At 42.5% G+C, this 144,179-nt stretch overlaps 4 protein-coding genes across 5 annotated transcripts; 2 read left to right on the forward strand and 2 right to left on the reverse strand.

Moving 5' to 3' along the window:
- The first annotated feature begins 2,635 nt into the window (after positions 1-2,635).
- LOC106588177 (sorting nexin-27) lies at positions 2,636-63,135 on the forward strand. Of its 2 annotated transcripts, none has more exons than XM_014176902.3 (13): positions 2,636-2,986; positions 18,028-18,259; positions 24,889-25,081; positions 38,809-38,873; positions 38,948-39,052; positions 46,584-46,662; positions 46,991-47,154; positions 52,278-52,367; positions 52,647-52,796; positions 52,945-53,073; positions 53,322-53,381; positions 58,620-58,668; positions 59,271-63,135. In XM_014176902.3, the coding sequence occupies exons 1-13, from the start codon at positions 2,676-2,678 to the stop codon at positions 59,288-59,290; spliced, it is 1,647 nt and encodes a 548-aa protein (XP_014032377.1). In that variant the 5' UTR covers positions 2,636-2,675; the 3' UTR covers positions 59,291-63,135. The 2 variants fall into 2 exon arrangements, with proteins under 2 accessions (XP_014032377.1, XP_014032376.1); XM_014176901.3 differs by having other exon boundaries at positions 59,331-63,135.
- A 3,307-nt stretch (positions 63,136-66,442) lies between these two features.
- Positions 66,443-83,356, reverse strand: LOC106588178 (neuronal acetylcholine receptor subunit alpha-7). Its single transcript, XM_014176903.3, has 10 exons — positions 83,009-83,356; positions 79,370-79,509; positions 79,104-79,148; positions 78,846-78,955; positions 78,654-78,733; positions 74,203-74,370; positions 73,866-74,060; positions 72,048-72,134; positions 70,904-71,013; positions 66,443-68,569 (listed from the first exon to the last, which is right to left on the reverse strand). Exons 1-10 carry the CDS (start codon positions 83,172-83,174, stop codon positions 67,868-67,870), a joined length of 1,803 nt encoding a protein of 600 aa, XP_014032378.1. The 5' UTR covers positions 83,175-83,356; the 3' UTR covers positions 66,443-67,867.
- A 29,973-nt stretch (positions 83,357-113,329) lies between these two features.
- On the forward strand, positions 113,330-114,224 carry LOC106588179 (small conductance calcium-activated potassium channel protein 3-like). Its single transcript, XM_045709872.2, has 2 exons — positions 113,330-113,559; positions 113,708-114,224. Exons 1-2 carry the CDS (start codon positions 113,506-113,508, stop codon positions 113,930-113,932), a joined length of 279 nt encoding a protein of 92 aa, XP_045565828.2. The 5' UTR covers positions 113,330-113,505; the 3' UTR covers positions 113,933-114,224.
- Positions 114,225-117,921: 3,697 nt separating this feature from the next.
- On the reverse strand, positions 117,922-125,277 carry LOC106588181 (small ribosomal subunit protein eS27). The gene is made up of 4 exons (XM_014176910.3): positions 125,180-125,277; positions 124,359-124,467; positions 121,172-121,282; positions 117,922-118,172 (listed from the first exon to the last, which is right to left on the reverse strand). Exons 1-4 carry the CDS (start codon positions 125,183-125,185, stop codon positions 118,144-118,146), a joined length of 255 nt encoding a protein of 84 aa, XP_014032385.1. The 5' UTR covers positions 125,186-125,277; the 3' UTR covers positions 117,922-118,143.
- Positions 125,278-144,179: the final 18,902 nt, after the last annotated feature.

Raw genomic sequence — 144,179 nt, forward strand, 5'->3', positions numbered from 1 at the left:
TGCCAATCTTGGTGTTCTCTGGCAAATGCCAAACGTCCTGCACGGTGTTGGGCTGTAAGCACAACCCCAACCTGTGGACGTCGGGCCCTCATACCACCCTCATGGAGTCTGTTTCTGACCGTTTGAGCAGACACATGCACATTTGTGGCAGGGCTCTGGCAGTGTTCCTCCTGCTCCTCCTTGCACAAAGGCGGAGGTAGCGGTCCTGCTGCTGGGTTGTTGCCCTCCTACGGCCTCCTCCACGTCTCCTGATGTACTGGCCTGTCTCCTGGTAGCGCCTCCATGCTCTGGACACTACGCTGACAGACACAGCAAACCTTCTTCATTGATGTGCCATCCAGGATGAGCTGCACTACCTGAGCCACTTGTGTGGGTTATAGACTCCGTCTCATGCTACCACTAGAGTGAAAGCACCGCCAGCATTCAAAAGTGACCAAAACATCAGCCAGGAAGCATAGGAACCGAGAAGTGGTCTGTGGTCACCACCTGCAGAACCACTCCTTTATTGGGGGTATCTTGCTAATTGCCTATAATTTCCACCTGTTGTCTATTCCATTTGCACAACAGCATGTGAAATTTATTGTCAATCAGTGTTGCTTCCGAAGTGGACAGTTTGATTTCACAGAAGTGTGATTGACTTGGAGTTACATTGTGTTGTTTAAATGTTCCCTTTATTTTCTTGAGCAGTGTAGATTACATAATCTGTATGCAAATTGGAGTGGGTATAGGGTTTCTGGAGTAATGGTGTTGATGTGAGCCATGACCAGCCTTTCAAAGCACTTCATGGCTACAGACATGAGGGCTACGGGTCGTTAGTCATTTAGGCAGGTTACCTTAGTGTTGTTGGGCACAAGGACTATGGTGGTCTGCTTGAAACATGTTGGTATTACAGACTCAGACAGAGAGAGGTTGAAAATGTCAGTGAAGAAACTTGCCAGTTGGTCAGCACATGCTCTGAGTACACGTCCTGGTAATCCGTCTGGCCCTGTGGCCTTGTTAATGTTGACCTGTGTGATCACGCTGCGGAGAGCGTGATCACACAGTCGTCTGGAACAGCTGTGCTCTCATGCATGTTTCAATATTATTTGCCTCGAAGCGAGCATAGAAGTTATTTAGCTCGTCTGGTAGGCTGGTGTCACTGGACAGCTCTCAGCTGTGCTTCCCTTTGTAGTCTGTAATAGTTTGCAAGCCCTGCCACATCCGACGAGCATCGGAGCCGGTGTAGTGCGATTCAATCTTAGTCTTGTATTGAAGCTTTGCCTGTTTGATGGTTTGTCGGAGGTCATAGCGGGATTTCTTATAAGCTTCCAGGTTAGAGTCCCGCTCCTTGAAAGCGGCAGCTCTACCCTTTAGCTCAGTGTGGATGTTGCATGTAATCCATGGCTTCTGGTTGGGGTATGTACGTGTAGTTGTTTTTTTTTCAGAGTGTAATGAATTCCTACTAAAAAATAGTAGGCTGATACACATTCAATACATTAGGTGGCACATGCACCTGTAACAATTTGTTTGCATACCGCCATAATACCGAAGAAGAGCACTAGTTCATCCTTGGTGACCTCACGGGTGGCCCTTTTCCTTCCACTCTTTTTGTGTGGTGTGAGAAAGTGCCCATTTATTATGTTGGAGATAAGTAAATAGTATATGAATATTCTGCATGTAGTTCACTACTCCCAAACACTGCAAGCTAAATGTAGTTTATAGGAGGTGCTATGGCCCTGTTCTCTAACAGTAGAGTAACCATTGTCTTGTGTTTCTCTTTTCCAGCCATGCCTCAGTACTACTCCTACTCCCCAGGTGTGGGATCGGGCAGTAGCAGTCTACACTCAGACTGGGGAGGGGAGGGTCACTGTTGGGGGCAGATGGGAGTACATCAGAGGGTAAATACCATCTAATCTTCTAATTTAGAAGAGGATGCTGCACTATAGCTGGGTTTAGACAGGCAGCCCAATTCTGATATTTTTTATACTAATTGGTCCAATCACATCAAGTCTTTTCACATCAGATCTTTTTCAGAGCTGAGCTGATTGGTCGAAATGCCAATTTAGTGAACATTTTTCATCAGAATTGGTCTCTGTCTGGACTATGACTATCAAAATAAAGCACATCTAGAGGATGTTCACTAACTGGCTTGAAATTGAATTTAGTAGTAATGTGAGAGCATTTACTTACACCTTTATCCATATTTACAAATAATTTTGCATTCATAAAAAAAATAAAAAATGCAATTCAAGAGGTTGTGTGTCGATAGTAAATTATACTGGTGCATTGCTTTGTTTATGGTACACATTTGTGAGTTGTACTCTATCTCCGTATGGGGTCTCGTGATGCGATCGAGGGGCGGGTTAATAACAAGGACCTAGTCTGAGTGTATTTCTGAGGGAGTTATTTTACGCTGGCCGGGTTGAATTGTAATCACGTTTGCATAGGAAAACCATAGGCATTAAAACCAGGGGAAAACATAATGCTTCTACGTCACTTTGGTTCTGAGCCGACTTTGCCATATGACAGTGGGGGGCACTTGATTCACGCCCAGGAGGTGGCCCGTCCCCGATTCCAAATCGAAAGTAATCTTTCAGCCGGTGCAAAACACGCGTACACAGGCGAGATGAATCGAACTCTCTGTTGTTTTGAATCCGCTAGACACAGACTGGAGGGGGTACGGCTTTGAGTAGAAGATGGCGGATGTTGAAGTCGATGAAATTCGGTCGGCTCTCCTTTCGGCTTCCAGTAATGGACCCGCTGCAGGTTCGGTAGTCGGTACCGGAGACCAAAATGCTACCCAGGTGACGTCAGGTCCACGGATGGTTAGAATTGTAAAGTCGGAATCAGGATATGGATTCAACGTTCGTGGACAAGTTAGCGAAGGAGGACAACTGCGAAGCATTAATGGGGAATTGTACGCCCCTCTTCAGCATGTCAGTGCTGTTTTGCCTGGAGGGGCGGCGGACCGAGCTGGCATATCAAAGGGTGATAGGATTCTTGAGGTGTAAGTCGGCTTTCTTTACCCATAATAGCGGTCGTTAGCTACCTAGCTGGCATATCCACCAAGACTGGCTAGTTAACGTTAGCAAGCTAGCTATCTAGCTACGTCTAACCTAGCTAGCTAGGTTAATTGTCAACTCTACCTCTGATTTTTAAAACTAGCTAGCTAAGTTAGCAAGTTGTCCAGAGTTTATATATACGCAAGTATGTGGACACTCCTTCAAATTAGTGGTTTCGGCTATTTCAGCCACACCAGTTGCAGACAGGTGTATAAAATCGAGCGCACAGCCATGCAATCTCCATACACATACATTGGCAGTAGCTAGTGGCACCATCATAGGATGCCACCTTTCCAACAAGTCAGTTCCTCAAATGTCTGACCTTCTAGAACTTCCCTGGTCAGCTGTTATTGTGAAGTGGAAATGTCTAGCAACAACGTGGTAGGCCACACAAGCTCGCAGAACGGGACCACCGATCCAAACTGCCTCTGGACGCAACTTCAGCACAAGAACCGTTCCTCGGTAGCTTCATGAAATGGTCGAGCAGCCACACACAAGCCTAAGATCACCATGTATAATGCCAAATGTCGGCTGGAGTGGCGTAAAGGTCACCGCCACTGGACTCTGGAGCAGTGGAAACTGGTTCTCTGGAGTGATGAATCACGCTTCACCATTGCAGTCCGACGGACGAATCTGGGTTTGTCGGGTGCCAGGAGAACGCTACCTGCCCCATTGCATAGTGCCAACTGTACAGTTTGGTGGAGGAGGATTACGTCTGGGGCTGTTTTTTATGGTTCGGGCTAGGCCCCTCAGTTCCAGTGAAGGGAGAGCTTAACGCTACAGCATACAATAACATTATAGAATAGGGGTAGGCATCCCTGGTCCTGGAGTGCCACAGCTAGTTAATGGTTTTTGATTTAACCAACCTGGACCAGGTGTGTGGAATTTAGTCAGTCACTGAAATGATCAATTAGCTCGGTTGGTCAGGTGTGGTGCCTAGTTGGAATAGTCCTGAGGCACTCGAGGAACAGGGTTACTTACCCCAATTGTAGATGATTCTGTGCTTCCAACTTTGGCAGCAGTTTGGGGAAGGTCCTTTCCTGTTTCAGAATGACAATGCCCCCAAGCACAAAGTGAGGCCCATACAGAAATGGTTTGTTGATATTGGTGTGGAAGAACCTGACTGGCCTGCACTGAGCCCTGACCTCAACCCCATCGACCACCTTTGGGATGAATTGGAACACTGACTGCAAGGCATGCCTAATCGCCCAACATCAGTGTCCGACCTCACTAATGCTCTTGTGGCTGAATGGAAGAAAGTCCCCCCAGCAATGTTCCAACAACTAGTGGAAGTCTTCCCTGAAAAGTGGAGGCTGTTATAGCAGCTCCATAGTAATGCCCATGATTTTGGAATGAGATGTTCGATGAGCATGTGTCCACATACTTTTAGCCATGTAGTGTATGTATCTGTGGAGGACATTTCTCAATGGACAATTATCATTGTTACTTGCTGTAAAGTATGTACAGTACCAGTCAAAAGTTTGGACGCACCGACTCATTCAAGGGATTTTCTTTTTACTATTTTCTACATTGTAGAATAATAGTGATGACAAACTATGAAATAACATTTACATTTTAGTCATTTAGCAGACGCTCTTATCCAGAGCGACTTACATTACACACAAGAAATCATGTAGTAACAAAGTTCTAAACAAATCTAAATATATTTTATATTTGAGATTCTTCAAAGTATCCACCCTTTGCCTTGATGACAGCTTGGCATTTTCTCAACCAGCTTCATGAGGAATGCTTTTCCAACAGTCTTGGAGTTCCCACATATGCTGAGCACTTGTTGGCTGCTTTTCCTTCACTCTGTGGTCCAGCAAAGCACCATCACACCACACATGCAGAGATCATCCGTTCACCTACTCTGCGTCTCACAAAGACACAACGGTTGTAACCAAAAATCGCACATTTTGACTCTTCCGACCAAAGGACAGATTTCCACTGGTCTAATGTCCGTTGCTCATGTTTCTTGGCACAAGCAAGTGTCTTCTTATTATTGGTGTCCTTTAGTAGTGGTTTCTTTGCAGCAATTCGACCATGAAGGCCTGATTCACGCAGTTCCATCTGAACAGTTGTTGAGATGTGTCTGTTACTTGAACTCTGTGAAGCATTTATTTTGGCTGCAATCTGAGGTGCATTTAACTCTAATGAACTTATCCTCTGCAGGAGAGGTAACTCTGGGTCTTCTTTTCTTTTCTTTTCCTATAGCGGTCCTCATGAGAGCCAGTTTCATCATAGCGCTTGATGGTTTTTGCAACTGCACATGAAGAAACTTTAAGAATAAAGTTCTTAATTTTCCAGATTGACTGACCTTCATGTCGTAGTAATGATGGACTTTCGTTTTTCTTTGCTTATTTGAGCTGTTCTTGCCATAATAAGTACTTGGTCTTTTACCAAATAGGGCTATCTTCTGTATTCCACCCCTACCTTGTCACAACACCAACTGATTGGCTCAAATGCATTAAGAAGGAAAGAAATTACACAAATTCACTTTTAACAGGCACACCTGTATATTGAAATGCATACCACATGAAGCTGGTTGAGAGAATGCCAAGAGTGTGCAAAGCTGTCATCAAGGCAAAGGGTGGTTACTTTGAAGAATGTCAAATATAAAATATATTTTGATTTAACACTTTTTTTGGTAACTACATGATCCCATATGTGTTATTTCATAGTTTTGATGTCTTCAAGATTATTCTACAATGTAGAAGGTAGTAAAAATAAAGAAAGATCTGTGTGTGTGTGTAATATATAAACTTTTAGTGCATTTATGAGGCATTACAATACATTGTGAGATACACGTTGCTGACTTCAGATGAGTCCCGTGGGGCTTGGACACTAGACATTTTTGTGAGAAGACCGATATCTGGTATGTCTCATGGTCTGACAAACATAGTTGTAGCTCAGCCATCTTCCACTGCAGATGCGGAAGGCCCACATTGCCGGATACGGATTGAGATGCAGCCCATGCCAAAAAAACTCTAGCTTAAACGGACAGATTTTGATGGCTATTTAAAAAATATATATTCTACTGCTCAAAATTTGGGGGTCACTTAGAAGTATCCTTATATTTCAAAGAAAGCACATTTTGTGTCCATTTTAAAATAACATCAAATTTATAAGAAATACAGTGTAGACATTGTTAGTGTTGTAAATGACTATTGTAGTTGGAAACGGCTGATTTTTTTTTTTTAATGGAATATCTACATAGGTGTACAGAGGCCCATTTATCAGCAACCATCACTCCTGTGTTCCAATGGCACGTGGTGTTAGCTAATCAAAGTTTTATTATTTTAAAATGCTAATTGATCATTAGAAAACCTTTTTTCAATTATGTTAGCACAGCTGAAAACTGTTGTGCTGATTTAAAGAAGCAATAAGACTAGTTGAGTATCTGGAGCATCAGCATTTGTGGGTTCAATTACAGGCTCAAAATGGCCAGAAACAAAGGACTTTCTTCTGAAACTCGTCAGTCTATTCCTGTTCTGAGAAATGAAGGCTATTCCATGTGAGAAATTGCCAAAAACTGAAGATCTCGTACAACGCTATGTACTACTCCCATCATAGAACAGCGCAAACTGGCTCCTAACCAGAATAGAAAGAGGTGTGGGAGGCCCCGGTGCACAACTGAGCAAGAGGACAAGTACATTAGTGTCTAGTTTGAGAAACAGACGCCTCAAGTCCTCAACTGGCAGCTTCATTAAATAGTACCCGCAAAACACCAGTCTCAACGTCAACAGTGAAGAGGCGACTCCGGGATGCTGGCCTTCTAGGCAGAGTTGCAAAGAAAAAGCCATATCTCAGACTGGTTAATAAAAAGAAAAGATTAAGATGGGCAAAAGAACACAGACACTGGACAGAGGAAGATAGATTTGTGTGTCCATAACACTTTTTTCCTAAGTTTGAGGTGTTCATATCACAAAGAACCTTTGTGACACGAAGAAAAAATGAAAAGATGCTGGAGGAGTGCTTGACGCCATATGTCAAGCATGGTGGAGGCAATGTGATGTCTGGGGGTGCTTTGGTGGTGGTAAAGTGGGAGATTTGAACAGGGTAAAATACATTTTGAAGAAGGAAGACTATCTCTCCGTTTTGCAACGCCATGCCATACCCTGTGTACGGCGCTTAATTGGAGCCAATTTCCTTCTACAACAGGACAATGACCCAAAGCACAGCTCTAAACTATGCAATAACTATTTAGGGAAGAAGCAATCAGCTGGTATTCTGTCTATAATGGAGTGGCCAGCACAGTCACCGGATCTCAACCCTATTGAGCTGTTGTGGGAGCAGCTTGACCGTATGGTATGTAAGAAGTGCCCATCAAGCCAATTCAACTTGTGGGAGGTGCTTCAGAAAGCATGGGGTGAAATCTCTTCAAATTACCTCAACAAATTGACAACTAGAATGCCAAAGGTCTGTAAGGCTGTAATTGTTGCAAATGGAGGATTCTTTGACGAAAGCAAAGTTAAGGACACAATTATTATTTCAATTAAAAATCATTCTTTATAACCTTGTCAACGTCTTGACTATATTTCCTATTCATTTTGCAACTCCTTTCATGTGTATTTTCATGGAAAACAAGGACCTTTCTAAGTGACCCCACTTTTGAACAGTAGTGTATATATTTACATTTATGTCATTTAGCAGACGCTCTTATCCAGAGCGACTTACAAATTGGTGCATTCACCTTATGATATCCAGTGGAACAACCACTTTACAATAGTACATTTATATCTTTTTTGGGGGGGGGGGGGGTTAGAGGGATTACTTAATCCTATCCCAGGTATTCCTTAGAGGTGGGGTTTCGGGTGTCTCCGGAAGTTGGTGATTGACTCCGCTGTCCTGGCGTCGTGAGGGAGCTTGTTCCACCATTGGGGTGCCAGAGCAGCGAACAGTTTTGACTGGGCTGAGTGGGAACTGTGCTTCTGCAGAGGTAGGGGGCCAGCAGGCCAGAGGTGGATGAACGCAGTGCCCTTCTTTGGGTGTAGGGACTGATCAGAGCCTGAAGGTACGGAGGTGCCGTTCCCCTCACAGCTACGTAGGCAAGCACCATGGTCTTGTAGTAGATGCGAGCTTCAACTGGAAGCCAGTGGAGTGTGCGGAGGAGCGGGGTGACGTGAGAGAGCTTGGGAAGGTTGAACACCAGACGGGCTGCGGCGTTCTGGATGAGTTGTAGGGGTTTGATGGCACAGGCAGGGAGCCCCGCCAACAGCGAGTTGCAGTAATCCAGACGGGAGATGACAAGTGCCTGGATTAGGACCTGCGCCGCTTCCTGTGTGAGGCAGGGTCGTACTCTGCGAATGTTGTAGAGCATGAACATACAGGATCGGGTCACCGCCTTGATGTTAGCGGAGAACGACAGGGTGTTGTCCAGGGTCACGCCAAGGCTCTTAGCACTCTGGGAGGAGGACACAATGGAGTTGTCAACCGTGATGGCGAGATCATGGAACTGGCAGTCCTTCCCCGGGAGGAAGAGCAGCTCCGTCTTGCCGAGGTTCAGCTTGAGGTGGTGATCCGTCATCCACACTGATATGTCTGCCAGACTTGCAGAGATGCGATTCGCCACCTGGTTATCAGAAGGGGGAAAGGAGAAGATTAATTGTGTGTCGTCTGCGTAGCAATGATAGGAGAGACCATTTGAGGATATGACAGAGCCAAGTCACTTGGTGTATAGCGAGAATAGGAGAGGGCCTAGAACTGAGCCCTGGGGGACACCAGTGGTGAGAGCACGTGGTGCGGAGACGGATTCTCGCCATGCCACCTGGTAGGAGCGACCTGTCAGGTAGGACGCAATCCAAGAGTGAGCCGCGCCGGAGATGCCCAACTCGGAGAGGGTGGAGAGCAGGATCTGATGGTTCACAGTATCAAAGGCAGCAGATAGGTCTAGAAGGATGAGAGCAGAGGAGAGAGAGTTAGCTTTAGCAGTGCAGAGAGCCTCCGTGACACAGAGAACAGCAGTCTCCGTTGAATGCCCAGTCTTGAAACCTGACTGATTTGGATCAAGAAGGTCATTCTGAGAGAGATAGCAAGAGAGCTGGCCAAGGACGGCACGCTCAAGAGTTTTGGAGAGGAAAGAAAGAAGGGATACTGGTCTGTAGTTGTTGACATCGGAGGGATCGAGTGTAGGTTTTTTGAGAAGGGGTTCAACTCTCGCTCTCTTGAAGACGGGAGGGACGTAGCCAGCGGTCAAGGATGAGTTGATGAGCGAGGTGAGGTAAGGGAGAAGAGAGGGGATAGGGTCAAGCGGGCAGGTTGTTGGGCGGCCGGCCGTCACAAGTCGCAAGATTTCATCTGGAGAGAGAGGGGAGAAAGAGGTCAAAACATAGGGTAGGGCAATGTGAGCAGGACCAGCGGTGTCGTTTGACTTAACAAACGAGGATCGGATGTCGTCAACCTTCTTTTCAAAATGGTTGACAAAGTAGTCCGCAGAGAGGGAGGGGGGGGGGGGGGGAGGAGGATTTAGGAGGGAGGAGAAGGTAGCAAAGAGCTTCCTAGGGTTAGCGGCAGATGCTTGGAGTTTAGAGTGGTAGAAAGTGGCTTTAGCAGCAGAAACAGAGGAAGAAAATGTGGAGAGGAGGGAGTGAAAAGATACCAGGTCCGCAGGGAGGCTAGTTTTCCTCCATTTCCACTCGGCTGCCCGGAGCCCTGTTCTGTGAGCTCGCAATGAGTCGTCAAGCCACGGAGCAGGAGGGGAGGACCGAGCCGGCCGGGAGGATAGGGGACATAGAGAGTCAAAGGATGCAGAAAGGGAGGAGGAGGCAGAATCAGGAGATTGGTTGGAGAGGGATTGAGCAGAGGGAAGAGATGATAGGATGGAAGAGGAGAGAGTAGCAGGAGAGAGAGAGCGAAGGTTGCGACGGCGCAATACCATCTGAGTAGGGGCAGAGTGAGTAGTGTTGGAGGAGAGCGAGAGGGAAAAGGATACAAGGTAGTGGTCGGAGACTTGGAGGGGAGTTGCAGTGGGATTGGTAGAAGAACAGCATCTAGTAAAGATGAGGTCAAGTGTATTGCCTGCCTTGTGAGTAGGGGGGGACGGTGAGAGTGTGAGGCCAAAAGAGGAGAGGAGTGGAAAGAAGGAGGCAGAGAAAAATTTGTCAAAGGTAGACGTAGGGAGGTTAAAGTCACCCAGAATTGTGAGGGGTGAGCCATCCTCAGGAAAGGAACTTATCAAGGCGTCAAGCTCATTGATGAACTCTCCAAGGGAACCTGGAGGGCAATAAATGATAAGGATGTTAAGCTTGAATGGGCTAGTGATTGTGACAGCATGGAATTCAAAGGAGGAGATAGACAGATGGGTCAGGGGAGAAAGAGAGAATGTCCACTTGGGAGAGATGAGGATTCTAGTCCCGCCACCCCGCTGACCAGATGCTCTCGGGGTATGCGAGAACACGTGGTCAGACGAGGAGAGAGCAGTAGGAGTAGCAGTGTTTTCAGTGGTAATCCATGTTTCCGTCAGCGCCAAGAAGTTGAGGGACTGAAGGGTAGCATAGGCTGAGATGAACTCTGCCTTGTTGGCCGCAAACTGGCAGTTCCAGAGGCTGCCGGAGACCTGGAACTCCACGTGGGTCGTGCGCGCTGGGACCACCAGGTTAAAGTGGCAGCGGTGTGAAGCGTTTGTGTGGCCTGTGCAGAGAGGAGAGAACAGGGATAGACAGACACATAGTTGACAGGCTACAGGAGAGGCTACGCTAATGCAAAGGAGATTGGAATGGAAATTAACTAAACAACTGGGTAAGCGAGAAAGCAAGGCCTCCCTCACTAACCATTTGCTGAAACACTCAAATATAACTATTCCAACTTCCACTTAGAAATTATAATTGATGTAAACTACAGTGGTTCAATGTTTCCAGGAATAGGCTCAAACTTAGTTTATTCAGCTAGATAACTTGGTACGGTATTCTTCCGTGAAACCCACCCAGTGCACCGTGTCTTATGAGGCCGTAGCTAACTAGCATGCTAGCATCCAATAACACACGGTTAGCACCAATATTACTTAGATTGATGCACGGGTGTGTCAATACCCTTCAGCATTAAAATCAAATCTAGCTAGCTAACGTTAGCTCGTGGTACACAACAGGATTTTTGGAGTCAACTCTGACCATGCAGAAATGGATGAGCACACACACGTGGCGCACTCTACTCTAAGCCTTTTCTTTGCCACTTTATAGCCCTATTCGGACCGGTATTACTAGAGACATTGGTTATGTAATTATTATCCAAGCATGCACATTGTTTAAGGGGACAATGCACACCTCATTTTTTCAAACTGCCCCCCTGTAATTCTTAATTTTTTTAATTGAATTGACTCATGATGGAATCATGGAGTTTTTTTTCTAGACATGAAGATATTTCAGTCATTCTAGAAGTTAATAGGCTACACCAACTCGTGCTTGGCTGCCATGTGTAGGTGTCCCCATCCATAATATTTCAATTGAAGTGTGATCATAATCATTATTTTAGCGATCCATGGTAGACATCCTTCCTTATAAAAATCCCCCCCAATCTTGCTGATTTGAACTTCTGAACTGTATTTTCACTTGAGATGCGTTTATGAATGAGAAAGTGAACTTGCCATTTCTAAAAAGTTTAGCGGGGATGTCCAGCTTTGCAATCTATTGCATAGGACGGTGCTCTCAAACCCTGTTCGTGGAGAGCTACGTTCCTGTAGGTTTTCACTCCAACCCTAATCTAGCCCATCTAATTCAATAATTAGCTGTATGATAAGAATCAGATTAGTTACAACTGGGGTTGGAGGGAAACCCTACAGGAAGGTAGCTCTCCAGGAACAGGGTTGGAGAGCCCTGCCCTAGGATATCAACAGCCAGCCAGGGTTTCTTTAAATAAGCTATAGCCAAAATACTTTTTATTGCACATTTTAGACCTAATTAAACTGATGCATTTGGCGACATTCAACTTCAATTCACTGGCACTATGAAGAATAGCTTAGCAATATTAATTAATAGCCAAATATGTCACATACATGCATACAGTACCAGTCAAAAGTTTGGACACACATACTCATTCAAGGGTTTTTCTTTTCTTTTTAAAAAAAAACTATTTTCTACGTTGTAGAATAATAATGAAGACAAACTATGAAATAACACATATGGAATCGTGTAGTAAGCAAAAAAGTGTTAAACAAATCTAAATATATTTGACATTCTTCAAAGTAGCCACTCTTTGCCTTGATGACAACTTTGCACACTCTTGGCATTCTCTCAACCTGCTTCACCTGGAATGCTTTTCCAACAGTCTTGAAGGAGTTCCCATATATGTTGAGCACTTGTTGACTGCTTTTCCTTCCCTCTGCGGTCCAACTCATCACAAACCATCTCTATTGGGTTGAGGTCGGGTTATTGTGGAGGCTAGGTCATCTGATGCAGCACTCCATCACTCTCTTTCTTGGTCAAATAGCCCTTACACGGCTTGGAGGTTTATTGGGTCATTGACCTGTTGAAAAGCAAATGATAGTCCCACTAAGCGCAAACCAGATGGGATGGCGTATCGCTGCTGAATGCTGTGGTAGCCATGCTGGTTAAGTGTGCCTTGAATTCTAAATAAATCACAGTGTCAGGAGCAAAGCACCATTTTGCCACCTCCGTGCAACACGGTGGGAACCACATGTGGAGATCATCCGTTCACCTACTCTGCGTCTCACAAAGATATGGCGGTTGGAACCAAACATCAGACCAAAGGACAGATTTCCACCAGTCATTGCTTGTGTTTCTTGGCCCAAGCAAGTCTCTTCTTATTATTGGTGTCCTTTAGTAGTGGTTTCTTTGCAGCAAAGTTCTTGACATTTTCCACATTGACTGACCATGTCTTAAAGTAATGATGGACTGTCATTTCTCTTTGCTTATTTGAGTGGTTCTTGCCATAATATGGACTTAGCCCTATTTGGTAAAAGACAATCTTATGTATACCAACCCTACCTTGTCACAACACAACTGATTGACTCAAATGCATTAAGAAGGAAAGAAATTCCACAAATGTACTTTTAACAAGGCATACCTGTTAATTGAAATGCATTCCAGGTGACTACCTCATGAAGCTGTTTGAGAGAATGCCAAGAGTGTGCAAAGCTGTCATCAAGGCAAAGGGTGGCTATCTCAAACAAATAAAAATATATTTTATATTTAACACAATTTTTGGTTACTACATGATTCCATATGTGTTATTTCATAGTTTTGATGTCTTCACTATTATTCTGCAATGTAGAAAATAGTAAAAATAAAGAAACCCTGGAATAAATAGGTGTCCTGTGTGTGTGTGTGTGTGTGTGTGTGTGTGTGTGTGTGTGGTGTGTGTGTGTGGTGTGTGTGTGTGTGGTGTGTGTGTGTGTGTGTGTGTGTGTGTGTGTGTGTGTGTGTGTGTGTGTGTACATACAGTTGAAGTTGGAAGTTTACGTACACAGGTTGGAGTGATTGAAACTCGTTTTTAAATCACTTCACAAATTTCTTGTTAACAAACTATAGTTTTGGCAAGTCGGTTAGGACATCTACTTTGTGCATGACACAAGTAATTTTTCCAACAGTTGTTTACAGACAGATTATTTCACTTAGAATTCACTGTATCACAATTTCAGTGGGTCAGAAGTTTACATGCACTAAGTTGACTGTGCCTTTAAACATCTTGGAAAATTCCAGAAAATGTCATGGCTTTAGAAGCTTCTGATAGGCTAATTGACATCATTTGAGTCAATTGGAGGTGTACCTGTGGATGTATTTCAAGGCCTACCTTCAAACTCAGTGCCTCTTTGCTTGACATCATGGGAAAATCAAAAGAAATCAGCCAACACATCAGAAAAGAAAATTTTGACCACAAGTCTGGTTCATCCTTGGGAGCAATTTCCAAACCCCTGAAGGTAGTACTCAAGTATAAACACCATGGGACCAAGCAGCCATCATACCACTCAGGAAGGAGACGTGTTCTGTCTCCTAGAGATGAACATACTTAGGTGCGAAAAGTGCAAATCAATCCCAGAACAACAGCAAAGGACCTTGTGAAGATGCTGGAGGAAAGCGGTACGAAAGTATCTATATCCACAGTAAAAACGAGTCCTATATTGACATAACCTGAAAGGCCGCTCAGGAACGAAGAAGCAACTGCTCCAAAACCGCCATAAAAAAGCCAGACTACGGTTTGCAGATGCACATGGGGACAAAGATGGTACTTTTTGGAGAAATGTCCTCTGGTCTGATGAAATAAAAATAGAACTGTTTGGCCATAATGACCATCATTATGTTTGGAGGAAAAAGGGGGAGGCTTGCAAGCTGAAGAACACCATCCCAACCGTGAAGTACGGGGGGGCAGCATCATGTTGTGGGGGTGCTTTGCTGCAGGAGGGATTAGTGCACTTCACAAAATAGATGGCATCATGAGGGAGGAATAGTATGAGGATATATTGAAGCAACATCTCAAGACATCAGTCAGGAAGTTAAATCTTGGTCGCAAATGGGTCTTCCAAATGGACAATGACCCCAAGCATACTTCCAAAGTAGTGGCAAATTGGCTTAAGGACAACAAAGTCAAGGTATTGGAGTGGCCATCACAAAGCCCTGACCTCAATCCTATAGAAAATTTGTGGGCAGAACTGAAGAAGCATTGCGAGCAAAGAGGCCTACAAACCTGACTCAGTTACACCAGCTCTGTCAGGAGGAATGGGCCAAAATTCACCCAACTTATTGTGGGAAGCTTGTGGAAGGCTTCCTGAAATGTTTGACAGAAGTTAAACAATTTAAAGGCAATGCTACCAAATGTATGTACGCCCAACTTCTGACCAACTGTGTGTGTGCATACATACATACATACATACATACATACATACATACATACATATCAACTTTTAGTGAATTTACAAGAGATTACAATACATTGTGAGATACAGATTGTCAAGATATAGGCTATGCGCACTCTCCCTCGCCGGCCCCCGTGCTCTTTTATCTTTGCTTTGAAAAATGCTAGTGTGTGTTTGGTCTTCGGTTTGTTGCGTGTAGAATAGCTCGGCCTGCTCATTGATAGCCCCTACTTTAGTGAACTTGCGTGAGTTTGTTCCCGGAAGTAGTTTACAGCAACTGGTTTCCTCTGTTGCAAAAATACTAAATCTTGGGAGTCGATTCCTAGATTAATCAAAGCTTCACACCAGAAATGGGGGGAGTCAACGGGCGAGGAATCCATTATTTTGGAATCGACTCCCCACAACTAACGCTTAGCTAGCAAATTGGCTAACTAGCTAGTTAACCACACTACAGCAGTTGGCCGATGTGTCGTCTGTAACTAGTTAGCTAACCTTAGCTAGCAAGTAGCCTTGCTAATTAGCTAGCAAGCATTTTTATTAAAGAAATCCAGACTGGCAGTCATTCGCACAAATTTGTGAGTAGTGTTCGCTCCACCCTACCAATGTCTTTGCTAGCTATCCGTAACGTTACATCTTGAGCTAGCTAATTTGGCAGAGGTAGAGAGCTACGTTTGCGCAGTTGGTAGGTGATCTTAATCCTATGATCATGAGCTGAGTGTCATTTGTCATTGGTTTCTTGATAACATCAGTATAATAAAAGGATGGTGTGAGATTATAAAGTCAGGGCGCTCTCTCACTCCAGTGTCCTCGGGATAATGACAGTGAGGTCAGTTGTTCAACATGTTACTCAACCATCTGTAGACAGTTCAACTCAATTGTTTTTTTTTTTAACTGTCTGACGGTCTACCATAACCATTCTAATTACCCCAGTCTATTTATGTAGCCAGTATATCATGCTTTGAAGTGTGTGTGTGTGTGTGTGTGTGTGTGTGTGTGTGTGTGTGTGTGTCCGGCCTATGGGTTGTTTGTATTGTAAGTCCGTGTGTTTTCACCTGCCATATTTCTGAGTGTGTCTGGGTGGAATTGAAACAGGCAAGGCTGGACCCTTGAGACACTGTACAATAGCAATGTTTTTTTGGCAAGGCCAACACCTCAAGTCATAAATAGCCTATTTTAATCAACCTCAGAGGAGAGAATAAACTTTTCATACCATCCTTTAAAAAAGTAAAGGCTGCAAAGGATATGGTCTTTCTGTACCACATTACTCCATTTATGTCATTGCAGAAGTAGTGCAGTCTCTTCAGGGCACATATTTTTCTGCTTTTAAATGAAATATTAGTTTCCCTTACTCTTGAAGAACATGAGTGGAAAATGGAATTGATACCAAACTTTTCTCTCTCAATGAAAAAGCGAGAGAAAGAATGAGGAACATGGTAGACCCAACTTGAGTCAACAGATTTACTGCGTCCCAAATGGCACCCTATTCCCTACGTAGTGCACTACGGGCCCTGGTCAATATATAGAAAATGAGGTGCCGTTGGGATTGCCTTCCTAACGCTAGGCTATATTTTTATCATCAACTAGTGGAACTTGCCACTCTGCCTGTGTCATATGATCGGTAGTGTTCATGTGACACATTAACCAGCTTCTACTGCTTTCCCAACGATTGGAAATAAACTGTGTGTAGTCATCAAGTTATTCCCCTGGTGCTGACACCACCTCTAGCTCACATGTCAGTGGATCAGGCCTATAGGTTGACCAAAGTTGGTTTTATTTGCGCATGCACATTCTCTGTTTTACCAGATGGCTTTAGGCTGATGTCAATCGCCACTATTGATTGTGCAAAACCTAAAATGTAGGCAACGTTTTAATTCACGATTTCAATTCATTTAGATCCACCCTTGTCAATGAGTGAAAAATGTCTTATGAAGTAGCCTAGTATCAAGAAGTTGGGCAACTCTTTCTTGGTACTTTTCCTGTTTATTTTGACTTCATCCCTATTCAGTTCCCTACCTTCTCGTTTCTATTTAGGGTATTCATGAGATGAATTTGGTGCTTCACTGAATTGTATTTCTGATTTGATAGAAGGATCAAGGCTACATCAAAGCTGTGTTGCGGAGAGGGGTTATCCTACACCAGGGATGGGAAACTGGTGGCCCTCAGATCAATTCAAAATTAGTTTGTGCATCAGCCCCTCATGAGTTCAGATTTTGTGGCACCCACCCCCATCAGTTGCCCATCCCTGGCCTACACCCTCTAGCCCTTTTAGTCTCCCATTCTTTTGAGTACCCCTGAATAAGCTTGAGGAAAGATCCAATTTCCCCTCTAGTCTTGTTGCTTTTTGCTTTCTCTTTCATATTAAACTCTTTTCTCTTCCATCTCCCCCTACCTCTCAGCCTCTGTCTCTCTCACTCTTTTATTTGGTATTACTGAAATGAATAAGTAATGATGGAAACAGTGTGTATGGCAAGCAGGTGCTCCCCTGCCCTCCCTCCCTCCACCCCCTTGGTTCTGATAAGCAGATTAGCCAATACACCTGATGCTGCTGCCATCTGGCCTCAGTACTGTTAGTTAGGCTTGGGCGGTATATGGTAGGGATGTGACAAATTGACAATTTTGCTTTTTAAATCGGGTTTCCATTCAAACAAAACAAATCATACAATTGCACGTCAATTCACAATGTACACTGAACCAAAATATAAATGCAACATGTAAACTGTTGGTCCCATGTTTCATGAGATGAAATTAAATAGCCCAGAATTTCCATTTACACACAAAGCTTATTTCTCTAAAATGTTGTGCACATGTTTGTTTACATCCCTGTTAGTGAGCATTTTTCATTTGCCAAGATAATCCATCCACCTGACAGGTGTGGCATATCAAGAAGCTGATTAAACAGCATGATCATTACACAGGTGCACCTTGTGCTGGGTACAATAAAAGGCCACTCTAAAATATGCAGTTTTTTCACAACACAATGCCACAGATGTCTCAAGGTTTGAGGGAGCACACAATTGGCATGCTGAATGCAGGAATGTCCACCAGAGATGTTGCCAGAGAATTGAATGTTAATTTCTCTACCATAAGCAGCCTCAAACGTCACCAAAAACTACCACCATGAATAGGCATAACATGAGCACAACTGATTCCATTCCGCCATCTCTCGCTCTATGCGTCCCACAGTAATGGAGTGAGTGTGGAGGGGGCCACCCACAAGCAGGTGGTGGATCTGATCCGGGCCGGAGAGAGGGAGCTGGTGCTGTCCGTGCTGTCTGTGCCTCCCCAGGAGGCAGACTGCCTGGAGGCTGGGGACGAGAGCGCAGCCCAGCTCAGCTACGACTACAGCGACAAGCAGGCCGTACCCATCTCCATCCCCACCTTCAAGCACGTGGAGCAGCACGCCGAGAGGTTTGTGGTGAGTAAAAAATTGATTACAGTGAGGTTTCTGGATGGCCTTGTTTACTACAGATGTGGGCTTTTAGAAGAGTTTAGTCAGTGTCTTTTCCGGTACAGATTTCGGCCAAGCCAAAATGTGTAGGCCACTGTCAGTTAACACATGTACAATTCCACCTATATTTATCCCTTCCCAGTTAAAGAATGTGTACGTGCAGGGCTCTAAATTAAATACATTAATTGGTGGTACTGCTGCTCCTAACTTAAAAATGTAGGAGCACAATATAATATATAGGAATACTAGGAAATATGCTTCTGCCTACTTCTGAAACACATGTTGTGCCCTACAAACAAATATGTAACCCTATAAATACATATTTTGTTTTCAAATGTTGATACAAATACCTAATCATTGAAATTAGTCATTTGTAGAATATTAGGTTTCAACATTATGTAAAAGCGATGCATTACATAAATTGTACACTTGCTTTTTTCACAAACCTTTTTCTCATGGCATGTTCATAATGAATCTGTAAACACATTGGCTAGCTAACACACTAGACAACTAAATCAAAACTTGAGTTGCGTGGGGATTTGCTAAATGAAGGACATCAAGAGCAACTTGAGCCACCACTCGCGCTACTGAAAACAGGTGTGTCTTTCTCAATGTTCACCATTTACTCATGTTTTAAGAGGATGTTATTCCCTTAATACTGGGAGTTGAGACATACAGTTAACAGAATTACAAAGCTAAAATGGGGAACTATAAAATCTGTATTTCGGAGAACGCGGTATAATCACGGACTCCAGACATTAAAACTGGATGTATTGAATTTAGTATGGAGTCAACTAAAATGTATTGAACCAAGTTAATGTTAAGACATGAACAAAATCCATCAGTGATTTGTATTTTCGTGCAAATTTCTGAAACTGCAGAGGCATGCCCCTGTTTGAGTATGCGGTGCGTGTAGATCTACACTTTGTGTAGCAGTTAGCGATTATGCTAATGATAACCTTCTGGTAGAGATCAAATCAAACCTTATTTGTCACATGCGCCGAATACAAGTATAGACCTTACCGTGAAATGCTTGCTTACCCTTAACCAACAGCTCAGTTCAAGAAGATTTAATAAAATATTTACCAAATAGACTAAAGTAAAAAATAATAATAAAAAGTAACACAATAACATAACAATAACGAGGCTATATACAGGGGGTACCGGTACCGAGTCAGTGTGCAGAGGTACAGGCTAGTTGAGGTAATTTGTACATGTAGGTAGGGGTGAAGTGACTGCATAGATAATAAACAGCAAGTAGCAGCAGTGTACAAAAGGGAGAGGGGGGGTCAATGTAACTAGTCCGGTGGCGATTTTATTAATTGTTCAGCAGTCTTATGGCTTGGGAGTAGAAGCTGTTGAGGAGCCTTTTGGTCCTAGACTTGGCGCTCCGGTACTGCTTGCCGTGCGGTTGCAGAGAAAACAGTCTATAATGGCTGGAGTCTCTGGCAATTTTATGGGCTTTCCTCTGACACCGCCTATTTTATATAGGTCCTGGATGGCAGGAAGCTTGGTCCCAGTGATGTACTGGGCTGTATGCACTTCCCTCTGTAGCGCCTTACGGTCAGATGCTGAGCAGTTGCCATACCAGGCGGTGATGCAACCAGTCAGGATGCTCTCGATGGTGCAGCTGTAGAACCTTTTGAGGATCTGGGGTTTTGTCATGCCCTCTTCACGACTGTCTTGGTATATTTGGACCATGATAGTTTGTTGGTGATGTGGACACCAAGGAACTTGAAACTCGACCCGCTCCAGTACAGCCCCGTCGATGTTAATGGGGGCCTGTTCGGCCTGCCTTTTCCTGTAGTACATGATCAGCTCCTTTGTCTTGCTCACATTGAGGGAGAGGTTGTTATCCTGGCACCACAATGCCAGTTCTCTGACCTCCTCCCTATAGGCCGTCTCATCATTGTCGGTGATCCGGCCTACCACTGTTGTGTCGTCAGCAAACTTAATGATGGTGTTGGAGTCGTGTTTGGCCACGCAGTTGTGGGTGAACAGGGAGTACAGGAGGGGACTAAGTACACAACCCTGAGCGGCCCCAGTGTTATGGATCAGCTTGACAGACGTGTTATTTTCTACTCTTACTACCTGGGGGCGGCCTGTCAGGAAGTCCAGGACCCAGTTGCAGAGGGAGGTGTTTAGCCCCAGAGTCCTTAGCTTAGTGATGAGCTTTGTGGGCACTATTGTGTTGAACGCTGAGCTGTAGTCAATGAACATCATTCTCACATAGGTGTTCCTTTTGTCCAGGTGGGAAAGGGCAGCGCTGAGTGCAATGGAGATTGCATCATCTGTGGATCTGTTGGGATGGTATGCGAATTGGACTGGGTCTAGGGAGTCTGGGAGGATGCTGTTGATGTGAGCTATGACCAGCCTTTCAAAGCACTCCATGGCTACTGATGTGAGTGCCACGGGAAGGTAATCATTTAGGCAGGTTACCTTCACTTCCTTGGGCACAGAGACTATGGTGGTCTGCTTGAAACATGTAGGTATTACAGACTCGGTCAGGGAGAGGTTGAAAATGTCAGTGAAGACACGACAGTTGGTCCGTGCATGCTTTGATTACACGTCCTGGTAATCCATCTAGCCCAGCAGCTTTGTTAATGTTGACCTGTTTAAAGGTTTTGTTCACATCGGCTACCAAGAATGTTATCACAGTGCTCCAGAACATCTGGTGCTCACGTGCATGCTTCAGTGTTGCTTCCCTCGATACGAGCATAAAAGGCATTTAGCTCATCTGGTAGGCTCGCGTCACTGGGCAGCTCGCGTGTGGGTTTCCCTTTTGTAGTCCATAATATACTGCTCAAAAAAATAATGGGAACACTTAAACAATACATCCTAGATCTGAATGAAAGAAATAATCTTATTAAATACTTTTTTCTTTACATAGTTGAATGTGCTGACAACAAAATCACACAAAAATAATCACTGGAAATCCAATTTATCAACCCATGGAGGTCTGGATTTGGAGTCACACTCAAAATTAAAGTGGAAAACCACACTACAGGCTGATCCAACTTTGATGTAATGTCCTTAAAACAAGTCAAAATTAGGCTCAGTAGTGTGTGTGGCATCCACGTGCCTGTATGACCTCCCTACAACGCCTGGGCATGCTCCTGATGAGGTGGCGGAAGGTCTCCTGAGGGATCTCCTCCCAGACCTGGACTAAAGCATCCGAGAACTCCTGGACAGTCTGTGGTGCAACCTGGCGTTGGTGGATGGAGCGAGACATGATGTCCCAGATGTGCTCAATTGGATTCAGGTCTGGGGAACGGGCGGGCCAGTCCAAAGCATCAATGCCTTCCTCTTGCAGGAACTGCTGACACACTCCAGCCACATGAGGTCTAGCATTGTCTTGCATTAGGAGGAACCCAGGGCCAACCGCACCAGCATATGGTCTCACAAGGGGTCTGAGGATCTCATCTCGGTACCTCATGGCAGTCAGGCTACCTCTGGCGAGCACATGGAGGGCTGTGCGGCCCCCCAAAGAAATGCCACTCCACACCATGACTGACCCACCGCCAAACCGGTCATGCTGGAGGATGTTGCAGGCAGCAGAACGTTCTCCGCGGCGTCTCCAGACTCTGTCACATCTGTCACGTGCCCAGTGTGAACCTGCTTTCATCTGTGAAGAGCACAGGGCGCCAGTGGCGAATTTGCCAATCTTGGTGTTCTCTGGCAAATGCCAAACGTCCTGCACGGTGTTGGGCTGTAAGCACAACCCCCACCTGTGGACGTCGGGCCCTCATCCCACCCTCATGGAGTCTGTTTCTGACCGTTTGAGCAGACACATGCACATTTGTGGCCTGCTGGAGGTCATTTTGCAGGGCTCTGGCAGTGCTTCTCCTGCTCCTCCTTGCACAAAGGCGGAGGTAGCGGTCCTGCTGCTGGGTTGTTGCCCTCCTACGGCCTCCTCCACGTCTCCTGATGTACTGGCCTGTCTCCTGGTAGCGCCTCCATGCTCTGGACACTACGCTGACAGACACAGCAAACCTTCTTGCCACAGCTCGCATTGATGTGCCATCCTGGATGAGCTGCACTACCTGAGCCACTTGTGTGGGTTATAGACTCCGTCTCATGCTACCACTAGAGTGAAAGCACCGCCAGCATTCAAAAGTGACCAAAACATCAGCCAGGAAGCATAGGAACTGAGAAGTGGTCTGTGGTCCCCACCTGCAGAACCACTCTTTTATTGGGGGTGTCTTGCTAATTGCCTATAATTTCCACCTGTTGTCTATTCCATTTGCACAACAGCATGTGAAATGTATTGTCAATCAGTGTTGCATCCTAAGTGGACAGTTTGATTTCACAGAAGTGTGATTGACTTGGAGTTACATTGTGTTGTTTAAGTGTTCCCTTTATTTTTTTGAGCAGTGTAGTTTTCAAGCCCTACCACATCGGACGATTCAATCTTAATTCAGTATTCACGCTTTGCTTGTTTGGTGGTTTGTCTGAGGGCATAGCGCGATTTCTTATAAGCGTCCAGATTAGTCTCCCACTCCTTGAAAGGGGCAGCTCTAGCCTTCAGTTTGATGCGGATGTTGCCTGTAATCCGTGGCTTCTGGTTGGGATATGTATGTACGGTCACTGTGGGGACGACGTCATCGATGCACTTATTGATGAAGCTGATGACTGAGGTGTTGTACTCCTCAATGCCATTGGATGAATCCCAGGACATATTCCAGTCTGTGCTTGCAAAACAGTCCTGTAGTGTAGCATCCGCGTCATCAGACCACTTCCGTGTTGAGCGAGTCACTGGTACTTTCTGCTTTCGTTTTTGCTTGTAGCAGCCCACATGCTCCTGTACTGCCCACGTCTGAGTGAAGGAAGATGGGCGAACAGGCCATGGCTCGGGTGGCTGGGGTCCCTGATTTATCTTCTTGGCCGACCTTCGACATCTGGTGTTGTAAGTGTCCTGATGGGCAGGACAGTGATGCAGCCTGACAGTATGGTCTCTATAGTGCTCCTGTAGAACTCTGAGGGCCCTGTAGGACAGGCCGAATTCTTTCAGCATCTTGAGGTTGAAGAGTCGCTGACGTGCTTTCTTCACCACGGTGTCCATGTGGTTTGACCATTTCAGCTTCTCGGAGATGTGCACGCCAAGGAGCTTAACATTTTGGACCGCCTCCATGTCGGCCATGTTGATGAGGATGGGGGCGTGCCCAGCCTGGTTCCTCCTGAAGTCCACAATCGGCTCATTTGTTTTGTTGAGGGAGAGGTTGTTTACCTGCCACCGCCGTCAGTGCCTACCTCCTCCCTATAGGCCGTCTCATCGTTGTTTGTAATCAGGCCTACTACTTTCGCGTTGTCAGATGAACTTGATGATAGCGTTGGAACTGTGAGGCCACGCAGTCGTGGGTGTACAGGAGGGGACCGAGGACGCACCCTTGTGTGACCCCGTGTTGAGAATCAGTGTGGAGGAGGTAATGTTGCCTACCTTCACCACCAGGGGGGCGGCCCGTTGAAGGCCGAGCTGTCGTTGATGAATAGCATCCTCACATATTCATTATTTTTGTCCAGGTGGGTGAGGGCAGTGAGCAGTGCAATTGTGATTGCGTCATCAAGCAAACTGGGTAACATTAGCTAGCTTGCTAGCTACTTCCAGACACAAATGAGAGAACACCTCACTCTGACCATTTTACTCACCCTAACAGAGCTGGTTAGGCTGTTTTCATGTTATCCAGAGTGTTGGTGACTGCAACTGTGCTGCTGGAAACAATTTCATTAGACCATTTTCAACGGGTGTTGAGCGTTTGTAAATTCAGCAGTTATTCTCCGCTCTGCTACACTCAGACGAGAGTGCTCTGAAATCGGTGTAGATAGCCAGAGCAAATTTAAGAAAGCACCCAAATGACCATTGAGAACGCACGCCTATAGAGCTAAGCTAAGAATGACGGGAATAATCAAGTCAATAAACGTTGGGCAGTTAGATAGCATATAGTTAATATACTGGCAAGTTCAATGTATTAGTAGGCAACTAACGTTAGGTAGCTAGCTTACAAACCGGTACATACTGCTGTAATGATATGCTATGTGGTTTGTAAGGATAGCGTAGCTAACAAATTGTCAGGCAACATAACGTGTAAGGTAACTTATTTGAAAAGTAATTACTTTATTACATTGCTCAACATTTTCTTAACATTGTCATAATTAGTTAAAGCATTGCATTTGTATCCGCTCTCGTTGGATTTTATTAAAATCTGAAAACGATGTGAAGCCACGCCCACTTTTTGAAGATTTGCATTATTGGGCCTAAAAGCATGGAAATAATGCCCACTGCTTGTATACTTCGTATTTTGACGAATGTAGTACGACATCAGGGAACTTTTGGCATACTAACTATATCCATACTATGACAAATAAGCATAATATATACTCAATTTACGACACAAATAGTATGATTAGTGCGGTTAGTATGAGTATTCGAACACAGCTCATGTCGCACGGCAAAAAATGTAGGCGCATATGTAACCAAAATGGTCGCACTTAAGAGTCCTGTGTACATGTCAAATCTTTTACAAGGAAATACGGTGCATCTTTTCCCCAGTGTTCTGTCATATGATGCCTTCCCGCTCACCTCGGTCTGTCCCCTACAGGTGTACAACGTGTACATGTCGGGCAGGCAGCTGTGCTCCAAGCGTTACCGAGAGTTTGCTATCCTGAACCAGAACCTGAAGAGGGAGTTTGCCAGCTACACCTTCCCCAAGATCCCCGGGAAGTGGCCCTTCTCCCTGTCTGAGCAGCAGCTGGACGCACGCCGCAGGGGCCTGGAGGAGTATCTGGAGAGAGGTGAGGTGTTCGAGGAGAATAAGGGAGCAATGGTAGTGAAGGAGGTATTGTAGAGAATTGAGGAGAGGTAAATAAGGAAAATACTTAAGGTTCAGGATGGCAACTTAATTCCATTCATGCGGATAGTGCCTATAGATCCAGCACCACAGGCATCATATTACGCAGACGTATATTTCACATATATACTGAGTATACCAAACATTAACCTCTATGGGCTAGGTGGGACGCTTGCGTCCCACCTACTCAACAGCCAGTGTAATCCCGTGGCGCGATATTCAAATACCTTAGAAATGCTATTACTTCAATTTCTCAAACATATGACTATTTTACACCATTTTAAAGACAAGACTCTCATTAATCTAACCACACTGTCCGATTTCAAAAAGGCTTTACAATGAAAGCAAAACATTAGATTATGTCAGCAGAGTACCCAGCCAGAAATAATCAGACACCCATTTTTCAAGCTAGCATATAATGTCACATAAACCCAAACCACAGCTAAATGCAGCACTAACCTTTGATGATCTTCATCAGATGACAATCCTAGGACATTATGTTATACAATACATGCATGGTTTGTTCAATCAAGTTCATATTTATATCAAAAAACATTTTTACATTAGCATGTGACTAGCATGTGACTAGCATTCCCACCGAACACTTCCGGTGAATTTACTAAATTACTCACGATAAACGTTCACAAAAAACATAACAATTATTTTAAGAATTATAGATACAGAACTCCTTTATGCACTCGCTATGTCCGATTTTAAAATAGCTTTTCGGTGAAAGCACATTTTGCAATATTCTGAGTAGATAGCCCGGTCATCACAGGCTAGCTATTTTGACACCCACCAAGTGTGGTACTCACCAAACTCCGATTTACTATTAGAAAAGTTTGATTACCTTTGCTGTTCTTCGTCAGAATGCACTCCCAGGACTTCTACTTCAATAACAAATGTTGGTTTGGTTCCAAATAATCCATAGTTATATCCAAATAGCGGCGTTTTGTTCGTGCGTTCAAGACACTATCCGAAGGGTAAAGAAGGGTGACGCGCCCGACGCGTTTCGTGACAAAAAAATGCTAAATATTCCATTACCGTACTTCGAAGCATGTCAACCGCTGTTTAAAATCAATTTTTATGCTATTTTTCTCGTAAAAAAACGATAATATTCCGACCGGGAGTCGTTGTTTTCGTTCAAAGAGAGAGAAAGTAAACATGGTGTCGGCTCGTGCACGCGCCTCCAGTCTCATTGTCCTCAGATCGACCATTATCCAAATGCGCTAATGTTTTTCAGCCATGGCCTGCAAAGCCACCATTCATCTTTCTGGCGCCTTCTGAGAGCCTATGGGAGCGTTGGAAAATGTCACGTTATGCCAGAGATCCCCTGTTTTGGTTAGAGATGATCAAGAAGGCCATGAAATGGTCAGAGAGAGCGCTTCCTGTTTGGAATCTTCTCAGGTTTTGGCCTGCCTAATGAGTTCTGTTATACTCACAGACACCATTCAAACAGTTTTAGAGACTTTAGGGTGTTTTCTATCCAAATCAAACAATTATATGCATATTCTAGTTACTGGGCAGGAGTAGTAACCAGATTAAATCGGGTACGTTTTTTATCCAGCCGTGCAAATACTGCCCCCTATCCCCAACAGGTTAAGAACACCTTCCTAATATTGAGTTGCACCCCCCAATTTTGCCCTCAGAACAGAAGGCCAGCATCCCGGAGTCGCCTCTTCACTGTTGACGTTGAGACTGGTGTTTTGCGGGTACTATTTAATGCAGCTGCCAGTTGAGGACTTGTGAGGCGTCTGTTTCTCAATCTAGACACTCTCATGTACTTGTCCTCTTGCTCAGTTGTGCATCGGGGCCTCCCACACCTCTTTCTATTCTGGTTAGAGCCAGTTTGCACTGTTCTGTGAAGGGAGTAGTACACAGTGTTGTACAATATCTTCAGTTTCTTGGCAATTTCTCGCATGGAATAGCCTTCATTTCTCAGAACTAGAATAGACTGACGAGTTTCAGAAGAAAGTTCTTTGTTTCTGGCCATTTTGAGCCTGTAATTAAACCCACAAATGCTGAAGCCCCAGGTACTCAATTAGTCTAAAGAAGGCCAGTTGTATTGCTTCTTTAATCAGTACAACAGTTTTCAGCAGTGCTAACGTAATTGCAAAAGGGTTTTCTAATGATCAATTAGCCTTTTAAAATTATAAACTTGGATTAGCTAACACAACGTGCCATTGGAACACAGGAGTGATGGTTGCTGATAATGGGCCTCTGTACGGCTATGTAGATATTCCATTAAAAATCTGCCGTTTCCAGCTACAATAGTCATTTATAACGTTAACAATGTGTACACTGTATTTCTGATTAGGTTGATATTTTAATGGACAAAAAATTTGCTTTTCTTTCAAAAACAAGGACATTTGTAAGTGACCCCAAACTTTTGAACGGTAGTGTACATGTAGAAAAAGGTAACGTGACCATGCATGAATAATAAACTGAGTAGCAGCAGCATGACAATCTGGGGTGGGGACAATGCAAGTAGTCCGGGTAGCAATTTGATTAACTTTTCAAGAGTTATGGCTTGGGGGTAGAAGCTGTTAAGAAGCCTTTTTGACCTAGACTTGGTGCTCTGGTACCGCTTGCCGTGCGGTAGCAGAGAGGAACGGTCTATGAATAGGGTGGCTGGAGTCCCTGGCAATTTTTTGGGCCTTCCTCTGACACCGCCAGCATAGAGGTCCTGGATGTCAGGAAGCTTGGCCCCAGTGATGTACTGGGCCGTACACACTACCCTCTGTAGTGCCTTGCGGTCGTAGGCCGTGCAGTTGCCGTACCAGGCGGTGATTCAACCAGTCAGGATGCTCTCGATGGTGCAGCTGTAGAACCTTTTGAGGATCTCAGGACCCATGCCTAATCTTTTCAGTCTCCTGAGGGGGAATAGGTGTTGTCGTGGCCTCTTCATGACTGTCTTGGTGTGTTTGGACCATGATAGTTTGTTGGCTATGTGGACACCAAGGAACTTGAAGTTCTCAACCTGCTCCACTACAGCCCTGTCGATGAGAATGGGGGCGTGCTCGGTCCTGCTTTTTCTGTAGTCCACAATCATCTCCTTTGTCTTGATCACGTTCAGGGAGAGGTTGTTATCCTGGCACAACACTGTCTCTGACCTCCCTATAGACTGTCTCATCGTTGTCAGTGATCAGGCTGTTGTGTCATCGGCAAACTTAATGATGGTGTTGGAGTCGTGCTTGGCCGCGCAGTCATGGGAGTACAGGAGGGGACTGAGCACGCACCCTGAGGGGCCCCTGGGTTGAGGACCAGCGTGGCAGATGTTGTTATCTACCCTTACCACCTGAGGGTGGCCCGTCAGGAAGTCCAGGATCCAGTTGCAGAGGGAAGTGTTTAGTCTCAGGGTCCTTAGCTTAGTGATGAGCTTTGAGGGCACTATGATGTTGAACGCTGAGCTATAGTCAATGAATAGCTTTCTCACGTAAGTGTTCCTATTGTCCAGGTGGGAATGGGCAGTGTGGAGTGCAGTAGAGATTGCATCATCTGTGGGTCTGTTGGGGCGGTATGCAAATTGGAGTGGGTCTAGGGTTTCTGGGATAATGGTGTTGATGTGAGCCATGACCAGCCTTTCAAAGCACTTCATGGCTACAGACGTGAGTGCTACGGGTCAGTAGTAATATAGTCAGGTTACCTTGGTGTTCTTGGACACAGGGAATATGGTGGTCTGCTTGAAACATGTTGGTATTACGGACTCGGTCAACGACTAGTTGACAATGTCACTCAAGACACTCCGAGAGTGTGTACTTCGAGCACACGTCCTGGTAATCCATCTGGCCCTGCGGCCTTGTGAAAGTTGCCTATTTAAAGGTCTTACTCACATCGGCTACGGAGAGCGTGATCACACAGTCGTCTAGAACAGCTGATGTTCTCATGCATGCATCAGTGTTGCTTGCCTCGAAGTGAGCATAGAAGTTATTTAGCTCGTCTGGGAGGCTCGTGTCACTGGGCAGCTCGCGGCTGTGCTTCCCTTTGTAGTCCATCTGACGAGCTTCGGAGCTGGTGTAGTACAATTCAATCTTAGTCCTGTTACTGTCGCTTTGCCTGTTTGATGGTTCGTCGGAGGGCATAGTGGGATTTCTTATAAGCTTCCGGGTTGGAGTCCCGCTCCTTGAAAGCGGCAGCTCTACCCTTTAGCTTAGTGTGGATGTTGCCTGTAATCATGGTTTCTGGTTGGGGTGTGTACGTATGGTCACTGTGGGGACGATGTCATCGATGCATTTATTGATGTACTCCTCAATGCCATCAGTACACTCCTCAATGCCATCGGACGAATCCCGGAACATGTTTCAGTCTGTGCTAGCAAAACAGTCCTGTAGCTTAGCATCTGCGTCCTCTGACCACCTCCTTATTGAGTGAGTCACTGGTACTTCCTGCTTTACTTTTTGCTTGTAAGCAGGAATCAGGAGGATAGAATTATGGTCAGAAACCAGTGTGCCTGGCACCTACTACCATACCCCGTTCAAAGACAATTACATTTACACTTTGAATGGTACACATACACAATCCATGTCTCAATTGTCTTAAGGTTTATTAATCCTTCTTTAACCTGTCTGGGCTAGGGGGCAGTATTTTCACGGCCGGATGAAAAACGTACCCAATTTAACCTGTTAGGGCTAGGGGGCAGTATTGACACGGCTGGATAAAAAACATACCCGATTTAATCTGGTTACCACTCCTACCCAGTAACTAGAATATGCATATACTTATTACATATGGATAGAAAACACCCTAAATTTTCTAAAACTGTTTGAATGGTGTCTGTGAGTATAACAGAACTCAAATGGCAGGTCAAAACCTGAGAGATTCCTTTACAGGAAGTGGCCTGTCTGACCATTTCTTGAACTTCTTTTCCATCTCTATCATTTACTAAGGATCTCTGCTCTAACGTGACACTTCCCACGTCGTCCATAGGCGCTCAGAGCCCGGGAAAAAACAGAATGTCGTCATTCCAGCCCCAGGCTGAAACACATTATCGCCTTTCTCAAGTGGCCGATCAAGGGACACTGGGCTTAGGCGCATGACCCGACCGCCCCCGCCTTTGGGATTTTTTCCTCTGTTTGCCGAAAAGGAGATTCCCTGTCGGAATATTATCGCTTTTCTACGAGAAAAATGTTGTAAAAATTGATTTTAAACAGCGGTTGACATGCTTCGAAGTACGGTAATGGAATATTTAGAATTTTATTGTCACGAATTGCGCCATGCGCGCGACACTTCTTTACTATTTCGGATAGTGTCTGGAACGCACGAACAAAACGCCGCTATTCGGATATAACGATGGATTATTTTGGACCAAACCAACATTTGTTATTGAAGTAGCAGTCCTGGGTGTGCATTCTGACGAAGACAACAAAAGGTAATGCACAGGCCATACAAACGCTTCACACCGCGTGGCCGCTGCCACTCCAACCTGGTGGTCCCAGCGCGCACGACCCACGTGGAGTTCCAGGTCTCCGGCAGCCTCTGGAACTGCCGGTCTGCAGCCAACAAGGCTGAGTTCATCTCAGCCTATGCTACCCTCCAGTCCCTAGACTTCCTGGCGCTGACGGAAACATGGATTACCACAGATAACACTGCTACTCCTACTGCTCTCTCTTCGTCTGCCCACGTGTTCTCGCATACCCCTAGAGCATCGAGCCAGCGGGGTGGTGGCACTGGAATCCTCATCTCTCCCAAGTGGACATTCTCTCTTTCTCCCCTGACCCATCTGTCTATCTCCTCATTTGAATTCCATGCTGTCACAGTTACCAGCCCTTTCAAGCTTAACATCCTTATCATTTATCGCCCTCCAGGTTCCCTTGGAGAGTTCATCAATGAGCTTGATGCCTTGATAAGTTCCTTTCCTGAGGATGGCTCACCTCTCACAGTTCTGGGTGACTTTAACCTCCCCACGTCTACCTTTGACTCATTCCTCTCTGCCTCCTTCTTTCCACTCCTCTCCTCTTTTGACCTCACCCTCTCACCTTCCCCCCCTATTCACAAGGCAGGCAATACGCTTGACCTCATCTTTACTAGATGCTGTTCTTCCACTAATCTCATTGCAACTCCCCTCCAAATCTCCGACCACTACCTTGTATCCTTTTCCCTCTTGCTCTCATCCAACACTTCTCACTCTGCCCCTACTCGGATGGTATTGCGCCGTCCCAACCTTCGCTCTCTCTCTCCCGCTACTCTCTCCTCTTCCATCCTATCATCTCTTCCCTCTGCTCAAACCTTCTCCAACCTATCTCCTGATTCTGCCTCCTCAACCCTCCTCTCCTCCCTTTCTGCATCCTTTGATTTTCTCTGTCCCCTATCCTCCAGGCCGGCTCGGTCCTCCCCTCCTGCTCCGTGGCTCGACGACTCACTACGAGCTCACAGAACAGGGCTCCGGGCAGCCGAGCGGAAATGGAGGAAAACTCGCCTCCCTGCGGACCTGGCATCCTTTCACTCACTCCTCTCTACATTCTCCTCTTCTGTCTCTGCTGCTAAAGCCACTTTCTACCACTCTAAATTCCAAGCATCTGCCTCTAACCCTAGGAAGCTCTTTGCTACCTTCTCCTCCCTCCTGAATCCTCCTCCCCCTCCCCCCCCTCCTCCCTCGCAAGCGTCCCACCTAGCCGATAGAGGTTAAACAGGTTACTACTCTGGCCCAGAAACTAGAATATGCATATTATTGGTAGATTTGGATAGAAAAAACTCTGAAGTTTCTAAAACTGTTTGAATGGTGTCTGTGAGTATAACAGAACTCATATGGCAGGCAAAAACCTGAGAAAAATCCAAGCAGGAAGTGTAAAGTCTGAGAATTGTAGTTCTTCTTTTGATTCTCTATCGAAGCTACAGTGTCTGTGGGGTGACGTTGCACTTCCTAAGGCTTCCATTGGCTGTCTAAAGCCTTCAGAAAGTGGTTTGATAATAGGAGATAATAGGGGCTCAGTTACTGAGTGGTCTGCCTGGCAACAAAGGGATTGGATATGCTCGGTCCCGCAAGCGCGCCCCTCCTTCTTTTTCTTCTTGAATGAATATGCTATTGTCCGGTTCGAATTTTATCGCAATTCTACATTAAAAATACCATAAAGATTGATTTTAAACAGCGTTTGACATGCTTCTAAGTACGGTAATGGAACATTTAGACTTTTTGTCTCTCGTTCCGCACTCGCGCGTTATGCCTTTGGATAAGTGATCTGTACGCACGAACAAAACTGAGGTATTTGTACATAAATATGGATTATTTCGAAACAAAAACAAAAATTTTTGTGGAAGTAGCAGTCCTGGGAGTGCATTCTGACGAAGATCAGCAAAGGTACGAGAATATTTCTAATACTAATTCTGAGTTTAGGTTTCCCCGAACTTGGCGGGTGTCTGAATAGCTCACCGTGATGGCTGAGCTATGTACTCAGAATATTGAAAAATGTGCTTTCTCCATAAAGCTATTTTAAAACAAAACGGTTGCATCCAGGGGTAGTCTATCTATAATTCTTAAAATAATTGTAATATATTTTGTCAACGTTTATGATGAGTATTTTTGTAAATTGATGTGCACATTCACTGGACGTTTTGGTGGGAATACATTTTCTGAACATCAAGCGCCAATGTAAAATGCTGTTTTTGGATATAAATATGAACTTTATCGAACAAAACATACATGTATTGTGTAACATAATGTCCTAGGAGTGTCATCTGATGAAGATCGTCAAAGGTTAGTGCTTCATTTAGCTGTGTTTTGGGTTTTATTGACACATGTCCTTGCTTGGAAAATGGCTGTGTGATTATTTTTTTGTATGTACTCTCCTAACATAATCTAATGTTTTGCTTTCGCTGTAAAGCCTTTTTGAAATCGGACAATGTGGTTACATCAAGGAGAAGTGTATTTCTAAAATGGTGTAAAATAGTTGTATGTTTGAGAAAGTTGAATTATGACATTTTGTTGTTTTTTGAATTTTTCGCCCTGACATTTCACTGGCTAGCGTCCCACCTAGTCCATAGAAGTTAACCTGTATCCTCCCCTTCATCTGCACTGATTTGAAATGGATTTAACAAGTGACATCAATAAGGGATCATAGCTGTCATGGAAAGAGCAGGTGTTCTTAATGTTTTGTATATTCGGTGGCTATTATTATTATTTTCTATTTAATTATGTGTTATTACACCCCTTCCATCTGTCAGTGCTGGAGATGAAAAGTCAGTTGAGGAGAGATTAGAAAACATTTAGCACGTTTTATTTTTGGAATGCCTGTGTGAGTTCAAGTAGGGATACCTAGTCAGTTGTACGACTGAATGCATTCAACAAAAATGTGTCTTCTGAATCAGAGAGGTGCGGGGGGCTGCCGTAATTGACATCCATGTCTTCGGCGCCCGGGAAACAGTAGGTTAACTGCCTTGCTCAGGGGCAGAGCGACAGATTTTTACCTTGTCAGCTCGGGGATTCGATCCAGCAATCTTTCGGTTACTGGCCCAACGCTCTAACCACTAGGCTACCTGCCGAGTGTTTCGAGAAGTGAGAAACCAAGTATGCTGTAATGCAGTGTGTTGAACTTTGACATAGCTCTCTATCTCCTGCAGACGTATCGCTAATCATTGCAATACTTGTTGAGTGCCCTTGTATGTGTATGTACGTGTACTAGAGGTCGACCGATTATGATGTTTCAACACCGCTACCGATTATTGGAGGACCACAAAAAGCAGATACCGATTAATCTGCCATTTTTTAAATTTTTTTTATTATTATTTTTTATTTGTAATAATGACAATTACAACAATACTGAATGAACACTTATTTTAACTTAATATAATACATCAATAAAATCAATTTAGCCTCAAATAAATAATGAAACATGTTCAATTTGGTTTAAATAATGCAAAAACAAAGTGTTGGAGAAGAACGTAAAACTGCAATATGTGCCATGTAAAAAAGCTAACGTTTAAGTTCCTTGCTCAGAACATGAGAACATATGAAAGCTGGTGGTTCCTTTTAACATGAGTCTTCAATATTCCCAGGTAAGAAGTTTTAGGTTGTAGTTATTATAGGAATTATAGGACTATTTCTCTCTATACGATTTGTATTTCATATACCTTTGACTATTGGATGTTCTTATAGGCACTTTAGTATTGCCAGTGTAACATTATAGCTTCTGTCCCTCTCCTCGCTCCTACCTGGACTTGAACCAGGAACACAACAGCCACCCTCGAAGCAGCGTTACCCATGTAGAGGAAGGGGAACAACTACTCCAAGTCTTAGAGCGAGTGGCGTTTGAAACGCTATTAGCGCGCACCCGGCTAACTAGCTAGCCATTTCACATCGGTTACACCAGCCTAATCTTGGGAGTTGACAGGCTTGAAGTCATAAACAGCGCAATGCGTTGCGAAGAGCTGCTGGCAAAACGCACGAAAGTGCTGTTTTGAATGAATGCTTACAAGCCTGCTGCTGCCTACCACCGCTCAGTCAGACTGCTCTATCAAATCATAGACTTAATTATAACATAATAACACAAAGAAATACGAGCCATAGGTCATTAATATGGTCGAATCCGGAAACTATTATCTCGAAAACAACACGTTTTTCCTGTCAGTGAAATACAGAACCGTTCCGTATTTTATCTAACGAGTGGCATCCCTAAGTCTAAACCTTCAATGTTATGTCATAATTACGTAAAATTCTGGCAAATTAGTTCGCAACGAGCCAGGCGGCCCAAACTTTTGCATATTTTATTTTTTTATTTATTTTATTTTTATTTCACCTTTATTTAACCAGGTAGGCAAGTTGAGAACATGTTCTCATTTACAATTGCGACCTGGCCAAGATAAAGCAAAGCAGTTCGACAACATACAAAAACACAGAGTTACACATGGAGTAAAACAACATACAATCAATGATGCAGTAGAAAAAAATACAAAAAAATACAAAAAAAATAAGATTATATACAATGTGAGCAAATGATGTGAGATAAGGGAGGTAAAGGCAAAAAAATGCCATGGTGGCAAAGTAAATAAAGTATAGCAAGAAAAACACTGGAATGGTAGATTTGTAGTTTGAAGAAAGTTCAGAGATAAAATATAAATAATATGGTGCAAAGGAGCAAAATAAATAAAATAAATAGATACAGTAGGGGAAGAGGTAGTAGTTTGGGCTAAATTATAGATGGGCTATGTACAGGTGCAGTGATCTGTGAGCTGCTCTGACAACTGGTGCTTAAAGCTAGTGAGGGAGATAAGTGTTTCCAGTTTCAGAGATTTTTGTAGTTCGTTCCAGTCATTGGCAGCAGAGAACTGGAAGGAGAGACGACCAAAGGAGGAGTTGGCTTTAGGGGTGACCAGAGAGATATACCTGCTGGAGCGCGTGCTACAGGTGGGTGCTGCTATGGTGACCAGTGAGCGGAGATAAGGGGGGACTTTACCTAGCAGGGTCTTGTAGATGACCTGGAGCCAATGTGTTTGGCGACGATTATGAAGCGAAGGCCAGCCAACGAGAGCGTACAGGTCGCAGTGGTGGGTAGTATATGGGGCTTTGGTGACAAAACGGATGGCACTGTGATAGACTGCATCCAGCTTGTTGAGTAGGGTATTGGAAGCTATTTTGTAAATGACATCGCCGAAGTCGAGGATTGGTAGGATGGTCAGTTTTACGAGGGTATGTTTGGCAGCATGAGTGAAGGATGCTTTGTTGCGAAATAGGAAGCCAATTCGAGATTTCACTTTGGATTGGAGATGATTGATGTGAGTCTGGAAGGAGAGTTTACAGTCTAACCAGACACCTAGGTATTTGTAGTTGTCCACAAATTCTAAGTTAGAACCGTCCAGAGAAGTGATGCTGGACAGGCGGGCAGGTGCAGGCAGCGATCGGTTGAAGAGCATGCATTTAGTTTTACTTGTGTTTAGGAGCAGTTGGAGACCACGGAAGGAGAGTTGAATGGCATTGAAGCTCGTCTGGAGGGTTGTTAACACAGTGTCCAAAGAAGGGCCAGAAGTGTACAGAATGGTGTCGTCTGCGTAGAGGTGGATCAGAGATTCACCAGCAGCAAGAGCGATATATATATATATATATATATATATATATATATATATATATATATATATATATATATATATATATATATATATACCCTGACTGCGTGCAATGAACGCAAAATGACACAATTGAACCTGGTTAATATTGCCTGCTAACCTGGATTTCTTTTAGCTAAATATGCAGGTTTAAAAATATATACTTCTGTGTATTGATTTTAAGAAAGGCATTGATGTTTATGGTTAGGTACAGTCGTGCAACGATTGTGCTTTTTTCGCAAATGCGCTTTTGTAAAATCATCCCCCGTTTGGCGAAGTCGGCTGTCTTTGTTAGGAAGAAATAGTCTTAACAGTTCGCAACGAGCCAGGCGGCCCAAACTGCTGCATATACCCTGACTCTGTTGCAAGAGAAGTGACACATTTTCCCTAGTTAAAAGAAATTCATGTTAGCAGGCAATATTAACTAAATATGCAGGTTTAAAAATATATACTTGTGTATTGATTTTAAGAAAGGCATTGATGTTTATGGTTGGAGCAACGTGTACCTAAGCGATTATATGCAACGCAGGACAGGCTAGATAAACTAGTAATATCATCAACCATGTGTAGTTAACTAGTGATTATGATTGATTGATTGTTTTTTATAAGATAAGTTTAATGCTAGCTAGCAACTTACCTTGGCTTCTTACTGCATTCGCGTAACAGGCAGGCTTCTCGTGGAGTGCAATGTAAAGCAGGTGGTTAGAGCGTTGGACTAGTTAACCGTAAGGTTGCAAGATTGAATCCCCGAGCTGACAAGGTAAAAATCTGTCGTTCTGCCCCTGAACAAGGCAATTAACCCACTGTTCCTAGGCCGTCATTGAAAATAAGAATGTGATCTTAACTGACTTGCCTAGTTAAATAAAGGTCTAAAAAAAAAGAAATTCTCCAAATAATAATCGGCCAAATCGGCGTCCAAAAATACCGATTTCCGATTGTTATGAAAACTTGAAATCGGCCCTAATTAATCGGCCGTTACGATTAATCAGTTGACCTGTAACGTGTACAGTTGAAGTCGGGAGTTTACATACATACACTTAGGTTGGAGTCATTAACTTGTTTTTCAACCACTCCACAAATTTCTTGATAACAAACTATAATTTTGGCAAGTTGGTTAGGACATCTACTAAGTCATTTTTCCAACAATTGTTTACAGACAGATTATTTAACTTATAATTCACTGTATCACAATTCCAGTGGGTCAAAATTTTACATACACTAAGTTGACTGTGCCTTTAAACAGCTTGGAAATTCCAGAAAATTATGTCATGGCTTTAGAAGCTTCTGATAGGCTAATTGACATCATTTGAGTAAATTGGAGGTGTACCTGTGGATGTATTTCAAGGCCTACCTTCAAACTCAGTGCCTCTTTGCTTGACATCATGGGGAAATCAGAAGAAATCAGCCAAGACCTCAGAAAATAAATTGTAGACCTCCACAAGTCTGGTTCATCCTTGGGAGCAATTTCCAAACGCCTGAAGGTACCCTGTTCATCTGTACAAACAATAGTACGCAAGTATAAACACCATGGAACCACGCAGCCGTCATACCGCTCAGGAAGGAGACGCATTCTGTCTCCTAGAGATGAACGTACTTAGGTGTGAAAAGTGCGAATCAATCCCAGAACAACAGCAAAGGACCTTGTCAAGATGCTGGAGGAAATGGGTACAAAAGTATGTATATCCACAGTAAAACGAGTCCTATATCGACATAACCTGAAAGGCCGCTCATGAAGAAGCCACTGCTCCAAAACCGTCATAAAAAAGCCAGACTACGGTTTGCAACTGCACATGGGGACAAAGATCGTACTTTTTGGAGAAATGTCCTCTGGTCTGATGAAACAAAAATAGAACTGTTTGGCCATAATGACCATTGTTATGTTTGGAGGAAAAAGGGGGAGGCTTGCAAGCCGAGGAACAACATCTCAACCATGAATCATGGGGGTGGCAGCATCATGTTGTGGGGGTGCTTTGCTGCAGGATGGACTGGTGCGCTTCACAAAATAGATGGCATCATGAGGGAGGAAAATTATGTGGATATATTGAAGCAACATCTCAAGACATCAGTCAAGAAGTTAAAGCTTGGTCGCAAATGGGTATTCCAAATGGACAATGACACCAAGCATACTTCCAAAGTTGTGGCAAAATGGCTTAAGGACAACAAAGTAAAGGTATTGGAGTGGCCATCACAAAGCCCTGACCTCAATCCTATAGAAAATTTGTGGGCAGAACTGAACCAGCTCTGTCAGCGGGAATGGGCCAAAAATCACCCAACTTATTGTGGGAAGTCTACCCAAAATGTTTGACTCAAGTTAAACAATTTAAAGGCAATGCTACAAAATACTAATTGAGTGTATGTAAACTTCTGACCCACTGGGAATATGATGAAAGAAATAAAAGCTGAAATAAATCATTCTCTCTACTATTATTCTGACATTTCACATTCTTAAAATAAAGTGGTGATCCTAACTGACCTAAGACAGGGATTTTTTACTAGAATTAAATGTCAGGAATTGTGAAAAACTGAGTTTAAATGTATTTGGCTAAACTTCCGACTTCAACTGTATGAATGTGTATGTTCAAAGTGTGCATGTGAATGCAATATGTTAACATTACCTTTTGCTCTCTTCTCCTTCTGTAGTTTGTTCTGTGCGGGTGATTGGGGAGAGTGACATCATGCAGGAATTCCTGTCTGAATCAGATGAGGTACGTTTGTGCAGGCAGTTTCCATAGCTGTGTGTGACACACTGATGCTCACCCTTCCTTTCTCTGTTTGTCAGAATTACAATGGCGTGTCAGATGTGGAGCTGCGGATAGCCCTGCCAGACAAGACCACCATCTCGGTCAGGGTGCGCAAGAACAGCACGACTGACCAAGTCTACCAGGTATAGAGCAGTGCTGTGTTCCTCACTTCTAGTCCTAGAGGCAGGGCTCTAAAGTGTGACAGCACAAAGCACGAATAATGCAGAGAGGGAGAGGATTTGGCAGCCCCAGATAGGACTGGGCTATGGTGTGTGCATTTTCCACCTCTCAAAACATGGTGCTAATAAAGTTAACAAAGCACTCGCTAGTTTAGCTAGCTAGCTAGCTAGCTACTGTAATGAATAGCTACAGTGCCTTCAGAAAGTGTTCATACCCCTTGACTTATTTTGACACATTTTGTTACAGCTTGAATTCAAAATTGATTAAATTGATTTCTCATCTACACACAATACCCTATAATGACAAGGTGAAAAGATTAGATTTTTGGGGGGCAAATGAAATACAGCAAAATCTCATTTACGTAATTCACACCCGAGTCAGTACTTTGTAGATGCATCGTTGGTGGCGATTCCAGCTTTGAGTTTTCTTGAGTATGTCTATCAGCTCTGTACAGATTTTCTCAAGCTCTATTATGTTAGATGGGGAGCAGCGGTGAACAGCAGTCTTACACAGATTTTCAATGGGATTCAAGTCTGGAGTGCAGTCTGAAGCAGGTTCTCATCAAGGATTTTCCAGTATTTGGCTCCATTCGTTGTTCCTCTATCCTTACCAGTCTCCCAGTCCCTGCTGCAGAATAGCATTCCCATAGCATGATGCTGCCACCACCATTCGTCACAGTAGGGATGGTGTTAGACGGGTGATGAGCTGTGCCTGGTTTTCTCCAAACATAGCACTTTGCATTCAGGCCGAAGAGTTTTTCACGTGCCTTTTTGCAAACTACAGGCGTGCTGTTATTTGCCTTTTTCTCAGGAGTGGCTTCCGTCTGGCCACTCCCATAAAGCCCAGATTGGTGAAGTGCTGTAGAGACTGTTGTCCTTCTGGCATATTCTCCCATCTCAGCCAATGAACTCTGTAGTTCTGTCAGTGGTCATTGGGTTCTTGGTCACCTCCCTGACCAAGGTCCTTCTTGCCTGGTTGCTCAGTTTGGTCAGACTGGCAGTCTGGGTAGTTCCATATTTTTTTCAATATCCCAATGACGGAGACCACTGTGCTTCTGGAAACTTTCAAGACTTTTTAGAAAAAGTTTTATACAGTTCTTTGGACTTCATAGTTTCTGCTCTGACATGCACTGTCAACTGTGGGACCTTATCTAGACGGGTGTTTCTTTCTAAATCATGTCTAACTGAATTGGCCACAGGTGGACTCCAATCAAGTTGTAGTGACATCTCAAGTAGGATCAAATGAAATTGGATGCACCTGAGCAAAATGTGTCATGTCAAAACAAAGAGGTGTGATGCTTATATAAATGTAGATTTCTTTCTGAAAATGTTTCATACATTTCAAAATGTTTCACTTTGTCATTATGGGGTCTTTTGTGTAGATGGGTGAGGGGGAAAAACATTTATTTAATCCAATTGAATTCAGGCTAACAATGTGGAATAAGTTGAGGGGTACGAATACTTTCTGAAGGCACTGTAGATGCAATTATGACGATTACAGAAACTGCGATGCTGGTAAACATGTTATACGCCATTCTCTTGATTGATGGGCTGGTGCTGCTTGTAATAGACGTGTGAGCCCTCATCTCCGCATTTTCAGTGCCACAGCCAAACTTCAACTACTGGGCTAGACTATTGTGGTCGGCAGTGTTGACAACAGAAATGCTATAGTCATTTAAATTAATCAATAACTAGCAATAAGTAGTTTAAAATGAGGTAGCCTACCTTTGGCTGGCTGTCATGTTCCATTAAATGAGTTTATGATTGCTTTTTTCAACTGGGATTATTAGCCAACAAAGTAGGTAAGGTTTTAGCCACCAATTTAGCCCCCACTGTGCATGGAAATGTGAAGCACAAGCCATTGATCATACAGGCCTATCACATATGGATGCTCAAATTTATTTTTTATTTTTGTAGCAGATACCTATATTAATGAATCAAATCTAATCAAATGTATTTATATAGCCCTTCGTACATCAGCCGATATCTCAAAGTGCTGTACAGAAACCCAGCCTAAAACCCCAAACAGCAAGCAATGCATGTGAAAGAAGCACGGTGGCTAGGAAAAACTCCCTAGGAAAAACTCCCTAGAAAGGCCAAAAACCTAGGAAGAAACCTAGAGAGGAACCAGGCTATGAGGGGTGGCCAGTCCTCTTCTGGCTGTGCCGGGTGGATATTATAACAGAAAATGGTCAAGATGTTAAAATGTTCATAAATGACCAGCATGGTCAAATAATAATAATCATAGTAGTTGTCGAGGGTGCAACAAGCACGTCCGGTGAACAGGTCAGGGTTCCATAGCCGCAGGCAGAACAGTTGAAACTGGAGCAGCAGCACGGCCAGGTGGACTGGGGACAGCAAGGAGTCATCATGCCAGGTAGTCCTGAGGCATGGTCCTAGGGCTCAGGTCCTCCGAGAGAAAGAAAGAAAGAGAGAATTAGAGAGAGCATATTTAAATTCACACAGGACACCGGATAAGACAAGAGAAATACTCCAGATGTAACAGACTGACCCTAGCCCCCCGACACATAAACTACTGCAGCATAAATACTGGAGGCTGAGACAGGAGGGGTCAGGAGACACTGTGGCCCCATCCGATGAAACCCCCGGACAGGGCCAAACAGGCAGGATATAACCCCACCCACTTTGCCAAAGCACTGCCCCCACACCACTAGAGGGATGTCTCCAACCACCAACTTACCGTCCTAAGACAAGGCCGAGTATAGCCCACAAAGATCTCCGCCACGGCACAACCCAAGGGGGGGGTGTCAACCCAGACAGGAAGACCACGTCAGTGACTCAGCCCACTCAAGTGACGCACCCCTCCCATGGACGGCATGGAAGAACACCAGTACGCCAGTGACTCAGCCCCTGTAATAGGGTTAGAGGCAGAGAATCCCAGTGGAGAGAGGGGAACCGGCAAGGCAGAGACAGCAAGGGCGGTTCGTTGCTCCAGCCTTTCCGTTCACCTTCACACCCCTGGGCCAGATTAAACTTAATCATAGGACCTACTGAAGAGATAAGTCTTCAGTAAAGACTTAAAGGTTGAGACTGAGTCTGCGTCTCTCACATGGGTAGGCAGACCATTCCATAAAAATGGAGCTCTAAAGGAGAAAGCCCTACCTCCAGCCGTTTGCTTAGAAATTCTAGGGACAATTAGGAGGCCTGCGTCTTGTGACCGTAGCGTACGTGTAGGTATGTGCGGCAGGACCAAATCGGAAAGATAGGTAGGAGCAAGCCCATGTAATGCTTTGTAGGTTAGCAGTAAAACCTTGAAATCAGCCCTTGCCTTAACAGGAAGCCAGTGTAGGGAGGCTAGCGCTGGAGTAATATGATCACATTTTTTGGTTCTAGTCAGGATTCTAGCAGCCGTATTTAGCACTAACTGAAGTTTGTTTAGTGCTTTATCCGGGTAGCCGGAAAGTAGAGCATTGCAGTAGTCCAGCCTAGAAGTAACAAAAGCATGGATTAATATTTCTGCGTAATTTTTGGACAGAAAGTTTCTGATTTTTGCAATGATACGTAGATGGAAAAAAGCTGTCCTTGAAACAGTCTTGTTATGTTCTTCAAAAGAGAGATCAGGGTCCAGAGTAACGCCGAGGTCCTTCACACTTTTATTTGAGACGACTGTACAACCATCCAGATTAATTGTCAGATTCAACAGAAGATCTCTTTGTTTCTTGGGACCTAGAACAAGCATCTCTGTTTTGTCCGAGTTTAAAAGTAGAAAGTTTGCAGCCATCCACTTCTTTATGTCTGAAACACAGGCTTCTAGCGAGGGCAATTTTGGGGCTTCACCATGTTTCATTGAAATGTACAGCTGTGTGTCGTCCGCATAGCAGTGAAATTTAACATTATGTTTTCGAATGACATCCCCAAGAGGTAAAATATATAGTGAAAACAATAGTGGTCCTAAAACGGAACCTTGAGGAACACCGAAATTTACAATTGATTTGTCAGAGGACAAACCATTCAGAGACAAACTGATATCTTTCCGACAGATAAGATCTAAACCAGGCCAGAACTTGTCCATGTAGACCAATTTGGGTTTCCAATCTCTCCAAAAGAATGTGGTGATCGATGGTATCAAAAGCGGCACTAAGATCTAGGAGCACGAGGACAGATGCAGAGCCTCGGTCTGACGTCATTAAAAGGTCATTTACCACCTTCACAAGTGCAGTCTCAGTGCTATGATGGGGTCTAAAACCAGACTGAAGCGTTTCGTATACATTGTTTGTCTTCAGGAAGGCAGTGAGTTGCTGCGCAACAGCTTTTTCAAAAATGTTTGAGAGGAATGGAAGATTCGATATAGGCCGATAGTTTTTTATAATTTCTGGGTCAAGATTCGGCTTTATTACTGCCACTTTTAGTGAGCTTGGTACACATCCGGTGGATAGAGAGCCGTTTATTATGTTCAACATAGGAGGGCCAAGCACAGGAAGCAGCTCTTTCAGTAGTTTAGTTGGAATAGGGTCTAGTATGCAGCTTGAGGGTTTGGAGGCCATGATTATTTTCATCATTGCGTCAAGAGATATAGTACTAAAACACTTTAGTATCTCCCTTGATCCTAGGTCCTGGCAGAGTTGTGTAGACTCAGGACAATGGAGCTTTGGAGGAATACCCAGATTTAAAGAGGAGTCCGTAATTTGCTTTCTAATGATCATGATCTTTTCCTCAAAGAAGTTCATACATTTATTACTGCTGAAGTGAAAGCCATCCTCCATTTGCGAATGCTGCTTGAATGAATAAGCAGGTCCATCTTAAATCTGGTATTAGGCAATGGGCTATCGGTTTCATACAAAATATTTATCATTTTCTTGGCTATTTCTATGGCCTCTGCTATAGTAATATGTTGCAGTACTTTACAAACCGTTTATATACACCCTTTAAAGACTGTATCATTTTCAATGTGATGCAACTCGATAGTTAAATAGTGCTTTTACACAATGTAGAAACTAGTATTGCACCAATGACTTTGTAATTTCAATGACAGGTTTTTGTATCAACATTTGAGCTTTTTATAATAATCAAATGTCTTCATGTTACGTATTAGTTTCTAGTGTACAACGTGCTTCAAAAGTATTTAGAATTCATATAGGCTATGACGTCAATTAAAAATATACACTGCTCAAAAAAATAAAGGGAACACTTAAACAACACATCCTAGATCTGAATGAAATAAATAATCTTATTAAATACTTTTTTCTTTGCATAGTTGAATGTGCTGACAACAAAATCACACAAAAATAATCAATGGAAATCCAATTTATCAACCCATGGAAGTCCGGATTTGGAGTCACACTCAAAATTAAAGTGGAAAACCATACTACAGGCTGATCCAACTTTGATGTAATGTCCTTAAAACAAGTCAAAATGAGGCTCAGTAGTGTGTGTGGCCTCCATGTGCCCGAATGACCTCCCTACAACGCCTGGGCATGCTCCTGATGAGGTGGCGGATGCTCTCCTGAGGGATCTCCTCCCAGACCTGGACTAAAGCATCCGCCAACTCCTGGACAGTCTGTGGTGCAACGTGGCGTTGGTGGATGGAGTGAGACATGATGTCCCAGATGTGCTCAATTGGATTCAGGTCTGGGGAACGGGCGGGCCAGTCCATAGCATCAATGCCTTCCTCTTGCAGGATCTGCTGACACACTCCAGCCACATGAGGTCTAGCATTGTCTTGAATTAGGAGGAACCCAGGGCCAACCGCACCAGCATATGGTCTCACAAGGGGTCTGAGGATCTCATCTCGGTACCTCATGGCAGTCAGGCTACCTCTGGCGAGCACATGGAGGGCTGTGCGGCCCCCCAAAGAAATGCCACCCCACACCATGACTGAACCATCGCCAAACCGGTCATGCTGGAGGATGTTGCAGGCAGCAGAACGTTCTCCACGGCGTCTCCAGACTCTGTCACGTTTGTCACGTGCTCAGTGTGAACCTGCTTTCATCTGTGAAGAGCACAGGACGCCAGTGGCGAATTTGCCAATCTTGGTGTTCTCTGGCAAATGCCAAACGTCCTGCACGGTGTTGGGCTGTAAGCACAACCCCCACCTGTGGACGTCGGGCCCTCATACCACCCTCATGGAGTCTGTTTCTGACCATTTGAGCAGACACATGCACATTTGTGGCCTGCTGGAGGTCATTTTGCAGGGCTCTGGCAGTGCTCCTCCTTGCACAAAGGCGGAGGTAGCGGTCCTGCTGCTGGGTTGTTGCCCTCCTACGGCCTCCTCCACATCTCCTGATGTACTGGCCTGTCTCCTGGTAGCGCCTCCATGCTCTGGACACTACGCTGACAGACACAGCAAACCTTCTTGCCACAGCTCGCATTGATGTGCCATCCTGGATGAGCTGCACTACCTGAGCCACTTGTGTGGGTTGTAGACTCCGTCTCATGCTACCACTAGAGTGAAAGCACCGCCAGCATTCAAAAGTGACCAAAACATCAGCCAGGAAGCATAGGAACTGAGAAGTGGTCTGTGGTCTCCACCTGCAGAACCACTCCTTTATTGGGGGTGTCTTGCTAATTGCCTATAATTTCCACCTGTTGTCTATTCCATTTGCACAACAGCATGTGAACTTTATTGTCAATCAGTGTTGCTTCCTAAGTGGACAGTTTGATTTCACATAAGTGTGATTGACTTGGAGTTACATTGTGTTGTTTAAGTGTTCCCTTTATTTTTTTGAGCAGTATATATTTTCTGGTGCTTGTACATTTTGTTGTGCTCCTAGCTTTTCTTTTTAAGTCGGGAGCACCAGTGCTACCAATGACATTGGAGAAAAAAAATGGAAAGTCCTGCCTAGAGGGCAACAGTGTGTACTGGCTTTCTTTACAACCCAGCGCTGCAATACCTGGGACCTGCGTGGCCTGTATTCACAAAGCATCTCAAAGTAGGTGTGCTGATCTAGGATCACGTCCTACCGGTCTTATTATGATATGAAAGTCATAACTGATCCGTGATCAGCGATCCTACTCTGAGACACGTGGGCCGTGTTCGAGAGACCGTAACATTACAGACCTTTCAGATAGAAATGTTGATATGATTGCTGTGTCAGATATGATGGGGACTCGTCAGCTCTTCATTCTATTTCTAACTGTCAGTACACCTCTAAATACACCCCTGATTCAACCAATCAACTTCTATATTAATAATACATTTTATTTTAAGCGCTTTTCAAGACACCCAAAGTCACTTTACATGCACAAGAAAATCTGCAGGATAAAAATAATAAAATCTCACATTAAAATAAGTGTACATAAAAGTACACTAAACATAAGGACAGACGAACAATGGAAATATTAATGAAATCATCAAGACCCTGGTTAGTTGAATCATCTGGTGGGTTAATGCTGGGACAAAGTTTGCACTCATAGGACCAGAGTGTATAACACTAGATCAATATCAATGCATGCATAGCTCTTATGTGACTGAATGGTGCTTTACTATCAATAACTGATGGGCCGCCACTGTACTTTCCCTCTCTCCACCCCCCAGGCTTTAGTGATGAAGGTTGGTATGGACAGCATCATGGCCAGCTACTTTGCCCTCTTTGAAGTCATCAACCACTCCTTTGGTAAGACCATTCATCTGTTTATTCATTAATTCCTCTGGAGTCCATAGCTAGTCCATGTACCGACCACCTTCACCCTTTCACCTTTACTCTTCTGATCAGTACAGTTGCATCTCAGTAGTCTGAAGTGGCTTCCTCTCCATGTCTCTATCCCTTCAACTGCATTGATCTTCAAACACAGAGAAATTGAAATGAAAGTAGTCACCAAAACATGTTTCCGCCATGCCGTCTCCTCACAGCCTGTGTTTCTCCAGATCTGTGCTGATGACAGGAAGGTGAAACCTCTAGTCTATTGAGACGTGCCCTTAACCTCCTTTCCCCCTTTCCCTAGTGAGAAAACTGGCCCCCAACGAGTTCCCCCACAAGTTGTACGTGCAGAACTACACATCGGCCGTGCCGGGTACCTGTCTGGCCCTCCGCAAGTGGCTCTTCACCTCTCAGGAGGAGGAGCTGCTCAGGGACAAACCTCTGGCCGTTCACTACTGCTTCCACCAGGTAAGAGCTCTCTCTTGACTGTCATTCCAACTATCTGTTGGAGGCTTAAAATACTTTAAACTTTCAAATCTGGCTGACAATTGTTGTAGTCCAGACCAATGTTCCCTCTAAGCTTTCGCGCAGCTCCCCTTCGGACTGCCGTGCAGAAGAAATATGAGCCCGTTCAGAGAAGCATGAGATTGAACTTCACTCAACTTTCTAGAGTTTTCTCCTTTAGTTAACACTATCAACATTTTGCTCTACTGTGGGAATTGTGCTCAAATCAATGCAATATTAGCCACTCTCAATGTAACATACCGAAACAAAACGAAGTATGCAAAACTAACTGCAAGAGATTTTCTTGTCGGCAGAGCTCATTAGGGTAAAATTCTATTGCATTGACAGGCACGACTCAGGCCCGTACTCTACACAGACCGGTGCGCCATAACCAATCAGAGCTGCAGTAGGCCTGTTTGAGTGGCGCAGCGGTCTAAGTCGCTGCATCTCAGTGCAAGAAGCATCACTACAGTCCCTGGTTCGAATCCAGGCTGTATCACATCCGGTTGTGATTGGGAGTACCATAGGGTGGTGCAAAATTGGCCCAGCTTTGTCCGGGATTGGCTGGAGAAGGCCGTCATTGTACAGTTGAAGTTGGAAGTTTGCATACACTTAGGTTGGAGTCATTAAAATTCATTTTTCAACCACTCCACAAATTTCTTGTTAACCTCTTGGGGCTAGGTGGGACGCTAGCGTGCCACCCGTGGTGCACTCCATCAACAGCAGGTGCATTTCAAGAGCGGCAAATTTGAATCCAAATAAATGTCAAAATTCAAATTTTTCAAAAATACAACTATGTTACACCATTTGAAAGATAAACATCTCCTTAATCTAACCACGTTTTACGATTTCAAAAAGGTTTTACGGCGAAAGCATAAATTTAGAGTATGTTAGGACAGTACATTTACAAGAGTTGTGTGTAATGTTTTGTCAAGTCAAAGACAGGGTCACCAAAACCATAAAACCAGCTAAAATGATGCACTAACCTTTTACAATCTCCATCAGATGACACTCCTAGGACATTATGTTAGACAATGCATGCATTTTTAGTTCTATCAAGTTCATATTTATATACAAAAACAGCGTTTTACTATGGCATTGATGTTGAGGAAATCGTTTCCCTCCAATAACCGGCAGTCAAGTCAGCGTCAGAAATTAAATAATTAAAATTAGAAAACATTGGTAAAATATTATATTGTCATTTAAAGAATTATAGATTTACATCTCTTGAACGCAATCAACTTGCCAGATTTAAAAAATAACCTTACTGGGAAATCACACTTTGCAATAATCTGAGCACTGCGCCCAGAAAAATACGCGTTGCGATACAGACTAGACGTCATGTTGGGGAGATCTAAAATCGAAAATACTATGTAAATAATCCATTACCTTTGATTCTCTTCATCAGATGTCACTTCCAGGTATCACAGGTCCATAACGAATGTAGTTTTGTTCAAAAAAGCTCATCATTTATGTCCAAAAATCTCCGTCTCGTTAGCACATGATGTAAGCCAGCCGGACTTCTCGTCATGAACGAGGGGAAAAAATATATTTCCGTTCGTTCAAACATGTCAAACGTTGTATAGCATAAATCATTAGGGCCTTTTTTAACCAGAACATGAATAATATTCAAGGTGGACGAATGCATACTCTTTTATAACGTATTGGAACGAGGGTACCCAACATGAACTAGCGCGCCAGGTGTCTAATGGGACATCACCGTTCCATGGCTCTTGTTCGGTCAGATCTCCCTCCAGAAGACTCAAAACACTTTGTAAAGGCTGGTGACATCTAGTGGAAGCAATAGGAAGTGCCAAAATATTCCTAAACCCCTGTGTTTTTCAATGGGATAGGTTTAAAGTCAATACAACACATCAGGTATCCACTTCCTGTCAGAAAATGTCTCAGGGTTTTGCCTGCCAAATGAGTTCTGTTATACTCACAGACACCATTCAAACAGTTTTGGAAACTTTAGAGTGTTTTCTATCCATATATAATAAGTATATGCATATTCTAGTTACTGGGTAGGATTAGTAACCAGATTAAATCGGGTACATTTTTTTTATCCAGACGTGCAAATGCTGCCCCCTAGACCCAACAGGTTAAGAAACTAGAGTTTTTGCAAGTCTGTTAGGACATTTACTTTGTGCATGACAAAAGTCATTTTTCCAACAATGAAAATGGCTTAAGGACAATAAAGTCAAGGTATTGGAGTGGCCATCACAAAGCTCTAATCTCAGTCCTATAGAAAATTTGTGGGCAGAACTGAAAAGGCGTGTGCGAGCAAGGAGGCCTACAAACCTGACTCGGTTACACCAGCTCTGTCAGGAGGAATGGGCCAAAATTCAACTTATTGTGGGAAGCTTGTGGAAGGCTACCTGAAATGTTTGACCCAAGTTCAACAATTTAAAGGCAATTCTACCAAATACTAATTGAGTGTATGTAAACTTTTGACCCACTGGGAATGTGATGAAATAAATAAAAGCTGAAATAAATCATTTTCTCTACTATTATTCTGACATTTCACATTCTTTAAAATAAAGTGGTGATCCTAACTGACCAAAGACAGGGACTTTTCACTAGGATTAAATGTCAGGAATTGTGAAACACTGAGTTTAAATGTACTTGGCTAAGGTCTATGTAAACTTCCGACTTTGTTCTTAAGTGACTTGCCTAGTTAAATAAAGGTGAATATATATATATATATATATATATATATATATATATAACTCAGCAAAAAATGAAACGTCCCTTTTTTAGGACCCTGTCTTTCAAAGATAATTAGTAAAAATCCATATAACTTCACAGATCTTCATTGTAAAGGGTTTAAACACTGCTTGTTCAATGAACCATAAACAATTAATGAACATGCACCTGTGGAACGGTTGTTAAGACACTAACAGCTTACAGACGGTAGGCAATTAAGGACACAGTTATGAAAACGTAGGACACTAAAGAGGCCTTTCTACTGACTCTGAAAAACACCAAAAGAAAGATGCCCAGGGTCCCTGCTCATCTGCGTGAACGTGCCTTAGGCATGCTGCTAGGAGGCATGAGGACTGCAGATGTGGTCAGGGCAATAAATTGCAATGTCCGTACTGTGAGACGCCTTAGACAGCGCTGCAGGGAGACAGGACAGACAGCTGATCGTCCTCGCAGTGGCAGACCATGTGTAACAACACCTGCACAGGATCGGTACATCCGAACATCACACCTGCGGACAGGTACAGGATGGCAACAACAACTGCCTGAGTTACACCAGGAATGCGCAATCCCTCCATCAGTGCTCAGACTGTCCGCAATAGGCTGAGAGAGGCTGGACTGAGGGCTTGTAGGCCCGTTGTAAGGCAGGTCCTCACCAGACATCACCGGCTACAACGTCGCCTATGGGCACAAACCCACCGTCGCTGGACCAGACAGGACTGGCAAAAAGTGCTCTTCACTGACGAGTCGCAGTTTTGTCTCAGCAGGGGTGATGGCCGGATTCGCGTTTATTGTCGAAGGAATGAGCGTTACACCAAGGCCTGTACTCTGGAGCGGGAGCGATTTGGAGGTGGAGGGTCCGTCATGGTCTGGGGCGATGTGTCACAGCATCATCGGACTGAGCTTGTTGTCATTGCAAGCAATCTCAACACTGCGTTACAGGGAAGACATCCTCCTCCCTCATGTGGTACCCTTCCTGCAGGCTCATCCTGACATGACCCTCCAGCATGACAGTGCCACCAGCCATACTGCACATTGTGTGCATGATTTCTTGCAAGACAGGAATGTCAGTGTTCTGCCATGGCCAGCGAAGAGCCCGGATCTCAATCCCATTGAGCACGTCTGGGACCTGTTGGATCGGAGGGTGAAGGCCAGGGCCATTCCCACCAGAAATGTCCGGGAACTTGCAGGTGCCTTGATAGAAGAGTACGGTAACATCTCACAGCAAGAGCTGGCAAATCTGGTGCAGTCCATGAGGAGGAGATGCTGCCGTACTTAATGCAGCTGGTGGCCACACCAGATACTGACTGTTACTTTTGATTTTGACCCCACCTTTGCTCAGGGACACATTATTCCATTTCTGTTCGTCACATGTCTGTGGAACTTGTTCAGTTTATGTCTCAGTTGTTGAATCTTGTTATGTTCATACAAATATTTACACATGTTAAGTTTGCTGAAAATAAACGCAGTTGACAGTGAGAGGACATATCTTTTTTTGCTGAGTTTATATGTATTAGTTACAGTTCTATTTCTTGTGTTTTTGTTCTACTTGACATTTGTATGCATTTTTTTATAGTACTACTTATATTCATTACTGCATTGTTGGGATAGGGCAAGCAAAGGCATTTCACTGTAGGTTACTTGTGCACATGACAATAAAACATTTGATACATAGGCCTAATTCAATGTAAAAGCTCAGCTGTTAAATTCGAATTTATACCGGTATTATAAACCACTCTGTCTATGATATTGCAAAACTAAAATATATATATTTACTATGTCCAATTAAATGAGATGTGCATGGTCATTTTTTTCGAAAGTCTCATGTAATGTAGGCCTACATTGAACACCACACATTTGGTGCTACTGTAGGCAGAATGATAGAACAGCTATTTCCATGTTATAATGTTATGGGATGCATTTTTCTCCATTGTTTTTGATGGTAGGCCACTGGTAGATCTACATTGATTAAATAGCCACAGTAGCCAACTTAACTGTAACTTAAAGCGGGTACATCCTCTGTGTTCACAGTGAACGCGTGCCAGAAGTTGCACAGAATTTTCACGTAGTTCAGGTTTGCACTCAGCAGACCTGAAATTTGCTCAGGGCCCCAAAAAATGGAGGTAACATTGTTCCAGACCTACTCTGTCATATAGCTAGCTATACGTTTTATTTTGTTTGTTTTGCTTTTCAAGAGCTTTGAGATTCTGTCTGTAGCGGAAACATTTCTGGGTGACTCTTACTGGTCCTGAGTCAGTGGTAGCCTACTGTGTCAATACTGATCCGTGGTCAGTTTGAATGAGATTACACCTGCGTGCCACTGCTCTTTGCTAGTTTAGATGAAATGTGGTCTCTAACAAAAGCCCCTTTCTCTGTCTGCTAAGGCATTGGATGACGTGAAAAAGGGATTCATCAAAACAGAAGACAAGTCTTACCAGCTGACAAAACTGGCAGAACAGCGCAAGATGGCCATGGTTAGTCCCTTTTTCTAGTCTCTTGTTTCTATTCTCTTCCCATTGCAAGTGGTCCTCTGTAGCTTAGTTGGTAGAGCATGGCGCTTGTATGCACGGATGACTAAGTCACTTTCGATAAAAGCATCTCATAACGTACAGTGTGAGTGTGTACAGTGTCGCTGTTATCTGTCCATTGCTGACATAATGTTTAGATGTATTAATGTGTATATTGTATGTGTACGTTCCTGTTTGGTGTCTACCTGTGTGGTTGATGGAGGTCTGTTGTCTTGTGTCTGTCAGTATCTGAGTCTGCTGCGCTCCTGTGAGGGATACAATGAGGTCATGTTCCCCCACTGCTCCTGTGACTCCCGGAGGAAGGGCCACGTCATCACGGCCATCAGCATGCACCACTTCAAGCTGCACGCCTGCACAGAGGACGGCACGCTTGAGGTGAGTGAGATTGGAGTACGAGTACACTGACTTTATGGTGTGTGTGCGGCGCTTCTATCACACACACAACAAAAGGAAAAACATTTGAGTGTGTACACACTGGCTCATACTGTGTGGGTACTTACCATTCTCTCTTCTGCTTCATCAGAACCAGGTGATATCGTTTGAGTGGGCGGAGATGCAGCGCTGGGACACTGACGAGGAGGGCATGGCGTTCTGCTTTGAGTACGCCAGGGGGGAGAAGAAACCTCGCTGGGTCAAGATCTTCACACCATACGTGAGTCTACAATACACAACAGACAAAACACACTTGGACAGCCCACATAAAACGCTGGGTTAAGATAGCCAGCCATTAATGGAATACAACAGGATATAGAAATTGAGAGTGGAGTCTGTCCCAAATGGCATACTACTTTTGACAAGGGCTCTGGGAATAGGGTGCAATTTTTGGGACATAGACATTGTTGATGAAAAAATAGATTTGGAGCAGTTTCTTCTAACAAAGTGAGTGTCGTCTCTCCCCAGTTCAACTATATGCACGAGTGCTTCGAGAGGGTCTTCTGTGAGCTCAAGTGGAGGAAACAGGTAAGAGTCACACCCTTCCTTCTCCAATACACAACTAATTGTATGTATCCCAAATGGCACCCTATTCTCTTTATAGTGCACTACAGTTGACAAGGGCCCGTAGGGCTATAGGGCCTCATAACTGTTGCGTGAATTTCACAATTTACATTTAAATTGCATGGTTCCCGTTCTAAATCAGCATTGTCGTAAAACTGTGAACGAGCAATAAAACTCCGCCTGGAAAACGCCTACATTCACATTTTATGGTGACAATAACGCCCTTTATTTGCTGTATGCAACAACAAAAAACGAATTGTGGTTCAATATTTAGTTTATCAATAGATTATTATCGGGTTGATATGTCCTGCCTTGGTCTAGGCTCTGAGATTAATTGGGCAATGATGTTGCGCTCCTATCGAACAGCAATACTGCCTACCAGTACTGTCAAATATTTTATATAAGATACTGGTCTATTGACTGTGTTGGCAGAAAGTTCTAATCTTTAGCAGTAATTTATGCTCTATCTGGAACAATGAAAAACTTGATACATAGGCCTACTTCAATGTGAAAGATCAGCTGTTCAATTCGAATGTATACTGGTATTATAAACCACGCAAAACATGAAATATATATATATATATATTAGCCTATCTATTTACAATTAAATGAGATGTGCATGGTAATTTGTTGTAGGGCTCCTTCGGGAATATGAACCCGTTATGGCCAGAAAAGATTCCAGTCAAAGGTTTGAACACACCTACTCATTCCAGGGTCTTCATTTATACTGTTTTCTGCATTGTAGAATAGTGAAGAAATAACAGATATGGAATCACGTCTTAAACAAATCAAAATATATTGAGATCTTCTGTAGATTCTCAATATAAAACACAGATTTTTGCTCTTCTCACAAATGGCAAATGGTTGCATTCTTGTTAATATTTTAGTTTTTTTATGGATAACCTTTTCATCATATCCTCCATTTGCACAAAATACTTACTTGCCAGCTTGCAATACAATATTTCAACCACTAGTAGATGTGCGTACACATGGTCTAAAGTTTGCAGGGAGGTGAGCACATACGTAAAGTTAAAATTCCAACTTTTGTGTGAACTGGCTCATGCACATTTTGGGGTATATTTTGTATGTATGCACGGTTTATAAGTGAGGCCCCTGGTCAAAAGTAGTGCACTAATATAGGGAATAACAGGTTTTTGTACGGAATCAAAAAGGGGTTTAGGCAGGGGGTGTGGCAATGAGCACAGTTGGAAAATTCTATGCATGCATACAAGGAATGGCCATTTTTCATTACGAACTTAATGGAAACATGCAACAATAGCAAGTCTTACAGTCAAAAGGCTATAGCCTATTATTGAACATAAATGTTAACTCAGACAGGAAATTTCACAGCCGCTGAGCGAAAACTTGAACGGTGTGAAAATTCTGTGCCACTTCCGGCTTGCGTTTATTGTTTAAGTTAGTTTTAACAGTGGCCAACTATGCTAATGTGGCTATTTGATCATGATGTCGGCCTACCAGAGTGGCGTACCATAAAAAACAATGGAGAAAATGCATCCCATTACATTTTAACATGGAAATGGCTGCTACTGTAGGCTGAATGAAAGAACAGCTAATATGTGGTGTTCAGTGCCTACATTCCATGGGACTTTTGGAGAAAAACACCATGCATTGTTTATCCACTTGTCCTTCAGACAAGGTGACTGAAAATGTTCTTTGATGCAAGAAACCAATCTACAAAATACAATTTATTATTATTCCCATACCATTATTACAGAAAATCAAATTATGCTACCCTCTGCCTGTTGGCTGCTTAGCTTATTCAAGACCGTCTGAAATACAACACTTCCCTTTTAAGACGTAAAAAAGGTCTTTACTTGACTTGCCTTTCTAAGATGGCTAGAAATGCACACATTTTGTGTTCTTGTTGGAAGCAACTACTTCACCATTGTTGACTAGAAATGAACTATAACTGAGCTAATAACTCACTAACTAGCAAAGAATATGAACAAATGTGCAGACGTGGCTACATGCAGCTTTCACTTTGATCTCGAAACAAGGCATCTACTCGCGATCACTCATACTCTGTAGCCTAAACACAGTCCAGTTCAATGTGAATGGCACAGATCCATATATGGCAATGGCTATTTGCATATAGAGGCCTACTGCAGCTCTGATTGGTTATGGCGCACCGGTCTGTGTAGAGTATGGGCCCTGAGTCGTGCCTGTCAATGCAATAGAATCCTATTCCAATGTGCTCTGCCTACTAGAAAATCTCTTGCAGTTAGTTTTGCATACTAAATCTTGCGTAGTTTGTTTTGTTTCAGTATGTTACATTGAAACTGGCTAAAATTGCGTTGATTCGATCACAATTGCCACAGAAGAGCGAAACGTTGTGTGTTAACTAAAGGGGAAAATTGTAGAAAGTTGAGTGAAGTTCAATCTCGTGCTTCTCTGCGCTGGCTCATATTTCTTCTGCGTGGCAGTCCAAGGTGGAACCGCACGCAGCTTAGAGGGAACATTGTTGAACATGCAACTCCTGTAATGAAGCAGCTAATGAAACGTCATTTGCCAAAATGCGATTTGTGGGACAGCTCAGTTTTAATCAGCGCACCAAATGCGAGCGGTTCCATATGTGTAAATAAGGTTAAATTCAATTTAAAAAATGTGACAGATGAAAATCTGTTAAACTCAGAAAAAGGGGGAATCTAAATATGCAACAACTAGGATTGGTTGCTAATATGACTAGGATTGTGCCTTTGGTGCCAGGACAACGAGAGAAAGTTGATATGAAAACCAATAGAACAGTAGAGAAATTATGGTTATTGGCATTAGGAAGTCTTTATAAATAATTGCCTCCACGTTTTTGCTAGGCTACTTTGAAGCAAGGTAAGACATACAGTGGGGGGAAAAAGTATTTGATCCCCTGCTGATTTTGTACGTTTGCCCACTTACAAAGAAATGATCAGTCTATCATTTTAATGGTAGGTTTATTTGAACAGTGAGAGACAGAATAACAACTAAAAAATCCAGAAAAACGCATGTCAAAAATGTTATAAAATGATATGCATTTTAATGAGGGAAATAAGTATTTGACCCCTCTGCAAAACATGACTTAGTACTTGGTGGCAAAACCCTTGTTTGCAATCACAGAGGTCAGACGTTTCTTGTAGTTGGCCACCAGGTTTGCACACATCTCAGGAGGGATTTTGTCCCACTCCTCTTTGCAGATCTTCTCCAAGTCATTAAGGTTTCGAGGCTGACGTTTGGCAACTCGAACCTTCAGCTCCATCCACAGATTTTCTATGGGATTAATTAAGGTCTGGAGACTGGCTAGGCCACTCCAGGACCTTAATGTGCTTCTTCTTGAGCCACTCCTTTGTTGCCTTGGCCGTGTGTTTTGTGTCATTTTCATGCTGGAATACCCATCCACGACCCATTTTCAATGCCCTGGCTGAGGGAAGGAGGTTCTCACCCAAGATTTGACGGTACATGGCCCCGTCCATCATCCCTTTGATGCGGTGAAGTTGTCATGTCCCCTTAGCAGAAAAACACCCCCAAAGCATAATGTTTCCACCTCCATGTTTGACGGTGGAGATGGTGTTCTTGGGGTCATAGGCAGCATTCCTCCTCCTCCAAACACGGCGAGTTGAGTTGATGTCAAAGAGCTCCATTTTGGTCTCATCTGACCACAACACTTTCACCAGTTGTCCTCTGAGTCATTCAGATGTTCATTGGCAAACTTCAGATGGGCATGTATATGTATCTTGAGCAGGGGGACCTTGCGGGCGCTGCAGGATTTCAGTCCTTCACGGCGTAGTGTGTTACCAATTGTTTTCTTGGTGACTATGGTCCCAGCTGCCTTGAGATCATTGACAAGATCCTCCCGTGTAGTTCTGGGCTGATTCCTCACCGTTCTCATGATTATTGCAACTCCACAAGGAGAGATCTTGCATGGAGCCCCAGGCCGAGGGATATTGACAGTTCTTTTGTGTTTCTTCCATTTGCGAATAATTGCACCAACTGTTGTCACCTTTTCACCAAGCTGCTTGGCGATGGTCTTGTAGGCCATTCCAGCCTTGTGTAGGTCTACAATCTTGTCCCTGACATCCTTGGAGAGCTCTTTGGTCTTGGCGGAGAGTTTGGAATCTGATTGATTGATTGCTTCTGTGGACAGGTGTCTTTTTTACAGGTAACAAGCTGTGGTTAGGAGCACTCCCTTTAAGACTGTGCTCCTAATCTCAGCTTGTTACCTGTATAAAAGACACCTGGGAGCCAGAAATCTTTCTGATTGAGAGGGGGTGAAATACTTATTTCCCTCATTAAAATGCAAATCAATTTATAACATTTCTGACATGCGTTTTTCTGCATATTTTTGTTGGTATTCTGTCTCTCACTGTTCAAATAAACCTACCATTAAAATTATAGACTGATCCTTTCTTTGTCAGTGGGCAAACGTACAAAATCAGCAGGGGATCAAATATTTTTTTCCCCCACTGTACCTCATTAAGAAAGTAAAACGTTCAGGGTTTAAATTATTATACTGCCTCAAGCTCACATTTCAAAGTGGTGCCTATCGTTGACTATAGCCTATGCACTCAAATGGCGAATGGAAGGAGCACTCGAATTATGAGTTGAAATTTAGAAATAAAAATGGTAGTCCTTTTTAATCGTGGCCATCAAAGTTTTTAACACGCGATTGCATTTAGAATTGTTGGGCTTATAAAAGCACGTTTCACTCCAGTACTGTCTTTTTTTAGGCGCTCTCACGTTGTCTGACAGGTGATAGGCTATTTCCCGCTTCTCAAATTAGGCTCTGTATGCTGTGCGTGTGATAAATACGATACATAACAACTAACGGATACCCATGGACCAATTAAACCCACTAAATTATGCAAAATCCCTGAACAGGAAGCCATTTGGGACACAGCCATTGTCTTACAATGTTATATAAAAATACATGTTTTATTGTCACATACACTGGATAGGTGCAGTGAAATGTGTTACAGGGTCAGCCATAGTAGTACGGCACCCCTGGAGAAAATTGGGGTTAAGTGCTTAAGGGCACAGACAGATTTTTCACCTTGTTGGTTCAGGTATTCAAACCAGCGACCTTTCAGTTACTGGCCCAAGAGTTTTAGACAATGGATTTTACAACATTAGGCAGTCTAAATGTCAATTTTCACCTCTCTCTGCCGATGGTTCTTGTCTCACACTTTTCTCCTTTCCCTATCCACATTTTAGGTTGAAAAAGAGGCCTCTGACAAAGACAACCAGAACTGCAGTAACAATGGTAAGTGTGGTCTGGGAAGATCCTGTCAGCCTTGTCCAACATAAACCACATGAACCCTTCACAATGCTACTGTTTCCAGTAAGTACATGGTGGATGTGTGAGAGAGAAAGATTTTACGAGTTTTAACAGTCCACTATACTCAGTGTCATAAAAGCTTAAAGCACCCAAGTCCAACACTCCCAATAGGTAAGAATGAGTGAGAACAGAACAAAGTTAATTATCTTCTGAGGTGAGGTGTACAGGAGCACAAATACAGGTGTATGCTTATGGGCATAAAAGAACAGCAGCCATGTGATCCACATCAAGGTCACTTCACAAAGATGAATAGACACAGACTGATAGGTATTTACCCTGTGGGAGAGTCTGATACAGCAAAGGCAAATTAACAGCAAAGGAATATTAAAGCCAGATGCAAAGTGACCAGTAAAGGCAAATTAACAGGGGAGAAAAGTGAACAGCAAAGTAATATTAATGGCAAAGGAAAGTGGACAGCAAATGAACAGGAAAGGTGAAGCACATCAAAGGCAAATGAACAGCAAAGGCAGAAGTGTAGAGTGAACATTGGACACTGTCTGCTCTGATTGTTACATTTCTATCTGCAGCTTTACTGGTCAGGAAGTGAGCGGTTGAGTTTGGTTTCTTGAACCTTCTCTCTATTCTAGAATATCTCCCTGCTCTGGAGACACAGAAGGGATGGCGCCATCTAGGGGGCGAGATCGCCACATCCTAAATACTCCACCAGAATCGGTCCACTCACGCCATCACAACCGAGAATGCCATCTGCAAAAGAAACAAAAAAAGAGAACTGAGGCGATTCACTCCAGAAACCGGAAACCAATTTATTTATTTTTTGTTTTTTAATGTATCACACAAACCCAGGAATTCGCAGATAGACGACAAGCAATGAAGGAAAAAAAAAACATGTCATTACTAGATGTTCATAGAACAGCATATATTTTTTCCTCCATGCATCACCGCTGACATGGGGCGGGACACTAGCTGAGTTCTTCCACCCCACTGGTTGAGGAAACCGAACAGTACTGTGCGATTGGTCAATGTTCACAGCAGCCTGCTACACCATTGGACGAAGGGAACATCTTGACGCGATCAACAGATGACACGCCAGCGAGGAAGCCAGCCGGCATCTGCAAAGTGATTGTGAAGGCCAGTTCTGCAACACGTTTGGTCCGGGCCAATGCTTTCAATGTGCCTCTGGTCTGCTGAACTACAAGATGATATGCTGGGAAACATGATCGAGGGTGGGCGGGACACCATTGTCACTGGCAATGCTAAACGGGATATAGCATTGTTTTCACTGTTGCAGGACATAATCAGATTATGTTTTTTGGACAAGGGTGGTAAGAAACAAAAGGTTATCTGTCAAAAGCCTAAGAGGCTATAGGCTACAAAAATAGTCACACAATCTGTATATAAGCTCCCAGTAATTAATTGGGTGGTTTACCCAATCAATTACTGAGAGTGTGTGTGTGCAACTCTATTTTTATAGTCTACAGTTTACTCGGCATTAGTCAGCACCTCTAACTTTTTTGGGTGTGCGCCAGCTCATGCTTTTCAAAAGAATAGGAGACAAAAGTAACATGCAAGGGGTTATGGTCATAAAAACTGTACACTTATGTTTTAGGAAAACCTGCTTTAGTGATTGATTAATATAAGAGCTCAAGAAATTACTTTCTTATTCTAACCGTGTAGAAAGTTGACAATGGAGCTTCCTCCTTGGCTTCTCATCCTTGCTCTATTTTTCACATTTTCTAACCTATCTAATACACTCTTGTTTAGAATGTCTGTTGGCAGCTCACCACCACTGAAAGTGTGAACATTTATCCCCTTAAAATTGTTCTGGTAATTCATTAGAATCTCCAAGTTCAGAGATAAAATTAGGTTTTTCATCAGTGGTGTTTGCATCTACTCAATGAAGTCAAGGCTTAACCTTGAACTAAACGTTCAGAGAAACTAGAAACGAAGTGAATATTTCCCCCACTCTGAGTATTGATCGACATATACAGACTGGGAGAAAGGGAATGGAAGTTGTGTGTGTGTGTGGTGTGTGTGTATTCGGGTGCAGTGCTTAGCGCAACCAGCAGAGGGCAGTAGAGTACTACTAAAGTACCACTCGGTACTACTGAGTCAGTGTTGAGCGGACCAAGCGAGGGAAAGGTCTTTCAGGACCTTCCGTAGACATTGCTTCCCTGGGCTCTGTAACTCACCACTGAGTACTGCTCTGCAGTTTAACTGTGTCAGGAGGACAAATGGTGTGTGTGTGTGACCTGCGTAGAAGTGTGTGGGACCTGCATTAACAAGTGGGACCGTGGCCACAGCAGACCGAGCAGGTCCAGTTATGATGCAGGTTGTCTCTCTGTTGCCCCTCATTGCACCTTGCCTAACCAAATGGTTATAGTATTAGGCTGGTGTGAGCATGCGTCTCCAGTCTTTCCTCAGTATTGTTAAGGCGGTAGGCCTGATTGGGGCGTGGCCATGGGGGTTTAGGTTTTGAGGCAGCAGATAAAGACTCAAGGCAGCATCCCAAATGGCACCCAATTCCCGAGGTACTTCTCTTGACCGGGGCCCATAGGGCTACATAGGTAATAGGGTGCCATTTGGGATGCAACCCAGAGAGGGTTTTGCTGGGTGACAGCTGTGCAGATAGAGATGGATGGGTGGTATTTCCCCTCCCCTAGCGAGCTATGCCTTGCAGCCTTTTCAGGCTGTATAAGGTTAGCCCACATCCCTTCCATGCCTCAACTATGTTGAAATGAAGGCTATTACTGAAGTTTGACAGGTGTAACATTGTACCATTCTTAATTGCATGGTTCTGCACTCTTGCCTCCCGAAAGGAGAATTGGCAATGACAAAACGATACACTAGCATGTCCGTTATAAATGCCACTGCTGCATTCTGAAAGAAGTGCTGAAGATGTGCAATTGAGGTGCTGCCTATTTGTTTTGACAGCCAGAGTAATAGCCAATTTAGAGATGGATGACATAAAGATAGCAGATGCTCTACCAGAACGTGTGTGTGGTTTTGAGAGAGGGGACAGCGACAACTAGCGTGTGTGCATGAGCGCGCCTCCTTTCAGGGTGCCAGTGTTCCGTTCCTCCACTCCAGGTTGGTCTGCCATCAGACTAGATGTGGTTGCCTTGGCAGCACTACGCTGTCTGAGCATGCCTAGTCTAACATCGCCCCAGACCACGTAACTGACTCACACGTATAACATATTCATGTTAATGTCATAATGGTATGTGTCCTTGAGATAAAGCATTTGACAAGACTTCGGTGTACATCCCTAGGCTGTAGCAGGTGCTCTCTTAGCTTTTATACCCTGGGAATACAGAGGCGCATACGAATACACAGGTGCACACTTGTATGTATGTATAGTGGGGTGTCCTTGTCATCAGTGGTCCATCGTCATGGTAACAGGGAGCAGGAGCCGGCAAGATGCCAGTGATACTAAGAAGAAGTCTTTGGCTAATTTGCTCCGAGCGACAATAGCGCAAGTCACCTGCGCATACTTTGCTTTATCTCTATAATGTCCGTTTTAAGAGAAGTATCATGTCTCCCCTATCGAATGGATTTCAAAGGTCAGTCACCCCTGTACCTTTTTTGTTGTGGTATTATTAAAAGGTCAGTGTCCTCCTCTGATAGCAGCTTGACACTGTTGTAGTCCAGTTACACCACCCTTCTGAACGGAACAACGCCACTCCAGGGCTGCTTTCAGTAGCCAAACATTGTCGACCTTTGCAGATAGAAATGTCATGAATTGAGCTGGTATGACTCCTTATTCTGCATGTCAGAGAGGGGTGTTTATTCTACATGCTGTATTTCTATCTGAACGTTCAAAAATGTTCTGCCCTGCTGAACGCACCCCAGCGATGAAGGACATCACACACTTCTTTCCATATGAGCTAGACGTTCTAAAATAATAACATGGTAGGCCTTTGTGTAGTTAAAACATTTTATTTCTGTACCTTACGCTTCAGGTGAGCAGAGCTTTTGTTCGATGGCAAGTATAGGCACATTAAAACCTAGACTTGTTTCTTCTTCAGCATAACTTGTAAATTATTGCAAAATTGTCATTTGGATAAAAATGCACTTTCTCTCGATTGAAAACATATAATTTATTTCAGCAAATTATTAAAGTTGTGGGAAATCATAGTGTTGTGTGCTAGCACCACTGTTGGGTCAGTTATTTTGTGTAGGGTATTTGGCGAAGCAAGCGCTAACTTAAATATACATTAAGTCAAGTTCTGGAAGTAAAGCAGTGTTGCATTTACTCAAACTAAAGACATGAATTAATAACTGATACTGAAACTCAAATGGGAAGTTTTTTTATATCTTACAATATATGAAGGTTTACTAACCAATGTAAAAAGGAAAAACTGGTTTGAAAATGTAATGTAGAGTAATAAATTGTAACGTTATTTTAAATAAAATGATATATTGAAGAAAAAAGTGTTCCAAATGTTTTGTTTACTATACTTTTATTCCTGTTCATCCCTAGGGCAAAGACTAATTGATTGTGGTCACACACACACTGTCTTGTTTTACTAACCTTGTGGGAACATACAATTGATTCACATTCAAAATCCTATTTTTCCTAAACTTAACCAAAATTCTAACCCTAAACCCCCTAGAAATAGCCTTTTTCCTTGGGGACCGACAACATTTTCCGTTGGTGTAATTTTTGTTAGTTTACTATTCTTGTGGGTACTTGTGGTCCCCACAAGTATGGTTAAACACTGAATGTTAAAGGAAAAATCCACCCAAAATAACCAATTCCTATAACTTTATGTGAGAACAATATTTGTGAACAAATGTTTAAATTTGTTGTTTATAAGGTTGGTAGCAATGTGAAAATCGTTGCGGAAATCGGTTGCAGCTCAAGTCCACTACAAAACCCACAATGCAATGCTCTCTTTATGGGCTAGCTAGATACCTAGCAAATGTAGCTACACACAATAATACCAAAGTCAATATCACCATGTGAAGGAACTAGTTAACTGTAATATCACCTAAAACTGAATTATCAATTTAGGAGTCTACAATCTCACCATGTTCAACCTGCAGATCGATGTGCCTCAGAGTGGAGCCTGACATTCGCAACGGCACCATGCAATGCACCCTGGACTGAAGAAGCAAAAAGACTTGTAGTTAAAGAGCACTGACAAATAATAAAGGTCCAATGGGCACTCCATGCAAAGGTCTTTATTGCGCTGTCAGTCGGTCTGTGATGGCACTGACTTAAGGCAGCTTGCTAGCACAAGTAAAGGTGAAATGGACTCTTACCTGAGCAAAATAAAAGGTTACATAAATGATCTGGAATTTATCCTTGATCGCTCCCCTTTAGCCTTAACAAATGGCTTATTTGAATTTCTCATTATGGTAGAGGAATTTGGTTTGTTCGGGTAGATTTATTTAGGGCTCGGGACATTATTTAGGAGATTACAACAGTCATCAGTGTGGCTCTAATCGAGAGGCTGCAGCTGTATGTCAAACCTGGCACCCCGGTGGTAATGTGCACAAATGGCACTCTATTCACTACAAAAACTGCATTCTCACAGGCAGGCCAATTCTGGTCTTTTGCCAATAATTGGGCAAAATATCAGAATTGTGCTGCCTGTCTAAACGCAACCATTTTGCACAAATTTTTAGGCCAATGGGCCCTGGTCAAAAGTAGTACACTATATAGGGAATTATGTTTTTACTTGACAGTACATTTTAGGTTATCGGTGATAAAGCAGGTACTTTTGTCTTCAGTTGGAGTTCAACATTAATTAGTTCATGAACAATTTTCATTGATTCTCTTGATCTGTTTTATTTATTTCCCATTGATCATGGAAGTCTGAGCTGCAATTAAATTCAACCCACGTACACTTTGAACCCTGACCAACCTAGCTGTTCCAGGTGAGATTCTCTCCATCTGCAAGTCCATTTCTACCTAAAGAATAATGTTCCGGACTTAAATCAACAAAGACACACAGTATAAAAATCAACTGACCCATGTTTCAGTCCACCTCGGAAACTGCCCAATTTTGACTTACGGCCAGACTACAGTCTCTTCGTTGGCTCACTAATCGCCCGCGACCAGCTGGCCACTTAACCTTGTGACCGCAGAGGTCTGGGACAGCTGAATGACAGTCAGCTCAGTGAGTGAATGTGGCTTGGCAGGCTTAGGTTGTATTCCAAATGACACCCTTTTCCTTATATGGGTCACCTCTTTTGACCAGAGCCATATGGGCCCAAAGACGGTGTAGGCTGAAAATTGGGACGCATATTTAATCAAGGCTAACGATGCATCCCCAGGTGGGACTGGGCTGGTACAAGCATTAATCACGGTCCTGAGCAGGTCTGCCGCTCTCTACCTCATGTCAGCGATTCCGTCCGGCCGGTAATGAAAAGGCATTGATCAGCCGCACAACATTGGGAATATGGTCGTATTATACAGAACTGTCTTAGGGAAACTGAGCAAACGGTGGGGGGTGCTGAGAGGGTGCAATTTATAAGGTTGTTGACCTACAAGCCGTGTGTGTGTGTGTGTGTGTGTGTGTGTGTGTGTGTGTGTGTGTGTGTGTGTGTGTGTGTGTGTGTGTGTGTGTGTGTGTGTGTGTGTGTGTGTGTGTGTGTGTGTGTGTGTGTGTGTGTGTGTGTGTGTGTGTAATGGATGTGTTTGTGTGCTATGTAAATGGTGTGTTTTGTAGTGTGTGCAGTATTAACAGTTGTGTGTGACTGGTGTTTATCTAAGTGTGCCTGCCACAGGCATGTGTTTTAGGTCTCTATTCAAGCTGTAGGTTTTCATTCCGCCCGTGCACTGCAGTAATTGTGCCTTTTTAATGTGAAATTGCAGCGCCCATTCACACATACTCAAAACAATCTTTCCAGGCGTGTACACTTCTATTGGCCGTCTTGAGAAAAATCTCTGGCTCCAACTGCTCATTAACTGAGACAGAAAAAACAACTGATTCGAAGCTTACACATGCAAGCACACATTCCTCTACACACAAACAGCACGGACACACATACACACACATTCTCCCCTCATCTACTCTCTTCTTTTTCCATCTGAGTGAACCCAGTAAATCTGAGCGCTCAGAGTGCCAACGCTGCACATTTGCCGACCCCAGTGCCTCGGAAAGAGGATAGAAAGAGAGAATTACCCAGTCAGACAACCTGCAGTAGGAGAACAGCCTCTATAAATATAGCCTCTCCATCCGTCTGACACTGAGTAACATGCTAAAACTCAAATACTGACTACACACACAGAGGGAGAGATAAAGAAAGAAAAATAGAGATGTATGGGAGGGGGAAAGAGATGAAGAGAGCGAGTGAAAGAGAACAAGATGTTGATTATACTGACAGAAAAAACAGATACTGTATGGACTGGAGAGAGAACCACATATGCCTGAAACTTACACAATGTCAGAGACACATAATGAGCATCCCAGTCAATAGATGCTAACCCATTTGACATTGAAAATGTGCATTTACCAAAATGTACTACTTATATACTACATATTTTGCATTATTGTGTGACTGAGTTATGCTTTGTCGAGCGGCTATTTCCCTGGTCCTCTATTATAAATCCATTGAATTACCGAGCATGGCTTGTCTACCCCCTCCTCTCTTCCTCCCTCCTCTCTTCCTGAAGGAGTAATCAATTAAAACCCTGTCCGGCGCGCGCTGCGTGTCAGCACTTTCTCTGCCCCTCTGTCATTTTTCTCTTGCGTATATCAGCACCAGTGTCCGTTGAGGAAGGCAAGGATGGTAAAAAAATAATACTTTATTTCGGGATGGGAAATGTTTCGATACATGTGTGTGCCAGAGAGTCAGTCCTACTCCCAGCTTGAGGTTTCCACTGAAGGGAGGAGATGCGTCAGTTTATAGAGCGAGCGAGAGATGTGAGATCTTCCAGGAGCTGTCTCTGGTCTTTAAAATAACGATTGGAAATATATTTTAGTAAGTATATGTTGAATTTGGAAAATATGAAAATATCGAAAAATAAAACTCCCATCAATTGTCAACCATATTGTGCAATACAAAAATGAGTGTCATTCCAATCAAGTCATTTGTGTGTTCATCTTGAGGTTTGAGGATCACTTTCCTTCACATTCCTCTTAAAGTTGCTGACCTCACATACTGTATATTAAGATTTCACTTTGGAGCTCAATGAGATCAGCCTTCTCTATTAGGACCTGCCAAATTCTATTAGGTGACTGTTTGATGGGTCATTATTGGATCAACCCTCCACTGTAACACAATTACTGGCAATTACACTGATTACACACTAATGCAGTTGCCCAATCACAAGTAGCGCTACACCGTAGGACAAAAAGTGTAGATTGGTATACACTGGCAACCCAGTAAGGCCTGGGGAAGGAAATGGGGCTGTTAAATGGGAATTCATTTAGTGCCTCAACTGATCAGAAATCAGCTGCATGTTATTTAAGGCCTTTCAATTTGATGCCCATGAAACAAATAACAGAATGAAAGATTAGAGATTATTTTCATTCCTCTAATCCGCTTTGTTCTTCTGTCTATCTCAGAGACAAGGCCAAGTTCAGTTTGTTTGACCCTCCCGCCTTCACTGTCATCAGGGAACACCTGTCTGTTCACACACTCATTCCTTGTCTTTCCTTGTAAAAGTCAGTCTCTCCCCCTCCCTCCTGGTCCCCTGTTTCAGTAAATGATGCAGTCTTTCTTTGCCTTTTTTTCTTTTCTGGGATTTGACATCATATAAAACAGCCCTATCCATCTGTCTATTTCCCTCTCTCTCTTTCTGTAAGTACTGCAATCTTCCCAATCTCAGGTTGAATTATCCCATGCTCCACTTTTCTTATTGCCCTTCCTGTTGACCTTCACTTCTTAAAGGTCTTTGAAAAAGCCTCATAATTCAGTACAATTTACTTCACCCTGTAGAGTCGTTGAACCATGCCTTTTTGGATTCTTCACCCATAAACTCATCGCACCCCATCCTGTTCCATTTCATCAGAGGTCATTGATAGACTTCAAGAGAACATCTTGAGATGTTCTATAGGCATCTCCAAAGAACCCCCCTCATCTTGACAGGAGGGTCCCTGAAAATAGCCCTCTTGGAATAAGCCCCAAATCATTCCACATCCTGCTCTTTCTCCCCTACATCTCTTCTCCCTCATTCTTTCTCTCCTCCTCTGCCCCATCCTCTTCTTCCTCAGAAGAAGTCCTTGGAGGCAGCCTCGACAAAGTTGGGAGCGGACATGAGGATGGCAATGGTGCAGATGATGTTGAACATACTGAAGGCCACCAGGCAGAGCCGGTCGATGACAGCTGCCGCAAACTTCCACTGGTCGGCCACGCTCTCTGTCTCATCCTGTTCACGGAAGCGGTCAGCCATGTAACGCACCTCCTCCAGAATAGCCTGGAGCTGGGGATCACCTATACCCCCTGCCGAGTACTGTCCTCCAACCCCTATTCCAAAGCCCCCGCCACTGGAAATGGTGCTAGGACAGCCCACAGTGTCCTCGTTCGGGGTGGGGGGTGGTGGAGGGGGGCTGCCTGCTACTCGAGGAGGTCCGGCCGAGATGCTGTAACTCTGGATGTGGTCTGGGAGCAGTGGGGGGTCGTCCAGGTTCTGGAAGCCGATGTAGAGCAGGTTTCCGTTGTTGTTGGCACTGGACTGGACGTGAAGGTGGGGTTGACCCGCGTGCAGGGGGCCAGCCTGGAGGGGGGCCAGGTTCTGGGGGTGCAGTGGGTTGAGCGTGGGGTCTGGAGGGTTAGGGATGCTACCGCTCTGGGAGCTTGAAGAGCAGCGCCGTAGGTGGGGGGCGCAGGGTGGTCGCTCTGGGTCATCACTCTCCCCTGGGCGCTTCATACGTAGGAACCATGCTACCCACTGCAGTAGGACCACATTAACCTGAAAGGAAGAAAAGGGAGAATCAATCAGAGAAGGATGTTATAATATAGATACATAGCAAGGAAGGAAAACGCATCTAGTGAGGAATACACCTACACTTACAAAGGGTAGTGCACTTGGGAATACACTTGGGGGAAAACCTTTCAGCCAGTTAAAGCTTGACATAGTGGGTGGTGTGTGCGGATGCTGGTATATTCAACTTGACCTTTAGTATTCAACGCTACTTTTATGAGCACAAGAATGAGAAAATTGCCTAAGGCAGGAATTTTACAATTACCTTTTGGGGGACATAAAGCTTTATTTAAATTCTAACCACAGAATTAAAGTTAGACACCGGCATCTGTCTCCTCCTTACATATCTTTTATCCCTTTTTATATCTAGACCAAAACCAGTTTTACATACCGTCTTTTCTTTTTATATCTGAAAGGGCTATGGGGTAAAAAACATGGTACATTAAAGCCCGCCTCGAGAACTAGCCATTGCTGCGGTATTTTCTTAAATTCTGCCTATGGCTCTGTGAAAACCATAGGGGGAGTCCGACCCGTTATTGAATTAGAGGGTTATGCCGCAGGAATTTATACACTGAGTAGGTGAAGTTATGGAGATTGTACTCCTATTAGAGAGACGGCGAGAGAGACAGTTCCTCAGTTTAGGGTTATTTAATGTTGATTGGAGATTAACAATGTTTGCAATTCTGTGCTATTTCACTCAGCTGTGATTATCCAATTAACTGTCCATTTATCCACCAACCGTGATGTCCTAGCCGTGTCTGAATCATGGCTTAGGAAGGCCACCAAAAATCCTGAAATGTCCATCCCTAACTTTAACATCTTCTGACAAGATAGAACTGCCAAAGGGGGCGGAGTTGCAATCTACTGCAGAGTTCTGTCATACTATCCAGGTCTGTGCCCAAACAATTCAAGTCTCTCACCATTGCCGCTTGTTATAGACCCCCTTCAACCCCCAGCTGTGCCCTGGATACCATATGTGAATTGATTGCCCCCCATCTATCTTCAGAGTTCGTGCTGTTAGGTGACCTAAACTGGGATATGCTTAACACCCCAGCCATCCTACAATCTAAGCTTGATGCCCTCAATCTCACGCAAATTATTAAGGAACCTACCAGGTACAACCCTGAATCCGTAACCATGGGCACCCTCTATCATCTTATCATCCTGACCAACTTTCCCTCTAAATACACCTCTGCTGTCTTCAACCAGGATCTCAGCGATCACTGCCTCATTGCCTGCATGCATGATGGGTCCGTGGTCAAACGACCACCCCTCATCACTGTCAAACGCACCCCTCATCACTCATCACTTTTAAATGCTAGTAAAACTAAATGCATGCTCTTCAACCGATTGTTGCCCACACCCTCCCGCCCGACTAGCATCACTACTCTGGACGGTTCTGACTTAGAATATATGGACAACTACAAATACCTAGGTGTCTGGTTAGACTGTAAACTCTCCTTCCAGACTCAGTGCCATCCGTTTTGTCACCAAAGCCCCATATACTACCCACCACTACGACCTGTATGCTCTCGTTGGCTGGCCCTCACTACATATTCTTCACCAAACCCACTGGCTCCAGGTCATCTATAAGTCTTTGCTAGGTAAAGCCCCGCCCTGCCAAAATGATTAATCATATCACTTTAGTAAATCATTTTTAAAGGGATAATGACCTTAGATTTGAGCATATTTTGCCTCGATTTAAGAAAATTCTCAATTACCTAATTTGTCATTGGTATTACCTTCACTACTCCTACTGGTGGTGCAATGTTATCATAATGGTACAAAGGATTTAAAGTAATTAAGCTACCATATTAGTTGATTTAGATGTGGAAGATAGACCCAAATACATTTTAAATTAACTAAAATTCCATGCCCAAATGCCACTACAATTCAATAACGACCCACAAGTGTTTGGCCAGTTGCAACAATGAGGAAATGGCTATACCAAAGGAGTATGGCAAACCAAGAGTTATCTTGTAAGCATTAGCCATAAACTGTTTCATTGTGGTATACCAGGAGACCAGCCATGGAAGGTTTGGTGGGTGAGCGCATGGCGCTAAGACTGCCGTGTTTTCCTATGGGAAATGCTCATAGTTAGTAATGACTGGCGGCAGGTAGGCTAGCAGTTAAGAGCGTTGGGCCAGTAACCGAAAGGTCGCTGGTTTGAATCCCGAGCCTCCTAAGTGAAAAATCTGTTTGTGCCCTTGAGTAAGGAACTTAACCCTAATTGCTCCGTAAGTTGTTCTGGATAAGAGCGTCTGCTTAATGACTAAAATGTCAAATGTAACTGTCTTTGGACAGCATGAGGTCTGGCCTTACCCATTTGGGCATCTGGCCTCCGTTTGGGTCGTGGTGATGATACTGCAGCACCACCGTTGTAGCTATGACTGACATCCCAACAATGATCATAGTACTGGCAAAGTACTGTCCTGAAAGGGGGGCAGGAAAGAGAGAAAACAATTAGAGTAGAGAGAGGAAGCCATTTGTAATAACAATAATGCTAACAGAGGTTTTCTTGCTGATCATGACATTTTTCTTGGGCTTTAATGGGCTGGATTTGTGTTTTAGTAGTCAAAGGGGGGCAACTCATCTGTCTGGCTGCAGTGAGCTCACCGTGCAGTGAGCTCACCGTACATCATTTCCAGCATTGAATCTTTACGATTTATTTAGTAAATTACAATTAAGGACAAACAGATGGTTAGATCACCAGTGCCTAACCAACATTTGGGACACTTATTTCAAACACACACACTACACTCTAACACACATACAGTGAGCTCCAAAAGTATTATGACAGCTACATGTTGTTTTGGCTATATACTCCAGCACTTTGGATTTACTTCTACATTAATGTGGATGCTACCATGATTACGGATAATCCTGAATGAATCGGGAATAATAATGTGAGAAAGTTACAGACGCACAAATATCATACCCCCATAAAATGCTAACCTCCCATGTTAATGTAAGGGTGAGAGGTTAGCATGTCTTGGGGATAAGATATTTGTGCCTCTAACATTCTCACTCATCATGATTCATTCACGATTATCTGTAATCATGGTAGCATTCACATTAATGTAGAAGTATTTAGAAACGTATTCTATTGTTATTGACAATAAAAGTGACTCCAAAATGACACAATACATTATTTAGAATGAATTTCTATTAGGCACAAAATAATCTGAAACAAACCACAAATGCATCCAACAAACTTGTGGACTCACAAGCTTGATGTAGACATTGCGTGCTATCAATATGGGACCAAATACTTAATTATTTTCTAATTTAATACATATATAAGTGTACTGATCCACTTAAAATGGGCGGACTATGCACAAAAAGTGCTGTAATTTCGAAATAGATGAAAATACACTCAAATTAAAGCTGACAGTCTGCACTTTAACCTCAGTCATTGTATCATTTGGAGTACAGAGCCAAAACAAAAAAGTGTATGAGAACACACCTATGAGAGGGATGGAATCTGAAGTGGCTGGCATGATCTCTGCCACCAGCAACATGAAGACCGTGAGCGAGAGCAGCACAGTGATACCTGAACAGACAGAGGAAGATATTGAAAATGTATAAAACCGTGAGTGGCTGCTGAGAACGATCTCCATTTTAACTGACTAGGGGTAATAAAAGGTGTGTGCTACTCGGTACAACCATAACACACACCACTCCTCATACTTATCCCACATTTATTAACATCTGTGCCTTAATCAGGTTTGATCCCGGGCGAGCCTCCAGAAATCCACATTTGTAAAGATAAACCTTCTTATAGGCATCTCGTTTGGCAAATATTTTATGTTCTTTGCCAGTCAAGCCAACGTAATTGATTTCAACTTCATATGATTAGATTTGGTTTGATCTGATGCAAAGTGTGACAGAGTAATATACTCAAAGTGAATTACTTTTGGACCATTCCTCTTCTTCAATTGCCCTTAGTAGAGCCTTACTTCTAACCCACACATATGCTTACCCTATATTAGCAATCCATCTACCCTGGCTGTCTCTGCTCCCTCTCTCTTCCCCATCTCACTCTTCATTCACAAGATCTAATCTTCATCTCCTCCCATTACCTCTGTCCCACTTTCTATTTTTTTCCCCCACATTTTCAAAGTGCTTTCTTGGCATAACTGGTACCGTGCAGAAGCAAGCCGATAAAACAAACATCTTTCAAGTGAGCTGGCCCTGTTCGCTCAATAGATTAAACAAGTGTCACTTCAAGGGTCGAGAGGAAATGTAGAATTTAACTTTAAAGAATGTCACAGAAGAGATGGACAGTGGCTCTCATTTAAGGCCATATGCTTATCTTGGCAAGCCTGGTTGATACTAAACTCCAAGTCCTCCTGACTTCAGCATCTGGAGAGGCTCCTTTGATGTTGGCACCCTATTCCCCATGTAGTACACTACTTTTGACCAGTCAAATGTAGTAGACTATAAAGGGAATAAGGTGTCATTTGGGCCGCAGATAGTCCCTCAATAATAATGAAGGGGGCTCTGCTTTTACACTGGTTGGTTCCCCTCTACGTCTGTCTCGCTGAAACACCCACACATACAAATAGCCTGTGAGTGCTGCCCCCTTGCTTTACAACTGTTCGTTTTCAAATCTAAACAAAAAGAGGTCTCAACTTCCCTGGGGGAATATTTTTGGGGGTGATAATCAATCAGCGCCAAGGCAAAACTGGGAGCATTTCTACCCTTAACATGAGACTCGATGACAGTTTAAAAGAAAACTGCCTCTCCACACCACGGTGGGTATTGGGTACATAGCTTGTGTTGTACAACATAACCGGGTATCAGCCAGGCTGTATCTTGGCACCAAATACCTTAAAACCTGTTCATCAAGCATGGTGTCAAGCTGAATTCCTGGAAGGCTGTGTGAATGTAAGCTCTCTCTCCCTAATCAATTCCTGGGCTTAATTACATCAATAGGTTAATTGGCTGTGGTGTGTGAGGGATTATGCATCTTTTCCAGTAATACAATGCACTGTAATGCATCCTCAAATCAGGTTAAATGTTTTACACATCCCCAAAACTCTAGGTCTTCTTTGTTTTCCTCCTCTTTAGTTTTCACCCTTTACTAGAATCAATCTACTCTCCCTCCCCTGTCATCCTTTCTTCACCATCACCATTATCCCCCTCCCATCTTCTTATTCCCCTTCACTCTCTAATGCCTTTCACCTTCTCCTCCTCTCTATGCTGCTGTCCTCCATCCTCTCATCTCTGTTTCTTTTAGAAAAACCACTCTTGGATTATCCACCCTCTCCTCTCTGCTCACCCAGAGAGATCTTCTCCCCAGAGTCGGCAGGCAGTAGGAAGATAAGCAGGGTCATGGAGGACAGCAGCACACAGGGGATGAGCAAGTTTAGAGCGTAGTAGAGAGTGCGCCGGCGGATGGTCACAACGAACGTCACATCGGGGTAGGGCTCCTTACAGCAGTCATAGAACACCTCGCTACGAGTGCCTGGCACTCCTTGAGTGAGTGAGGTGAGAAAAAAAGAGAACAAGTAAGGGACAGAATAAAGTGGGAATTTTCATAAAAGTTCTAGCTTAGTTGACAATTAAGTTGAGCAATTGATAACAGAAATTTAGGAGGGCAGTCCAATCCCACTCACCCACTAGGTCCCATTCCCCGTTGGACATGTACCCGGAGATGTCGGCCTCGTTCATTTGTAGGTCCATCAGCCAGCCATCGTACGTCCATGAGCCAAACTTCATCTCACACTTTTGGATGTCGAAGGGGAACCAACGTACGTCCACGTTGCATGTGCTCATGAAAATCCCTGACATACAGGGAAAGAGATCGATAAAAGGGATGCAAAGAGTGACATATAGGAGATATGCACTGAGTGTACAAAACATTAAAAAGCTCTTTCAATGACATAGACTGACCAGGTGAATCCAGGTGAAAGCTATGATCCCTTATTGATGGCACTTGTTAAATCCACTTCGATCAGTGTAGATGAAGCGGAGGAGACCGGTTAAAGAAGGATTTTTAAGCTTTGAGACAATTGAGATACGGATTGTGTATGCGTGTCATTCAGAGGGTGAATAGGCAAGACAAAAGATTGAAGTGCCTTTGAACGGGTTATGGTTGTACCGGTTTGAGTGTGTCAAGAACTGTAACGCTGATGGGTTTTTCACGCTCAACAGTTTCCCATGTGTATCAAGAATGGTCCACCACCCGGACAGGACATCCAGCCAACTTGACACAACTGTGGGAAGCGTCCCTACGGAACACTTTCGACACCTTGAAAGAGTACATGCCCCAACAAATTGAGGCTGTTCTGAGGGCAAAAGGGGGTGCAACTCAATATTAGGAAGGTGTTCCTAATGTTTCGTACACTGTGTAGACATCCATACAGTGGGAGATTGTGTGAGCAAATTATAGACATTTTACTTGTTGTTCACTTACACCTTTAAAAATGTTACTTTGCACATACTGTATCTTCTTGTTCTGGCACCTATTTTTAAGCACTCTAGAGGAGGGATCAGTACTTAACCACAGTTAAACATTACAACAGTACAAGAGTGAATGACTACGTCCCAATTATCTCTCCCTCTTACCATATTGCACTTGTTCACTTCCCTTCACTGATTTTAAAGGAAATGACTTGTGTAAATTCCCTCTAGCCTGGCCCCTGCCTCCACCAATCCAATGCTTTTAGATTTGTGGGAAGTAGTGAATGAGTCTACACTTCAGGAGAAAGGAGATATATTGGTGGGACGCACCCAGAGAGTGCCATATAGAAAGTGACACTGATCTCTACTCTGCAGACAGCTTATCCAGACTATAATCAGATCAACCTTTTCATTATACAGAACCACACACACACACACACAAAGTACTACACAATCGATGCACACAGAGATCGCTAGCAAAGTAAAAACTGAAATGAGCAAATCAAGCCTGTTGAGTTTTCCAGTAGTGCACACAACCAAAATGCCAAAGTAGTCTTCCAAACAGCACTCAAAAATATTCATTATGAGTCACAAGACATGCAAATTAAGCTTTAGAAAAACAGAGAAGAGTCTAAAAGCAATTTTAATGGTTTAGAAGTTGACAATCAAACCAAATTAAATCCAGCATTAATTATAACATTTTGTCACTTCACATAAACATCAAATTCCCAATGCAAGATTTAAAATGTAGTTTCATTCAATAGTTGTTTTTTTCACGCTCATAATGGCATTGCTTTATAGTCTCTGAGCCGTGACATTGTCAACAATGAACAGTCCAAAATACAATATACAATTCACCTCTTTGTGCTGTTGTAAGGGCTCTGTAATAACTTATTGTTTTCTCTAGAATCATTAAACCTAAAACTAAACTGATTAGCTAAAAGCTACATTTACTTCCATTTGCAATTCACTGCTCTCCTGCAGCTCTGTAACAGATCCTCTAAGCTAATAATTAGGTTACTCTAAAAGCTGATCCGACAAGCAACAATCCTTGACCAAAATGTCCTCTAAAACTGCAACCAATATCTCAAGATTCTTTACTTAAAAAAATACAGTACATCTTAAATCTCTGGAGAATTCCCTGAAAAACAACCTCTGCACAGGAAACAAGATGGATCACCCCAGCATTCAAAATCTATTTCCTTTCGTTCCCTTAGTGTTTGTCCCAACGGCACCGTATTCCCTATATAGGGTGCCATTTGGGAACCAGCCTAAGACACCATCCCGCCAATACACCATGCATCATATCTGAGCTATATATGAAAACTATTTCCAAACATTACCATCCACCTAAAGTTCTATATCATATATCTCATCTGAGCTATAAAAACTATTCCTAAACATTTAAAAACCACGAGAGCTCCAGAGGGTTGCTGCTTTTTAATTATTTACCCAGGAGTCAAGCTCCCAAACCCTCCCTGGCATACAGAGCCCATAGTCTTTTATCTCCAGACCAAATGGAGGCCAAATGGACCCCAGTAATTACACAGGCTTTTATGATGAGAGGCCAGATCAGATCTTTGATATTCTGTATAGTATAGCATTCTTGTGGGTGTCGCAGTCCCAATTCTCCATGCACAGCATCATCATGATTTCATCCCAAATGGCACCCTATTCCCTACGTAGTGCGCTACTTCGACCAGCGCCCTATGGGACCTGGTTAAAATTTGCACACTATATAGGGAATAGGGTGCAATTTGGGACACAGCCCATATCACCCCTTCTGACAACATTTAATTAGCTAACTGTGTTTACATTCAACATCTTATAAATAAACATATCCACTGAATAAGAAATTATGGAATTTCTTTGCACCCATTCCTTGACTTGACTTCAAAAAGGCCATTTCGGTTTAGTCTGGCACAAGGGACTGGATCCCAGAAGTCTTTATTGTGGGGTTGGGGGAGAAGTCTGAGAGGATTCAACCAATTTGGTCTTAAAATATGAGAGGGGTAAATATCTCCCATATAGAAGAAACACTGCACATTGGGATTTGTTGCTACAGTAGCAGTAACAAAAGTTTGGACACACCTACTTTATTTTTGCTATTTTCTACAGTGTAGAATAATAGTGAAGACATCACAACTATGAAATAACATATATGGAATCATGTAGTATCCAAAGACGTGTTAAACAAATATATTTTATATTTGAGATTCTTCAAAGTAGGTGTGCCTTGATGTGCCAAAGTAGGTGTGCCTTTGCCTTGATGACAGCTTTGCACACTCTTGGCATTCTCTCAACCAGCTTCATGAGGTTGTCACCTGGAATGTATTTCAATTAACAGGTTTTTCTTAAGTTAATTTGTGGAATTTCTTTCCTTAATGCGTTTGAGACAATTAGTTGTGTTGTGACTAGTTAGGCGTTGAATACAGAAGATAACCCTATTTGGTAAAAGACCAAGTCCATATTATGGAAAGAACAGCTCAAATAAGCAAAGAGAAACGACAGTCCATCATTACTTTAAGACATGAAGGTCAGTCAATCAGGAAAATTTCAATAACTTTGAAAATTTCTTCAAGTGCAGTCGCAAAAACCATCAAGTGCTATGATGAAACTGGCTCATGAGGACCGCCACAGGAAAGGAAGACCCAGAGTTACCTCTCCTGCAGAGGATCAGTTCATTAGAGTTAAATGCACCTCAGATTGCAGCCAAAATAAATGCTTCACAGAGTTCAAGTAACAGACACATATCAACATCAACTGTTCAGAGGAGACTGCATGAATCAGGCCTTCATGGTCGAATTGCTGTAAAGAAACCACTACTAAAGGACACCAATAATAAGAAGAGACTTGCTTGGGCCAAGAAACACGAGCAATGGACATTTGACCAGGGGAAATCCGTCCTTTGGTCTGATGAGTCCAAATTTGAGATTTTTGGTTCCAACTGCCGTGTCTTTGAGACGTATAGTAGGTGAACGGATGATCTCCACATGTGTGGTTCCCATTGTGAAGCATTGAGGAAGAGGTGTGATGGTGTGGGGCTGCTTTGCTGGTGACACTGTTGGTGATGTATTTAGAATTCCAGGCACACTTAACCAGCATGGCTACCACAGAATTCTGCATCTGGTTTGCGCTTAGTGGTACTATCATTTGTTTTTCAACAGGACAATGACCCAAAACACACTTCAAGGCTGTTTAAGGGCTATTTGACAAAGAAGGAGAGTGATGGTGCTGCATCAGATGACCTGGCCTTCACAATCACCCGACCTCAACTCATTTTAGTTGGTTTGGGATGAGTTGGACCGCTGAGTGAAAAAAAGCAGCCAACATGTGCTCAGCATATGTGGGAACTCCTTCAAGAATGTTGGAAAAGCATTCCTCATGAAGCTGGTTGAGAGAATCCCAAGCGTGTGCAAAGCTGTCGTCAAGACAAAGGGTGGCTACATTGAAGAATGTAAAATATATTTATTTGTTTAACACTTTTATGGCTACTACATGATTCCATATGTGTTATTTCATAGCTTTGATGTCTTCACTATTATTCTACAATGTAGAAAATAGTAAAAATAATGAAAATCCCTTGAATGAGTAGGTGCGTCCAAACTTTTGACTGATACTGAATGTAAAATCAACAGAGTAGGAAAGATAGAAAGGGACTCACCTGGAGGGAGATACTCTGCGAAGCCACTGGAGTTGACCAACACGTTGGTCTTGAAGGTGGAGTCAAAGTCATCGTCTGCACTGAGGAAAGAGAAAGGAAAGGGTGGATCAAACTCTGGACAGTAGTGTTTTAAAACCATAAAACACATGCATGTGATGTATGACAATATGAATAGGACCATAGGTGTATTACCTGTTGTAGAGGAGGATGTCTGGCGTCCACACCTGGTCAGTGGTGAACCGAAGGTTTTTCACTCCAGGGTATTCAGTCTGGTTCCACTGAAGATAATGATCAAACCAGCTCTGGAAGATAGACTCAGACTGGATATATTGGACATTGCAATTTAATTCAACTTCAACTGAATATATAACTAAGAAGGTCCACTGAGAAGGATACAATACATTCACTCTCAGTCCGACAGCTGTTCACTTGAAGCTGTGCTGTGCTTACCATCCGAAGCCAGATGTTAGTGGTGAGGACCTGATTCTTCTCATCCTATAGTATGTAAATCATTTTGAGTCAATTCTTATTCCAAGGAGCTATATTGAGAGACATGCCTCAAAGAATTCTGTGTAATTTTTGAAGTTGCAGTGGAATATTTACTTTAACAGAGCAGAGTTTGCACAGGTATAGACGAAGACACCAACAGACAGGTCGACGTACTGACAAGCAGACGGATAAAATAACATAAATGTAATATGAACATTGATCCCTACCACATCCATGATCTGCATCAGACTGACAGAGAAGAAGACTGTGAGGGAGTGTGAATCATTGCCCACCGGCCTCTCCATTCGATTGTAGTCCTTCAGAAGGTTCTTCAACAAGGTCCTCTGGTGAGGGCCCTGAACCGACACTGAGAGAGGAAGGGAGGAGAGGGAGATGGAAGGAAAGAGAGAAAAGGAGAGTAGAAGATTTCAGAATAGAGGTGATGAAGACAAAAGAGGGGCCATGGAAAGGGGAAAATGTACGGAGAAGAAGGGAGCAGAGAGAAGATTTAAGAAAAGATTTCAGAAAAGGCGATATAGAAAAGAAAGGGTGCATGAAGAGGACCGCCCACTGGGCACAGACGTAATTTCAACGTCTAGTTTTAATTTACATTTGGTTATCAACTAATGTGAATGCAACGTGAAATCAACAAAAAATGTCACCATGTCATTGGTTGAATTTAGGTTAAAAGTTGGGTGAAAAAAATGCGAAATCGCCTTACGTTGATGACTTTTTGCAAATCCAATCAGTTCTCCAAATTGATTCAACGTCATCACATTAAATGTTTTTGTTGAAGTTATGTGAAAACAACGTTTATGCAACCAGTTTTTGTCCAGTGGGAAGAGAAAGGAAAATGGACAGAGAAGAATGGAGCAGAGAGAGATGGAAGGAAAGAGGGAGAAGGAGAGTAGAAGATTTCAGAAGCGAGGTGATATACACAAGAGGGGCATGAACAGGAGACGAAAGTATGTGGGATAAGTAACGATGAAGAAGAATAGCGGAGGAGGAATCAGGGGGAAATTAGTGGAGGATGAGAGGAACCTCAGCGAAAGTTGTAGGCACACCTTATCAATGCTTAATGAATGAATAATCAAGCAGTTTCGTAAGTGTAAAACCCATGAAGCACTACAAATTTAAGTAAGCGTGGGTGAATCATTAAATAAGGCATAATGTTCAAAGGATTTGCTTCATAATAGTGTTGTGGAGACTCATTTAGATACAGTCAGGTCAAATTATTGGCACCCTTGATAAAAAATGAACAAAAAAGAATGTATAAAATAAATAATACAAATACTGAGCTATATTTTATGCTCAAAAAAATTGGGACATTTTGTTTAACAAGTAATAAAAACAATTCTCAAAACGATAGGGGTCATAGTTATTAGCACCCCTGTTTTCAATACCTTTCAATACCTCAACTTGCGAAGATATCGGCAATGAGCCTTTTTCTAAAATGTTTTATTAGATTGGAGAACACATCTTAGAGAGATCTTAGACCATTCCTCCATACAAAATCTTTCCAAAGAGCTCTATTTTCATGTCATCTGACCACAGCACCGGTTACAATCCAAGTTCCAATGCCATTTAGCAAACTCCAGTTATTTACATTTGTTGGATGACATGAAAATAGAGCTCTTTAGCCACACACACCAGTGGTAGGTTTTGCGTCCAAAGAAAGGTTAATATGCAGAAACTAACCCTATACCTACTGTCAAATGTGATGGATCTTTAATGTTATGCAGCTATTTTGCATCCACTGGTCCTGGGGCCCTTGTTAAGGTCAACAGCGTCATACACATTACCAGGATATTTTTGTCAAAACCCTGGTTGCTTCTGCCAGGACCTGGTTGCTTCTGCCAGGACCTGGTTGCTTCTGCCAGCAAGACACTGACACCAAACAAACATCAAAACCCACAAAAAAAAGTATTAATTGGCCACAAAATCAACAGTCTCCGAACAAACCTGTGGTTTGAATTGAAGGTGGCAGTCCATAAATGCAAATGAAGGATATCAAGGATCTGGAAATATTCTGTATGGAGGAATGGTCGAAAATCCCTCCCAATGTGTTCTCCAATATCCAACTGTAGCTAGTATTGACATTATAATTAAATCCCAATGGATTCGTTTCCATGAAACAGCTGCCTGTGTTGGCTTCCGAGTTAGAGCAGTGTCCTTAGCTAGCTAGTTAAACATTTGGCTATGGGTTAGCACTGGCAGTATGGGATTATGGAGAGTGAATTAAATAGTTTCTTCGTCATCTTGCTAGGTAGTTACCTATCTGTGACCATATGGCTAGTATCAACAAGGGCTTTCTACAAAATAGTAACATTAGTGCAGCTAGCTAGCTAACATTGAAATCTAGACCATAAACTAAGCAGCACCTTCTGGTTTGGAGTATTTTAACGAGGCTGAGTGGCTGACAACGTCAAGGTCTATGCTGTGTGAACACAAAAGAGATTGACTGTCGACACAGTTCAGAGGTGCTAAGTAAGTACTGTCGGCAGGCAAACGTTTGACAATCTGGTGTGTCAGCTATAAAGTCAGTGGATTTTAAATATTTTAGATGTGAATTAGCATATTCTTGTCAGCATCTTTTATATATATATATATATATATATATATATATATATATATATATATATATATATATATATATATATATATAATTTTTTTTTTTTTTTTAAGTAGGCAAGTCAGTTAAGAACACATTTGTATTTACAATGACAGCCTACCCCAGCCAAACCCTAACCCAGACAACGCTGGGCCAATTGTGCGCCGTCCTGTGGGACTCCCAATGACGGCTAGTTGTGATACAGCCTGGAATCGAACCAGGGTCTGTAGTGACGCCTACTAGCACTTAGATGCAGTGCCTTAGACCGCTGCGCCACTCTAGTATTGTCTTGTCTGCTGTATTTGCTTTTGTCTTTTAACCTCCTAGCTCATAATTTTAGTCCTACAATTTTGCCCTATATGTGTTTAGTTGTTGCGTGTCATTTCAGATCCATTTGGTGTACAAACAGATATTAAGCACTCTGTCAGTGGTCTGTGTACTTCTAGCTGTTTTATTTTCCTTTACCACTGTGTGTCAATAGTCCCAAGGCCTTTAACCATTTTTCACCGGGAAACAATCTCTACAAAAGGTTATGGTCAGGAAATGATTCACGATTTTGCGTTGAGGAAAGTTCAGTAGCTCTTTACATAGTTGCAGGGCAGGCAGCCTCTGATATAACGTAGTAATAACTCTCCTCTCCCTTAGCAACCTATCTATTCTGCTGCTTACAGCTACTCTGCTCTCTCTGTTGCAGCAACATGTCCATACATAACAACGTAACAAGGAAGCAAGATCGAACCAGATCTATAATGGTGTTCAATTGACGTGCCACCATTGATAATTGTCTGTTCCCTGCTGGTTCAATCCCATTGATATGGCACTCAGTCCACAGAGATTTTGGAGAAAATAGAGGGTGAAATAGTGAGGGAGGTTGTGAAATTTATGATTGCAGAGTTTTCCCTAATAAAGCATGTCTCCCCATCTCTCTCGCTTTATATACCAACTCTCTCTCTTTTTCTGTCCGTCCCTGCAACAGACAACATGTACTTTACGTTGAGGACCACATCACATCAGGTTCTGAATAACTGTAGACTTCTGTATTCACTAGGCACACAGGTAGGCATGTACACACAGACCAACATAAAACAAGAGCACAAACACTGAGAGAACACAAAAATACTCACACACACATACACAGACACTTCTCAATCCTCCTCTCCTCCTTTCCAGTGATCCTTTCCTAGTCTTTCCCTCTGGCTTTGTAACTCTAATCTTGCAATGTAGTCAGAGAGAGTAAATAGAGAGGCAGACCTACCCTGGACCAAAGCAGAGAATCCACAGACAACCAGTGCCACAGAGCACCACATTTCTAATGGAGCTGAGACAGACCGGCTTTGGAGGGTCCTGGATATAGGGATAAGAGGAGAGGCGGCACAAACAGAAAGGTTGGATTCACAGGCAGTAATTCCCCTGATTCGCATCCACAAAGCATGAGAAGGAATGAATGAGTTAGTCAGAAAGAAGGGTATGGAGAGAGAGCAGGACAGAGAGATAGGGGTTAGGAAATGAGGTCCAGAGCCTAAGATCGCACATGCCGTTTGGAAAAATGCAGTGAGTGAGTGGAAGAAAAAAACAACTGATTGATTCCAGACACAAGTCAGCTCTCCCCCTACTCTCTTGCTCTCTCTCTCTCCTTATCCCCCTCCCTAATCATGTCCCTCTGCTTCCCTGGGAGGTGGAGCCAAGGAGGAGAGCATGAGAGGACAAAATGGGATGGGGACCTTTTTAAGAAAAATAGTCCCACCTGATTGATTTGTGTAAACATCTTAATTGACAAAGTGTGTGTGCGTGCATAAAAATATGCCTCTTGGGCCCAATCTCCGGATTTGTCTGTGCTGCACAGTGATATACACAGTCTACTGGAGCAGAGAGTTGATGGAGGGGAGAACTAGTCTGTGTGTGAGTGAGCGAGCGAGCGAGCGAGTGAGGTGATAGATAGGTGAGGGGGTTTTGGCTGGGATGTGTGTGGTGGGGAAGTAGCTCGGGGGGGGGGGGGGGGTTGAATCAGCAGGACAGATGGACTCTCGTCTAATTGAGAAAGTGCTGGGCTCTGCATGGGGGCCCAGGAATGTGCATAGTTAAACTCCACTCCTCATTCGTTCTCATGAAGTGCTGATGCAGGGAAGGGGAGAGGAGAGAAACTGAGACAGGGAAAGAAAGAGAGGGACCGTATAATAGATTACACTATTACTTCTGCTGCCCTTTGCTATCCACGGCTCATGGGGGGTTGTCAGACATCCCGTGTGCCCTAGAGGCACAGATTCACTCATGGGTGCACACAATGAAGAATGGCCTGTAGAATGGGGGGGAGAAAGCATCGGTATCGGTGAAGTAAAGAAAACTGCACCAAGCATGAAACAACAAGGATATACAGGTAACTGCCAAAATAAAGGAAACACCAACATAAAGTTTCTTAATAGGCTGTTGGGCCACGACGAGCCGCCAGAACAGCTTCAATGCGCCTTGCCATAGATTCTACAAGTGTCTAGAACTCTATTGGAGGGATGCAACACCATTCTTCCACGGGTTTTGTTGACGGCGGTGGAAAATTCTGTCTAGGGCGCCCCTTCAGAATCTCCCATAAGTGTTCAACTAGGTTGAGATCTGGTGGCTGAGACGCACACACACACCCTTTAAACTAGAGGTCGACCGATTATGATTTTTCAACGCCGGAACCGATTAATCAAACGATTTTTTGAATTTATTGCTAATAATGACAATTACAACAATACTGATTGAACACTTATTTTAACTTAATATAATACATCAATAAAATCAATTTAGCCTCAAATAAATAATGAAACATGTTCAATTTGGTTTAAATAATGCAAAAACAAAGTGTTGGAGAAGGTAAAAGTGCAATATGTGCCATGTAAGAAAGCTAACGTTTAAGTTCCTTGCTCAGAACATGAGAACATATGAAAGCTGGTGGTTCCTTTTAACATGAGTCTTCAATATTCCCAGGTAAGAAGTTTTAGGTTGTAGTTATTATAGGAATTATAGGACTATTTCTCTCTATACGATTTGTATTTCATATACCTTTGACTATTGGATGTTCTTATAGGCACTTTAGTATTGCCAGTGTAACAGTATTGCTTCCGTCTCTCTCCTCGCTCCTACCTGGGCTCGAACCAGGAACACATCGACAACAGCCACCCTCGAAACAGCGTTACCCATGTAGCGCAAGGGGAACAACTACTCCAAGTCTCAGAGCGAGTGACGTTTGAAACGCTATTAGCGCGCATCCGCTAACTAACTAGCCATTTCACATCGGTTACACAAGCCTAATCTTGGGAGTTGATAGGCTTGAAGTCATAAACAGCGCAATGCTTGAAGCACAGCGAAGAGCTGCTGGCAAAACGCACGAAAGTGCTGTTTGAATGAATGCTTACGAGCCTGCTGCTGCCTACCACCGCTCAGTCAGACTGCTCTATCAAATCATAGACTTAATTATAATATAATAAACACACAGAAATACGAGCCTTAGGTCATTAATATGGTCGAATTCGGAAACTATCATATCGAAAAGAAAAAAAAACGTTTTTCCTTTCAGTGAAATACGGAACCGTTCCGTATTTTATCTAACGGGTGGCATCCCTAAGTCTAAATATTCCTGTTACATTGCACAACCTTCAATGTTATGTCATAATTGCGTAAAATTCTGGCAAATTAGTTCGCAATGAGCCAGGCGGCCCAAACTGTTGCATATACCCTGACTCTGCGTGCAATGAACACAAGAGAAGTGACACAATTTCATCTGGTTAATATTGCCTGCTAACCTGGATTTCTTTTAGCTAAATATGCAGATTTAAAAATATATACTTCTGTGTATTGATTTTAAGAAAGGCATTGATGTTTATGGTTAGGTACAGTCGTGCAACGATTGTGCTTTTTTCGCAAATGTGCTTTTGTTAAATCATCCCCCGTTTGTGAAGTCGGCTGTCTTTGTTAGGAAGAAATAGTCTTCACAGTTCGCAACAAGCCAGGCGGCCCAAACTGCTGCATATACCCTGACTCTGTTGCAAGAGAAGTGACACATTTTCCCTAGTTAAAAGAAATTCATGTTAGCAGGCAATATTAATTAAATATGCAGGTTGAAAATTATATACTTGTGTATTGATTTTAAGAAAGGCATTGATGTTTATGGTTAGGTACACGTTGGAGCAACGTGTACCTAAGCGATTATATGCAACGCAGGACAGGCTAGATAAACTAGTAATATCATCAACCATGTGTAGTTAACTAATGATTATGATTGACTGATTGTTTTTTATAAGATAAGTTTAATGCTAGCTAGCAACTTACCTTGGCTTCTTACTGCATTTGCGTAACAGGCAGGCTCCTCGTGGAGTGCAATGTAAAGCAGGTGGTTAGAGCGTTGGATTAGTTAACCGTAAGGTTGCAAGATTGAATACCCGAGCTGACAAGGTAAAAATCTGTCGTTCTGCCCCTGAACAAGGCAGTTAACCCACCGTTCCTAGGCCATCATTGAAAATAAGAATGTGTTCTTAACTGACTTGCCTAGTTAAATAAAGGTGAAAAAATAAAAAATAAGAAATCGGCCAAATCGGCGTCCAAAAATACAGATTTCCGATTGTTATGAAAACTTGAAATTGGCCCTAATTAATCGGCCATTCCGATTAATCGGTCGACCTCTACTTTAAACCCCCTATGCTCCTTTGAGACCTGCATTTTATACATGACCCTAAGCATGATGGGGATGTTTGAATTTAAGTTGCTTAATTAACTCGGGAACCACACCTGTGTGGAAGCACCTTCATTCAATGTACTTTAAATCCCTAATTTACTCAAGTTACCTGTATGGTTACCTGTAATAGATAATGTTAGATGAATCCTGTTGAAACTACATACCTCCATCATTTGAATGTGTACAAAATTAACTAAAGTCTGATTAAAATATGGTGTCTGTCCTATTACGTACTATTATATTGTGCCAAAATCAAAACCATAACACCTTAGCTATAAAAATATGCAAGGCAGCCACTGGGGTGTGGCTGACATCTGGTGGTTTGTACAAAAGCTACATTCAAGATAACTATTTCTGACCAACCTGTGATGAGGTGAGGGTAAAGGAGAGGAGGCTCTGGTCAAAAGTAGTGCACTATAAGGAATAGGGCATAGCCATGGGAAGATGTTTAGGGGGGGGCTAAGAAAAACATATCGGTCTGCTAATACTCTCTAGATTGGATTAGGGCGTTATACTACGCTAACAACTCTCCCACCTAATAGGGTATTATCGACAACAAGTATATTATCATATATCTGTGGCCTTGACTTCTCACTTCAAAGTAACCTTTTCCCGATGGATTATCTCTCGATGAATGCCTTTCACCTGTCCCATTGCATTCTTCTGGTAGGCTACTATCTGAATTTGAGAGGTTCCTGTTCTAATGTTTCTTATCTTCTTTACTAAAGGATGTCTATAATAAGTGAGTTTGAGTCTTTCGCTTTGGTGTGGCCGTTGGATTCCTGTTCTATAGTCACAGCATAGCATGGAGCGATGGGAAGTGAACTGTAGTGTTTTGGTGTTCAGCTCCCAGTCCCTGATTGCATACCCTGGCAGTGTACCCTTGAACAGAGTACTTACCCTAATTCATCTATTTTACACCCAGCTGTGTAACTGTAATACGGGTAAGATGATTAGACCTCTGTGTACATCTCTCTCTCTCTCTGAGTATGTGTTGTATTTTGATTACACAATACCTGTCTTTATCCTCCTCTCTCCACCCCTCCTTGACTTCCTCTGTTAACTGGAGCCCCATCTGTCAAATATTAATAGATAGAGATAAATGTTGGTGAATGTCATTGTTATGACTTTAATTCCAAAACCATTTCCCTCTCCACATTGTCAGGCTAAAGGGTGACATATTTAATATTTCATAAGCCCCTAAGTATCAGATATCTGATTCTCAAACCAACTTGATTAATCTGCCATATTTCTATAATCTCCTCCCCTGCATTGATACGCAGGACCATCACTCACTCTCTTAGATTAAATGGGAAAAGATCCAAATTGCCAGCTTGGAGAGCTCCCTTGGATAAAAATAAAACCCAATAAAATAGTAATGCCTATCCCTCAATAAAACAATAAAACAAAATGTCAACTATTCTTCCCTTCTTCAACACACACACACACACACACATGCAAAAGGAGAGAGGCAAAAGAGCTGTCCAACTTGATGAAAAATTATGTCAGATGAAACTTTGCCATGTAACCAGGGACAACTGAAACGGTGGATCTTACAGTAATAAACCCAGCTTAAACAAAGACGTCATGATGGACAACTTAATACTGGAAAATAATTAAATAAACGATTCATAATACAATTGATATCCATGGACATATGGTTTATACGCTGCTATGTGAATTATAGTTCATAACCCTTACTTATGTCTGCTAGAAGGGAGCTGGATTGTTATAAAGTTATTTCTGAGAGACTAGAGAGACTGAATATATTTTGATCTGAATACAAGTTGTTTTGTCACCTAATTATCCTAAGGTAATAACCATTATCTATTTAACTGATGCTTCATTTAATTTGGGTTGACTTTAAGGAGATGGACTAAAGGACAATCTGAGGAAGTTAAAAGGAACAGGGGCATTTAAGAGTTCTTAACCAACAACAGTGGAATTGAAAACTTAATTGGAAGTAACTGAAATACGTGGAGAGGTAAGACTGAGCAGAATCAATTAGGTTTTAACAGTAATTTGGCAAATTTGGCAAGAATATTTATGACTGTAAGATTACCAGGTGCTGCAATAACTTAAATGAGGGTTTTATACAATAATTTTACAATGTTTCTAGATCAATGTTTCTGACAGAATGTCATTGTTTTTTTCCAACAGGTTTCCATTGTCTTATCATATTATCTTGGATGGAAAACCCATAGGGAAATTTCTATATAATGTCAACCATTATCACAGAGGAACATTCCCACTGGGCACAGACGTCAGTTCAACGTCTATGTCATTGCATTTAGGTTAATAGTTGGGTGGAAAAAATACTAAATGCCTTTGACGACTTTTTGCAAATCCAATCAGTTTTCCACATTGATTCAATGTCATCACATAGTTTTTGGGGGTTGAAATTACACCGAAACAACATTGATTCAACCAGTTTTTGCCCAGTGGGTTTGTGTTCATGTTTACTGTGAACTGTGAATAATATGAATGTCTTCTGTGAACTGTCAGCATTCCACAGGCATATCAACATCCCCTCTTTTACAATAGAGTTTGTGTTTTTATATGCTTCCCTCTCATACATTTTCATTGTTTTCACTCCATAAACTGGCTGCACAGTTGTCTCTTTCAAAACCCCATAAAATCGTTCAAACATAATAACTCAACACCTGTAACAATCTCTAGATGGAGCCCTCTCCCTCTATGAACTTGACAATGCAGCATGGGGATGAGGAGGAGCAACATCCCCTCCTTCCATCAAAAGTGGTCCCTCCCCCTCCTGCATTTGGCAACCAGTGCGGAAGAAACTACTCATGTCAAAAAGGGGCAGATCACTCAGTGTGGCTCGATGGAACCCAGTCATCACCCACCCTCTCATATTACAACGGCTGCCAATATGTGTCACCCTCACCCCGCTCCTCACCCCGAAGGAGAGACAATGAGGAAAAGGTTAGGGGGAAGGAGGTCCATAAGGAAAAGAGAGGCAAGAAGCCAGCAGGGAATGATCAGAATGCAGGGCACAAGGATCGGATTTGGGGGAGTAAAACCAAAAAGGCAAGCCCACAGAGGCGCCAGCAGGACATGGCATCCACTCAGTCACCCTACAAAGGACTCCGCATGTCTCAAATGGACTTAAGGGAGACAGAAAGTGGGCCACCCAGTGAAGGAGGTCAAAGGCTAGAGGCCCCATCAATGGAGATGCAGGACCGCCAGAGTCTACCTGAGATCATCATTACAACCAAAGATGACTACCAGCCACATTCCCCCAACCAAACACCCAGCTCTGACAAGAATTACCCGAAGTCTGAGGCCAAGGGTGCCTATGGTGGAGGTGAGGAGACCAGTGGTGCGCATCACAAGGATAGTGTCCATGACTGCCCTCACAAGAAGACCCAGAGCATCGGTCGTAGGCTGGTCCGCCGAAGGGCACTGTTTGAGAGGAGGCAGAGGCTAAATGACTGTGCACTTGCTGTGGGGATGTTTGGAGTGGTGGTCATGATCACCGAGATAGAGCTCTCCTGGAGCGTCTACAGTAAGGTCAGCACTGGGGACTAGACCTGGGTTCAAATGCTTGACATTTTTTCAAATATATACTTTGAGTGTTTGCCTGAGTCTGCCTGGAGTGCCAAATTGGCAGGGTTTGCAGTTTTGGGACTTTTCTATAGCTTTATTAAGCCAGGCAAGTTCAACCAGGCACAGATCAAGTATTTGAAATGCTTTTTCAAGTATTTGAAACCCAGGTCTGCTGGGGACACCTGGGTGATTAGTGAGTTCAAACTTACAGAACATTATTTGAAGGCCTTCAGTATTTGTTGCTGACTTAAGGTTACTGTGGCCAGGAATCAATCAGAGGCACATTGTAGAGCGCTGTGGACAATGCGCCTTTTAAAGGAAATGTTCCTGTGTTCGCGGAGATCGTATAAATCGGAAATTACCTTTAAATGTCAAGCACACTATAATGTGCCTTGAATTGAATCTCAAATGTATGTTAAAAGAAGGCATATTTTCCACAATGAAGCTTACTGTACGTTAAGATAAGTGTGTCCACTACATGTTTCCCCTACAGAGCTCCATATACTCTATGGCTATGAAGTCTGTTATCAGCCTGTCCTCTCTCATCCTGCTGGGTCTGGTCATTGCCTACCACATCTGTGAGGTGCAGGTAATTTCACCTCTCTGACTACTTACTACACTGTCCATATTCTCACTATCTTAAACTAGCTTATGTGATCCCTCAGCTTAGATTCTTTGAAGTCATTCTACTCTACAATAGTTTTTGTTATATACCAGACTATAGTATAGTAGAGGTCTATTGCTAATGGGGAAAGTAGATGGTGACAGAGGGCAACCTTGTGTGTTACTTCTTATTATATAATTTATTACACTTTGACTTCACTCTCAATGAACTGTACTTCCTCTATGCACTAACTCTGACATGGCTGTGTACCCATACTCCCATCACTGTTAGCTCTACATCCATGATAACGGATCAGAGGACTGGCAAATTGCCATGACAACAGAGCGGGTGAGCCTGATCGCCCTTGAGCTGTTTGTTGCGGCAGTGCACCCATTCCCAGTGGGTCTCCCATTGTCATGGCAAGCCATGTCCCCCACGCTGTCAGAGACGGAGCTGGAGATCGTACTGGCTCTACCCATGTTCCTGCGACTCTATCTCCTGGGCCGTGCCTTGATGCTGCACAGCCGACTATACACAGACACCGCCTCGCGCAGCATTGGCGCCCTCAACAAGGTCAGAGGTCAACATCTGTCACCATGCAAGTGATGCAACCTCTCCCTCAAATCTTAGTTACTTGCTTTAACTTCTATGGGCTACGTGGGATGCTAGCGTCCCACCTGCGGGACACAGCCAGTGAAATGTCAGGGCGGCAAATTCAAAAACAACAAAATGTCATAATTCGACTTTCTCAAACATACAACTATTTTACACCATTTTAAAGATACACTTCTCCTTGATGTAACCACATTGTCCGATTTCAAAAAGGCTTTACAGCGAAAGCAAAACATTAGATTATGTTAGGAGAGTACATAGACAAAAATAATCACCCAGCCATTTTCCAAGCAAGGACATGTGTCAATAAAACCCAAAACACAGCTAAATGAAGCACTAACCTTTGACGATATTCATCAGATGACACTCCTAGGACATTATGTTACACAATACATGTATGTTTTGTTCGATAAAGTTCATATTTATATCCAAAAACAGCATTTTACATTGGCGCGTGATGTTCACAAAATGTATTCCCACCAAAACGTCCGGTGAATGTGCACATCAATTTACTAAAATAATCATCATAAACGTTGACAAAATATATAACAATTATTTTAAGAATTATAGATAGACTACTCCTGGATGCAACTGCTTTGTCAGATTTTAAAATAGCTTTACGGAGAAAGCACATTTTTCAATATTCTGAGTACATAGCTCAGCCATCACAGCGAGCTATACAGACACCCGCCAAGTTCGGGGCAACCTAAACTCAGAATTAGTATTAGAAATATTCTCTTACCTTTGCTGATCTTTGTCAGAATGCACTCCCAGGACTGCTACTTCCACAAGAAATGTTGTTTTTGTTCGAAATAATACATATTTATGTCCAAATACCTCCGTTTTGTTCGTGCGTTCAGAGCACTATCCAAAGGCATAACGCGCGAGCGCGGTACCAGAGACGAAAAGTAAAAATGTTCCATTACCGTATTTAGAAGCATGTCAAACGCTGTTCAAAATCAATCTTTATGGTATTTTTTACGTAAAATTGTGATAATATTCTAACCGGACAATAGCGTATTCATTCAAGGAGAAAAAGAAGGAACAGCGCGCTCGCGTGACTGCGCATCTCCAATCCCTTTGTCCACAGGCAGTCCACTCAGTAACTGAGCTCCTATTATCTGCCCAGTAACAGGAGAAGGCTGAAACAACTTTCTGAATGCTTTTGACAGCCAATGGAAGCCTTAGGAAGTGCAACGTAACCCCACAGATAGTGTAGTTTCGAAAGGGACTAGAAAGAAGAACTACAATTCTCAGATCCTCCACTTCCTGGTTGACTTTTTCTCCGGTTTTTGCCTGCCATATGAGTTCTGTTATACTCACAGACACCATTCAAACAGTTTTAGAAACGTCAGAGTGTTTTCTATCCAAATCTACTAATAATATGCATATTCTAGTTTCTGGGCCAGAGTAGTAACCTGTTTAAATTGGGTACGTTTTTCATCCGGTCGTGAAAATACTGCCCCCTAGCCCAGACAGGTTAATGGACCTGTACATACTCAGGTTGTACAATAGCCAGAATGGTTTTGACTTTAAGTTCAGTAGTAAGTACCTTCTCCATCAAGTCGAAACGATGCTAAAGCTGCCCATTGGATTCCACAACACTGCCAGCAGATACTCACACCAACGCTAGGTGTTGCATTTTCATGGAATCCAATATGCTGCTTTAGCATTGGCTAGCCGAGCATGCTGACGAAAAAAGAAGTTTAATAAAAACTAGTAGTCCTTTCTTGAGTTGGGCTCTGGGATGTAACAACCGTTGAGCATCTGAGCTTATGGTTGAGTGTGGGGGAAAGGGGTTGAGAGTGTGTGTGTGTGTGTGTGTGTGTGTGTGTGTGTGTGTGTGTGTGTGTGTGTGTGTGTGTGTGTGTGTGTGTGTGTGTGTGTGTGTGTGTGTGTGTGTGCGTGCGTGCGTGCGTGCGTGCGTGCGTGCGTGCGTGCGTGCGTGCGTGCGTGCGTGCGTGCGTGCGTGCGTGTATCCCACATCTGTTGCAAGGGGGTAAGGATGTTTGGGGAAATATAGGATGAATCACAATAATTGTTTGCTGAAATAATAATTGCTTGACAAAAATGTAATGTGATGCAAGGGCAATCCTGGTTACAGGTAACAATCCTTTGCACAAACTGCCGACCTTATTACGCATATTAATTGTAAATGATGGAAATTAAGATACGCAAGATATTTTAATATATATATATTTTTTTAATAGCTATATATAAAGCAAATTGAGGTGAAAGCATTGGAAATACTTTTAACGGTTGATCTGCTTCTGTTCTGTTGGTGGCACTGTGTGCTCTTTTCAAAGGATGGGTCCTGGCCTTTCGGGGGACATAGGGATCCAGGGGGACGGGGGTGGTCTGCCAGTCACTGGGATGACAACCCGACTTGGGAGGGGCTTTGGCGGGTGGAGTAGTGGAGAACAATTGGAGGGTTACTTATTAGCAATGCAAATATCATGGTACAGCTATTTGGACACTCAATCACTATGGTACTTTTTAATGGTAAATTAACAAACATATGATGAATGGATTTGAAACTTGTATCTCATTATGGTAAATGGTGAAATAAATATAGCCAGTTATAATTGTAATGGCTTAGCAGATAAGATAAGAAAAGAAGAACAATATTTACCTGGCTCAAAGAGAAGGAAGATAATATCTATTGTTTACAGGAAACTCATTCAACAATTTTAGATGAAGGTGAGTGGAAAATGGACTTGGGGGGGGCAAACTATACTTCTCTCATGGGCAAAGAAACTCAAAAGGGGGCATGACATTAATTAACAGTAATTTTGATCCGAATGTGCAAATTGTCCAAACAGATCTGCAAAGTAGATGGATGATTTTAAATATGTTATTGGACCATAAACAGATATGGCTCATTAACCTTCATATTGGAACTAATGGATATATGGAGGCTGACCTAGTGAGATATACATGGAAGAGGCTCAATCAAGCTAGTCGTCTTGACTTCTTTCTTATGGCATTCTGGTTGGCACCAAAAGTGAAAAAAGTGTTGATAGGGGATAGAATGCGGTCGGCCCATCAGATAATTGGCATATACACTTATCAAGGCACAAGGCGAGACCCAAATACAGACACAGGAGGCAGATGGTTGGCGTCTTAGAATGTTTATTAATCCAAAGGGGTAGGCAAGAGAATGGTCAAAACCAAATCAGAGTCCAGGAGGTACAGAGTGGCAGACAGACTCATGGTCAAGGCAGACAGAATGGTCAGGCAAGCGGGTACAAAGTCCAGAAACAGGCAAGGGTCAAAACCGGCGGACTAGAAAAAGGAGAATGCAAAATGCAGGAGAACGGGAAAACCGCTGATTGATTTGGAAACATACAAGACAAACTGGCACAGAGAGACAGGAAACACAGGGATAAATACACTGGGGAAAACAAGCGACACCTGGAGGGGGTGGAGACAATAACGAGGACAGGTGAAACTGATCAGGGTGTGGCAACACTACCGTTCAAAAGTTTGGGGTCACTTAGAAATGCCCTTGTTTTTGAAAGAAAAGCTCATTTTTTTGTCTATTAAAATAACATAAAATTAATCAGAAATACAGTGTAGACGTTGTTAATGTTGTAAGTGACTATTGTAGCTAGAAATGGCCAATTGTTTATGGAATATCTACATAGGCCCATTATCAGCAACCATCACTCCTGTGTTCCAATGGCACATTGTGTTAGCTAATCCAAGTTTATAATTTTAAAAGGCTAATTGATCATTAGAAAACCCTTTTGCAAGTATGTTAGCACAGCTGAAAACTGTTGTACTGATTAAAGAAGGAATAAAACTGGCCTTCTTTAGACTAGTTGAGTATCTGGAGCATCAGCATTTGTGGGTTTGATTACAGGCTCAAAATGGCCAGAAACAAAGAACTTTCTTCTGAAACTCATCAGTCTATTCTTGTTCTGAGAAATGAAGGCTATTGGCAAATTCCTCACAAGTCCTCAACTGGGATAGGACATTGTTTTTGCACTGGCAGCTTCATTAATTAGTACCCGCAAAACACCAGTCTCAACGTCAACAGTGAAGAGGCGACTCCGGGATGCTGGCCATCTTGGCAGAGTTGCAAAGAAAATGCCATATCTCAGACTGGCCAATAAAAGGAAAAGATTAAGATGGGCAAAATAACACAGACACTGGACAGAGGAACTCTGCCTAGAAGGCCAGCATCCCGGAGTCGCCTCTTCACTGTTGACGTTGAGACTGGTGTTTTGCGGGTACTATTTAATAAAGCTGCCAGTTGAGGACTTGTGAGGAATTTGTACGTAGAGCTCTGAGACAGGATTGTGTTGAGGCACAGATCTGGGGAAGGGTACCAAAACATTTCTGCAGCATTGAAGGTCTTAAATGGAAGAAGTTTGGAACCACCAAGACTCTTTCTAGAGCTGGCTGCTTGGCCAAACTGAGCAATCGGGGAAGAAGGGCCAGGGAGGTGACCAAGAACCCGATGGTAACTCTTACAGAGCTCCAGAGTTCCTCTGTGGAGATGGGAGAACCTTCCAGAAGGACAACCATCTTTGCAGCACTCCACCAATCATGCCTTCATGGTAGAGTGGCCAGACAGAAGCCACTCCTCAGTAAAAGGCACATGACTGCCAGCTTGGAGTTTGCCTAAAGGACTCTCAGACCATGAGAAACAAGATTCTCCGGTCTGATGAAACCAAGATTGAACACTTTGGCCTGAATGCCAAGCGGCACATCTGGAGGAAACCTGGTACAATCCCTACGGTGAAGCATGGTGGTGGCAGCATCATGCTGTGGGGATGTTTTTCAGCAGAAAAGACTAGTCAGGATCGAGGGAAAGATGAACGAAGCAAAGAACAGAGAGATCTTTGATGAAAACCTGCTCCAGAGCACTCAGGACCTCAGACTGGGGTTAAGGTTCACCTTCCAACAGGAAAATGACCCTAAGCACACAGCCAAGACAACACAACACAGAACTGGCTTGGGGCCAAGTCTCTGAATGTCCTTGAGTGGCCAAGCCACTGTATGCTGGAAACATTCAGTTTATATTAACTAAATCAAAACCAATCTTTGTTAAACATAAATACCAAACTTGTTTTTCCATGGATTCTGTGACGTGGTTAGCGTTTAACAGCTAGGATCGCTATTTCTTGTCCCAGAATCCCGCTTAACTGACAGGTTAAAATCTGCTTGAAAGACACACTAACCTAGCTAAGCTGCTAACATTAGCCATCAAGCTAACGAAGTTAGTCCCAGATGAGTTTTCCAGTGGAGCCCTCTGTCTGGAGTTAATGGTTCCAGCGCTGTAGGAGCTGTATCTACAATGCTTTGTTTCGGGACAAACTGGATCACTTAGAGTTCCAATGCGGCAATTGTTTGCTTGCCGAGGATTATAGGCTTGAGGTGGCTTCCTTGATCATGCAGGTTGCCAGCCTACGTAAGAAACTGGGGAAAAAGCAGAGTGGAATGTTTATCTTTTCTATGCCGGTGGCTGGACAGCGTTCGTGCATGTTGGATGCATCTCAGTCTTGTCGTTTGTCGTTATCCGACTGGCCGGTGTTGCCCAGAGATCATTCGCCAGGGCAGCCATCTCCTGCCTCTCCTCCCCCATCTGATAGCAGTTGAAGGAGCACAGCAAGAGGAGCATGGCAATTAAGGATGGTCGCATGTCACGAGCCGTGGAAGCCAAAGACAGCAGCCTCCTGCAAAGCAGTCTACACTCCCAACGAGAGGCCCGGAGCAGATGCAAACAACGAATAGTTTCGCCGCCCTGGAACCTGATCTTCCTGCACCTTTGATGTTGGGGGTACATGTGTCTATGGCCGCTGTGCCTTCTCCTACTCCTTCCCCTATGATTTTGAAGTTGATGTTGGGAACCTTCCATCCCAGCTCTGGATCGAGCAGGTCTTCTCGATCTGTCGGAAGCCTGCACCAGCCTGTGAAGCGTGGGAGAGGGCGGATTTCCCCGTCCTTCTTGCCAGTCGTGATTTTGGGAAGCTCCATGGTAAGAAATGTGACTGTTCTCAGTGCAAAAACAATGTCCTATCCCTGAGCTCGAGTAAATTACATTACTAAGCTGTGCTCCTTGATTTGGGTGGATCCCATTCTCCTTATAAAACGTGTTTTGTTTTTCTGGATCCTTTCACAGCATTATAAGGCTGCATTGAGACAATGACTTATCAATGACCCAAGCCCAGTTCAGTTAATCGCTACCATTGTGTCGCTGAGTCATCATAATGCTTTAGCAAATGTACATTACACCAGGGGCATTGATAGACACAATGTAATTAACCTAATTTATGTCCCTCTAACTGCCCTGAATGCCTCTGCTGATCATACAGCTATTGTATGCAGCAGTCATGTGCCTATTAACCAGATTTATTCTGTTAGCACTGAGGCGGTGTGCCCTAGTAGGAAGTCCACTGTGTGCAGCTCACCCTGCACTAACATAAATAACATGAGAATATCTACTTCTGCTAAGCTATCCAATAAAGTAATGAAAACAAGCAAACATCCCAGAAAAGTGCTCAAAATAGCCCACGTTAACATATGTAGCTCAAGAAACAAAGTTCATTAAATTAATAACTTGGTAGTAACAGATGACATTCATGTTCTGACTATCTCTGAAACTCACTTAGACAATACCTTTGATGATACAGTGGTAGCAATACATGGTTATAATATTTACAGAAAATACATAAATGCCAGTGGTGGAGGTGTTGCTGTTTATATTCATAACCACATTCCTGTAAAGATTAGAGAGGATCTAATGTGAAATACTGTTGAAGTAATATGGCTACAGGTTCATCTGCCTCACGTAAAGCCCATTCTTGTGAGAATCTGCTATAGACCACCAAGTGCTGACAGTCAGTATCTGGATAACATGTGTGAAATGCTTGATACACTAGTATATTTTCTGGGTGATTTAAATATTGACTGGCTTTCATCAAGCTGCCCACTCAAGAAAAAGCGTAAAACTGCAACCAGTGCCTGCAACCTGGTTCAGGTTATCAGTCAACCTACCAGGGTAGTTTCAAACAGCATAGGAATGAAATCATCAACATGTATTGATCACGTCTTTACTAATGCTGCAGAAATGTGCTTGAAAGCAGTATCCAGATCGGCTGTAGTGATCACAATATAGTAGCCATATCTAGGAAAATCAAAGTTCCAAAGGCTGGGCCTGTATAAGAGGTCATACAATAAGTTTTGTAGTGATTCCTATGTTGCTGATGTAAAGAATATTTGTTGGTCCGTGGTGAGTAATGAGGAGCAAACAGACGCTGCACTTGACACATTGCTTGTCCCAGTTACTAATAAGCATGCACCCATTAAGAAAATTACTGTAAAAACTGTTAAATCCCTGCAGATTGATGAGGAATTTAACAATTGTATGGTTGAGAGTGATGAGGCAAAAAGGAATGGCAAATAAGTCTGTCAAACGTACTGCAAATGACAAATCATGTGACTAAACTGAATAAAAAGAAGAATAAACTACACTATGAAACAAAGATAAATGACATAAAGAATTATAGTAAAAGCTTTGGAGCACCTTCAATTACATTTTGGGAAAAATTATTGCTATCTATCAAGAATGACAAGCCACTGACAACTTGGATAGAAAATTACTGAGGATAATAGTGGATGATATTGCCATTCCTATTTGCCATATCGTCACTTTAAGCCTAATAGAAAGTGTGTGCCCTCAGGCCTGGAGGGATGCAAAAGTCATTCAGCTACCTAAGAATAGTAAAGCCCCCTTTACTGGCTCAAATATCTGACCAATCAGCCTATTACCAACCCTGAGTAAAGTTATGGAAAAAATGGTGTTGACCAAATACAATGGTATTTTACAGTAAAGAAATTGACAACAGACTTTCAGCACGCTTATAGGGAAGGACATTCAACAAGCACAGCACTTATACAAATGACTGAGAGAAATTTATGACAAAAAAGATTGTGGGGGCTGTTTTGTTAGACTTCAGTGAGGCTTTTGACATGATCGATCATAGTCTGTTGCTGGAAAAACGTGTGTTATGGCTTTACACCCCCTGCTATATTGTGGATAAAGAGTCACCTGTCTAACAGAACACAGAGGGTGTTCTTTAATGGAAGCCTCTCCAACATAATCCAGATAGAATCAGGAATTCCCCAGGGCAGCTGTCTAGGCCCCTTAACAAAGAGCTGCAGTTAGTTTCATAATGGGTGGCAAGGAATGAGTTAGTCCTAAATATTTTAAAAACTAAAAGCATTGTATTTGGGACAAATCCTTCACTAAACCCTAAACCTCAACTAAATCTTCTAATAAATAATGTGGAAACTGAGCAAGTTGAGGTGACTAAACTGCTTGGAGTAAGCCTGGATTGTAAACTGTCATGGTCAAAACATATTGATACAGTAGTAGCTAAGATGGGGAGATGTCTGTTCATAATAAAGCACTTCTCTATCTTCTTAACAGCACTATAAACAAGGCAGGTTCTACAGGCTCTAGTTTTGTCGCACCTAGACTACTGTTCAGTCGTGTGGTCAGGTGCCACAAATAGGGAAGCATGGCTGGCCCATGAATGTACACAGAGAGCAAACATTAATAATATGCATGTCAATCTCTCCTGGCTCAAAGTGGAGAAGAGATTGACTTCATTACTACTTGTATTTATTAGAGTTATTGACATGTTGAAAGCACCGAGCTGTCTGTTTCAATTTTTTAATTTTTTATTAAATGTAACCTTTATTTAACTAGGCAAATCAGTTAAGAACAAATTCTTATTTACAATGAAGGCTTACACCGGCCAAACCCGGACGACACTGAGCCAATTTTGCACCGCCTTATGGGACTCCCAGTCATGGCCGGTTGTGATACAGCCTGGATTCAAACCAGGGTGTCTGTAGTGACGCCTCAAGCACTGAGATGTAGTAGTGGTGCAGCGGTCTAGCACACAGCTCAGACACCCATGCATACCCTACAAGACAAGCCACCAGAGTCTCCAAGTCCAGAACAGACTATATGAGACACACAGTACTACAGAGAGCCATGACTACATGGAACTCTATTCCACATCAGGTAACTGGTGCAAGCAATAGAATCAGATTTAAAAACAGATACAAATAAGAAACAGCAGGGACTGTGAAGAAACACAAACATAAGCACAGACACATGCATACACAAACATGTTAACATACGCACTATACACACATGTACACATAGATTTTGTGTTGTAGATACAGTACCAGTCAAAAGTGTGGATACACCTACTCATTCAAAGGTTTTTCTTTATTTTTACTATTTTCTACATTGTAGAATAATAGTGAAGACATAAAAACTATGAAATAACACATATAGAATCATGTAGTAACCAAAAAAGTGTTAAACAAATCTAAATATATTTTATATTTCAGATTCTTCAAAGTAGTCATCCTTTGCCTTGATGACAGCTTTGCACACTCTTGGCATTCTCTCAACCAGCTTCAACTGGAATGCTTTTCCAACAGTCTTGAAGTAGTTCCCACATATGCTGAGCACTTGTTGGCTGCTTTTCCTTCACTCTGCAGTCCAACTCATCCCAAACCATTTCAATTGGGTTGAGGTCAGGTGATTGTGGAGGCCAGGGCATCTGATCACTCTCCTTCTTGGTCAAATAGCCCTTAAATAGTCCCACTAAGCGCAAACTAGATGGGATGGCATATCGCTGCAGAATGCTGTGGTAGCCATTCTGGTTAAGTGTGCCTTGAATTCTAAATAAATCACAGACCGTTCCACCAGCAAAGCACCACCACACCTCCTCCTCCATGCTTCATGGTGGGAACTACACATGCGGAGATCATCCGTTCACTCACACCGTGTCTCACAAAGACACAGCGGTTGGAACCAAAACTCTCAAATTTGGACATTTCCACCGGTCTAATGTCCATTGCTCGTGTTTCTTGGCCCAAGCAAGTCTCTTCTTTTTATTGGTGTCCTTTAGTAGTGGTTTCTTTGCTGCAATTCAACCATGAAGGCCTGATTTCAAGAACTTCAAGTGCCGTCGCAAAAAAACATCAAGCGCAATGATAAAACTGACTCTCATGAGGACCGCCACAAGAAAGGAAGAACCAGAGTTACCTCTGCTGGAGAGGATAAGTTCGTTAGAGTTAACTGCACCTCAGATTGCAGCCCAAACAAATGCTTCACAGAGTTCAAGTAACAGACACATCTCAACATCAACTGTTCAGAGGAGACTGTGAATCAGGCCTTCATGGTCGAATTGCTGCAAAGAAACCACTACTAAAAGGACACCAATAAGAAGAAGACACTTTCTGGAAATCTGTCCTTTGATCTGATGAGTCCAAATTTGAGATTTTTAGTTCCAACCGCCATGTCGTTGTGAGACGCAGAGTAGGGGAAGTTGATGATCTCCGCATATGTGGTTCCCACCGTGAAGCATGGAGGAGGAGGTGTGATGGTGTGGGGCTGCTTTGCTAGTGACACTGTCTGTGATTTATTTAGAATTCAAGGCACACTAAACCAGCATGGCTACCCAATCATTCTACTGCTATACACCATCCCATCTGGTTTGTGCTTAGTGGGACTATCATTTGTTTTTCAACTGGACAATGACCCAACACATCTCCAGGCTGTGTGAGGGCTTTGACCAAGAACGAGAGTGATGGAGTGCTGCATCAGATGACCTGGCCTCCACAATCACCCAACCTCAACCCAGTCTAGATGGTTTGGGATGAGTTGGATTGCAGAGTGAAGGAAAAGTGCTCAGCATATGTGGGAACTCCTTCAAGACTGTTTGAAAAGCATTCCAGTTGAAGCTGGTTGAGAGAATGCCAAGAGTGTGCGAAGATGTCATCAAGGCAAAGGGTTGCTACTTTGAAGAATCTAAAATATTTTGATTTGTTTAACACTTTTTTGGTTACAACATAATTCTATATGTGTTATTTTATAGTTTTGATGTCTCCACTGTTATTCTACAATGTAGAAAATAGTAAAAATAAAGAAAAACCCTTGCATAGGTATTTTTTTATGTAAGGGTGGATCAGCTTTAATATTGCAAATAAACTGTGACTTCTATCAATGTAATTGTCTGCATCATTTCCAATCCCCCATATATATATATATATATATATATATATATATATATATATATATATCTTTTTAATAAATATATTATTGAAAATATATTTTTTGGGGTATATATATTTTTTATTATTTTCCCCTAACCCTGCCACTGTGGATATTCATATTATTATTTTGACCTGTATCCAGATCCACTTCAACAGCCGTTTTGTGGTCAAAACCCTGATGACCATCTACCCTGGCACTGTGTTGATGATCTTCAGCGTCTCTCTGTGGCTAGTTGCTGCCTGGGGCCTACATGTCTGTGAGAGGTGAGTGACTAAGAAGGGAAAGGGAGTAGAGAGAAGGAGGGAAATCGGGAAATAGGTGTAACGGCTGTCGTTGGGTAGAGAGGACCAAGGCGCAGCGGGTTGCATGTTCATCATTATATTTTATTAAATATATGTGAACACAGAAAAACAAGAAAACAAAGAACGACAGTTTCACAGGCTAATACTCACAGCAGTGCGAAATACAACTACCCACAAACAAAACACATACCTATATATAGGACTCTCAATCAGAGGCAACTAAAAACACCTGCCTCCAATTGAGAGTCCAACACCCAATTACCTAGACATAGAAATACAAAGAACTAGAATGAACCTAGAAATACAAAACATAGAACATAAACCAAAACCCGGAAATAATAAATCAAACCCCTACAATATACATAACCCCCGAACCACATGAAACAAATACCCTCTGCCACATCCTGACCAACCTACAAATACAAATAACCCCTATACTGGTCAGGACGTGACAATAGGTATCAGACTTTTGCCAGGATTCATTAAATGCAGTGTTAACTAAAATAGTACTCTACAATATTCGTCAAACACCTATTTTTCAGTGGCAATTGATGACTGAATAAATAGACCTAGAAAAAAAATAACTAAACAACATTATTTTTAATTTCAGTTTACTAAAATGAGACGAGACAAAATTATCTCTGTGACTAAAAGCCTTGCCCTGGTTAAGAAACACAAGCTGCTTTACGAAATCAAAAGCAATAGCTGCATTGAGTTTAATTGTAAAATAACAGTCAAGCTATGTTTTCCTTTCTCTTTAGTAGGCTATAGAAAAGTAGTCTGTCTCTCTCTCAACCCTCCCACTTTTCCCACTGCATTTCATATACAGATTATGTTGCCAAGTCTCCCTCTTCTACTCAGAAAAAAAACAGTTTGATTCTACTGCTGAAAAGACATGACTCATAATACTGGCGCTACGGTTTTTTCTCTATGTCGGCTCTATTCATGGTATTTCTATCTGCAATGTTCAAGAACGTTTTTCAACTGAACCTGGCTCTTGGAACATTACCAGTAGCCTATATGCAAACATGTTGGTGGCACAGAAAGAAAGGAAAAGGGATAGCAAACAATTTATTGACAAAATGTATCTTACCACTACGCTATTTATGAATTGGTAAATAAATGTATTTTAAGTTAAAGCTGCAATATGTAAACTTTTGGGCGACCTGACCAAATGCACACAGAAATGTTGAGTTATAGATCTGTCATTCTCATTGAAATCAAGTCTAAGAAGCGGAAGATCTGTTCTATATGTGCTATTTCTATGCTTCCCGTTCTTCAGTGTTGTTTTTGTAAACCATCGTCACTCAGCTGAAAATACAATATTTTTGGTTATGGAAAATATTAGTGATGCACCGATATGACATATTTGGCCGATACCAATATCCAATATTTTCCTTGCAAAAAAAAAACTATACCGATAACCGATATTTAAAATTGTTGCGGTCTTTTAAGCATTCTAGTACATTTAAATAGTTAACACACACAGACATGGATGCAGCGTTCTAGAGGCGTTACTACAGTCCCTGGTTCGAATCCAGGCTCCATCACAACCGGCATAAGGCGGCGCACAATTGGCCCAGCGTCGTCCGGGTTTGGCCGGGGTAGGCCGTCATTGTAAATAATAATTTGTTCTTTAACTGACTTGCCTAGTTAAGTAAAGGTTACACACACACACACACACCACTGACCCCAAACAATTTTTGTTGGCATTTACGAATGTCCCCATTACCAGTAAAACATAATCAAAACCTATTTCTTTCACTTACTTACTGTGCTGTTTCGTTGTTCATTTCTTCAGTCGTTTCATTCTCAACCAGGATTTCTATGGAAGGCCATTTGGGTCTTTGCGTGTCAAAAACAATACAAGTCAAATAACACTGTTTGACGTGTCAAATAAGCTTGTTGACCAATCAGTACCTGAATATGACTGCACGTCACATAATGATTTAACGCATTCATACATTTTTTACATAGTTATTACACATTGATTACACCATCACTCGTATTTCATATGTGACAACGATTCATCGATACGTATGCTATGATGCTGTAAAGTTGTCTCGCGCACCTACAGTGCTGGTCATAAGAAAAAGCTAGCTAGCTCATGGATGCAAACAATGTTCTTCCCCAAAAACATAGCAAAACGACATGATCTGTTTCAGTAGCTATAGTTAGCTAGCTAACTGTATAGCTAGGTGTCATCATCTAAAATAACCCTAATTTATAAGACAGTTCTTATTTGATTAATGGTGGTCAGACCCATCTATGTGTAGCTAGCCACAATAAGGATTAGCCACAATAGTGGACTTTGAGGTTAGCCTTCAAAATAAAAGTATGGCATAATTCTACTATTTGTATTAATTTGCATCACTGTCAATGTCATACTTTTATTTTGCAGGCAAACCGCAAATTCCACTATCGTGCGTAATCCTTATTGTGGCTAGCTTCACAACACATAACCCGGTCCGGTCGAGCCTCACTAGCCAGATGAAGCTAGCAGGCTGCTTATAACGTTAGCTTTGGGCAACAGGGTTAAGTAGCTGGCTAGCTATTTATTTTCATGAACTGAAGTTCAATTTCAACAGGCGAACAACAAGTGGCAACCTAGCTAATACTTACTCACAAAGATTCCTAAATCATTGCTAAGAATAATGAAAATGACAGCAGTTTCTACTGGTCATTGTTTTCAGGCTGGTTGTATTGGTGCTAGCTAGGTACCAAGCTAAAGCTAGCTACCCCAGAAGTTGCGGTCAAACAAATTATCCTTTATTACCAACGCGATATTATAAACACATTGTACGTTGCTGGTGTTTGCTTGTTTGCAGACTTTTTTGTACAGCTCTGACAGTGCTACTGTATCTTTTTTGACACGCAAAGACCCAAACGGCATTCCATAGTATGTATGTCGTGAAGCTAATAGCAGTGACGCTATTACTGTGCAACTCTGGTAGGGCAACATCTGAAAAATAGCGCACTTGGTAGTGTGTACCTGTGCTCGACCAGTCGGTGAAAGCCAACATCACCCAGGACAGAGAACGGTTGATTGTCAAGGGCAATGAATTCCATTTTCTTGGCTTTCTTACTCTTTCAAATGACTGCTCGACTTGTTGACTGCTCGATCCACACAGCAGACATTGTGGGCTAGGTTAGGGATGCTGTGTTGCAAGTGTAGTGTATGTTATATAGGTATGCATGGCAGCTTTGACATCGGTTTTTAACATCACGTTAAACTAGACATCGGGCCGATACCGATGTTGGCATTTTTAGCTAATATCGGCCAATTTCAATATGTTCACCGATATATTGTGCATCCCTAGAAAATATATTTCACAGTGGTTTAGATGATACAATGATTTTCCACATAACGACTGCTTGTTTTGTCACATAAACAAAAATTAGGCGAACTATTAGAATTTTTGCAACCAGGAAATGGCGAAGCGATTTCTGTATATTGCACCTTTAATGTGGACCCAGTGACTCAGACTTGAGCACTTGGACAAGGACTCGATCACTGGGAGACAGACTTTAGCCATAGGGACTCGTGACTCGACCATTGGCGACTCGGACTTGGGACCTGAGGTTCAGTGACTCGACTACATCACTGGGCGAAACAGTCATTAGCTCCCGTTCAAAGTCATTAGCACCCATTCTACTTTTGGACATCCATGTGGAACGTTGATAACAATGGCAATGACGCGACCGAGTGATGGAGGTGAAACCCATACTACTTTGCGGCACCTTCTGGTGATTCTCTCTCTTTCTCTCTCTGCTTGTGTGTGTCTGTTTGTTTTGTATGTAATGTGCTGTAGGCTGAATTAGGAATTTACATGGCCAGATAATTCTTATATAGGTGAATATAATATTATTCTTATGTTTTTTCATATTTCTGCTGTTGGGGAGAATAGGTTGTTATGCAGGGAGGGAAAAAAAGTAGTAGGACAAGGCTATGTATGTTTGTGCACATGGAATTCAGTGATTTATGTTTACTATAGGTTAATGACTAATATGAATGGGCATGTAGTTGAAAAATCATTTTGACAATAACTAGACTTAATCATTATTCAAATGACAAAAATTTGACTTAATGATATTTTAGTAAAAAATAGACTAAATCTAAAAAAAAGAGTGCCAAAATGTACACTGATTCAAAGGTGCAGTGCACACTACACTACAGACAATGCACCTTTTAAAAGGTAATTTATACTTCAGTCGACATCCACAACGTTTACTGTGAATGCAATCTCTGCAAACGTCTGGGAAATTACCTTTAGAAGATGCATTGTCGGTAGTACAGTGCGTCATGCTGCAACGCGCCTTTCAATGAATCCCGGCCTTGGTGACTATAATGACTTGGACCAATCTGTGCTGTGACTGACATTAGATGGGCCCATCATAAGTTGTCAGTCATATAAAAAATACAGTCAAATATCATACTCCTAGACTGAAACTAGTTTATTTGTTAAATGTTCATGTTAATATGATGAGTGGACAAGACAGAGGAAAAGCTGAACCATCATCCCTCCCCTGTCCTATAGACACCACAACTATAAGGACCTGAGCAGTAACTACATGGAGGCCCTGTGGATGGTCTCGGTCACCTTCTTGTCCATTGGTTACGGGGATGTTGTTCCCCACACCTACTGTGGCCGCAGCATCTGTCTACTCACTGGCATCATGGTAAGCAGTTTCTGCAAAATAGGAAAAGCTCTCGCATAGCTGAGTCGACTTGTTGCAGGTGCGTGGGAATAATTCAATGACATCTTTAAAGAAAATTGAAGAAAAGGGGATGGGCAGGTACAGTGCCTTCAGAAAGTATTCATACCCATTGACTTATTCCACATTTGTTGTGTTACAGACTGAATTCAAAATGTATTAAATATTTTTTTAAATCTCACCCATCTACACACAATAACCCATAATGAAAAAGTGAAAAAGGTTTTAGAAATATTTGCTAATTTATTGAAAATGAAATACATAAATCTCATTTACATAAGTATTCACACCCCTGAGTCAATACATGATAGAATCACCTTTGGGTAAGTCTTTAAGAGCTTTGCACACGTGGATTGTACATTTGCAAATTATATATTTTTTTATTCTTCAAGCTCTGTCATCTTTGGTTGCGATTTTAGCATGTCAATCTTGGTGAGGCACACTCCCCCCCATTTTTTTTTATGCACGCCAGCAAAGCCACTACACAACACTAAACAATACATTCATTGCACTATAACGGTGACAAACGGTGCCCACAAACTGTTAGGGCCTACATGAAGCTGTCCCAACAGCAGAGCTTTTCTTCAACACCATGCAGTGAATCCTTACCACTGCTACACCTGGCTATCAGCGGAGCCTTGTCTGGCTGCGAAACAGTTCAATCAGCCTCATTTACTGCATTTAAAAAAAATCATAGATGATCATAGATGATATGCCTGTGGTTACTACTGACTCCTTGTGGAGTTGTGTAAGTTGATAAGGAAAATACAATCATGAGGATCCACTTTTATATACAATATACCGACGCACAGACAGCACATTGTGCAAACAAAACAACCCTTGCAATGGAAATACATGGGTCTATTACTGAACTTTTTGTTGAAAACAAGTATTTGGATGGGAAACATGGTTACAGACCCAACAACATTATATACTATCTCCTCCTCGTCAAGAAAAGCAGGAGCTAATTATAATACACAAAGTAAGCAAAACAATTAAATAATTCCAACATTGCCTAAAATTATGTAGGCAATAGGCCTATAACAATTGAGATGTACAAACTATGGCATAAGGGAACGACGAGCAGATAAGAGGCAATCCGTAATTTAGACTAAGACGTTAATGAGCGAGCTAACATGGGCGTAGTCAATCTAACTATTTGTTCAGCACTTTTGAAATGTACAGCGACAGAATTCTGAACATGGGCCGTTCTTACTGTATTCTCCCTGTACACCAAGTCAGAACCGTCGGATAAATAAAGGGGGCATATAAGCAGACAAAGAAAGCTCTTACAATATTCGATGATGACATTTCTCTAAAACAGGCTATAGGCTACATGTGCATCACGAAGTCAGTTCTGAGGTGGAAAGGGGCCAAATTATTAGTGTGAGGCACATGGACAACTAACAGCTTACTACACAACACACACTTAGTATTACTTTCTTAGCTACAGTATACATATCTCTCTGGCATATTACATTGTTTATGCAGCAGCATACAAAACATTTTTGGACTCACCATTGTTGTGGTGTGCTCACTTGAATAGGAAGGTGGCACGGCGGTCCTTCTTGAGCAAATTTTGTCATCAAAATCTGTCATTCTCTGGATTTATGGTGCTTTCAAGACAACTGCGAACTCTGCAAAAAAACAAGGTTGAATCATGACGTCAGTGATCTTACTAGAAAGAGGCCCGAGATCCAGAATTGGAATTCCGAGTTGGATGACCGTTGAAAATGTATTTTCCCAGTCAGAGCTAGTTTTTTCCCGAGTCCCAGTTATCTTAAACTCACTAAGTCTGAGATTTCATAGTTCCGAGTTTCCAGCTGTTTTGAACGCGGCAGAAGTCATGCTGGATTGACAGCATGGCCAATGGATTCAACCTTTTCTGGCCCATGGTGTTGCGTGTGAATGTTTATCCTTTTAAGCTTGGAAAAGAGACCCTTTCAGACAGATGTTTTAAATCTTTAAACCCAGACTTGGACCACACACCCTTTCCATCGAATAACAGGCAGAGGAAGCAAAATAATGATTGTTGTGTAATGTTTGTCCAATGGCAGTTGAGCACTGATACGTTTTATAATTTCTCTTCATATGACAAGGATTGAAAAAGATTTGCCAGGAGATTGTCGACGTGATTCATGATGATTGACATGATCAGTCCAAAGCTACGGTAGACATAATGTGATTTTGCATCATTTTATCTATGGCCAACAACCTTTAGCGTTCTTGGATGGACACTTCTATGGCAGCACCCAAGGGGGCTTGAACTGCCAAGCTCTCCCTGTAGATTCTGCAGTGACGTAGTGTCCCCACGAGTTACCAAACATTGAGCCAATCACGGTGCAACTAAAGAAGATTACCAACGCCTATGGTCTGTATTTTCTGCTGGCTGCCCCTCCACCACATAAAGCACTGAGCTAGGCTGAAAAACCTGCATTTTGGAACTGCCTTACTCAAAAAAGCAAGTAAGAGACCATGTTTGTATGCGACTTTATTCACTCAATAAATGTTTTTACATTGTTTGCAAACTGACATGTGACACAAATTAATGCCAATATAACATGCAAAACAGGCAACAAACCTATAGCTAAACAGGTGTACCCTGAATGACAGGTCGCCACTGGCCAAGTTGGTTGTTGATCATTGCTAGATGTCACTTTCAAGTCTTGCCATAGATTGTCAAGCCGATTTTAGTCAAACCTGTAATTAGGCCACTCAGGAACATTCAATGTCGTATTGGTATGTAACTCCAGTGTATATTTGGCCATGTGTTTTAGGTTATTCCTCTAGGATTTTGCCTTTGCTTAGCTCTATTCCGTTTCTTTTTATCCTAAAAAAAACTCCCTAGTCCTTGCCGATGACAACCATACCCATAACATGATACAGCCACCACCATGCTTGAAAATATGAAGAGTGGTACTCAGTGATGTGTTTGATTTGCCCCAAACATAACACTTTGGATTCAGGACATAAAGTTCATTTCTTTGCCACATATTTTGCTGTTTTACTTTAGTGCCTTATTGCAAACAGGATGCATGTTTTGGAATATTTTTTATTCTGTACAGGCTTCCTTCTTTTAATGCTGTCATTTAGGTTAGTATTGTGGAGTAAGTACAATGTTGTTGATCCATCCTCTGTAACTGTTTTAAAGTCACCATTGGCCTCATGGTGAAATCCCTAAGCGGTTTCCTTCCTCTCCGGCAATTGAGTTAGGAAGTATTTTTGTAGTGACTGGGTGTATTGATACACCATCCAAAGTTTATTTAATAATTTCACCATGCTCAAAGGGATATTTAATGTCTGCTTTTGTCTTTTTTACCCATCTACTAATAGGTGCCCTTCTTTGCGAAGCACTGGAAAACCTCCCTGGTCTTTGTGGTTGAATCTGTGTTTGAAATTCACTGCTCGACTCAGCGACCTTACAGATATTTGTATGTGTGGGGTAGAGATGAGGTAGTCATTAAAACACTATGAGCACATTTTTACTCCTGAACTTATTTAGGTTTGCCATAACAAAGTTGACTCAAGACATTAAAGCTTTTAATTTTTTATTACTTTTTAAACATTTCTAAAAACATAATTCCACTTTGACATTATGGGGTATTGTGTGTAGGCCAGTGATACAACATGTCAATTTATTTAATTTACAATTCAGGCTGTAACAACAAAATGTGAGAAAAAAAATCAAGGGGTGTGAATACTTTCTGAAAGCACTGTAATTGTGGTCATTAGCACAGTCTTCTTTTTCAATGCAGCCGTTTTTATCTCAATATCAAATCATTTCTGTGTAACAATTAAGTACCTTACTGTGATTGTTTTCAATTAAAATGGTCAAAAATAAACCAAAATAGCTTTTTAGGGGAGTGGAAAACTGATAACAAGCTGTCATTGGCAGAGCGGTTTGGAACTCTTTTTTTATTGGTCTATTAACTAATTCACCAGGCAGGCCAAAACGCCATCCCACCAAAGCAGGCTGAAATTTCAGGTGGTCTTTTCAAACAGCTCTGTCATCAGTCTTTTTTATTTCATAAATAATTTTCACAGTAACCCTCCAAAAGGTTATTCATAAACCTTTTTAATGTCCATATGTACTAGGAGGAAGCTACTTGTTTGTTTCTTGGGCTTCATGAATGTGACTGAAAAAGTTCCTCAGGCCTGAAAAAGTATAAGGGGAACAAATTCCTTGGTCAAGGATACGACAGCGCCAATGCAATTAGGGGAGCTTACTCTGATTCAAAAGCGCATATCAGACCGAGAGCCTAATGCTTCTTAGGTAGTTCTTTAAGAGTTCTAGTTTAGAAGTGACAGTTACAGGGATGGTATAACAGCTTGATTGCCGTAACAACATTAGGGAAACTGGGAAGAAAGCAAGTGCTGCTTCAAATACAGCAGTTCTGCAAAATCTTTAATTGAGCCTCTCATTCTCCTTAATTGCCGGCCTCAACACGTTACGGAAAGAGAATAACTGTATAGGAAGCTCTGGGGACAGATCATCTGGATACTGGACAGCCAATAAATTGGTAGATGCAAACAGATTATCATCTTGAGTGGTTTTTGAGGGCTTGAACAAAATAAGCATTTTGCGATTTTGTTTATACTGGTGAACCGGCGTTGAGTTGTGTGATTGCAATATCAACAGTCCCTTATCGCTGATAGTTTTGAATGAGGCATGCCAAGATATAAGTTTAAATTGTGTGCAGGGCTATTTTTTCCTCATTGTTAGGCTATTTGAAGTGTAATTCTTATAAAAAGTTTATAAATAAAAGCTAAATACAGTATATAGGTATAGCTATTACACTGCAGAATTAAACAATCCCTAGTAAACTAGTGTTTTGATGGTGGACTGACTATTATTTGGCATTAAGACTGGTTTTACGCACAATAACTTTATATCCAAGCTCGGAGAAAGCACAAGGACGGCTTATGTCATGCAGGTTCAGGTAACCTATACAGGACAGTAGGTGTATATTCAAAAAAAATGAATTGGTAACTGATTAGTATACTGTTGCATCAAAACTGTATTGAATTTACAACTTGAATTACTGAATAAGTAATTACATTATTGCCACCAGCCAGCAGTCTAAAAATGGCAGCATTGTGACACCATATATAGCTTTGTGAAATGTTAGGCTTAACATGAGAAAATTATGACCAAATAGGCCGACCAATAAACATTTATCAATGAGCTAAAGCAATGCTATACATGCCCTGGCACCACAGAAAGCCTATCATCGATTCAATAGGCATGCAGCCGCATAGACCATGCAGAGGTCCAGAGAAAATGTGTTACTCCAGTGAGGGCAGTATCATGATTTCACAGTGTTATTCCAACCTCCTAATATGGAAATATATTTGACTGCACTGGGCCTTTAACCTTTGTTTATTTCTCTTTCACACACGCGCACAAACACACATACACAGGGGGCTGGTTGCACAGTGCTGGTGGTTGCCGTGGTTGCCAGGAAACTGGAGCTGACTAGGGCAGAGAAACATGTCCACAACTTCATGATGGACTCCCACTTTACAAAAGGGGTAAAACTCACCTGATTTAACACGTGAATGTATTCAATAGTGGTCTTTGGAACCTTGATTTAACATGTGATGTGAGATACAGTCAATGGTGGCCTGTAGTTGTATGAATCATGGCACCGTGTTCCCTATATAATAGTGCACCGATCTAAAGTAATACACTACGTAGGGAATATGGAGCCATTTGGGACGCATCCATAGAAAACTGAGTGTTGTACGAGGAAACAATCGTTTCTTCCAGATAAAAATTGCTGCAGCAAATGTACTGAGAGAGACTTGGATGATCTACAAACACACCAAGCTTGCCAGGAAGAGAGATCACTGCAGAGTACGCATGCACCAAAGGAAGCTGCTACTCGCCATCCACCAGTAAGGCACCAAATCAGAACACACTTCCCCAAGTAACCCACCAATCAGCTTAGATATTCCCCTGAGATATCGATAAGGTCACACATTACATCACATGCCCAGGTGTTACAACTCTAGAACTTCTGAAACCCCAACTGTAATATAGAAATGGTCATTCTCTGGTCATCATGAATTATATTTTCAATTTGTTGTACCTGTCCTGTGATTATTTCTGAATGTTAAATATCTTCTCCCCAGGCTGCGTGATGTGAAGATGGAGAGGAGGAAGTTGGCTGACCAGGCCAACACGCTTGTTGATCTCTGCAAGGTCAGACGGGCAGTCACCCCATAGGTTCACCCGCTACTGTTGCAACAACCAAATATGACCAATATTCTAGAGAAAGTAGCAATTAACTTCCTAAATGTTCTCATTGTCCCCTCATTCTTGGACCACTCTGCACCTCTTTCCCATGTAGATGCAGAATCTGATGTATGACATGCTGTCAGAGGTGAGTGGATTACGAGGGGACCTGGAAACACACACAAACAGTCTGCAGCAGAATGTGGAGGAGCTGAGAGAAGGCTTCAGGACCCTGATACCCCTCCTCTCCAGCACCCTCTCCACACAGAACTCTTCCATCCGCCACCTGCTAAGGGAGAGGGAAGAGCAGGCAGACACAGAGAATGGGAGGGCAGGATAGGTAAGATAGCAAGACAGATGGCAGGTATGGGTTGTGCATCATCACGGGAAGAGGTAGAGAGTGATGGGGAACAGTTGGGATCAGGATAATTATGGGATTTAGGTCAGGCTAAAATGAAATTAGATTAATTTTAGGCAGGAAATAAGGCTACATCAGGGATGCAAACTGGTGAAGGCCCAAAAAGGTAACTGAAACATGTAAAAACAATGTTTGTTAAAATGCAGGTTTTAACTAATTAAACAAAGAATATGATCCAAATGATCAGTCTCTGTGTGTAAAATAGTGGTTAATGTGAACAAACAGGCACAAGGCTACATGTGTGCAAAAATAACATTCACTGAGTAAAACATGTAATAATACCCCCTCACACACGTGCTACTATCAAATCCAACACATCAAAAGCAATATCTTTGGGCTACACTGCATTGTACACTTTCTGCCTGTGGACATTTCTTCTACAATGTCCCAGTAGAGCATGATACCCTTTGTTGGCATAACTGATCTCTTTCAGGCAGAGAGTACACCTGGCATAACCCTTTTTAGCCACTGTATTGAAAAAGTGAGAAAGAGAGAAAGTGTGTGGTGTTTCTTTCACCTAGTGGCATCCAGCTTAAGCCAGGCCCAGCTCCAGCTCCACTTGTTTAACAAGCAATGTCTCATTTTCACCTACTTCTCTCATTCTGAAAATTCGCCATACTGTAAAGGGAAAACATTAGTTCACAGATAAGGTAAACTCACTCACTTTTGTACATCGTCTTGGTCCGTACAATTGACCTTATTTTAGCGCCCCAAAAACATAATACTTCCAGATCAACTGTAATGTCAATACCATTGTAAAGCACACTTTCTCCCCTTTCCAACAAAATAAATGATATGACCTCAAGGCTGCCCGTTTCTGCATGATTCAAGAAGGCAATGAGCTTCCGGTGGGAAAGCGACACTAATGCGTGATAGTGAGAAGGACAGATGTCGTGTGGGAAAACTGCTTTTTTTTTTCACTCGATCTGTCCAACTTATCGCCTCTAAAATGTAAATAAACACTATAAAGAGTTTATATAATGTGCGATTACATACCTATTTGAAGGTTTGTGTCGAATTTGAATCTGGTTTTTAGTGCGGTGCTAAAGTGATCTTCAGAAGTAAACAGTTTTTTTTTTTTTGAGTCGTGATCGCTTGCAGTGACGACGCAAAAAATGACTAGGTATCCCGTCACTGTCCATTTCTTGTTTTTAAACGATGAGAGAAGTGCTACACCTGGTGGGGAGAGATTGTACGAATGCTGTACGTTACGGCATGACACGTCACGATGTAACGGAGGGTCCGTTTTTTCAACTTTTCTCCAATACTATAGTTATTACCATGTCGATCAACGCTTGAATAGAAACGTAGTTCACACCCCAGATTTTGAAGTCGCTACAGTCCCATTTGTTTTCTTTGCAGCCTCGTTTGAATGTCGCGGTTGCGCACATTTGTACGGAATAGGGTGAGTTTACGTTAGTAGTTAACATGTCACACAGATTGTCGGGGTCCAGTAAGCAACTAACACGTTATAACTTGAGGAACGGCAAGGAGTCGTATAATGTTACCAGTTAATATTATAGCGAATTGGTTTGGTTACTAACGTTAGCTATTTTCACACCATGAAGCTAGCAAGATACTTAATGTTAACAATACTTGTTCCACCACATTTTCTCCCTCACCTCCAACTTTCCAAATACCAATTGTTTTTCGGTTACAACCTCTCCGTTACAGTTCAGGGAACGCGCAAACTGCTTTTCCACTCTCCCGCTGTCTTTCCAGGGCGCGCGCTGATGCTGTAACTAGCCAATACTTCAGTCGCGTGCTGCATTCTGTAATGTGAATGATTGGCTGAGCCTTGGATACAGCCAGTATTGCTCCAAAAGCGCATCACTAGTTCGCTTACAGCCCGTAGCGATCCAAAGCCCCCCCTCCGCCCAAACTTTTCTCATCGGATCTACACGAATCACGTAGGTCACCTATTTTGGATTCAAAACGGCGAATTTCGCCAAAAGGTGAGTAGTTTGCATCCCTGGGCTACATACCATTTTATGGGTGTAACATGTTAAAAGGTGGAACATTTATGCAGTTTCATAATACTAAATAAAGCAATAAGTGGATGGAATTTAACTGTAGAATGCACATTTCACCCATTTTGGAAATCTTTCAACAAAAAACACTACTCTTGATTGCCACATTATCTGAATAACAATTCAAGTGTATTTTGTTTTGTTAGCCAGCAAGTGCACAGTGTGTCTACTAATAGGTTGTAAATAGAATATTTTCCAGAGCTTCATAATTGTAATTCTGAAAAATGTATTCAGTTGTAATTTCACAGTAAGTGTAAGGTAAATTGCCATATTATCTCCAAATATCAACTTTTTACTGAACATTATATAATTATTCAGACTAAAGTCTTATTTTGGTGTCAAATTCTTAAACTTTAAGGGCAATTCCACCAGTATTCAAACTCCAACACCAAACCAGTGTCCACATATGTAAAAACAGCACATTTCTATGATCTGTGGTTAAAAAGACATTGTCTTAAAAAAGAAAATGGGGTAAGATAAATGTTGAAAAGAACTGGGAAATCTGGGGGGGGATCGTTTTGAACGGTCAGCAAACTCAGAATTCCAAGTCAGAAACTCTGGCATCTTTCTAGAGTTCAGTCTTTCCGACCTGGAGATCACAGACGTCATGTGTCTTAAACACCTTAAAAGTAAAAAGTTATTTTCAAAACCTGCAATGAGTTTCTAGCCCAAGGGAGGGTATTTTCTTGCTCCCCACTTCACCACAAATCTCATAGTTGGAAAATCAGTTTTTAAAATGGCTTAACTTTTGATTTCATCAGGTAGAACTTAGCATTTATTTCTACAAAACATAGAAATGTGCCATTTTCACATTGACACTTGTCGTGGATAATGAAAATGAAATTGAAAAGTGGTGGAGCTGCCCTTTAAGTAGCCCATGACAAATTGTTACTCGATATTTTCTTCAAATTAAGCACTCACCAAATTGTAACTGGCTATGAAAACAAATGCAAATAGCCCAACTGGGTAATTATCACAAATTACATTTGACCCCAAAATTGATCAAGTGTAATTTCACAAAATTCTCATTGATCACTGAGATTAAGATCTGTACTTATCCATTTCCTTTTTTTTTTTTTTTTTTTTTTAAATCAGATTATGCATTTGACAATTTCCACAACAGTTTGTCCAATAAAAGTAAACAAATCAATTTCCGATAGAACATCGTTTCCCTTATGAAAAGGCCAGAATTAAACTGAAAATACAAATATCGAAATTTAAATTACACAATAGAATTCACATCACTCTTTCCTAATTGGAGCTTTTCTTGCCGTTTCAGTAATGAGAAGGCCAAGTTGGTTAAAGGGGTTGTTTGAGAATAAGAACCTCATTCTGAAGGCGTATAAGCGAATATGTTTACTTGTGCACATCTAAGGACTACTCCTCTTGATCATGCATCATATGTGAATAACCACTTAAACTGATTGGAGTTCTTACAGGAACTTTAAAAAGTGAGATGCACGTTGACAGACACTACATAATATTATCATTTAATGTATACTTAAACTAGTATATCGTTTTGTTATTTATGGACAAACTACAGCAGTTTTATTCAAATAAATTACGTTTTTGTAAAGTAAAATTGTATTAAATAACTGATAATTTAATCCGAAAAAGGTAATGAAAACTGAAAATGTACAAAAATCAGGCGAGAACGTACAATTTAAAATAAGACACTTTGCCAAAAATGTTGACCGTAGTCCTCATAATGATAGTTGATTTTTGCAAACGCATCATGGTTTTGTAACTCAATTTGCGACAGACATGTTTATAAAAAAAAAAAAACTGGTTTCATGTGAATTACCCAACTGATGTAGAGTAAAACATTTCAATCCCAATTTAGGCAAATATGGAAAAGGAAACAAAAGTACAAACAACCAATTCTTTAGCCAAAACAATTGTATTAAAAGAGATTGGTTGAAGAGTTCAGTTACTGCAACAAAGTAGACTATCACATTGAATGAGTAATCCCATCTGGTGTCCAGGCATCATGAGCACTTTTGGATCAATCTTTCTTGGATGCAGTATCAAGGCTGGAGTCGCTGAAATCAACATGTCCAACCCCTCCTCTCTTACATTTTTACCGGGGCATCAGAAGTACAACTAATGCTGCTTCCTCCTGAAAGAGCACCCTGATGGAAAGAGAAAATGACAGTCAGGCCACAAAGAATCTGAGGAGAGAGTTGCGGAGAGCAGTGTGAAACCAAATTAACATTTATAGCACCTAGTGCTAAACTGTCAGATTGAATGGCACTAAAGCTTTCACTGCCAAAACAATAATTTCAAATCTTCTAAGTCTATAGTAATGTTACGCAATGTTCGAATGGAATGGTCCAACATGATTGTGTTCAGGTGCTGGGCCTCCCGAGTGGCGCAGCAGCCTAAGGCACTGCATCGCAGTGCTTGAGGAGTCACTACAGACCCGGGTTCGATCCCAGGCTGTGTCACAGCCGGCCGTGAACGGAGACCCTCGAGGCGGCGCACAATTGGCCCAGCATCATCCGGGTTAGGGGAGGGTTGGTGCAGTTGGCTTCTGGGTTAACCTGTTAGGGCTAGGGGGCAGTATTGACACGGCTGGATAAAAAACGTACCCGATTTAATCTGGTTACTACTCCTGCCCAGTAACTAGAATATGCATATCATTATTGGCTTTGGATAGAAAACACCCTAAAGTTTCTAAAACTGTTTGAATGGTGTCTGTGAGTATAACAAAACTTCTATGGCAGGCCAAAACCTGAGAAGATTTCAAGCAGGAAGATGCCTGTCTGAGAAGTAGTGTTTCATCTTGGCTCTTTTTATTGAAGACTCAGGATCTGTGCAATAACGTGACACTTCCTATGTCTTCCATAGGGTCTCAGAGCCCGGGAAAAAGTTGAACGATATCGAGGCAGGCTCTGGCCTGAAACACTACCGCTTTTGGCAAGTGGCCACTCAGAGTACTATGGGCTTAGGCGCGTGCCCGCTTCGACCGAATGCTTTCTTTTCCTTTGTCTGTTTATCTAAACGCAGATTCCCGGTCGGAATATTATCGCTTTTTTATGAGAAAAATGGCATAAAAATTGATTTTAAACAGCGGTTGACATGCTTCGAAGTACGGTAATGGAATATTTAGAATTCTTTTGTCACGAATTGCGCCATGCTCGTCACCCTTATTTAGCCTTTAGGATAGTGTCTAGAACGCACGAACAAAACGCCGCTGTTTGGATATAACGATGGATTATTTTGGACCAAACCAACATTTGTTATTGAAGTAGAAGTCCTGGGAGTGCATTCTGACGAAGACAACAAAGGTAATAACATTTTTCTTATAGTAAATCTGACTTTGATGAGTGCTAAACCTGCTGGGTGTCTAAATAGCTAGCCCTGTGATGCCGGGCTATCTACTGAGAATTTAGCAAAATGTGCTTTCACCGAAAAGCTATTTTAAAATCGGACATATCGAGTGCATAGAAGAGTTCTGTATCTATAATTCTTAAAATAATTGTTATGCTTTTTGTGAACGTTTATCGTGAGTAATTTAGTAAATTCACCGGCAGTGTTCGGTGGGAATGCTAGTCACATGCTAATGTAAAAAGCTGGGTTTTGATATAAATATGAACTTGATTGAACAAAACATGCATGTATTGTATAACATAATGTCCTAGGGTTGTCATCTGATGAAGATCATCAAAGGTTAGTGCTACATTTAGCTGTGGTTTGGGTTTATGTGACATTATATGCTAGCTTGAAAAATGGGTGTCTGATTATTTCTGGCTGGGTACTCTGCTGACATAATCTAATGTTTTGCTTTCGTTGTAAAGCCTTTTTGAAATCGGACAGTGTGGTTAGATTAACGAGAGTCTTATCTTTAAAATGGTGTAAAATAGTCATATTTTTGAAAAATTGAAGTAATAGCATATCTAAGGATTTGAATAACGCGCCACAGGATTCAACTGGCTGTTGAGTAGGCAAGCGTCCCACCTAGCCCATAGAGGTTAAGCGAGCAGTGTGTCAAGAAGCAATGCGGCTTGGCAGGGTCGTGTTTCAGAGGACGCATGGCTCTCGACCTTCGCCTCTCCCGAGTCCGTGAAGTTACAGGGATGGGACAAAACTGTAACTACCAATTGGATATGACGAAATAAAAGGGGGTATAAAGTAGGAAAATTATAATATCTAATATACATTTTTTTAAATGATCGTGTTAGTGCTTTTGAAGTCAAATTCTTCAACCAATACGATTCAAGCTAGCTTGATAAGATAAGCTAGCTAACGTTGCTAATAATACAGTTAGCTAGCTTGCTTAACATTGACAATGTTCAAACTAGCTACATTATCCACATTAATAAGTTTGTCAAAAACTACTTTGTCGTCATCTTTTGGTTGCAAGGGTGCGAGGTCAGTGGTGAAACATCACAACTCAGGTAACATTTTCTGTTTCCCACTTGTAATTACGACTTGGAGGACTGCTCAAGTGAAACTTTCTAGTCGGAACTCGGGAACTTCCAATAACTGATTGCACATGAAGGCCCTTAACTACATAAATACATATTGACATTGCTGCTGTACCTAAAACTGCTGGAGACACCCCTCCACCCCCCAAAGACATTCAATTATTTAAGAGACTGTCCTCTCCAACTTGAGTTGGAAAACACAAGGGGGCACACACTAGTGATGTGCGGGTTTACCCAACCTGCAGTTATATATGGGGGGCGGGCGGGTTCAGGGTCATGAAATATTGTGTGGATGAAAGGCAGATATGTGGCGGGCAGGTTGAATAAAGTGAAAACAATGCAGTAAAATCCATACATGTATAATTGTAAGATTAATATCTATAGGCTACCTTGAGGGTTTTTTCCAATATTTTTTATCTGGCATTAGTGCATAAGCCTAAGCTTTAGGGCCTAATTTTACATGCTCCAACTTGCCAAATGCTTTTCGAAACATGGGAATAAAGTTCAAAATCGATCCCCCGAAGCAAAAAAAGGACAAAAGGGAACCAACTGTACAACACATTTTCTATATTGCGGTTTAGGGTTGGGTGCAGGCTTTAGATTTCCTAACAGATCTGGCGGTTACAGACGGGTTATTAGCAATTGCTAGTGGGTGCAGGTGAACCCACCAGCAATTCACACAAAATGCTGAGACTACTGACCCTCTGTGAGACGTGCTTTGCCTCCAGTGGGCTGACACAGAACTGTGGAGCAACCCACACACAGCACAACTGTCTGGGCGTGGCTGAACACCGTTGTGATCTTGTAACATCCTGAGGGAAACAAAAATACAATCATTAAGACACCAGGGCTCTAGACTAGGGCTGTGGTGGTCACAATCAGCCGGTGATTGTCAAGCAAATAACTATCATCTCATGGTAATTGACAGTTAATTAACAAACACATTTAGAATCTCCTGGCTTCCGCACACAGCCTACAAGCCACTGATGCAGACCTTTTGAACATCTACATTTTAAGAAGTCTAATAAATCCTTGTAATATTGCCTACACCGTCACAAATCCATTATTTTAGATAGGTCTAACAAAAACATGAAAATGTTAGTCCTATTTCAAAGGTAGTCTATTTCAAAAGAACAGAACAGCATACTTTGAGTTGTCCTTATGTTAGGTCCAAATCTGGCTATTCCATATGGCTGTGGGCTACACTATTTGTTTAGAATTCCATGGCATTATTTTATATTATGAAGAATACAATTGAACAAAGCCGAATAAAATAGAAAGGATATTTTCTCTATTCGAGGGAGTGCGTACATGAGGCTATTCTGTGTTGAGCAGTTAAAGAAATAGGTACTCCTACAGTGCATTCGGAAAGTATTCAGACCCCTTAACCTTATAATTAAAAGAAGTTAAAGCCTTATTCTAAAATGGATTTTAAAAAATATATTTTTCCTCAATCTACACATAATATCCCATAATGACAAAGCAAAAATAGGCGTAGACATTTTTACAAATGTATTAAATAAAAATACCTTATTACAAAAGTATTCAGACCCTTTGCTATGAGATTCGAAAGGTGCATCCCATTTCCATTGATCATCCTTGAAGTGTTTCTACAACTTGGAGTCCACCTGTGGTAAATTCAATTGATTGGACATGATTTGGAAAGGCACACCTGTCTATATAAGGTCCCACAGTTGACAGTGCATGTCAGAGCAAAAACCAAGCTATGAGGACGAAGGAATTGTCCGTAGAACTCCAAGACAGGATTGTGTTGAGGTACAGATCTGCGGAAGGGTACCAAAAATGTTCTGCCGCATTTAAGATCCAACACAGTGATCTCCATCATTCTAAAAATGGAAGAAGTTGGGAACAACAAAGACTTCCTAGAGCTGGCCACTAGGCCAAACTGAGCAATTCGGGGAAGGCCTTGGCACTCCTTAGTAAAAAGGCACAACAGCCCACTTGGAGTTTGCCAAGAGGCACCTAAAGGACCCTGACCATGAGAATAAAATTCTCTGGTCTGATGAAACCAAGATTGAACTCTTTGGCCTGAATGCCAAGCTTCACGTCTGGAGGAAACCTGGCACCATCCCTAAGGTGAAGCATGGTGGTGACAGCATCATGCTGTGGGGATGTTTTTCAGCGGCAGGGACTGGGACACTAGTCAGGATTGAGGGAAAGATAAATGGCGCAAAGTAGAGAGAGATCCTTGATGAAATCCTGCTCCAGAGCACTCAGGAACTCACTGGGGCAAAGGTTCACTTTTCAACAGGACAACAACCCTAACTACACAACGCAGGAGTAGCCCAGCCTTGAACCCAATCGAACATCTCGGGAGAAAACTGAAAATAGCAGAGCAGCAAAGCTCCCCATCCAACTTTACAGAGCTTGAGAGGATCTGCAGAGAAGAATGGGAGAAACTCCCCAAAGACAAGCTTGTAGTGACATACCCAAGAAGACTCAAGGCTGTAATGGCTGCCAAGGTGCTTCAACAATGTAAAGGGTCTGAATACATACACTACCTTTCAAAAGTTTGGGGTCACTTAGAAATGTCCTTGTTTTTGAAAGAAAAGCACATTTTTGTCCATTAAAATATCAAATTGATCAGTGTAGATGTTAATGTTGTAAATGACTATTGTAGCTGATTTTTAATGGAATATCTACATAGACGTACAGAGGCCCATTATCAGCAACCATCACTCCTGTGTTCCAATGGCACGTTGTGTTAGCGAATCCAAGTTTATCATTTTAAAAAGGCTAATTGATCATTAGACAATCCTTTTGCAATTATGTTAGCACAGCTGAAAACTGTTGTACTGCTTAAAGAAGCAATAAAACTGGCCTTCTTTAGACTAGTTGAGTATCTGGAGCATTAGCATGTGGGTTTGAGTACAGGCTCAAAATGGCCAGAAACAAAGAACTTTCTTCTGAAACTTGTCAGGCTATTCTTGTTCTGAGAAATGAAGGCTATTCCATGCGAGAAACTGAAGATCTTGTACAACACTGTACTACTCCCTTAACAGAACAGCACAAACAGGCTCTAACCACAATAGAAAGAGTGGGAGGCCCCAGTGCACAACTGAGCAAGAGTACATTAGTGTGTCTAGTTTGAAAAACAGACACCTCACAAGTCCTCAACTGGCAGCTTCATTAAATAGTGCCCGCAAAACACCAGTCTCAACACCAACAGTGAAGAAGCGACTCCGGGATGCTGGCCTTCTAGGCAGAGTTGCAAAGAAAAAGCCATATCTCAGACTGGCTAATAAAAGGAAAAGATTAAGATGGGCAAAAGAACACAGACACTGGACAGAGGAACTCTGCCTAGTAGGCCAGAATCCCAGAGTCGCCTCTTCAGACTTTTGCATCTCATATGTTTATACTGTATTCTATGCTGCTCCAACATCATCCAAATATTTATATATTCTTAATTCCATTCCTTTAGATATGTGTATTGTTGTGAAATTGTTAGATATTACTGCACTGTTGGAGCTAAAAACACAAGCATTTCGCTACACCCGCAATAACATCTGCTAAACATGTATATGTAACCAATCAAATTTGATCATCATGAGGCCTACTTTGCAGTCAATATTTAATTGGGAAGGTTTTTTGGGAAAGCCTTACAAAATGTTCATTCAAACAGCGCATGACGACAATTGTGCATTGCCTAGATTAAACCAAGACTACCGACCAAACTGTTTTGAATACTTGGTCTGCATACCCATTGTTAATTGAATAAATCTTGATAATATATATATATATATATATATATATATATATATATATATATTTTTTTTTAAAGCTAACTGTGAACCATAAACTAAAGAGATCACATACAGTACATGATTCAAACGCATAAATGCAATGAAGGAAACAAAGGGGACCTACCTGGGCACTTAACATCCATGAAGTAGGAGTTTGGGCTCTGGACAAGACGCTTCTTCTTGTGGCTCCTCTTCTCCTCATCAGGGGATGGGTGTAACAAGTCTTTTGCGAGCTGCAGGATAGAGTGGACAAGCAAGACTGCTTAGAAAATTACATTTAGTTTGAGTAGATAGGACACCTGCTTACAAGTGACAAAACGGCAGTACATTTAACATTTGTCAATTAACTGACACCCTAATCCAGAGCAAACTATGAATGATATCGACATGCAGTCAGATAGGTACACAACACATGCGATAGAGTGTTTCGCTCACAGCCAGATGAGTTGAACAGTTCCTGCGAGTGATACTTCCCAGGAATTGCAATGAATTTGCAATCTAAAACCTCTCATACTGCCTAGATTTCTTGTTTACTGGATTAGATATCGTCAACGTTGACCAATGGTCTTCCCTTTCCTTATTCGAGGAAATAAAATACATGTCAGCTGTTATTTCAGCTGTACCTGCACTACACTTTCTACGAAATCATTCAATATAGTGGATGCAATTGCACGTATATTCAAACATATGGTAGCTAGTGTTACATTCTCAGGTTACTCATCTCCATGTTTGCGATATTTACGCCGCCATCTTGTATCACACTGCGCTACTAATCAGCGCGTATATGAAAGATTATGATAATACCTCGACACTGACTGGAACGACAGAGCTCAAACACACAACAGTCAAAACACGAATTAATTATGCATTGACTGACTCCAAGATTGTCATCCAAAGCCCTATGTTAACGGTAAAACTGTGATTATGTCAGGCTCCGGTACTCACTGGCATGTTTGCGAAGAAATAGCCGTTGCCTGAAAGAAGGCATGTTCGGAAACAAGGGGTTTCTAATGACGTTACTTTTGTGCACGGGCAGGAAGTGAGTGAATTGAATGAGGTTGGTGGACATATTTGTAAGGTCAAAATTAATTTATTGATAGATTTGACAAGTTTTCAATTAAGGTAGATATTAAGCCACCAGATGCATTTTATTGATCAGACCTCTCTCGAAATGTCATATCCCCAGCCCCAGAGATGACAGAATACGTCACAATCCATAGGCCTACCCTACATTACATTGTGAGTGATTACACTCGTCACAATGAGTGATTGTGACACTGATTGTTCTGTTTACATCCCTAAATATGAACATAGATTTGCTATTTTACTACTAAATCATTACATTTACATTTAAGTCATTTAGCAGACGCTCTTATCCAGAGCGACTAACAAAATGGTGCATTCACCTTATGATATCCAGTGGAACACTTTACAATAGTGCATCTAAATCTTTTAAGGGGGGGGGGGGGGGGGTTAGAAGGATTACTTTATCCTATCCTAGGTATTCCTTAAAGAGGTGGGGTTTCAGGTGTCTCCGGAAGGTGGTGATTGACTCCGCTGTCCTGGCGTCGTGAGGGAGCTTGTTCCACCATTGGGGTGCCAGAGCAGCGAACAGTTTTAAATCAATGTTCCTTACTGTAAAACATATTACAGCATCCCTGCTGTAAATGTACAGGGATGCTGTAATGTTTTACAGTAAGGAAAATAGTACTGTAAATTATATTACAGCATCTCAGCTGTAAAGAAAAATATCAGTATTAAGCTGGCATCTCTGGTGCCAGTAGAATGCTGTACATTTACAGGGGAAAGTTTTACAGTGTAGGATTGAAGTCTGCGTCTACGGAAGCTAGACAGGCTAGGGTTAGGGAGAGCATCCAGGAGAGAAAAGTCAGCGCAGTATCAGGTGTACCTAATGGGACTCCGTAACAATCCTGGGTTCTGATTTGTTAGCTCTTCTCACCCCTAGGATAAGCATAAAAAAATAAAGAATAGAATGAGAGAGAGAGAGAGAGAGCACCAGGACTGTTACTCTGTAGGTTAAAAGACAAGTGACAAGGGGACCTTATTAGCTAACTATTAAAACATTGCTATAGCCTAATACCAGAGATTATTTTATAAGATTGAACTTTTTCCTTTCTTTCTGTGGCGCCAAATGTTTGCATATTGCTGGTAAAGTGAACAGGTTTAGCTAATACATTATGGAACAATGTTGTTTAAATTAAACAAATGGTTAGCAGGGAGAGGCTATAAGGACACACCGGGCCTGCAAAACAATGACTTATGTCTCAGCTGAGGGCAGAGTGAACCCGAATCACACAGGGTTGTGTGACAGCTAGGAGGACACTCACTGTGTCCCGGTGTTGTTTCAGTTCATGCTCTCCCCATTGAGTAGTAGACTATATCACGGTGACATCTAGATCGCTACCAATATTAGTTATTTCTTATGTAGGCTGCTATCCTACTTGAAATATAATCCTTGTGAGGGGAAAAAAATGGCCACGTTACTAGCTACCGCTGGCGACACGAAGTGTCATAGGCTACAGCTGCCCAGTGCCCACTGCACCTTAGGTCAGCATAAATATTTTTTCCAATAATTGTTCTTCATGGAAAATGCATTTGTAATTTGTACTTGCAACAATCCATTGAATTAATATTAAGATGTTATTTATTAGGCATCAGGAGAGCACAGCGCATGGAAGAAAGCAGTGAGATATGCAACATAGCGTTATGTTTCTGCAAAATGTTCACTGCTAGAGTGCGAGGCCAAGAGTGCGGGGCACTTCATATTGGTTGCGCAGGGATCAAATCCTTCCCCCCAGGTCTTCAGGGCTGAGCCCCGGATATTCGGAATGTCTAGTGACGTCCTTGCTTCCAACTCTACCCAAAGCTGCTTGGGGGTAAGGAGGCTAATCCCCAGCATGCGCTCCTGTCAGAGCGGAGACTTCAGCTGGCCCGTCGCTATTTATGGTGCTTTCAAGACCACTGGGAACTTGGAAAAAGCTATGTCAAATCATAACGTCATTGATCTTCAGGTCAGAAAGTCAGAGCTCTAGAAAGATGCCATTTTGACAAAGCAAATTTGAGGAAAAAGCTCCCGAAATTCTATCAACATATTGATTGTTGTACTCGTACTGCTAAAACTCTCAACCATTGTTATACTACCTTCCAGAATGCATATAAGGCCCTCCATTTGACCATGATTCCATCTTTCTCCTCCCCTCCTATAGGCAGATACTCAAACAGGAGGTACCCGTGGTGAGGACTATTCAACACTGGTCTGACCAATCGGAATCCACGCTTCAATTGTTTTGATCACGCAGACTGGGATATGTTCAGAGAAGCTTCAGAAAATAATATCGACACATACCGATACGGTGAATGAGTTTATCAGGAAGTGCATAGGAGATGTTGTACCCACTGTGACTATTAAAACCTACCCCAACCAGAAACCATGTATAGATGGGAGCATTCGTGCAAAACTGAAAGTGCGAAACACTGCATTTAACCAGGACAAGAAGACTGGGAATATGGAAGAATACAAACAGTGTAGTTATTCCCTCCACAAAGCAATCAAGCAGGCTAAACGTCGGTATAGGGACAAAGTTGAATCCCAGTTCAACGGCTCAGACACGAGACGTATGTGGCAGGGTCTACAGACAAGCACGGATTTTAAAAGGAAAACCAGCCACATCGCGGACACCGATGTCTTGCTTCCGGACAGGCTGAACACCTTCTTCGCTCGCTTTGAGGATAATACAGTGCCACCAACGAGGCCCGCTATCAAGGACTGTGGGCTCTCCTTCCTTCTTAAATGTGAGTAAGACATTTAAGCGTGTTAACCCTCGCAAGGCTGCCGGCCCAGATGGCATCCCTAGCCATGTCCTCAAAGCATTCGCAGGCCAGCTGGCTGATGTGTTTACAGATATATTCTGTAAACATCTCTCCCAATCCCAGTCTGTTGTCCCCACATGCTTCAAGATGGCCACCAAGATGGCCACTAAGAAAACAAAGGTAATTGAACTAAATGACTATTGCCCATAGCACTCAACTCTGTCATCATGAAGTGCTTTGAGAGACTAGTCAAGGATCATATCACCTCCACCTTACCTGCCACCCTAGACCCACTTCAATTTGTTTACTGCCCCAATAGATCCACAGATGCAATCGCCGCCACACTGCCCTGTCCCATATGGACAAGAGGCATACTTCTGTAAGAATGCTGTTCATTGACTATATCTCAGCATTCAACACCATAGTACCCTCCAAGCTCATCATCAAGCTCGAGGCCCTGGGTCTGAACCCCGCCCTGTGCAACTGGGTCCTGGACTTCCTGATGGGTCGCTCCCAGGTGGTGAAGGTAGGAAACAACACCTCTTCGCTGATCCTCAACAATGGGGCCCCACAAGGGTGAATCAAGCCACGTACAAGGTTGTCCTGGAAGAAAACTTGCTTCCTTCTGCTCTGCCAATGTTCCCCAACTCTGAGGATTGGTTTTCCCAGCAGGACAATGCTCCATGCCACACAGCCAGGTCAATCAAGGTGTGGATGGAGGACCACCAGATCAAGACCCTGTCATGGCCAGCCCAATCTCCAGACCTGAACCCCATTGAAAACCTCTGGAATGTGATCAAGAGGAAGATGGATGGTCACAAGCCGATACCAAGAGCATACCAAGACGCATGAAAGTTGTGATTGAAGATGTGGGTTATTCCACCAAATATTGATTTCTGAACTCTTCATAAGTTAAAACATTAGTATTGCGTTGTTTAAAAATGAATATTAACTTATTTTCTTTGCATTATTTGAGGTCTGACAACACTGCATATTTTTTGTTATTTTGACCAGCTGTCATTTTCTGCAAATTAATGCTCTAAATGACAATATTTTTTAGTTAGAATTTGGGAGAAATGTCAGTAGTTTATAGAATAAAACTCATTTTACCTGTGACGAGCTTGTGTTTAGATGAAGGATGAAGGAGTCAAGCGCATGAGAGCAGAGATGTCTGAGATGCGTTATTTAACCTGTTTGGGATAGGGGGCAGTATTTTCACGGCCGGATAAAAAACGTACCCGATTTAATCTGGTTACTACTCCTGCCCAGAAACTAGAATATGCATAAAATAGTAGATTTGGATAAAAAAACACTCTAAGGTTTCTAAAACTGTTTGAATGGTGTCTGTGACTATAACAGCACTCATATGGCAGGCCAAAACCTGAGAAGATTCCATACAGGAAGTGCCCGGTCTGACAATTTGTTGTCCTTCTGTAGCATCTCTATCGAAAATACAGCATCTGTGCTGTAACGTGACATTTTCTAAGGCTTCCATTGGCTCTCAGAAGGCGTCAGAAAGTGGAATGGGGTGTCTGCTGTCTCTGGGCGAAGAACAGCAGGAGAATTTGTTAGTGGTCAGCCTGGGAACAGTGAGACTGAGAGGCGTGTTCACGAGAATTCTCCATTTTCTTCTTTCAGACTTTGAATGAATACAACGTTGCCCGGTTGGAATATTATCGCTATTTTACGAGAAAAATAGCATAAAAATTGATTTTAAACAGCGTTTGACATGCTTCTAAGTACGGTAATGGAATATTTTGACATTTTTTGTCACGAAATGTGCTCGCGCGTCACCCTTCAGTTGGTGACCTGAACGCACGAACAAAACGGAGCTATTTGAATATAACTATGGATTATTTGGAACCAAAACAGCATTTGTTGTTGAAGTAGAAGTCCTGGGAGTGCATTCTGACGAAGAACAGCAAAGGTAATCCATTTTTTCTAATAGTAATTCTGAGTTTAGGTTGTCCCAAACTTGGTGGGTGTCAAAATAGCTAGCCGTGATGGCCGGGCTATGTACTCAGAATATTGCAAAATGTGCTTTCGCCGAAAAGCTATTTTAAAATCGGACACTGCGATTGCATAAAGGAGTTCTGTATCTATAATTCTTAAAATAATTGTTATGTATTTTGTGAACGTTTATCATGAGTAATTTAGTAAATTCACCGGAAGTTTGCGGTGGGTATGCTAGTTCTGAACATCACATGCTAATGTAAAAAGCTGGTTTTTGATATAAATATGAACTTGATTGAACAAAACATGCATGTATTGTATAACATAATGTCCTAGGAGTGTCATCTGATGAAGATCATCAAAGGTTAGTGCTGCATTTAGCTGTGGTTTTGGTTTTTGTGACATATATGCTTGCTTTGAAAATGGCTGTGTGATTATTTTTGGCAGGGTACTCTCCTGAAATAATCTAATGTTTTGCTTTCGCTGTAAAGCCTTTTTGAAATCGGACAATGTGGTTAGATTAACGAGAGTCTTGTCTTTAAAATGGTGTAAAATAGTCATATGTTTGAGAAATTGAAGTTATAGCATTTTTTAGGTATTTGTATTTCGCTCCACGCTCTACCATTGGATATTGGTGAGGCGTTCCGCTAGCGGAACGTCTGTCCTTAAGAAGTTTAATAGGCAAGTCCACAAACATACAGGTCAGGTACAATACCAAAATAAACGCCCTTGACAACAGTGAAACCAGTGCTCACGGAAGGAGGGGGAAAAAAACTACGCTCCTAAACGTATACACACTTGGTATAATACGTGAATACAAACTAAGGCACAACCTTAGCGCGCAACATCACATGAATAATCCCACACAAACCTAGGCACGCAACAGGGGTAATTATGCACACAGAAATTAAGGCAAATGAAACCAGGTGTGAAAGAACCACAGACAAAACAAACGGAAAAGGAAAAAAGGATCGGTGATGGCTAGTAGGCCGGCGACGCCGACCGCCGAGCGCTGCCCGAACGGGGAGAGGAACCACCTTCGGTGGAAGTCGTGACATTACCCAAACACACCTATAAATAGTAAAACCAGAGAAACTGATCATTTTGCAGTGGTCGTAATTTTTACCAGAGCTGTATATACTGTATTGTATTCTATACTACACCACTGACTGTTAAACAGCATCTCCAGCACATCAGAGGCTGCTGCCTATAGACATAGATTAGGAACACTGGCCACTTCAAGGAAATGAAACACTAGCCACTTTAATTAATGTCTCTGTATCTTGCATTACTCATCTCATATGTATAAACTGTATTCTATACTATGCCACTGTATCTTAGTCCAATGCCACTCTGACATAATGTATATATATTCTTAATCCATTCCTTACTTAGATTTACATGAATTTTGGGTATATGTTGTGAAACTGTTGGATATTACTTGTTAGATATTATTGCACTGTTGGAGCTAGAAGCACAAGCATTTCGCTACACCCACAATAACATCTGCTAAACACATGTATGTGACCAATAAATTTGATTTGATTTTTGATTTGATGATTATTCAGAGATATTGACCTCACAGTGAACCAGATTCGAGTAACTTACATTTCAAGATGTGGACTCAAAAGCTTCACTGACAGATAACATTAAGCTAACTAACTAACGTGAGGGATTACCCAGTCTTGCTAGCAGTGCTGCTTCATTAGCAACCTAGCACATTTTGTGAGCAGGGTTTTGACAGTAAGTTACAGTTATTGTCAATTAGCTATTTGGACACTGAATCCAACTGCTGGACCTCTGTTCACCACCCGGGCAAAGTATCACTAACTAACCAATAACTGTCTAATCAAGTACTGTCCAAATATGCTAAAAATTACAAATAAAATAGCTAGCTAACTTAAGGCTTACATGATGTTAGCTACTTTTGGTAACGTCAACTCAACTAGCTAGCTAACATTACATTATCTGTTGAAAAAACAAAGCTGGATAGCTGTTAACATGAAGATGGTCCCGTGTGGCTCAGTTGGTAGAGCATGGTGTTTGCAACGCCAGGGTTGTGGGTTCGATTCCCACGGGGGACCAGTACCGGGAAAAAAATGTATGAAATGTATGCATTTACTACTGTAAGTCGTTCTGGATAAGAGCGTCTGCTAAATGACAAAAAAAAAAAAAACTGTAAGATGGACATGCGGAATTGAAGATGCAGCTCAGCAAACACAGAGATGGTTGTTAAATTTGCATGAGTAAATTAATAGATTGTGTGTGTGTGTAAGCGATGTGAAATGGCTAGTTAGTTAGTTAGTTAGCGGTGGTGCATGCTAATAGCGTTTCAATCAGTGACGTCACTCGCTCTGAGACCTGAAGTGGTTGTTCCCCCTTGCGTTGCAAGGGCCGCGGCTTTTGTGGCGCGATGGGTAATGATGCTTCATGGGTGTCAGTTGTTGATGTGTGCAAGGGTCCCTGGTTCGAGCCCAGGTTGGGGCGAAGAGTGGGACGGAACCTACACTGTTACATTGGTGCCGTGACCCGGATCATTGGTTGCTGCGGAAAAGGAGGAAGTCAAAAGGGGGGTGAGTGTAACCGATGTGAAATGGCTAGTTAGTTAGCGGTGGTGCGCGCTAATAGCATTTCAATCAGTGACGTCACTCACACTGAGATCTGAAGTGGTTGTTCCCCTAACGTTGCAAGGGCCGCGGCTTTGGTGGCGTGATGGGTAACGATGCTTCGTGGGTGTCAGTTGTTGATGTGTGCAAGGGTCCCTGGTTCGAGCCCAGGTTGGGGCGAAGAGAGGGACGGAACCTACACTGTTACGTGTATGTGTGTGTTTACAATATACAATTATTTAGCATCTAGCTGCATAGACGGGTTGGCTGACAACGTCACATAAATGATGTGCGCACATAAGTCAGCCTGTTGTGATTCTGGATGGTCAGATTGCTAGCAAGAATGACACTGCTATGTGTGGGAATTTGGCTAAGTGGCTTATTTCAGCATGTTTCATCATGTTATTGATACCATGTCTTGTTTTAAGGTGTTTTGACTGATATCATGTCAATGCAAATATTGCTAAAATTCACTAGCTAGCTAACCAACAACTGTAACAATGTATTTGAAATCACAAGTGGTCATTGTGCAAATGTATTTGTTTTCAATAAACATTGGAGACGAAATATAGCTTTCATGTCAACAATCTAAGTGTGTGTGCGTGCGTGAGTATATTGCTTATATGTGTGTTTGTCTGTTCAGAATACTCCATATTGCTACAGCACTGATACTATGTAATCTCTGTCATAATATAGGAAATCCAGGAACGCAGAACATCAGACAGCAAGGAAGAGAGGGGAGCAGACAGGACAGAGCGAGAACACAGGAGAAGATAGAGAGAGGGGAGGCCCACACAAGACAAACATGGCATATTCCTCTCAAGCCAGAAGAAGTAGTCCTTGCTAAACATTACCTCTCAAAAAAAGTAAAGATGCCACTTCTGACATGTGCTGTGTATATAAATTGTTAAAGCCTGATATGTTCCTATCACTGAAAGCAATCATACAGGCCGCACTGACCATCCCAGTTAGCAGCTGTGAGAGATCTTTCAGTGCGTTAAGACGCCTACAAACCTGGTTTAGGAGCCCAATGACCCAAGATGGAATGCATCATGATAATGATATACATACTAACACGCTGGGGAAAGAGTGAAGTCATAGACAGGTTTGCACCTACAGTTTCATTTTGTTTAATTTCTAATCTTGATGGATAGACTAACATCCTAGTACTCTGTAATATAACTCACAAACATTGTGAATATTTAGTTGGAGAAAGGATTGCATGCTCGTATGTACATGTGTGTAAAATTGTGAAGTGTTGTTCCTACAGGGGTGTTGGAGGGTGTGTATTTGTTTTTGTGTAATAAATTAGGTAGAAATATTGTCCTGTAGCTAATTGACCTTGGAATATGTGATTTATTACCACAAATGCTATAAAATTGGTGCCTGCGTTTGTAAATATTATCTGCAAAAGTTGTCCCCTCCGCTCCCATTCTAAGTTATAATACAAGCCTATTGCTAATGTGAGTTCATGCAGTTTGTGACCGAAAAATTACATATTTACCTGATTTGCTTGATATTAATAGTTAACAATTATATACTTAACAAATAGTAAGACACTTCTGTTCTATTAAATGCTGTGTGTCTGTAAAGGGATGGTTTTCACTCTAGCTTCCTGCAGCTAATCTGGGTGTATGGTCACTAGAGATGGCTTGAGCTGACAAATGAGTTAAAGACTGCATTCCATAGACAAGATGTGGTGGGTGTAACCGGGATAGGGATAGCCTGGAGGAGTAGAACATAATCCTTAGTCTCAAAATCATCCTTGCATCTGGGAGACTAAGCCGAGTGGGGGTTAAAACAACACCCCCCTGTGTAGATAACGACAGGATGAACCCAGAGTGTCTTATGATGCCCCAATCTGCATGGGACGGGTGGAACCAGCCAAGGCTAAGCATTTTTAGATCTACTATATAAAGAACTCCGCATTTCTGTAAAGGTTAAGCTCTCGGCAACACGCACTTCAGAGTGTGCTGTTGACCAGCTTCATTTTTGCAATAACTAATCAATGTTAAATAAAGATGGATTGTTTGAATAGTTGTCCAAGTCTCTCTTAGTGTACATGAATTTCCATGACAAGTTCCAACATAATCCCAAGAATGGCAGCTTAAAATCCCAATCCTGCTAAATTGCACGTAACTATATACATTTTTTTATGCAAAACATTAATGTGGTTTAGGCTGCCACCATTTGGATTATTTTGGAACTGCACAGTGTGCGTTAATGTTAGCATTAATGTGACCAACAACAGCTTTTTGTATTGCCAATCAAATATTGGACATGGTTTATGAAAACATTGCAAAACAATGATACATTTTAAGTTGCCGCCCCATAGCCATGAAGTGCTTTCAAAGGCTGATTATGGCTCACATCAACAGCATCCTCCCGGACTCCCTAGACCCACTCCAATTCACATACCGCCCCAACATTTACGTCATTTAGCAGAGGCTCTTATCCACAGCGACTTACAAATACAACAGATCCACTCCATACTGCCCTTTCCCACCTGGACAAAAGAAACACCTATGTGAGAATGCTGTTCATTGACTACAGTTCAGTGTTCAACACCATAGTGACCACGAAGCTCATCACTAAGCTAAGGACTCTGGGACTAAACACCTCCTTCTGCAACTGGATCCTGGACTTCCTGACGGGCCGCCACCAGGTGGTAAGAGTAGGCAATAACATGTCTGCCACACTGTTCCTTAACACTGGGGCCCCGCAGGGGTGTGTACTTAGTCCCCTCCTGTACTCCCTGTTCACCCACGACTGTGTGGCCAAACACAACTTCAACACCATCATTAAGTTTGCTGACAACACAACAGTGGTAGGCCTGATCACCGACAATGATGTGACGGCCTATAGGGAGGAAGTCAGAGAACTGGAAGTGTGGTGCCAGGACAACAACCTCTCCCTCAATGTGAGCGAGACAAAGGAGCTGATCGTAGACTACAGGAAAAGGCAGGCCGAAGAGGCCCCATGAACATCGACGGTGCTGTAGTGGAGCGGGTCAAGTTCCTTGGTGTCCTTGGTGTCACCAACAAACTATCATTGTCCAAATATACCAAGACAGTCGTGAAGAGGGCACGACAAAACCTTTTCCCCCTCAGGAGACTGAAAAGATTTGGCATGTGTTCGTAAATTCAGACCGTTGTCAGATTGTCCATTTGTAAATTCAGAGCATTTCACTCTCAGATCGTTTCACTCTCAGAGTGTTCCATTCTCAGACCGTTCAGAGCGCACACTGGACGCTCAGGCCGAGGAGTAGGGTTGATCCGAGTGTTCTGATCTCACAACGGCAGTCAAGCACCCAAGCTAACTGGCTAATGTTGGCTAGCTTGCTAGCTACTTCCAGACAAAAATGAGAGAACACCTCACTCTGACCATTTTACTCGCCCTAACAGAGCTGGTTAGGCTGTTTTAATGTTATACAGAGCGTTGGTGAATGTAACTGTGCTGCTGGCAACCATTTAATTACGCTTTTTTGCCGAGGTTTACTGACACCGGCCATATTCAACTGGTTTTGAGCATTCGTAAATTCATCAGTTATTCTGCGAATTAACAAACGCACCCTGAATCATCATTTATCACTGCTATGACATCACTAGACCCACCTCTAGTGTTGCATGGTACAGTGGTTCTTTCTTTAAAAGTTGCGTCATACTGCAGCACAGCTTGCATTTCCACACCCTAATTGTAGGCTAACCAATACCCAAACGGAGATTCAGTGAAAATAAAAATCTCATTGATTTATCAAGACCAGTCCCCATGCTTGTCTCAGAGAAGCGCAAAACAGTGGTGAAAAAGTTGACCACATGCAGGTAGGCTATTGCTTCAAATCCTATTATAACAATTGGATGACTTTGGGTGTTCCAGTAAGCAACAATTTGTTGCCTTCATTAGCCTATTTTATTCCAATATTTCTGTCATTCAGTGATATTTATTCCCATAGTAATTCGTTATGGATCCATCCAGATGTGGAGCAGGTTGAGAGCTTCAAGTTCCTTGGCGTCCACATCACCAACAAACTAACATGGTCCAAGCACACCAAAACAGTCGTGAAGAGGGCATGAAAAAACCTATTCAACCCTCAGGAGACTGAAAATATTTGGCATGGGTCCTCAGATCCTCAATAGGTTTTACAGCTGCACCATCGAGAGCATCCTGACTGGTTGCATCACTGCCTGGTATGGCAACTGCTCGGCCTTCGACCGCAAGGCCCTACAGAGGGTAGTGCGTATGGCCCAGTAAATCACCGGAGACAAGCTTCCTGCCATCCAGGACCTCTATACCAGGTGGTGTCAGAGGAAGGCCCTAAAAGTTGTCAAAGACTCCAGCCACCCTACTGTTCTCTCTGCTACCGCACGGCAAGTGGTACCAGAGCGCCAAGGCTAGGTCCAAGAGGCTTCTAAACAGCTTCTACCCCCAAGCCATAAGAGTCCTGAACATCTAATCAAATGGCTACCCAGACTATTTGCTTTGCCCTCTTCAACGCTGCTGCTACTCTCTGTTATTATCTATTCATAGTCACATATTACCTCAATTACCTCGACACCAGTGCCCCCGCACATTGAGTCTGTATTGGGATCCCCTGTATATAGCCCAGCTATTGTTATTTTACTGCTGCTCTTTAACTATTTGTTATTTTTATCTCTTACTTTTTTGAGGTATTTTCTTAAAACTGCATTGTTAGTTAAGGACTTTTAAGTAAGCATTTCACTGTAAGGTCTACACCTGTTGTATTCGGCGCATGTAACAAATACAATTTGATTTGATTTCTTTCTTTTTTACCACGGTTCTGTTTTGATATCAAGTATCGTGATACTAAACCTGGTATCGAAGTCAAAATTCTGGTATCGTGACAACATAGGTCGCGCTCCCCTGCTCAGACGTTGCGTGCTTCAACCAATGGTAGCGTGCCACGTCATTGATTGTGCCATCGACTGACAGATTGGTAGTGCAGAGATAAGACAGGCTGCTTAAATAAAAAATGGGCTTTTAACTAAAACTGCCGGATCCTGGCTTTTGTGCTACAACGCTTTTGGTGGCCCACCATGGTCCCTGACGTCTCTGCATTCATCACCGCTTGCACAGTGTGTGCTCAGAACAAGGCTCCTCTGCAAGCTGTAGCACGCGCTCCAGCAGGTTTATCTCTCTGGTCACCCCTAAAGCCAACTCCTCCTTTGGTCGTCTCTCCTTCCAGTTCTCTGCTGCCAATGACTGGAACAAACTACAAAAATCTCTGAAACTGGAAACACATCTCCCTCACTAGCTTTAAGCACCAGCTATCAGAGCAGCTCCCAGATCACTGCACCTGTACATAGCCCATCTATAATTTAGCCCAAACTACTACCTCTTCCCCTACTGTATTTATTTATTTTATTTATTATTTTGCTCCTTTGCACCATATTATTTATATTTTAACTTTGAACTTTCTTCAAATTACAAATCTACCATTCCAGTGTTTTACTTGCTATATTGTATTTACTTTGCCACCATGGCCTTTTTGCCTTTACCTCCCTTATCTCACATCATTTGCTCACATTGTATATAGTCTTATTTTTGTCTACTGTATCATTGATTGTATGTTGTTTTACTCCATGTGTAACTCTGTGTTTTTGTATGTTGTCGAACTGCTTTGCTTTATCTTGGCCAGGTCGCAATTGTAAATGAGAACTTGTTCTCAACTTGCCTACCTGGTTAAATAAAGGTGAAAATAAATAATAATAATAAAATAAATAAATAAAAAAGCTCCGGCTGGCCTTCTGCAACCTCTGCCTGTCCTCACCGTCCCTGGTCCCACATATCCCTGGATTTCATCACGGGTCTCCCCCTGTCTGACTGCCATCCTGACTGTAGTCGACCGGTTTTCCAAGGCCGCCCACTTCATTCCTCTCCCCAAACTACCCTCGGCCAAGGAGACAACCCAGCTCATGGTGCAGCCCGTGGACATGGTCTCCGACCGGGGTCCTCAGTTCTCGTCCCGGTTCTGGAAGGCGTTCTGCATCCTCATTGGATCATCGGCCAGCCTGTCCTCTGGGTTCCACCCTCAGTCCAATGGCCAGTTGAAGCGAGCCAACCAGGACCTTGAGACAACTCTGCGCTGCCTGGTCTCCGCCAACCCCACCACCTGGAGCCAGCAGCTTGTGTGGGTGGAATACGCACGCAACACCCTTCCCTGCTCTGTCATGGGCCTATTGCCCTTTGAATGTTCCCTGGGGTATCAGCCTGCGCTCTTCCCTGAGCAGGAGGAAGAGGTCGGTGTACCTTCTGCCCAGATGTTTGTCTGCCGCTGTTGTCGTACCTGGAGGAGAGCCCGGTCGGCCCTCCTCAAAACCTCCAGGTATCGACGTCAAGTGGATCGCCATCGGACCCCGGCTCCCCGGGATCATCTCGGTCAGAAGGTATGGCTATCCACCTGGAATTCCGCAACCCTCCCCCCACCCCCCCGGTTTATTGGCCCGTTTCCCATCTCTAAAATTATTAGCCCCTCTGCTGTTCCTCTTCTGTTGCCCTGTACCCTTCGTATACACCCCACCTTTCATGTGTCCCAAGTTAAACCTATGTCTCACAGCCCTTTGTCTCCTGTTTCAAGGCCCACCTCTCTCCCCTGTCTCATTGACAGCCAACCGTAGATAGAACCCAGATTGTTCTGGGCTGGAACTAGTCACTCCTCAAAAGTCTGTGTTCGTGTACAATAAACATCACAGAAACAAGACGGACAACTTTAGAATTTAGAAACATTTCAACTACTTACTACTTTTTAGCTACTTTGCAACTACTCAGCATGTTAGCTATTCCCCTAATCCTAACCCTTTAACGTAACTCCTAAACTTAACCCTTAGTGAGCTAGCTAACGTTAGCCACCTAACTAGAATTCCTAACATATTGTACATTTTGCAAATGTAGTAATATATTGTACATTTGGCTAATTCGTAACATATAATACGAATAGTAATTCCTAACATATACAAAATGGGTGATGGACAAATTAATACATACCATACGAAACGTAACACAGTATCATATTAAATGGAGTGTCTCGGATTTACATACAGAATAATACGAAATGCTCTGAGACCAGATTGGCTGCTGAGGTGATTGAGCATTAGCTAGCTAATGTTAGCGCACACTCAGTGAAAATCTCAAATCAAAACAATATACACTGTGTGCACAAAACATTATGAACACCTTCCTAATATTGAGTTGCACACCCCCCTATTACCCTCAGAACAGCCTCAATTCGTCAGGGCATGGACTCTACAAAGTGTCAAAAGCGTTCCACAGGGATGCTTTCCCATGTTGACTCCAATGCTTCCCACGGTTGTGTTAAGTTGGCTGGATGTCCTTTGGGTTGTGGACCATTCTTGAAACAGACAGGAAACTGTCGAGCGTGAAAAACACAGCAGCGTTGCTGTTCTTGACAAACCGGTGTGCCTGGAAACTACAACCATACCACGATCAAAGGCACTTCAATATTTTGTCTTGCCCATTCACTCTCTGAATAGTACACATGCACAATCCATGTCTCGATTGTCTCAAGGCCTAAAAATCCTTCTTTAACCTGTCTCCTCCCCTTCATCTACACTGATTGGTGGATGTAACAAGTGACATCAATAAAGGATCTTAGCTTTCACCTGCAAAAAGACAATATGCCAGCCAGACAAGCCAGTGTATGAATCAAATGTATTTGCATATGAATGGAGTGGAAATTAGCTGACTTTGTGTTTCTGTAAGGTAAGTAACATTAATGTGTGAAGCAGATTACACATTTTCTTTGCTATTTCCCAAACGTAGCAATGTTTAAGACATGAACTTCATGTTGTTGTAATATTAACAAGGTACCCAAAAGTAGTTTGAAGTAACATTTTCATCTTATTAGCTAAACAAAGTTTGTATAAGCAGCAAAATTGTTGCGGAAAGCTGCTTTGTTTACATAGCGGGATGAAAATAACATGATTTTGGCTGTAATGATCTCCAAAATTTTACACATTAGTTCATCACACCATTGATATAGCAACGGACAAGCACTCCAAGTCAATGTTTATGTAATAATAAGGAATTCCCCTCGACCACGCCCAAAAATTGGGGAAAACAAACATTCTTTCCCATTGAACCCCAGTTTAAAAGAGCAAACTTTGTCATAGATTTTTTTGTTATACAGAAATAACCAAAACAATGCAGAAAAGCTGCTGTATTGTTCAATGTACATGTAACCAGGTGAAAAATCCTGACCTACGGTTCGCAATACTCCCACTTGAACATAGAGCATGGGAGAAAAAGCCCTGTGGCTGAGAGCCACAGATTGTATGCATAAGCTTCTTATTCTATGATATAATGGCGGTCCGCAAATCAACCCTAAAGGTGCATGCCGCCACCTACTGTGCTGGAGTGTGTGGTCAATCACGGTTTACAACATTTCCAAATCATTCTACCTAACTCAGTACTTAAAAAAAAAAAAAACTAGCCCTACTAACTTCTAATAGACCCTCCCCCATTCCCCTAATCCCTTCCCAGCCCCCCCCCCCCCCCCCCCCCAACCGCAATGACCCTACACTTCAATCTTTCCCTCTCTTCAACATACTTACAAATCAAATCAAATTTATTTATATAGCCCTTCTTATATCGGCTGATATCTCAAAGTGCTGTACAGAAACCCAGCCTAAAACCCCCAACAGCAAGCAATGCAGGTGTAGAAGCACGGTGGCTAGGAAAAACTCCCTAGAAAGGCCAAAACCTAGGAAGAAACCTAGAGAGGAACCAGGCTATGAGGGGTGGCCAGTCCTCTTCTGGCTGTGCCGGGTGGAGATTATAACAGCACATGGCCAAGATGTTCAAATGTTCATAAATGACCAGCATGGTCAAATAATAATAATCATAGTAGTTGTCGAGGGTGCAACAAGTCAGTAACACAAGAGTAAGTGTCAGTTGGCTTTTTCATAGCCGATCTTTGAGAGTATCTCTACCGCTTCTGCTGTCTCTAGAGAGTTGAAAACAGCAGGTCTGGGACAGGTAGCACGTCCGGTGAACAGGTCAGGGTTCCAGCAGTCTTACAACAATATAACAACACATGCTCCACCGTTTCATCGACCTTACACTCCAGACACGAACCATTCACATGCTGCCAACCAGATGTAATGACGAGTTCAATGTCCTAAGCGCAATCGAGCAAACACCACCTCTTCCTTCCTAATCTGGCCTTTGAATCTTGGTCAACCGACCTTTCTTAGGAGGGCATATAAATGCCGGCCCTTGTGCACAGAGTCCCATCTCTTATACCACACATCTAGCAAAATGTCTCTGATCTTACATTTGGCCTCACCTCTACCCAGTGGAACATTAATATCAATTATATCTCGTTTCAAAGCTCTTTTGGCTAACTTGTCTACAATTTCATTCCCTTCCACACCCGAATGTGCTGGAGCCCAGCAGAATCTCACTACTACACCCATTCTCTCAATTCTCCATAATAACATTAATGGGGCTCAGCAGAATCTCACTACTACACCCATTCTCTCAATAACATGAATACCTCCAATAGTAGGTCACTCCTATTTGATTTACCAGTTGAAAAACTATTCAATACAGACAGAGAATCTGAGTATACTATAATTCTAACAGGTTATACGTCCTCCACCCACTGGAGGGCAACTATTATCACCAACAGTTCAACTGAGTAGACTGACAGTTCATCTGTTAGTCTTCTACATATCTGCACATCAAATTCAGGAAGGTAAACGCCTGCTCTGTGCGCCCACTATCTGGGTCCTTGGATCCATCTGTGAAAACCGGTAAAAAAGCATAACTTCTACCAATGTAATTGTCAACCACTTTCCCAATATCACTGACTTCTGACCAATCCCTCCTTTTCTCTACCAAGGTTAGATCAACAACAAGATCTGGGAGTAACCATGGAGGACCATCCGATATCACCACAGAAGGGCCAACCTCTAACTCCCTCAAACCACCCTCATCAGCAAGTTTTGCAACTGTCCAACCAAAACCACTCACTTATCTACTTGTATACTCCCAACAGTCATCTAGAACAGTAGCAGTGGGATCCTCAACCTTACAGCTTTTCAACCTAACCCAATAAGCTAATGACAATTTTCTACTCCGTATATCCAAAAGCATCTCACCTGCCTCCACTAAAAAGGCACATACAGATGTTAATTTAAATGCACCAATACACATCCTTAAAACTATATACTTGATTCTGTCCAGCTTCTGAAGCCAAGCCTTTGCTGCTGTTCCATAAACTATACACCCGTAATGAACTGTTGTCCTGATCAGAGCTCTATATAAGATTCACCAACGTATACTTTGTTTCAACATTCATGACATGACCTTTCCATTTATATCGCTCATTGAACCATAGTGTTACGGTTGTCCAAAAGAGTAGACCAAAGCGCAGCGTGGTTAGTGTTCATTATATTTATTAAACAACGAAACACTAGAACAAAGAAACAAAACGAAAAGCCAAACAGTTTCGTCAGGTAACGAATACAAAACAGAAAATAACTACCCACAAAACACAGGTGGGAAAAGGCTGCCTAAGTATTACATTTACGTCATTTAGCAGACGCTCTTATCCAGAACGACTTACAAATTGGTGCATTCACCTGATGATATCCAGTGGAACAACCACTTAACAATAGTACATCTATATATTTTTGGGGGGGGAGGGTGGGGGGTAGAAGGATTACTTAATCCTATCCCAGGTATTCCTTAAAGAGGTGGGATTTCAGGTGTCTCCGGAAGGTGGTGATTGACTCCGCTGTCCTGGCGTCGTGAAGGAGCTTGTTCCACCATTGGGGTGCCAGAGCAGCGAACAGTTTTGACTGGGCTGAGCGGGAACTGTGCTTCCGCAGAGGTAGGGAGGCGAGCAGGCCAGAGCCCTTCTTTGGGTGTAGGGACTGATCAGAGCCTGAAGGTACGGAGGTGCCGTTCCCCTCACAGCTCCGTAGGCAAGCACCATGGTCTTGTAGCAGATGCGAGCTTCAACTGGAAGCCAGTGGAGTGTGCGGAGGAGCGGGGTGACGTGAGAGAACTTGGGAAGGTTGAACACCAGACGGGCTGCGGCGTTCTGGATGAGTTGTAGGGGTTTAATGGCACAGGCAGGGAGCCCAGCCAACAGCGAGTTGCAGTAATCCAGATGGGAGATGACAAGTGCCTGGATTAGGACCTGCACCGCTTTCTGTGTGAGGCAGGGTCGTACTCTGCGAATGTTGTAGAGCATGAACATACAGGATCGGGTCACCGCCTTGATGTTAGCGGAGAACGACAGGGTGTTGTCCAGGGTCACGCCAAGGCTCTTAGCACTCTGGGAGGAGGACACAATGGAGTTGTCAACCGTGATGGCGAGATCATGGAACGGGCAGTCCTTCCCCGGGAGGAAGAGCAGCTCCGTCTTGCCGAGGTTCAGCTTGAGGTGGTGATCCGTCATCCACACTGATATGTCTGCCAGACATGCAGAGATGCGTGAAAGGAGAAGGGTGAAAGGAGAAGATGAATTGTGTGTCGTCTGCGTAGCAATGATAGGAGAGACCATGTGA

Source organism: Salmo salar, chromosome 27, assembly GCF_965601325.2.
Source record: "Salmo salar chromosome 27, fSalSal1, whole genome shotgun sequence".
Taxonomy (NCBI): Eukaryota; Metazoa; Chordata; class Actinopteri; order Salmoniformes; family Salmonidae; genus Salmo; species Salmo salar.

Bases quoted from the DNA above. Each gene is read 5' to 3' on its own strand.
- LOC106588181 (XM_014176910.3), bottom strand. The intron at 121,283-124,358 runs GTAGGTCCCCTT...TGTTTCCCTCAG, and splicing joins CATGGATGTTAAGTGCCCAG to GATGTTACAAGATCACAACG. The intron at 118,173-121,171 runs GTCAGTAGTCTC...TCTTTCCATCAG, and splicing joins CAAAGCACGTCTCACAGAGG to GGTGCTCTTTCAGGAGGAAG.
- LOC106588178 (XM_014176903.3), bottom strand. From the start codon at position 83,174: ATGCGAATCAGGGGAATTACTGCCTGTGAATCCAACCTTTCTGTTTGT. The intron at 78,734-78,845 runs GTAATACACCTA...CTCTTTCCTCAG, and splicing joins GACATCCTCCTCTACAACAG to TGCAGACGATGACTTTGACT. The intron at 72,135-73,865 runs GTGAGCAGAGAG...CTGTCTGTTCAG, and splicing joins TGGGGAGAAGATCTCTCTGG to GTATCACTGTGCTGCTCTCG.
- LOC106588177 (XM_014176901.3), top strand. From the start codon at position 2,676: ATGGCGGATGTTGAAGTCGATGAAATTCGGTCGGCTCTCCTTTCGGCT. The intron at 38,874-38,947 runs GTACGTTTGTGC...TCTGTTTGTCAG, and splicing joins TCCTGTCTGAATCAGATGAG to AATTACAATGGCGTGTCAGA. The intron at 53,074-53,321 runs GTGAGTCTACAA...GTCTCTCCCCAG, and splicing joins TCAAGATCTTCACACCATAC to TTCAACTATATGCACGAGTG.
- LOC106588179 (XM_045709872.2), top strand. From the start codon at position 113,506: ATGGAGAGGAGGAAGTTGGCTGACCAGGCCAACACGCTTGTTGATCTC. The intron at 113,560-113,707 runs GTCAGACGGGCA...TTTCCCATGTAG, and splicing joins CGCTTGTTGATCTCTGCAAG to ATGCAGAATCTGATGTATGA.